This window comes from Typopeltis vanoorti, chromosome 19 (genome assembly GCF_054136105.1).
Source record: "Typopeltis vanoorti isolate ZY-2024b chromosome 19, IOZ_Tvanoo_1.0, whole genome shotgun sequence".
NCBI classification, from domain to species: domain Eukaryota; kingdom Metazoa; phylum Arthropoda; class Arachnida; order Uropygi; family Thelyphonidae; genus Typopeltis; species Typopeltis vanoorti.
In genome coordinates this window covers 64,587,487-64,731,665 of record NC_143567.1, presented here as the reverse complement: position 1 = coordinate 64,731,665, position 144,179 = coordinate 64,587,487, and the positions used below count along the sequence as shown (strand labels likewise).

At 35.5% G+C, this 144,179-nt stretch overlaps 1 protein-coding gene across 1 annotated transcript; it reads left to right on the top strand.

Annotated features, from left to right (window-relative positions):
- Positions 1 to 31,001: 31,001 nt before the first annotated feature.
- Positions 31,002 to 115,499, top strand: LOC150096194 (beta-1,4-N-acetylgalactosaminyltransferase bre-4-like). The gene is made up of 6 exons (XM_090408817.1): positions 31,002 to 31,971; positions 105,333 to 105,574; positions 111,774 to 111,961; positions 113,690 to 113,812; positions 114,883 to 114,984; positions 115,315 to 115,499. The coding sequence occupies exons 1-6, from the start codon at positions 31,332 to 31,334 to the stop codon at positions 115,487 to 115,489; spliced, it is 1,470 nt and encodes a 489-aa protein (XP_090264943.1). The 5' UTR covers positions 31,002 to 31,331; the 3' UTR covers positions 115,490 to 115,499.
- Positions 115,500 to 144,179: the final 28,680 nt, after the last annotated feature.

Here is a 144,179-nt window from a genome sequence, read left to right as displayed (position 1 = left end):
TCATGATCCTATTGTTTGGTTTGATTTTTTTTATGTTAGATTTGTGGTTAGTTGTATGGTAGTGAAATATGTGAACAATAAACATGTCGATATTATGCAGTCGATGAGATGACTTTAAAAAAACTTATAATGAACTGCTTAGAACATGGGATGATGACGATATTATTTCTTTAAAAAGTTTAAATTATCTATGTGAAGGTGTTCATCAATCATTTCCCATAATCGAAATTACTCGAAATATAATTATGAAATTCATCATGTCCTGTCTACATGGATTCTGACGTGTAAACAGTCAGTCATGTGACTTCTGAGTAAGGTGTGATTACAAGGAAGATCGTTCCCAAGTGTGCTACTCTTTTTTTACATTGAGGAATTGACTAAATAGTTAACTGTGAACTTCCAGATGAAATTTTATCGATTTAAGATTCCAGCAGTGCTTATTAGAATGATTTATCTCACACAGTTTAGCTTAGTATGCTCATAAACACTCCTACAGTTTTGGAAAATATTCATTTTTGGAACAAATAAAAGCCAAATGATGGGGGCAAAAAGTCTAAACATTCCTCCAGTCATTCGATTCTTGCCATTGAATTAACAATCTCTCTTTCGCTGATCTTAGTGTCATGTAGATATAGCGAAGAAAAATGCATGTCTTTTTAGCTCCATTGAGGAACCCATCTTCATCCTCTTGGAAAGGGAATCTTCATTGATAATCTGATATTTCCATGTAATGTTGGATTCATAGTAAGGATGAGCATCGGATTTGTTTATCCTTTGGGGAAAGATTCGGTAATTCTGATTTATTGCGCCATCTCTGTGTAATTTATCTAAGGTCAGAATTATGCGACGATTTCAACATGATGCAAATGAGAAAATTTCAATTAAGCGTTTCCATAGCGCATTTGGAACAATAACTGCACATTGCGTCATTCGACTGGAAATGACTTGAGTCCGATTCTCGTCGTGACGAGCGGAATCTTTATCTGGACTTTCTCAGTTGAAAGCAAGATAGCCGATCTTATATGGAGATAGCACACGTTTTTATCCCAGAAACTTTTGTGTTTTCATGTCGCATACTTGCAAATACAAGAGAACACGCGACCTTTACATACAAAGAAGAATAGTAATGGGGATGCTAGAAGTAGATATTAGATAGTGACATGTGTATAGTTGGAGGATAAAATAGTAAAGACGGTGGGTTGTGGAATAAAGCGTCCTCCTGTGGAGAGTCCTTGGACTCGTTGAAGATATCGTATAATAATAATAATAATTAAGTAACGTGAGAAATCTGAGTTCCATTTAGAAATTTCGAAAGGGTTAGTTTCGTTGTATCCCCGTTACGAAATTGGGAAATTCTGGCATATTTCCCTATTTTAAACAAGCAGAATGTCGTAGGTGTGTAGACCTTGGGAATATTAATAATTATTATTCTCTATATCGATATTTTTCCCTCTTTTAAGACGTAGGAAAATTATCCAGAAAAATATCCATTGAGAAAATATTATCCATCAATCTTAATGTATTAAGTGATTATTGGAATATAACTTAATACATTAACATTAAAAGAGCGGAGGAGGGGTTACAAACAGTTCTGATTTGCATGACCAATAACGTGAGGGTGAAATAAACGTAAAGAATAACATAAACCATATAAAGTTGCCGAGATAAATATTTAAGTAGAATTTAGTGGCAGCAGTTTATGCTAGCAACGCCACGAATATCATGCTTGGTGATATACTGATTATAACACGCCTGACATTATGACGTTACCAAATTAATCTAAATTAACATACTGGGGCAACCGAGGCTGGAGGGATAGAATGTCCTGTTAAGGTGTGTGTTATATTCATTGATGTGTTGTTGTTTATCATCAACTTAGCAAACAGAGAGAAAGCGCTTTTGGGTTCTGTTATATGCGCGTTGTTCCCTGTCTATCCAAATGTTCTTCATTACAGAGCTCTGACGGGTTATGTTTCACTTACATTGTTAGGATTTTATTCACGTGCACGGGCAAGGAGAATTGAATGTGACCTCGGAAATTTATTGGATTCATTTACAATTAGCCGTATACGTGGAACTCTCACGGTCAGTATTCACCATCGGAGCCGTAATTGATTAAATTTAGCACAAGATGGTAATTAAAGTTGTTCCAAATAGGATTTTAAGTCTATCAACAAATTACAATTTTCAATTTAAAAGAGCAATGTGGGTTTCTATGGCAGCGAACTCTTTTGACAGCTGTGAACATTCCATCTGTAACATCCATAAAATTTTGAATTCTATATTTTTATTATAAAATAATAGGAAAGATATAGATTACGTATAAGCTCTAACAGGTACAATAATATGTACTTGTTAGAGTGTAGAACCACGAGATGGCGGCAGTTTGCTGTACTCTGTCCTTGATACTTGGAAACCATCGATAGCTTCGATGATGATTATACGCTTCAAACAATGCAGTGTCATGGAAAGCTGTTTAGTATTCTTTATTCAAACCGTTTTCGTTACCGTTTTAAGCTTCAATATTTTGTTTACAAAATTATATTTTAATATAAGATATATTTTCTTTACTATTTATACAGCTTTAATATATTCTTCTTTTGATTTTATATTCAATTATGAGCACTAACAGTGTGTCGTTATAATAAGCCATGGGCTGTATTATGATACGCATTTTAAATTGCATGTTGTAAACATCTCAAAAACTTAATGATACGTGTAGAATGTTAATAAAATAAAAACATGCAATCTGTCTAAACCGACGACTGTTCATAAAATTAAAAATAAGCATTAAAAAATTAAAAATCTCTTCTTGGACACCTTAACTTCCTGAGCTCCATCTTGTGTAAGCAAGCAGAACTCTGTACATGTAGTTATCTGTCAGAAATTTCACAAAATTATATTTCGCAAATTCCACGTAGCGACTATCATTCCAGTACTTACTTGCCTCATTAGTAGCGTTGAGGCAGTGGATAAATTTTTTGCTTACCCATCGGTGAAGGCGAACCGAGAAATTTTTCATAATAAGCGCGCATCCAAGCGTTTTTGTAGACAGAGTTAAGGTTAAGTTCTTTCGTGGTATTTTAATTTCAGTAATGAAATAGTCCGGTGTGAGTTTTAAGTTTCGAAGAGAGAGTTTGCATTTGAGGTCTGAAACATGGTAACCATCTTTCGATGGTGGAAAAGGTTTAAAAACACCCACTTATTTTGCTAATCTTTCCCATTCTGTTTAAGTAACCATACCACATGAGATTAGCTCGCTACCTCATAAGCTCTTCATAATAATCAGTTCTGTATTAAGATATTCTGTACTTCGGCATATATTGTTTCCCCCCCCTAAAGATATCGGGATCATTCTCGCCATCCGCACTCATATTTTGACATTTCAATCATATCCTCCGATGCTATAATTAAACCCGACACTTCCACTATTCTCTTTCACGCTTATCTTTCAGAAGTTCCCAAAATTCAGTTTTTTTTTTCAATGCCATTTCCATCTCCTGATGTTTCTTGCCATAATTAAAATCCCTCCATCAGCTCATTACATTCAATCAAATCACTTAGCTTAAGCATTTTACTGTCATCACCATCCACTTTCCTCTCATGTGAAAAATTCATCAAAAGACAAATCATTGAATGAACATTTAATGAATAAGCAATCCAACGAAAAGCAAGTCACTGACACAATCAATTCTTTGTAAGACATTTAATCTAAAAAAGCAATTTTGTTAGCTTAAAACCGTCGCTAATTACTCTCTTGTACCAACTTGAGTGAGAATAATTCTTTATTATTTGCTACCACACTGCCTTCTTTTCCCTCTTTCTTCAAACCATATGCAGTTTTCTAATTCTTGATTAACTCTCGTATCTCTTTCTGCCTACAATAACATCAGTCGATTTCCTTCTCCTTTTTCATATTTCTCCTAATTTTATTATCCTTATTTATTATGACAGTCTCACCTATTGTACTATAGGTGAGACAATCATAATATTTCCTGTGTTCTGATCTCTTTTGACCAACAACAGCTCCTCTCTAGATGCCAAACTTATTGAAGTGTAAACCATTGTTTTTATACCGTTCCCTTTTCCCTTTGTATTCCTTCCACACTTCCACCTATTACAAAGCCACCCCCCCCCCTTGAGTCATTTAGTTTCTGTTCTTCATCTCATCTCGCAACAGTTCATCTTCCACAACAATCTCCTCATTTTTTTCTTAGTCGTTTTCTTTCTCTCATGTTAACATCCAAGAAAGAATCGGTCTGTACTTTAGAGGAGGACTATCAATTTCCCTCTTCTTTTCTTTCATTTCCTTTATTTTTGCGGAATGCATAAAGGGAACGTTGAGGTGAAATAAAATAAATTCAAAACCATTGTCTTGGTGTAAAGAGGAAGAAGCCTTTCTCAGATGGAGCACTTCCCTCTACGTACTTTGCAGCTTTTTTGTCTACGAATAAAAATGTAAAAATGTATGTATATATTAAAAGTTTTTTTTACAAAGCAATTGCCGATGAATTATTATTGATACTAGATGGGTTTCATTAGATTGTTTCAAAGATGAATTTTAACTCAAAATATGCAATTGTAATATTTCATATTACTATAGAAAGCCACGGAATCATATTTGTGGGAATGCCTTACATATTTCGATCCAGAGTCACAAAGGATCTGCATAAACAACTGTACTTATTCCATTGATATGTTCTCAAATATTTAGTTGGATTCATTGTATGAATATAAGTATTATATATATTTTTATCGTAGTTGTATTTTTTAAAATCATTGAATTTTTCCACTCTAATTTCTTCAGAATAAATATTGGAGCAATCAAGATGCAGAAAAAGAAAAAAAAATATGCTTTTTTTATTATCATTTTATTTTTTTCTGGCGATTCGTCTGGAAGTGCTGTATCTTTTTTTTTTTTTTCCCATTTTTATTTCTTGTTCTTCAAAGAAAATCGTAGAATAAAATATTTCATTAATGTAACTTTCTTTACCAAAAACTCGAATCCCACAATCAGTGGAATATGAACTTGCCTAGAATAAGCAGTTATTGACCTCAGAGTAACTTATCTAAGCCTTTCCCTAGAAAAAAGCTTAACTATATGTCAGGTAGTTCTTGTGATTAACGAATACTTTTACCCATGTTCGAAACACGAGTGAAAAAAAAAAATGAATTCAAATAAAAGGAATCTTTAAATGGGATTCCAAAGTATATTGGAATCCCATTTAAAGTTTTATTTAGATTGCTGGAAGAAGAATTTCTTCCGACAGTAACTAATTAGCAGCATGTGAATACTAAAAAGAGCGCAAAACCAAATGGAAATGCTTTACAAGTTAGTGTGGCAGCTGAATGAAAGGTTTTTGTTCGGAGGAAATATTTTTCAGTATTGTGTCGGCTCCACGGTTGTCACTGTTCTTCTAGCTTCTGAATATTGCCTATAAAAATGAAACATTAACTATTATTGTCAAGGGACACCAATAAATCTCCACGCCAGTTAGCTGTCTCCTCTTAAGCATAGAAACGGACTTGCTTCGGTGGTATCTATTATTGAATGTGTCCTCCGATGTGTATCAAGTATACAAACATAGTGCGATGCATGTCATCCCCACTACCCAATTAATCTCACTGTAATCACGATTCAGAAGATTATCAATGAGAAAATCTTCTCTCTCTCTCTCTCTCTCTCTCTCTTTCTCTCTTTTTTTTCGTGGATAATATGATTGCTATCTTTCTACGTTTGTTTGCGTGGTCTGTCATCGATTTGATGTGAATAATTTGCAATGAATGAAGAAAAATTCCGAAAATAATAATAATATTATTATTGTTAAAATTAGTAAATTGTTATTCAAGATTTGTTAATAACCGATATAACTACTTTAAAAAAATAAGAGTATGACCTGTACATTGTTCCCAACTTCTGGAATAAATACGATCAAAACCATGTACGCATGCAAGTAGGGACAGCGAAACAATCACTCAGGACCTTATACACATACAAGGACGTATAGCGAGACAATCACTTAGGACCTTATACACATACAAGGACGTATAGCGAGACAATCACTTAGGACCTTATACACATACAAGGACGTATAGCGAGACAATCACTTAGGACCTTATACACATACAAGGACGTATAGCGAGACAATCACTTAGGACCGTTTCAATATAAGACAAGAATTTTTCCGAGTTTATCAGAAATTTTCGACTTCGTAATTTCGAACTATTTGAATGTAAAAAGTTAGAACCAGGTTGAAACGCTGTCGTGCCCTCAACAGATTTTTTTAGTTATTCAGAAATTAATTATAGAATAGACTTGTACTTACTGCGACAAAAATATAAAAGTAAAACAGAAGTATTAGAAGTGTCTCGTACCTCATAAAGACCTTTGACGTATCTCCAAATGTATGCAAACGTTCTTTAGGGAATCTTTGTGTTGTTGGTTATTAAGTCTTGAAGCGCAGTCTAATAATTTTCATAATAATAAAAATTGTATATTATTAATATTACATATAATATTAATTATAAAAATTAATAGATAACTACTACAAATTTCGACAGCCTTTGAGTAATTTGAGCATGTATTCCAATCTCAGATAACACTGCTATTTTGTTAAAGAGAATTTATTCTAAAAATATACTTTTAACTATCCCAGTATTTCAATCTGATGGAGTTCTTTCCCATTTTTAGTATATCTTATCTGCCTTCAGAGTTTGCTTTGGCTTTAATCGCAATGAAAACGTATTTAGCTTCCGATGTTATACTGTTGTTGCAAGCACCCTCTCGTAGCGATTTGCTGAACTAAATCATAAAAAAAAATTCTCCGTGATTTGCTGCCTCTTGGAGAGTTCTTGTTTATGTTATTGAGACCTTTCGTGACAGAAATAAGTAAACCGATTCATTACAGTAAAATTTTGAAATATGGATCATTAATAAAATAGGTAAATTCTGTATTAATACATCGTATTAAATATTTCAAACAAGTCATTTTTTTCAAAACAGAAGCAGATGGTTTTCACTTCTTAGAAGTACGAGTAGAATGTGTTTCTTCAACGTGCCAGCGAGGCTTAATATGTAACTTGAATAAAACGTGGACTTCTTGGGAAAAAAAACAAAAAAAAAACATAATTTGTGCTTGTCGATTCTTGTCGATATCGACTGTGCTAAACAGGCTTTTCAAAGAAAGGAGTCACTAACAGATGTAATTTGTTATCTAACAAAGAGACAACCGATTTATGAAAGATTTTTAAAAAGATCCTCTAGTCGCCAAGTAGAATCGAACCTATAACAATCATTCTTTAAGGGATCTAGCGCTATGGATGGAAGCGTCACTTCCACAGTGCTACACAGAATGATGGATGCTCGTAAAAACTGCTGATAGGAATAAATAATTGAAAAATATTTGGTATTTGTTCCACTCATAATTAAATTTTGAAAGCGTTTAATTTTTTTCCCTATTCCGTATATTTATAATAAAATAATTAAATATTTTTTTTAATTGAGGAGTACAACAAATTATGACGTTATTATTAATGTTTTCATGCAGTTACGTCAACAACAGTTTCCGCGTATGTGACAAAACATTCATGTGTGCGTGCGTACGTATCATTGCTAATAGACGAGATAGATCGCATTATTAATACGCCAAACAGTTCTTAAATATAATATTACTTCAAAGATGTGTTTTAACTTACTTAATCCTCTTCACTCCACCTGGGAGCATAGGTCTTCTACCACCGTTTTCCACCGGACTCTGTTTTTAGCTTCTGCTTTTATTTGGTTCCAGTTTTTATTAATATTTGTTATTTCTTTCAGTATTGTTCTTTTCCATGTTTCTCTTGGCCTTCCTCGTCTTCTTTTACCCTGTGGGTTCCAATCTGGAGCCTGTTTCACTATTATTTTATCTTCTTTCCTCAACACATGCCCCAACCATCTCCATTTCCTTTCACGTATCTGTTGCAACATGGGTTTCAGGTTTGTTCTCAGCCATAATTCTTCGTTTGATATTTGTTTGGGCCAATATATTCCTAGTATCGTTCTTAACTACTTGTTTAGGAAGACCTGGGCACTGTGAACTATCTTTTTGTTTAACATCCAAGTTTCTGATCCATACATTAGTATTGCCTTTACATTCGAGTTAAATATTCTCATTTTAGTTTTTATAGACAAATTCTCGTTTTTCCAAATATTTCTAAGTTGGTTGAAAGTTGCATAAGCCAGCTGTTTCCGTCTATTTATATCTTCAGTAGTCCCTTCTTTTATTGATACTATCTATTGAACCAAGGTATATGAATTGTTGTACGGTATTTCTTCTATTATTATTTGTTTATTTTGTTTCGCATTTATTTTCATCGACATTGTTTTATTTTTATTTATCCTAAGACCAACTTTTTTTGGCTGTTTCAACAAGTGTTGTTGTTTTTTGTTCTATTTGTTGGTGCTTCTGTGAAAGTAAGCAGATATCATCTGCAAAATCTAGATCGTGGAGTTGGTTTTGAAGTAACCATTGTAATCCTGTATTTCCAGGAGACACTTTTCTCATCACCCAGTCTACGACAATTAAAAACATAGTAGGGGAGAGTATACAACCTTGCCTTACTCCTGTCTTTGTTTTAAATGGTTCTGAGAGGGTATTTCCACGTATTACTTTAATTACAAAATCTTCATAAATTTTTTAAATTATTCTTATTATTTTTTCTGGGAGTCCATAATTTCTAAGTAATATCCTTAGAGAAGACTGTTTATACTGTCGAAAGCTTGTTCAAAATCGATAAAATTTAAATATAAGCTTGCCCCATTTCAATGATTGGTCTATGATAATTCGTAAAGTAGCAATGTGGTCAGTGCATGATCTATTGGCTCTAAATCCTGCCTGTTATATTATAATCTTAGTTGTTTTTCTATTTCTATTTTGATTCTTTCTAGTATTATCCTTTCTAGTATTTTACTTATAACACGCAGCAATGTTATACCACTCCAATTTTTGCATTAAGATAGGTTCTTCTTTTTTTGGGTAATTTAACCAGTAATCCAGTATTCCATTCTTTAGGCCACTCTTCTTTCTGCCATATCTCATTTAGTAAGGGATATAATATCTCTGCTATAAGTTTTGGATTTACTTTTAGTAACTCGCCTGGTATGTTGTCTGCTCCCGGTGCTTTACCTGTTTTGATCTGAGTTATTGCTTTTTTAATTTCTATTTTTGTTATTTCGTTCAAATTTATATCTAATGATGCATTCTGTTCATTTAATTCTAGGCTCTCGTCACCATCAGTCATTTCTTGAAATTTCTCCGAGAAGAATTCCACCCATCTATTTATCTGTTCTTTTTCATTTAATAATAGTTTTCCTCCTTTATTGTATATGGGAACTATCATTTGTTTCTTTTTCCACTTAATTTCTTTGTAATATCATACAGCTCTCTAGCATCATTTATATATGTACCATCCTCTGCCTCTTGTGCTAGATTCTCTATGTATTTTCTTTTATCATTTCTTGCACTTTTTTTTATTTCTTTGTTAATTGCTCTATATCTTTCTGCTTGTTCTTGTTCAACATTTTTGCCAATCTGTAACAGTTTCTATTTTATTCTCTCTCTCCTCTATTTTTAATTTGGTGTTTTCTGATATCCATTCTTTGTCTGTATTAGTTCGAAATCCCAATATCTTTTCTGCTGTACTTATTAGTATGTCTTTATTCTTAGTCCATTTTCCCTCTATGTTATCTCCTTCTCTTTTTTCGAGTTTATCCCATTTATCCTGTAGAGTTGTTATAAATTTATTTCTAATCTCTTTCTTTTTCAGTTTTTCAATTCTAAACCGCTTCCTATTGTGCACTGTTTGTTTATTTTTAAATAGTTTTAATTTCATGGCAGCTGTTAAGAGAAAGTGATCAATATGTCTCGGCTCCTCTTTTAACTCTGACATCCAGGAGTGATTTCCTCCAATTCCTTGATATACTGTAAGTACATGGTCTATTTGGTTCTTTGTCTTTCTATCTGGTGCTATCCATGTCCACTTGTGTATTTTTTTATGTTGGAAGAGACTCCCTCCTACTACAAGCTGATTGAACATACAAAAGTCTATAAGTAACTCTTCGTTTTCATTTATTTCTCCTTCTGCATACTTTCCCATAACAGTTTCTTTATTAGTATTATCATTTCCAACCTTAGCATTAAATAATTATAAGTTGCATATCTTTTTTATTTATTGTTTTTATACTTCTCTGTAGCATGTTATAAAAATTATGCTTTTCTTCCTGGATCGCATCATTGGTTGGTGCATATATAACAGTTATTGTGATGTTCTGCTTGCCGGCTTTAAATCTAGCATTTCGTATTCTTTCGGATATTGGGTTCCACTCTATTAGTGCACCATAAGCTTTCTTTTTCATCATTAGTGCAACTCCCTTTATGTGGTCATTCGTATTTTGGTTCCCAGAGTAGATTAAGTAGTGACCAGAGTTTAATTTGTTTTTTCCAGTTCTTATCCATCTCGTTTCGCTTAATCCCATTATTTCTAGTCTGCATTTTTCTAGAACTCTCGAGACTTGGTATGTCTTCCCAGTTTCGAACATGGTTCTAACATTCCAACATCCCAGTCTAAGCTTGTCTTTTGGTAAGGTGTCTGTCACTTTCTTCCGCACCTCTGTTTCCTCTGAAGAGCTTTCACAGTGGTGCCTCGTGGTTCATGGCAGTGCGTGTTCTATTTTCTTCATCCGGTATCACATTTTGTAAGGTTTCAGCTTGCATAGCAAAGATTTTTTTCTGAGACAGCGTGGCTAGCCCTGCGCTCAACCTTCCCCATTTATCTGGGCTTGGGACCGGCATGTCAAGTTTTCACTAAGCATGGCTGGGTTGTGTTTTAACATTCGGTGATAAAAAATCTTTCATCAAAGACCATCAAGCAGTTATTTAGAATTTTTAGGTTATTTTTATTACATTAATCTTAAGTTACTCCTGCATATCGATTGGAAAAAAAAACTGTTTTTTCCCCAAAACTTACGAAAACGACTGTTTTCGTAAACAAAAATATGAAAATGAATTGTTGTATTAAAATTAGCTGTTACAATTGAAATTAATTACAGATATAGATCGCAAAAAGAAAATAGCAAGTTCATTATTCGTTATGTTTTTTTTATTCACATTATATTTAAATTTTGAAATTCTTTAATTTTTCCTACGTTATGTATAACTTTGTATATAATAAAACAAATGTTTTTGTTTAATTTTTTAATTACGTCATATAATGTTTTTAATTACGTCACAAGGTACGACGTGATTAATATTTCCATGTAGCCATGGTAACATATATACTATTCATTATCAACAGACGAGATGTATTCATTGTTAAGACACCTTGAGTTACATTAATTCAGCATACTGTATAATGCCATTTTTGTAGTAAAAAAATTAAAAAAAAAATCCTTCTGTCACTGTCAAATTTAAGTTATCCTGACGCGTTATCTATTTAATTTCCTATTTTAATTAGTTTGATTTTTAAAAATTTATTTTAAATCTATTATTTTAATTTTAATATATATTTTAATATGTAACATATTTTAGTTTTTTTTCTCTCTCTCTTTATAATCAAATGTCTTCATTTGTTAGTCGACTGAGATGGATGGAATGTTACCATAGCAACAGCAGATTCTCCTTGAGCACAATAATCAGTGTATGTTTCCGAGAGATATCTTGCATACATGATCTTTTTTCGTTTAATTGTTCGTTTCTGGTTGTAATTGCAAGTAAATTAAGTGACAGCGCACGTGACCAAATTAATTAATTACCTTGCTTTTGCTATTGGCCGACACAGTTGACGACTATCACCATTTTAAAGCGGTGTTCTTTCAATATGAGGATAACCTGTCACCCTAACACGTAGGCGTGTATAATTCCAGTTTTTCCTGCAAAGCATAACGATTCAGCTAGAAACACCGGCGCCTCTACATCCGGGATGTTAAACAAAAGAGCAAATTTATCGTACGAAAAAAAAAAAAAATCCATTAGTACTTGTTTTTAATTAGTCACAACATTCACTGCTGGGTTAACCCCTGTTAAGGATTAGTATCAACTTAAAAGCTCCTTTTCGGATTAATTCAAGCAGTAGTTGTTATTATAATTAGACACATTTGTGTGCACATATTAATTGATTTTTTTAATATGTGAACTTTATGTTTACCTAACGTAGCAGACATCATTAAATCTTTCTTTCATGTTTACACACAAATTACTTTAAATGACTTTTTTTTTCAAAAAAGAAAAAAACTTCATGAAAAAGATGGTTTGGAAAACAGTCAAACACAGTATTGGATTGCTATTTCATTCCACTTTGTGAATCTATTTAGAGAGGCGCCCTCCTTCGGCGAGTAGTATAATTTTCACTTAGTTTATTTCCAATTGTTGCAGTGATTTCTCCTGCAGAAAAGATTCACGAATACGGTAATCCCTGGCTTATATATGTTGTAGAGATGCTTTGCGATTTGTCATCGAGGAGTGTCAAGAGTCTATAAATAGCTCATAAGCAGAACCACCTCTAGCGAGAAGTGGCTTCAGGTAGTCAAAAGGGCGGTAGTCGTGAAATCAATCTAACTAGCCATTTTACTTATTTTTTACACAATTTTATTATTACATACGTGAAACCTCCAGTTAGTCCAATGACTCATCGAGGGAGGGTACCTACTCACTCATTCCATCAACTACAACGAACCGCAACTACACCAACGCCATCTACCGCTACCAGTAGTAGTATTTTCACAGACAATCACAAACATCCATGCCCATGGCGGGATTCGAACTCGCAGCCTTTTGACTGGAGAGCAGATACGCTAACCATTCGGCCAACCGATATTTTATTAACACTAAAGCATCTACGTACAATCCAAATAAATATATATACATAGAATGCTTATTCTAATTGGCATTTTGATTTACATTTCTTGATATCTTAATAATATATATTATGTACAATTTATTTTTCCTTATTTTTAACATCATAGTCTGCTGCTCTGTGTCTGCTTCTTCCTAGAGTCCGTTTTACATGAGTTGAGCAGTATTTTTCTTTTAATGTAACATAAATTTACTATCCATGGAATTCTGTATTATGAATTTAAATTACTAGTCACATTGCTATTTCCATAAATCATATTTCCTTTTTATAATGAAATTCCTATAATTTTGTGGTATATTTCCAATTACATATGGGATTCGATCTACATTATTGTCTCTTATGAGGGGACGCATTTCCTTAAACCTATGTAAGGTTTGTTTTAAAATATATAACAATGGATTTTATATTGTTTAGCTAATCTGACAATATTCATGTATAAATGTACATATTTATACATGTATGTACATATACACACATATACATATATACCTATTACTACTTTACATATAATACGTCTTCTATGCATATGACTATTTTATTTATAATAACATATAATTATTCTTTCGGAGACACTTCTTTATAGCCCTTTGTTATGTTTGACTTGACAATTTTACATTTGGACTGTAAACATTTTGGATTGTACATTATACATATACATTTTGGATTATACAGATATAGTTTAGATTATACATTATTAACTTATCATGAAGTGTTAAGCGTTATTTACATATACCATATTTATACATACACATGTATTTACTTTATATATCATAAGTATTCTTAACATAATTACTAAAATTTGTTTTTTGCATATCATTACATGATTTATTGCTTCATTATTATCACTTTCAGATTGCAGCTGTCTATATACATATGTAGTATTTGTTTTAACATAGAAGGAGAGGGTTACATTTCGGCAGAGATTTGAGTTACCCACCGGATCAGCAAAATGTCATCAAGTTCTTCCACTATATAAACTATCATTGACATTTTGGATACATAAAACTACAACCTCTATAATTGACAAATATTATGCACAGAACTACAACTAATTATAGCATAAAGCAATTAATGTACAAGTGGTTATACAGCTTAATGCAAAAGTTTACAATATGCTTTTCTTTCGCTCAGGTATATTTATTTTATCGTGTATATGTGTGTTTTATGCTTCTTTTTTTTTTAATTTATGTTGGGTCCTTTATTTCTATGATTTGCAGTTGTTCTTCGAATTCTGAGATGAGACCTATTTGCCGCCATTGGTGTTTTGTTATTTTGTTTCTGTTTATGGTATCTGTGATTGTTTCTTTTAATATGTTGTTTATTTTCTTGAGTATGTCTGGTCCTGTTTCCCTTCCGTAAATTTTGTCGCATCTGTATGTCCAAATCGAGTACATGGTTGTTATAATAATGATTGCTTTAGTTGTGTTAATGTTACCTTCGTTTAACTAGTATAATGTGTGTTCTGTAAAGGGTTGTTTGTGTTTTATGAATGTTTGAACCGTGTTCCATATTCGGGAGGTGTGAGGACAGTACATCATTAAGTGGTAAAGTGTTTCTGGTTGGGGGCAAAAATGACATCTGGCGGGGCCTTGAAGAGCGATCCCTTTTGCTGTGCATCATATTTTGGTGGGCAAACAAGCGTGGTGCACTTTGTAGTAGAATGTTTTTAATTTTGGGTTTATGGGCAACCAGGACCACATTTATTATTATTTTTCTATAGTTTATCTTCCAATATGCTGGACACTTATAATAAATTTCTATCTAGAAAATCAACATGATTTATTTTCTATGAGTAACAATGTCATTTATATTTTACGTATATCCAATAATTCAAAATTTTAAATAATTTTAAATATTTTTGAAGACATTCAAACGTTTTTTTTTTTACACGTATCATATCATAATACTAGTATTACAATTAAAATGAAATGCACTATTAATGAAAAAAAAAAGATCTTATTTTTAGGGATTTATATTTTGAGTAGCGTAATGAATATCGAGGCAACTCGTATTTATGTTTGTTGATAGGTATATTCCAACATAGGTTTCGCTGACTTTATTTGCGATCCAGAATCTTCCCGGTGATAAAGAAATAAGATCTATCCTTGATCTGCTGAAAGAGAAATAGCCAGAGAAGGTAGTTTGTTCTTTTATTTGCCATATCATTCATCTTTAATGATGGAATGGCGATAGCTATTTGCTACCTAAGAACAACAGATATTTCAAGTATCCTGGAAAAAGTACTTACTTCTCCCAAGCCTTTTTTTTTATGTTCTTGGATAATACACGTAGAGTTGCTGTTCTATGCGTTGTTACGCGCCCATCAAGAATCACTAACCTCGCAAAGAGAGAATTCTGTTTTCTGCAGGTTCCAAGTAAAGTGAAATCAACTGTAATAACACTCGGCTAGACGAACTTTGGACCGAGCTAAACTATTTTTATGTTCATAAATCAGAGACAGGAAGTCGTAGATGAAGTACAAAAGCAGTTAATCTTCCACGGTAAAAAGAGAGGTTGGGGTGGGCGACTACACAGTAAGGGATGCTTTGACGTAATCTTATAAAAGCTATAAGAAAGAAAGAGAGAACTTATTGTAATGTTTGGGTATAGAGAAAATATCTTATAGTACTTAAGTCAGCAGGCTTTCTTATAGCTAAGACAAAAGGAGTTTCTTTATTGTATAATACATTATCAGCACCACACACACACACAGCGCAGAGAGTAATAAAAGTTGACTATTCCACTTCTGTAGGAAAACACTATATTTAAAAGGAGGGGGGAAGGATAAAGGATGAATGAATTGCGTACACTAATGTCTGGCAAGATAAAGTACTCCGTTTTTAGTGTAAAAGCTAAGCAAAGGATGGGTTGAAGTCTAGCTGAGTTTTATGTGTTTGTAGACTGTTTCGTGTCTAGAGTCGCTGTACTAAGAAAGCCAAACAGCAATCGATTTTGGAATGAAGCCAGATAGCTCCAAGTTTCTATATTACTTAGATAAATGGATCTCCTTCTCTCTCTCCCCTTGTTCCGACAAAAAAAAAAGTAAAATGAAATAAAAAAAAAAGAATGTGTAAGAATCGATTGCTGCCCCGAGTCCCACTACACATCATGTTTGCATAAATAGTTCGTGCTGGTAAATGAAAAAGATGAATCTCACTAATGTGTTAATCGTCACAGCCCTAATGGTTGCGGAAAGGTCAGAAGTTGTTCCAGGCGCAGTGTAAATGGATCACGAAGGTCTACTAATGGGTGTCTATGGAGTGTGCATTAAAAGGAATATCGGTACGTGTTTTATTTATTTATTTATTAATTATTATTATTAATGATAATGAGGAGATATTGAGAACTTCATATTTTTAAATGTTATTACATTAGAATATTCCTAAAATAAACATACTTCTGTAATTTTTAATTCTCTTAATGTGTTGTGCATTCGTGGATCTTTTATTCTTATGTACTTGACTAACACAGTTGATACTGAGTCAAAACAAGGTATCATTTAAACAACAGTTTTACTGGTGATACAGAACAATTCAGATTCTACCCAAGAATCTAAGAATAGTCTATCAGATAGCGTCCTAAAACATGGACTGTCTTATTTTTCATTTTTAATTCGTTGATGTTTAATTCTTGTAAATAGTTCGATAGCTTCTTTGAAATTTCATCAAGTGCACCGATAACTACTTGGATGATTTTGGTGTGTTTAAGCCACAGCCGGCCAACTTCGATATTTAGTAATTTTTTCCAGTTCTTTGTTGTTAATGTCATTATCACTGGGTACTGCGATATCAATAATCCAAACCTGTCGATGTTCGATAATTGTGATGTCAGGTCTATTGTGTTCCAAATGCCGATCACTTTGTATTCTAAAGTCCCAGAGAATTTTTGCTGTTTCGTTTTCCAGTACTGTCTCTATTTTATGCTGCCACCAGTTATCAGAAGTAGAAAAGCCATATTTTTTGCATACATGCCAATGAATGATTTTGGTCACTTGATCATGGCTGTATTTATAATCAGTTTTGGGCTATCTTGCAGCAGGCACTAATTAGATGTTCTATTACTGATGTTCTCAATTTTTGCTTTGATTGCATTAGTTAACTCCTGTTCTTGAGCGGCTAGAATAAATCCTTCTGTTTCTTTTTTAATATATCCATATTGTACCCGTTTGTCACATTGCCTTGTCAATTTTTTCCGATATTTTGCTATTCTTTTATGTAATCGAATTTATTTCCTATTGATTTTAGAAGATTTTCCTGTGAAAACTTGAAATATTTGTTCACTGCATGCCGTCTGAAGAATTTCTTCTTCTTCGGTAGCTTGTAGCTACCGAAACAAATATAGCTATATAATAATAATAGCCACCTATTATTATTATATAGCTGTATTTGTTTGTCTATAATTCCAATAACCCAGCCGTGTTCTAATCAGAAGAATTCAAAATTTTTCTGCTAAGAAAATACTTTGACTTTGTGTCGCAATACACTGTATTCCTTTCTCTCTCCCCAATTTCAAAGATGTCACAGCTTTTCCTAAGATATCGATGGCATTGAAGGATGATTCTGTAAGAAGATCACTAGAATAAATATTTAAAAGTAATATACACTTTTTATTAGTATGCCAAGAAACCTTAACACCGTATGGCAAATAATTCCAACTTATGGAAGTACTAGAAAAGAAATATAACGCAAAAGTACCTTGGAGATGTAAATTTGCTTTGTACTTCAAAGCAGTAAATCTTTGGTAGGACGCCATTTGAGGTATATTTGATGGTATCATTAATTTGCACCTGCGAATGTAGTGTTTTATCCAACCATGTTTCACGTTGACAGTACCATCTTCATATTTCCACACAAATGTTTTTATTTTATCACTTCATCTTCGGACTCTGCACTCTCAAGGCTTTCTTCTTGTTAAATTATATTTCTTCTTCTTTCCCTCCTTTAGCTTTCTTTATTTCTTATAAATAATTCATCAGACGTGACGTGTCTTGTTGTAGTCACCCATCTAGACCTCTTTATGTCTTTAATTGGTTTCAACAAAACGCGGTGACTTGGAAACAGCTTATTCGTGACAAAAAATCACCAAGTGATTTAGTTTCTGTATTGAATTTCAAATACATTTAAAACAACCCGTGTTTTCCGTAATAAATATTTTACCCTCGGCCATAAGATGATGCATTGAAATTGTAAACGAGCTCATCACAACCTTGGGGCTAAACAATAAACATCAAATTAAGAATAACAGATAACTTTATCACTCTTAACTATACACACCAAGGCTGCTAATATATTAGAAATAAAGTCCTCGATGTTTTTTTTTCCAGATCCGTCTACCTGTTCTGTTTGACATCTTCCTAATCCAGTCCTGATTGGAGGGTTTATCCAATGGTTTGGCCTGACAAAAGCCATATTTGTTTCGTGTTCGGGGTCTACAATTCTGACCATTTCACGCGGAATAAAAATATATTTTCATATATATTCATTTTACTTTATATTTACCTATATATTCATTTATATATTTACATTTAATTTTTTTAATACCAAATTCTATATTCAGTTCTACCTGAGATGATATTCACATATAACTACGGCATTTGCTTTACACAATAGTGCTGTGTGTTAGGCAAATGCATTTGTTAGTGAGCAAATTCGTCAATATTAATCTAATTGCTGGATGTCATCAATTCAAAATTCATACGTTATTAAGTATACTTTAAACTTCTTGAGGCTTCAGTTAATTTACTACATTTTCGGTTAAATGAATGCAAGTAAATATACACCAATTCTGTATTTTTTCAACTTATATGTATTAAAATAACGCACGATTAGAACTATATTATGCATTAGAAATATTTTTTATGCATTGAGTAATACCAAAAATACAATTATGAAGCGCATTACTGTTTTTATCTAGGAAGGCGGACAATATTTCATTAATGGGTCCAAGAAATAGTCTCATTCTGTCTTAAAGGTCGCTTCCGATCTAATTTTTGAGGGCTCTCCGTTAAGAAGTTTAAATATTCTTGGTGCAGGAATGTGAAATAGCCCTACAGGATTCTTTTATTTTATTTCTTTTCTTTTTCTTTTCTTTTTTTTTCCCCTGAGGTACCAGGAAATGTAGACCATCTTGCTGTTACCTGAGGATACGTTGCTGGTCAGTGAGGCTAATTCAATGTTTATTTAGATACAAGAAGATACGTGTGTTATAAAAGTATGTAGATTGTGTAATTTGTCAAGGATATTTTTGTATTTATTCTACCGCAGCTACAAAGTTCATATTCTTGAGTAAACAAGTGTATAGTATTGAATCTGTAAACATTTATGAGATTCCATGCATTTATTGTTATGCTTTCTATACAATGTGGTGTACCTCTGTTTGTTTGTAATTGCTTGGACGTGGGATTTCCATTTTAAATTGTGACCCTCTTATGCTCAGTTACTGGTAGATGCAGATCCTCTGAATAGTTTTGCAACTACAGCAACTTCCAGGGTTGCAGGAATTAGAATGATATTTAATTGACGAGATGGATTTTCTTATCCTTCAGTTCAAATAGAATAAATTTAGTTTCTGACTGTTCATTTTGATTTTGTTTTCACTTAAACCATCCATGGAGGATTAATAAATCAAGCTCCATGTTGCCTGTTCAGGTTGGTATGAGGAGGAAACTATTATCATGTCTTCAGCATAACTGATTAGGTTCCCTTTCAATTCCAATGAACAGAGATCGTTTATATAAATCCGTAAATCATATGTACATTTTTTACATTTTGTTCCCTTAATATTAAATGGTTTGATCGAAACTAAACCTGAAATTAATGGACAATTCTAGCCTGCAGATGACGCCCACATACTCATAGAACATAAATATGAAATTGACCAAGAGACAGTAAAAATGTGGATTTTTATAAAACAATATTTCTGTACAGGCATTGATTCATTCATTTTTCAACAGTTGAAATCAGAATCGTGTCTCGTTCCTAGTGCAAAAAACACCGAGTTAATAACAGTCGTAGGAAAATACAGACCAAGATATAAGGACAATAATGATGTTTTTTATATAAATAAACGTAATGTAAGTTTTCAAATCCATTTTTTAAGAATTATGAGAGCCTTCTTGATCTTCTAAATAAGATCAAGACGTCTTTGGAAGATCTCAAGAGTCTTGTTGATCTTCCAAAGTAAAGCCTCGTAGATGTTCGTTCTCTACCTAGAATAATATACAAAAAACTTACCATATTTACATTTAATTATTCTCTGGAATAGTCTAAAAGCAATGTAATGTTTTCTGGAAGCTTTATTTCCAAAGAGTTAACCACTGCAAAAGTCGTTTGTCGTGTACCCTTTCATTTAAAGACATAATTCATGTATTGTGTTTATGATCGCTCTAAGCATAAAATGGCAGATAAATTAACAGAAAAGAAATAAATGGAATGCTTTGGCAACATTAATCGAGTGCATGTAAATGCTCAAACAAAGCTTTTGCAGTTAAGAGTTATTCCGCAGTGATGTGTTGTTATTTTTAGAGAGAACAAGTGCGATATTCCAGGGATAATATTGTGACAATTAAGTCTTGTTTCGAAGTATCCCTAATTGTTTTACTGAAAACATGACTATAGTTTCCATACATCATTCAATTTTATCTTAAACCAATTGGCAGATATATCCAAGTATCACATGGTTATATGGGACGCTGCATACAGGACAATGATATACATACGTTGCTAACATGACTTCTCCAAACAGAGAATTTATCTTACCAACCCACTCTCTTAAAATTGAGAACTTTGAAGCTTTAGAATTGTAAATTTGACTGCCTTAAACAGTTATAGGGAACAATAGATAGTGGTGAAGTTATGAGAGGCTCATGAATGCTGGAACTATCACTTCTTCGAACTTGAAGTGCTTCGCGATCTTACCAGAAGCTACTGAGATCTTTGTGCGATTTCACATTTGTATGCTTAGAGAGAAACCAGTTCTCAATTCGCGTTCAAATCGATATCCAAGTGCAAAATATCTTTCAGAGAAGTATCGGATCTAATGAGAAAGAAAACAATGATCCATCTGCACAAATAATATACACTCTCTTATCATGATGATACCCTGGAAGTACGAAATAAAGTAGCACAGCTATACCAAGCTGGGGAAATGCAATGACAAACAGCACGTCATAAAAATAAAAATCCACTACTAATGTTTTCTTTATTGGATGGATGGGTCGTGAGCATTACACCGACTTATGAAGGTGCGAACGAGGATTAGAATCCAGAGACCAAAATTCCCAAGTTTTAGTACAATTGGCAAGACATCAAGTCTCTGAAGCAAAATGGTTGACTTGGCCTTTTGCATAATTTAGCGTCCTACTATCCATTCTATCAGGTCACTCTTAATCCCTGACTTAACATCACAAACTCCCCGATAACCTCAAGAGTGATCTGTTAAAGTCTGGTTAAATTATATCTCATGAAAATGCCTTTAGGCGATTTATAAATTTCGTATTACTTCATGGAAAACTTTGAGATAGTTAGATTCAATATGTAACTCACTTTAAGATTCTACATGTGATATTATCATTATATTTTAACTATAAATAAAACAATATATGTACTATAAAATACTGACAAGGACAGTGTTATTAAACAATTGTAAAGAGTCATGGAAAAGGTGGTGCACGACTCACAATTGTAATAACATTTTCCTTATTAATCATTAGTTTCCAACAATATTGCCTTAAATTCACCCTAACATTCTATCTATCTATCTGTCTATCTAGAGAGGGAGAGAGAGAGAGAGAGAAATTCCTAATTGACACTTCATTCTTTGTAATACTTTCTGTATTTTCTATGGGTATATCTCTGGCTACTATTTAATGAAACTGGCATCTCTGATATATCCACTGTTATCTTAGTCAATAAAATACTACCCACAGCTGTCCATGAACAATACGTAATACAACTTCTGACTCACCATATGACATTATCCTCTTCATCTTTCGCTCATTCTGATTTCGTCCTTTTGGAGTATCCGCTTTCCTTCATCAACCATCTATTCATTCGACATTAACAGTTGCCGTATGGTCACTCAGATGCTCGGTGATGTGCCCCCACCAGTCTTTGACAGGTGGTATTGTTGTATGCTTTCCGGAGGCTTCAACTTTCTGAAGATCAGTCACTACAGACACATCATCCATCTCATCGACTGGGTTTCCTCCAAGGATTAAAAAATTAATACGTTCAAAAAGATGCGAACAATTTCTTCTCCATTCCTGCCCTTAACGTATACATGTTACTGGTGTACTATAGATTCATGTGATTCATGTGTGATATTGATATAAACAATGAAAGTTTAAATAAAAGTTGGTCGACATATATTTCGTAAATATATAAAGACGCATATAATTTGCTAGCTACCGTTGTCTGTCTTTCTTTCTTTGGGAAAATCTCAATCACTAAAGTTCCCACTTTAGTGGGAACTTTAGGATGAGTTAATGTGGCATTTTTCACCTGCTTATCCCCTGCATATACACCTGATGAGTCTTCTAGAACTGATAACTAGCTCAATCTCTCTTCCACTTGCTAACACTTCTCAGATGTAATTGCGTATTTTGCTAACTGGTAATCATCAGTATTATCCAATACAATAAAATATAATATTTTCCCCTAACTAATAATGGCACCATGTAATTAAATACATATTTCAGAAAATGCTAATTAACTTATGTAATGAATACTCCCTTGAAAATAGCATGAATACTTTTTTAAGACCAGTAGAAAATTCAGGAACTTTCGCTAATACACTTTTTCGTATCTAACCCTGGAATTCTCCATTAATATAAGAAATACTTAAACATCGCACTTGTTTTAAAGTTACTGTAACATTATCATTCCATGCAAAGAGGTCTGCAAATTTATGTCTATTTAATGGTAGGGTCAAGGCACAATGAAATTGGAGTTATTGTTTAAAGTAGTTTTCAGTAAAATAACTTTGAAAATTATTAATTCTATATTTTGACTTTTATGTGATTACACCTGATAAAGGTTCATCCCGTATTTGACGGGATTCCAACCCGTTTTTGTTTTCAACCAAAGTGCTCGTCTATGCCAACTGAACTATGGAGGCTTAGTGGTCTCATTAATTTGTCTACAGTTTTAGTTGCCGCACGTGTTTCTGCGTCATATATCAGTGTTGGTGTGACTGTAACTTTTGGTTGCTTTACTTATGTTTTGTTTATTCTTTTCTTGTTCTTTTATTTGCGTTCTTATTCTTCCAGATGTGTCTGTATATGTGTATATATGTTCTTTTCTATAAAAACTAATTTTCCCTGGAAAACTAGAGCTAAAATCCTTACTGAATCCGAATGTTTATCTTCAGATACCTTTTATGTTTTTTTTTTTTATTATTTACTGAAAAAAGGGATACGGTCATGAACGACAATACTATCATGTCTAAGGTCAAGTATCTTCAGGCTATACAACCGATAATGTTTGACAGAGTGAAGGCCGCCCACCTACTTCCAACTCCAAACGGTCAGGGACCATTCTGTGTATCGACCACGCTATCTTTCCCTTCAATCGTTAAGCGTGTGTTCGTTAGTGGCTGCACGGATTCGTGCAATGGAGAAACGTTCTTGCACGAGATAGCCATTCACTATTTCATTCCCCCTCTCCCCCCCTCACTAAGAAATTATCTACGTAGGCTACCCACACAAGTAAGGTTTTCGTATTTACACTTAAAATGTCAGGAACATGTTTGGCGTCAGGAAATGGCACGCTAGTCTACCAGTCGATGTATTTCCGTTGAAAGGGGGGGGAAGAAATAACGACCCCTTAAGTGAATGGGTGTGTCATCCTAGTAATGCGTGCGCAACTCGAGTTCTCACGCTAACTTTCATCTTCTAACTCTCACTGGGATTACTCATTATGATAAAACTCCCAAAAGTATTTTTAATAGTTTTTACCAGCCAATGAGTTTCATATATAAATCAAAAAATTTCAGACTCCGCATTCCCCCTTTAAAAGTAGCTTCACCCACATACACGCTTAGCTAAAGTTGCTGTTATCATATGATCAAGGTTAAAAAATGTTTCTAACAAATAAAAAAGATAGTTCTTTTGAACAGCAGTATATGTTATGTTACAGAAGGCTTTTAAACAATGCAAATCAAACTAACATGCCAGGTTTTCTGAAACGTGTACAAGGTTCAAGGTAATGTATATTGAATACGATTAACCACATACATTCGCACAAGCACAGGTGTTTATACAACTTCATGTCTTCTTACACAGCCGAAGTAATTATTTGTGATGGATTACCGAACAGATTCAGAGTGGGATTTATTACATTGGCAATGAACTATGGCGTCATATTTCCATTTGTTTTAAACCCTTTTAAGCACATAACGTGAAACTACCACTAATATCCAATGACTTAGTCCAGCTGCTGTAAATATTACGTTAATTTTTCTTGTGAAGGTGATGAATAAAACCAGCTTTATTAAATGAAATGGCAATTCAATATATGTTCACCTTCGTCTTCATATGAAATCATGCATCTTAAATAATTAAAAGTATTCATTCGCCCTGAAATCTTGTTATTTGTAGTTAGATTTTGACCTTCAAAAGCCTTTGTTTTTGATTTATTCTATTGTGGATTATCATTCCTATTCTTCGTCTATTTCTTTTACGTTTAGGTTTTTTTTCTTCAGAATCACTAATTATCATCTGGTCCTCAAAAAAAAAACTATTTTAAATTCATAGTATAGATTATTTAACACCTATCAATTATTATTATTTTCTTTAAGTATGTATAAATTGGGTTGCAGATAGAACACATTCTTTTCTAACTCAGTTTATTTCTCTTCAAGATGGAAGGTCAGAGTTCAGTCGTGAAGATGTTATGCTTATACTAACGGTATTCAGTAGCCAAAGTCCGTTTTGTGTCCACAGGTCATTTCACAAGAAGACACGATTGTCATTTTATCGAGATAGAGAGAGAGCTATATTTGTGTTAAAAACAATTAAACTGAGAACACGTGAATTTAAAATAATTTGTAATACAACAAAAGTTAAGCCTTACATTATACTACTACTACTACCTTCTCTCTCTCAAGGATAAATCTTGTGTGTGTGTGTGTGAGAGTAACTGCGTCTGAAACAATGCCAACATCGACTTTTTAATATCTTCAAATGGAGCTAGGCTAGCATTCATTATTTATGAGTTTCTTATTCATCTGTTTATCGGCTGTTCGTAACTCCACTTTCAAGTGATATCCTCACGCTGAATGGACACGGTTTAAAACGCTGTCACTATCATACACACCGTCTTCTTCAACAGACCAATATGACTTAATTTACTTGCCTACGTAGTTATTTAATATTATTTATTTGCAGTTGGCAAACTTCCCACAGTAAACAGATCCACAAAAGCCACTTGATGTAGAGAATAGACTCTAAAGCCCACTGTTGGCATGGAAATGACGTCATTAGTATTAAACAACAACGAAAAAAAAAACCATTTTATTATGTAGAGGTGTTCAGACTCTTCTTACGATAAGTATGGTAGTACAATAAACCAATTACATTTTCTCCATTTTATAGTTTTCTTTTCTGCTTATTTCTGAATAATTGTGAAATTCAAAACAAGTTAATTAAGAGCGTGTATATTAGGCTTAATTTTTTTCTTCTACGGATTTCATTTTAACTTTTGTTTATGTGTGTCATCTGAGCATTCATTTGGATACTACACACACAATATTTAGTATTTAGCTACCCAACACAATCTTTTGCTGACCATTGTTGACAAGCTAGCCCGTGTGGATAATATTTGAGTTAATTATGAAGGATATGAGCAAGGCGCCACCTACATGGATTTTACTCTTATGCCTTCAATATTTAAAAACGCAAATAATTGCTAAAAATTATTAAATTACATAATGTCGTTTGAAACATTTTACTTATGTGTAAGGTTGCACTTGCATATTATATTTAGCTAAAGGAACACTGAGAGTGATGTGAGTATTTAATATTTGTCTTATTAGTGCTTTAATGGTCATTTAAATTCCTTCTTTGAATTTTATTTCTTAAAATGAAAACGTTAGTAAAGTTTGAAGATTTAATTTGCAAAAGGGTTGTCTAATCTGTGGCTTTAAATAGTTCGAGGAAAACAAAGCGATCGCTTCTATTGTTTGGTTAGCTTTTTTTTTTTTTTACTTTTTTACAAACTATCCTTTAAAATGCGAGAATTTCTTTCCTGTTTCAAAGATTTTTAAACGTATTTTGGAATGAAAAAAAGTAAACAGTAATTAAATTCACAATGATTCTCATAAACAAATAAATCATTCACATGCAAAAGCTGAACTATTTTCTACAATAGCCTACGACAAACAGATGTCAATTTATGTCACGTGATCTTGGATTGTGATTTTTTTTTTTTTTTTTTTAGATCACACCCACACACAGGAATGGTTGTAGAACTTACAGCACATCAGTGCCGTGTGTGAGAAAGAGAGTAAGAAAGATTCTGGCGACTGGCGACGTGTTTATTGAAAGGCTGACTGAAAGATGCAGCCTTAGAGAAAAGAGAGAATGAAGGTGGGAGGTTCTTTCTAAGAACAGCGGTGAACGAGGAGGAAGAGTAGTCTGTTCAGTATACAGTAAAATCTTTTATTCCACTTCCCAGAAAGTGGAATAAAAGATTTATAAAAAAAAAAAGAGAGAAGAAATTGGAGAATAGTCGCGAATTAGCAGAACATTATTCACGGAAATACTTATAGAAGACATAAGAGCATTGAAGTTTGCAGGGTTATCCTGACTTTACTAAGAGTATCAAGAAGATCAGAGTTTAAGGCATTGAGTAGTGAAAATCTTGAAGAGTCTAATGATTGCGTATTGTTGAAGAAGAGGAATGGAGTATATCATTATCACAGTTATGGATAACCTTTGAGGTCACTGAGAGGTCGTTTTAGTACAGAACGAATAACGTGGATGAAACAATTAAAGGAAAGGAAAGGAAGGACTGTTATACTATGACACGTAGGGAGTGACTAAAAAGGAAGATGGGGACCATCTTCCTTTCATTAATTGCAATAATTGCAAAGGATGGTAAGCAGACCATAACATAATGGTTGCTGATTAGGCCTCTGTGCCTGAATCAGTGAATTACCCTATCTGCTGTTGGACTTCCGGTGGTGAAGAAATAGCCTGTTGGATAAACCGGTCCATGTTTTTTTTTTTTTTTTTTTTTTTTTTTTTTTTTTTTTTTTTTTAAACAAGAAATGAAGTGAAACAATTGGACGATAGTTTGAGTTGAATATATACACTGGTTTCATAGAGTGGATGTCTGTCGAATTGGAAAGATTGAGGATAGGGGTTAACTATGGAGCACATGTACAATAGGAAGGATGCCAATAGAATCAATTTTCTACTTGGTGTATACCCTTCAGGATTCTCATTTCTTAAGAGAAGGAGGAGGGGGTACTTTTTCTTGGTTGTCTGCATGAATCGGAAGAGATGTCAGTAGTTGAGTCTTTTCTTTGGGTGACGAAGTACACTCTGGATGTAAGACAACTGGAAACATGAATAGGATAAACTGTTACGGCGTGTTGTCTTGGAACAAGGATCTCTCGACTGTTATTTGATTTCGGGAAGGAGGTTCCTTTGCATGTGATCCTTTCATAATCAGGTTTGTATTTATAGATCGCTTTGTATTTGAGATGAAAAAACGTGTAATGCTAAAAGATGCGATACAGAATCGCATCCTTTTGACACTTATATAGTAAAGAAAACTTGGACGAGGCTATTTTCCGATTTATCAGGTAGAGAACCAACATTTTCGGTATATTTGAAAGGACTACTTGCTAAGAAATAGTCAAGAGATCAACAGAAAGATGGTGAAACTCAGTAACACTAAATTCGACTATATTGTCCTTTACTGTGGAGGGGAGGAGAAGAGTTAAACAAAGAGAAGGGACATACAATGGGAAGTGAAAGATTCGCCAACATAATCCCTCCCCACCCCCACAGAGATTACGTCTTCTGTCCACTGATGCAGCGACAGTTTCACTCAACATAACCACCATCTCAGACTCCCTGCAGGCACGGCCTGGTTGATTAAGTGGCGCAGGATTATTCGCTAGCTGATCGAGAAGTCCCAACCCGTTACCGTCAGACGCCGTCTTGTGTACTATTTTGCGGCAGAATTGTTTTACTTCTGCACTGATTGACCTTGATTCTAAAAATAATATAAAGTTACGCAATCCTCTTTTAATTAGCTTGTGACTAAATTTAAAAATCTTCCGTTCATTGCAAACTATCAATTAAAGCAACCAAGTATTTTAATTAAATTAAATAGAAAAGATTTTTTTTTAAAAAAATGTATGGCATATCTCTTGACGCTATTTAATATAGAAACAAAACAGCGCTGTCAAAATCTGTGCTGCCATCTATAGGCCAAATGGAAAACCCCAACTGTTATCTTATTATATCTACCTACATATTCTTTTAAAAATACAATACAAAATTGATTGTAATTTTCAATTTTGAAAAATTTCAAATTTTCGCACTTGCAGACTTCAAAACGAAAATATTTAAGGCCACAACTTAAGTAAACATGACAAATATAATTTCATTTTAACTAATGTCATAAACAATAAACAGCATTGCAATCAATATTTTTCATATTACATGAAGAAATCGTACTTTAATGATATAAAATTTTACCGGAGTTATAGAAACCCCCGCACTGAGACTGATATCGATGAAGCCTTTTAAATCGGAAAGGTTAAAATCCTGTCTAGGACGCCAAGAATCTTTATAAGCGCTTTCAACCCTTTGTACCCTTCTTTGCTCGCTGAAATTTATTCAGAAAAAAAATAATAAAATTTGAAACCAATGTGTCCACATTTTAATATTCGGTTATAAATCTATAGCTTGGGTGATGATGCGACGAGAATAAGATTTCAAATTTGGGTTGTTCACAAAAAAGTTGGCGACATATTGTTTAATATTTGAAAGAATACAGAAAATCAAGACCTTTAATCTTTCATTTGGATAATTGCACTATCGAAAGTCAATGCAGCTGTATGGAAATTAAGTAGACAATTCAACAAGGAAAAGTAGATTGAAAGAATTAAAATAATTTCTAAAGAAAGTTCCCGATGATGAAAAATGATCAAAAATTAATTCAACAACGCCTTTGTATTCCCTAAAGGGAATATGCAGTATTCTTTTAATCGTAACTATTTGGAAATCAGTGGGGAACCAGTCCTCACCTTAGTGATGTTCCTAACGTTAACTAGTATTTAATTAGGATTATGAAAGTACTTAAAGATTCGACTAACTACGAAATGGCTTTAAAAAGTATAGAAAAATGTTGCTCTAGATGGTTGAAATCCACTCAATCAGTTTTTAATCCATCTTTTAGCGTCATCGAAGTTATCACAAGACTGTATAAGCATGTTTGAGGATTTATTTAAATTATTGGTCTAAAACGAAATATGAGCACCATAAAAACAACCAAATTAATAAAAACGGATGTATAAACAGAAATTCAAAATCTGATTATTTCATCATTTATGTTGGACTTTTAGTACCACTTTGATATGGTACGGTATTCTAGGTATTTTTAAATCCTATATTGCATTTCTTAGTGCGTATTCTGCTACGTTTTTTTGGTCTCAAGTATCGTATACTTTTTTCTTTACCATTACTCTGTATCATATTGGTACACTTTTCGTTATGTATTCTTTCTTATTTGCTTTTTTTTTTTGAAGATTAATTGTAATTGTCGTTGCGAATGTAACTGGCAATTACCCTTCCGAAGGTTTGGCAATCACCAAACCTTTCAGAAAACAGCTTGTAATTTGAGAACATTTCTATATGTACACGGAATTCTTCTTTTTCACAGCAGTCCCGACACTAGAGATGGTTTGACTATAAGGATATCCGAAATCCGCGTGTGTGTGTGTTCCTCCTCACACTTTTGGACACTTCCCAGCATATCTGATGACAGTGCGTGGCTGATGTAGTCTGTTGTCACATGCTTTCTGCATAATGCAGGCGCACATATTGAACACCTGTGATTTCTAGAAGTGAGTCATACTGGTGCTCAGTTAATAAGTCTGAATCAGCTACAGTGCTTCCACCTAGTGACCGTCACTGGCAACTAAAGTCTACTAGATTTGATGGGTTGATGACTCGCTCTGTAGTTTCAACATCTTGTGTCTAGTGGGTTCTCAAGCTTGACAACATTCAAAGAGGATTGATTGAGCGCATAGAGGGATTGTCACATGATGGTTACGAGAACAAGTGACGGATACATGATTTAATTGAAGTTGTAAATTAGTTCAGCACCGATCTATGGGATTAACATCTTTCTCCCCTCTTTTGAACACGAGACATCGCCATTTGTCATTCAAATGTGACGTTTTTCAACATGGAAGATAGTATGATGATAAAAAAAAAAAGAAGAAATAGTTCCTTAGATCTTTCCTTAGAATATTTACGTACTATCTTATTATGGACTCACCTTATGGATAAAACTATCACACTATTTCATTTAGCCGTTCCTAGAAAATTGATTATTATTATTATATTTTATTTTGTGTGATTAAATGAATAAATAAATGGTGAGAATATTTTAGTTTCATCGATAGCGAATCATTTTGGGCCACTGATTTAAATTAAAAAAAAAAAGATTTATTTATTATTTTTATTGTTGCATTTCAAGTTGAATATTTTTAATTTTCTTTTTCCATACTGATTGTAATACATCTACTGCTGCCTTGCAATTGTTAATCACGTTCATATCCACATATGCAGAATAAATGGCTAGTAGGACGTTGCTATGGTTACATTTTCAGCGTCTCTTTCTGCGTCGGAGTATTACAAGTGACAAGGCTTAGATGTACGCATGTTAGCGTTCCCATTTTAGTGAATTATTAATAACCTGGGGTAATTATTATTTATTATTAGGATTATTAGAGGTCGGTTAATTATCGTATTATTATCAGTTGCACGTACGTTTATAACAACCAAAAAAAAAAAAAAAAAAAAGTACATCAGGACTACGTTTCCGCTAGAGGGTGCCACCTGTTCTCGAAGGATCACTGCAGTTTCGAGCGGTTTGTTGATATCGAAAGACCGAAGTCTCGTCGACAGTCAGTAAGTGAAGTTTTGCTCGCGTTATGGATGCTGTTTGTTTGAGCTCCTTTATTCGGTGTGCCGGTTCTCTCAAGAGCCTCCCACCATCCCTTTGATAGTGCATTGGATGACGTGTTGCCATGGTAGCAAAACGGTCGATAGTCGGTTGCTTCTACTACAAAGAATTGGTGCATGCAGAGGTGGCTGCAGTGGGCCGTGGCCACTTCGGGGTCCACGTGCAAGGGTAGGCTAGTGATTGGAAAGACTGTAAAATAGTGCTACGTCGGAAATCGAGTGCGAACGGCTACACATGTATCTGGTGCGGGTGAGAGTGCCCTTCGCTCGCCCTTTAGTGAGATGTACTCTGAAGAGGATTTTAAGGGTTATGCCTTCTGCACTGCTGCTGCTTTTCGTATTTTCTCTCATATTCGTGACACTGATGCAGATCGCCGTGATCCATGCTCATCGCAGGGCTCACTACGCCTCCAGGCACGAGGTGAACACGACGCCTCCGGCTGTGCACCATCAGGAGACAAAGGAACAACCCCCAGTGACCAGTGCCACCAAGACTGCGCCTCACAAAAGGCCAGAGACCCTCCGCGTTGAGGCTTTCTTGGATAAAAACGCTCCGTCCGTGGAGGCCAACATGTTTATACTACAAAATATGGTGAACTCTGCCCGTCTTCGACACATTCTCAGGGTCATTAGTGGCGAAGGAAACGGCAGCAGGAAGAGCAACTCAATGCTCAAACCAAACACCCGTGCACAAAAATATTTACTCCCAGGAGGGACTCCCGATAAGAGACGGAGGGGTTTCCCTGCTCAACTAACAGTTCCTAGCCGTGTGTCCCGACCGCCATCGACAGGCCTTGCGGGACGACACGGTAAGAACTCATCTGCGGAACTTGTGAAACGGAAACCTCTCTGTCCAGCTGTTCCCCCACGTCTCGGTAAGTGAGGACTTTCTTATGTCAAGTTATTCATTGCATGGGCAGAGCTGTTTGCTTTAGAAGTATTGCGAGACTCATTAAGTCTTGTCAAGCTAGTATGCAATAAAAACATATGCATATGCATTATCAGAGAGAGAGAGAGAGAGAGAGAGAGAGAGAGATGAATCAGATAAATGCAGGTTAATGTAACAAAAGTTTATGAATATTCTTACCCATCCCCCATTTGTTCAGGTGAACAAACTTGATGGAAGCAATTAGGGACTGTTTAGTTTCCATTGCATTATCCATCAGCCTCTTGGATGTGACAGGCCTTTTTTACTTCTTAATTACTCTTTTCTGTATAGCGAATAACTGGAGATTTTTATTAGTTACAGTTAGAAATCATCCAACTAATCTAACAGGATAATTTTCGATTCTCTGAGATTAATTTACTCTTCTACTTTGAGTGATATGAACTAACTGGCTGCTTATATTGTATACGAATTTACACATATCAATTAGTTTTTTGATTTTCACGGATATAACTAAACCTAAGCAGGGGTCGTTAAGGGGTTGTTCTCATCTATCATGTTTTTACACTCAATGGTGAGAAAAGGCAATGTTTAAAAAGAGTCAATGATTAACAATGGTTGCTATTATTGTAAATATTAGGTTGCCATGTTTAATAGATAAACGTGATGTTACCTTCTACATTCTTGAAGTTTTTTTTTTAAATTTTCCAGTTTTGTAGAAATGCAATATTTAATAGAAGCTATCAGTATGGTTTCTATCGTATTTCTCAACCCAGTGATGTTTACCACCATTCCTATCTATATAAGCAATAAACTCTACTAGTTGCTGAACTAAGTTATATCTAAGTTTTATAAAACGTTAAGATATTAATTACATAAATGTCTTAATAATAATAATCATTGTCAGTTTGATTCATTTAATATTTTACTTAAATATATATTAAATAAGTCGTCTCATTACAGATAAAGGTGTTCAAAAAGTTTCCGAAACGTCAGTAATAATAATAATCCTCAGCACTATCAGGTCTTTAAAACAGCCCACCATCTCTCCAGATTGATTTACATAACCATAATTTTAAAGTAAGGTACTAAAAGGTTGCGTGTGTTCTTCTCGCTAATTTACTTGATTGTGGAATAAAATCCGCCACCTCCTCATGAGACCGGTAATTTCAAGTTCATATGAAAAGCCCCGATAAAGGTTCGCTTCTCAGATGAGATTCTAACTCTGTTTTTTTTTTCAACAAAAAAGGCTTCGTTGAAACCGAAGCTTTTTTTGTTGAAGATAAAGCTTCGTTGAAACCGAAGTTTTATCTAGAAGCTATGGAGCTTCTAGATAAATGTCTTGCATAAAGAAATTAATGACGTATTGTTGGTGTGAAATCTGAACTAATAGGCTTTTCCTGAACAGCAATCTCTCTCTCTGGGGAATATAATTTTGTATTAGATCGGCATGAAAAAAATTCTCTGCAAAAGATAGTACAAACAGAAAATATTTTCGCGTTGAGAGCTAAATGTTTTTTTGCGTAAACAACAAATAGCTTCACTTTGATATTCTGTGATTTTTTAATCTGGCAGACCTCTAAAGACTTGTCTTTTCGGGATGTTTTTGTTTAAAATTTCTTTGGAGATTTTTCTGCTTTGCAGAGAGTGGAAGCTAATGGTCTCTGTATTGGTATGTTCCAGTTTTTATAAACATTTTGAAGCATACTCAACCGAATTCTTGTTTAACGAGTACTTCAGGGTTACTTTTCTTTTTCATCTTTCAAGTTATTAATGATATGTTTATTTGAAAGCAGTAAGAATCCCCTACCAGTCAACATTTTTTTCACTTATTTTGTTTAGTGTCTGCCTGAATTTACGGTACAAGTTGCTTGAAAAGGTCGCAGATTAACCAGAGAGCAGATTCTCTTAATGCTCCTTCAATATATCAGAGCAGTCATGTGAAAAACGACAAGAGTGACAATACCGATCATTCCCGAAATCCCTTAATCTTATCGTAATGGGTACTGATGATGGTCATCAGAGCTGTCATATGCGGTTGGCTTCACCGTGTTGGCTGAATGAAATGTAGAAGAACGAAACGTTCATAAGTAATACTTTATATGACTGGCTCCGTCACTTAAAAAGTAGAAAAAAGGGAAAAAAATAAATAGAAGTAGAAAAAGAGATAAAATAGAAAAAAATTGTCTATTATACTTTCCATTATTTTTGGATAGAATCGTGTTCAAATGTAGTCAGTCAGACGAATGACGTATGTTGGATTCAAATCCTGTTAAAAAACCGAAATGCATTCATAAGGCCTTTTTTATTGCTGCCTAAGCTAGCTGTTCCTGGATAGATCATAGCAGTGTTTTCCTCCCTGGAATTTCGCCTTTTTCCTCCTCATAAAAAAGACAAACCAGCCAGAGAACACACTTTATTGTATAATGAAACCTGTGGAGAATTCTTGACTAAACAAACACACGTAATAACCACAGTAATAAGTTTTAATAAGTAAATATTTCATCCTAAGTATCTTAGGACATCGTCAGTACAGTTAATTAAAACAGTACTAGGAATAACATAGTTAGGGCGCATGATTACAATGGAATCCCAATATGCGTGCAGTAGCATGTTATAGAATTAATTTAAAATATAACTGGAGAAGAAAAAATATTACATTAAAATAAAATAACATATAAAAATTATTTTACACAATTTTGTATGACAATTTCCCATACTTTAGGAATAGCAAGAGCGTCGTTACGGTTTAGATTTGGTCTGTGAAGTAGGGCTTCAATACTTTCTTTATATAAACGTTCCTGTTTATATAAAGATCTATGTAGAAGTTTAGTCTTTTCCCAATGGATCCTATGGTTTGGGTTTCCAACTCCGTGTTGTGCGAGGCCAGATTTCTGGGGTCTAATAAGATGGATATGGTCTTGATGTTCCGAAAACAAGCACTACACCTGTTTCTAGATAAAATAAACCTTCTTCATCCTCGCATCAAATTTACTCTAGAAAAGAATCTCCACAGGGTATCTTCTTTCTGGATTTACGTATCCAAAAAAAAAAAAAAAAGAAAATGGTTCTATCTCCACTTATGTCTATCGCAAGCTGACATTTTCAGGTCCCTACTTTCACAATTCTTCTGCTCATCATCCATCTCAAAAATTTGTCATCATTAAATCATTAGTAACCAAAGCACACAGATTCTGCTCCTCTGAAGAATCTCTAAACCAAGAATTGGAAATAATCAAAAATACAGCCATACTAAATGGATACAATCTGAAAACAACTCAAAAAATCACCAGTCACTTCCCTACACATCAACTTGAACAAGCCCATAGGATTCCCATACATTATGGCAAAGGCATCTCCGAACGTCTTTCAAAAATTATGAAGAAATACAAACTTGCTACTTCCTGACGTGTACGAGGTTCCATGCTCCTGTAAATTGTCTTACTAAGGACAGACAGGTAGATCTGTTCATAAACGCATTTCGAAACATCAAGACCATATCCGTCTCATCAAATCGCAGAAATCTGGCCTCGCACAACACGGAATTGAAAACCCAAACCATAGGATCCATTGGAAGAAAACCAAACTTCTACATAGATCTTTATATAAATATGAACGTTTATATGAAGAAAGTGTTGAATCCCTACTTCACAGACCAAATCTAAACCGTCATAACGTTCTTGCTATTCCTGAAGTATGGGAAATTGTCATACAAAATTGCGTAAAATAATTTTTTATATATGTTATCTTATTTTAATGCAATCTTTTTCCCTTCAGATATATTTTCATTTAATTCTATTCCTAGTATTGTTTGAATTAACTGTACTGACGATGTTCTATGATATTTAGGGTGAAACATTTACTTATTAAAACTTATTACTGTGGTTATTACGCGTGTTTGTTTAGTCAGAGAACACACTCACTGAAAAAACCTGGAAATGAAGATGTTTAATCTCTCTCTCATTACGAATATTTAGGTTAATACCTTAAAAAAGATGGGATGACAGATTTCCCTGTTATTTTGTGGACAAACAAAATCTGTGAAAACCAAATAGTGGGTAAGGAAACTTGAATTACTCCCCTGGGGAACTTTCCTAGTTTATTCCACAACGATGAAGTGGTCATTAATATGTATTTATTAATTAGAAACATTTTTGATTAAATTTACTAACTTTGATAGAATAACTGCAATAGTTTAATCATTTCGTTGTTGCTTGTTTATTATTAAATATTTATTAGTAATTTTTCAGGTTAATAGAACACATGAGTATCTGTTTGGTTGGTTTTATCAATGCTCAAGTTATTCAGTGACTTTAGACCAATGGATTACATTGAGTTCGATGTTTGAAATCGTCACAACATGTAAACTTTTGTTTCAAGCATATCATCTGAGAACCAAAGAACAAAAATGTTGGTTCTCAGAGAATCAAAATGTTTGAAAAACATATATCGTAATAACATAATAATTGTAATAAATAATATATTGGGTTTTAGAATGTATTCAAAAAAACGTTTATTAAGTTTACGTCTGGTTTCAATTAGATTGTTTTTATCGATAAAATTTGGCAAAACAATAACTGGCTATAACTTATATAAATAATTCCACATGGATCTTAACGAATATGGCGAATATTAATATTTAGAATCATTGTTAAAGTTACTCCAGTTATTTAAGTTTTGATTTCAATCGGGTCATTTATAATGAGCAAAAAACACATTTAAGTATATCGAATACATGCTGGCCAAAAACAGTTCGAAGTTGAATCTTTTTAACAATGAAAAAAAAAAAAACGTTTTTACGCTACTATTATAAAACGTATCATTCTATGATCATCTACAATCATTCCTTACTTGTGTTAAATAAATGATTGAAATTATTGCAGTCTGTGTCAGTTAACCTCTGCAGCGAGGATGATTGGTACATGTTGGATGTAAAAGAAAATTTATTGTCGCTAGCAAGAGAAATATCGGAATTTCTATCAATGTTCGTGTTTGTCTGATTCGCTTGTAAAATTACTACACTTCTTCTTATAAGATCATTAATAATGGTAATACTAATCATAAGACCATATTAATAACGTGTGTGCTTAAAGCTATTGCTTTATTTGTTTTATTCGTGCCGAAATATTTATTGGCATCTTTATTTTCATTTTCTCCTAACTTCGAAGACTTCTGTTTCAAATGATATTTTTGTAATTTTACATCGTAAATCCTTGACGCCACCCCAGTACAACCAACGCATCATTAGAAGGGCAGTCGAAGAATTCTCAAACCAATTTTCGCAATTGCAAGGGAGATTGAATGACTAGATTTAAACTCAGTTGTCTTTATCTGTGTTAATCTAGAAATTCAACGCATCAGCGACATCTGTCTTACTACCAAACCATTGTGTTTTGCAATATTATAGGGACAAAGTTCTGCACGAAGAGTTGTCCTATTTATTCACACATTACGTACATGTTTATTTTTCTTATTATTAATGTTTATAGATTAAAAAATTCTACACTAATTTCGCAATTTATTTCAACACGATAATATTATTACATGGTCTTAGATTAATAACTAGAGCAACTCAATTCTCAAGGTATTCGTTAATTATGCTAAACAAACACGCGTAATAACCTCAGTAATAAGTTTTAATATGAAAATATTTCATCCTAAACATCTTTGGACAACGTCAGTACAGCTAATTCAAATAATACTAGGGATAACATATAGTTAGGGCGCATGATTACAATGGAATCCAAATATGCATGCAGTAGCGTGTTAAAGAATTAAATGAAAATATATCGGGGGGGGGGGAATTACATTAAAATAAGATAAACATATATAAAAACAAATATTTTACACAATTTTGTATGACAATTTCCCATACTTTATGAATAGCAAGAACGTCATGACGGTTTAGATTTGGTCTGTGAAGTAGGGTTTCAACACTTTCTTTATATAAACGTTCATGTTTATATAAAGATCTATGTAGAAGTTTGGTTTTCTTCCAATGGATCCCATGGTTTGGGTTTTCAATTCCGTGTTGTGCGAGGCCAGATTTCTGCGATTTGATGAGACGGATATGGTCTTGATGTTCCGAAATGCGTTTATGAACAGATCTACCTGTCTGTCCAAAGTAAGACAATTTGCAGGATCATGGAGCCTCATACATGCCAGGTAACATCAGAGGTGAGAGTTTGTCTTTAGGAGAAGGTAACAAGTTATAGATCTGGTTGATTGGTTTGTAGGTAGTAGCAAGTTTGTATTTCTTCATAATATTTGAAAGACGTTCGGAGATGCCTTTGCCATAATGTATGGGAATCCTATGGGCTTGTTCTTGTTTAGGTTGATGTGTAGGGAAGTGACTGGTGAATTTTTGAGTTGTTTTATGATTGTATCCATTTAGTATGGCTGTATGGTTGATTATTTCCAATTCTTGGCTTACAGATTCTTCAGAGGAGCGGAATCTGTGTGCTCTGGTTACTAATGATTTAATGATGGCAAATTTTTGAGATGGATGATGAGCAGAAGAATTGTGAATGTAGCAACCTGAAAATGTCAGCTTGCGATAGACATAAGTGGAGATAGAACCATCTTCTTTTCTTCGGATGCGTAAATCCAGAAAGGAGATACCCTGTGGAGATTCTTTTCTAGAGTAAATTTAATGCGAGGATGAAGAAGGTTTATTTTATCTAGAAACAGGTGTAGTTCCTGTTTGGAATGACCCCAGACAGCAAACACGTCATCGACATATCGTGGCCAATTTTTGGTTTGGGTTTAAACGTGAAAATGTTTTCTTCAAGGTATTCTAGAAACAGATTTGCTAAGTTTGGTGATAAGGGAGACGTCATTGCTGTTGCTTCCTCTTGTTTATAATTTTTTTTTTACAAGTGAAATAACCGGACATAATAATCAATTTGAATAATTCGACAATATCAGATGGAAAGTTTTGAGTTAACAAGTCTACCGTTTCCTTATGGGGAATATTAGTGAAGTGGGAGACAGTGTCGAAGCTAATTAGCATGTCAGTTTCCAACAGTTGAATGTGTTTTATTTTTGCGTGAAACTCTGTGGAAATTTTGTTTGATGAGGCTGAGTGGCCTATGTGAGGACAGAGAAGGTTAGATAAGAATCTTGATAACTTGTAAGTCGAGCTGCTAATAGAATCCCCGATAGGTCTGAGTGGAACGTTATTTTTGCGAAGGTAAACTGTATATTCTAGGAGGCCAATCATGGTATGTCCTGAGTTTTTTTATTTTTCTTCATCTAATGAAGTGGTTTCATCAAGATACCTGTTCATTTCTTGAGCTGTCTTTGTAGGATCATAATCAAGTTTGGCGTAAGTATTTCGATATCGGAGTAGTAAATTCATTTTTCGGTCATATGAATTGGTATCTAGAACAACAGCGGTATTTCCCTTGTCGGCTCTGGTGATAATTATGTTTTTATTACGTTTTAAGAGAAGGTAAAGAGCTTTCAATTCAACAATATCCATCCTAAGATGTTTAGGATGAAATATTTACTCGTTAAAACTTATTACTGTGGTTATTAGGTGTTTGTTTAGTCATGAATTCACCACATGTTTCATTGTACAATAAATTCGTTAATTATATTGCTTCAATTGTATGTTTCTAGATTGCTTATTTTCTTCTATATGCAGAAGAAAAAAATAACGTTATTTGGAAAGTTACATCTGAGACATACAAGCCTAAGACTTTTGCTATGTAAGCCAGATGTTTCTTGTACACAGAAAATACGTGTTTTGTTTCTCCTGCAATTTTTTTAAAAAAATATATATAAAATAAAGAAATCTCACCTTAGTATTGCGTACAGCCTTCCCATGTTAATACGGCAAACCTTCGTTATAACATGTCTGAGCGAAAAATGTGTTATGGACTTTGATTCCGGTTAGAAAACCAAGAATGCATTCTTCAAAATTCGGAGCTAAAGTAGCTTGAAAACAAAGCATGTCTTTGACATAATTGTAACATTGTTGAATTAAAATTCTCTCCTTATGATAAGACATTTTGTTTTTCCATATCGAAATGTGCCACAATAATTACTATTTGGAGTTCTTGATGTCCGATGTGATATTATATGCTGTAAGGAAGTTTTAATGCAACAGATGAGAACTGAATGTTGCATGGTTACCACAGATTTCAAAGTGTAGATTCGTGGAGGTTGGTTTTATGATTATAGTTCTGATATTACTGATACAGCCTCTGGTAAGCCCGATAAGGGATAGTAGGTAAACACAGCCTTCACAGGATAAAAATGTAACATTTATAGAAGGTACGTGATTTGAAATGTTTTAAAATTGTTGATTTGCTGTCTCTTCTAAGGTATTTCTATGTTTGTGTAATGTTCATGCTGTTAGAAATTTTTGGTCGTTGGTTCTAAAACTTAGCGTAAGTAGATGGATTTAATAACACATGAGCACTTCAGACCATCTTATAATTCACTTAGATTTCACGTTAACCACATTTCATATTTTCAATCGAAATACTTTTTCGATTGAAAAAGCAGCTATCTTACACTCCAAAGTACAAGTACAAGGTTACTCGAAATTTATTTGATGTGATATCATGATTAACCTACTTCATGGTACAAAGTACTTAGTGTACGAAATATACACTTATAAACTAAGATTTTCTTCTTTTTTTAAAGTAATTATTTCGAAAACTTCTATTTCTTTCCGGTGCATTTCAGTTTTTAATCAAATGTTCAGCCAGTTTTAAAGAAGTTGACAAATCTTTTCCTGTACTAATTGCGTAATTTTTTGAATTCTTCTTCGTAATGGCAATACGCATGCGCACAATGTAAATCATGGAACCATTAGAAACCGTAGGTTTCTTGAAATGTATATATTAGTAGTGAACAGAAGAGATTACAAAGACTGTAAACATGACTCTCCGACAGATGTCCAAGTTAAATTTCCGATTCCGGAGAAGACTAATTCTTTTGCCTGAAATGACGGCACTTCATACGCCATTATTTGGTTCAAGAAGTGTTTATGAATTCACCAAATCATATTACATGCACTAATAGTTCTGTACTACCCTTTCCAATGAACAATGTGTGTTTTCATAATGCAAAACTCGTCCAATAAGAAGTTGTAAACTGTTGGATATCCTTTAATACAGCTCGCGTCTTTCCTAATATCTTTGATAACTCCGGTCAGTGGACGATATTCCTATTCTGGAGCTGAAGAGAACGAGGGAGTACCTTTGGTTAAACGAGCTACTAAGAATCCAGCATTTCGGTATTCACGGAAAAGCCCCCAGAACTCAATACATTTCCTTCAGCTGGCATCGACGGATTTCTGTTGGATCATCCACTATTACACTACACTACATCCCCTCAAAGTTCAGTGAAAAATGGTAATGTTCTTGTTGGAAAGATGTCGGTTCAAATCCTGTTTAGGATACGAAAGTAGGTCTTCGGAAATGAAGGCGAGTTAGTCTATCTGAAAAGCAGTGGATTAACTTTTTCTTCCTTGATAGTTGAGTTTGATCTCATAATGCAAACCAAACCGGCTAAAGAACGCACCTGTGACTGATAGGCATAGAAAACAATGTAAGTAGATTGACAGCCCTATGATAGCATCAATTTGGTTTTATTATTATTATTATTATTAAGAGAGACCTCCAGGGAGTCAGAGACTCATCGAGGGAGGCCACATACTACACACACCAGCTATCATACTTATTCTTGAATTCATTCACACCGCTTGCACTCACAACATCCAACGGCATTCCGTCCAATCACGCACCACCCTCTGAGAGAAAAATCTGGCCCTTACATCCTCCTTGGCGGCCTTCATTCTCAGCTTCCAAGGATGCTCTCTCGTTCTTTCCCCATCTTCCATCAATTGAAATCTTACATGATCCTTTCAGAAGTTTGTAAGTCACAATCACATCATCCCTTCTTCTCCTGTTTGCTAGTGTCTGCAGTTTAAAAATTCTCAATCTGTCTTCATGATCAGTATTCCAGAATCCTGATATCATTTGTAATACTCTCCTTTGTACTCTCTCCAATATATCAGAATCACAACGGAAACTAGGAGACCAGACCTGTGCACAATAATCCGAGTGAGGTCTTATCAAGGCCTTGTAAAGAGGCAAAATAACATCCTTATCTTTACAAGGATAAGGATTGCAATGCTGAACGTTCGTTTCAGCATTGCAATTATCTTTTGAGTTGTATTTGCAATCTTTGCCACATGGCCCCTAAACTTCAACTTCCTATCTATTAACACTCCAAGATCCCTAGCCTAATCCCACCAATATAATACCACAGTGGATATCTAATCATGCCGAAGTGAATGACTTTACATTTACTGACATTGAACTAACACCCATTTCCCATGCCCAAAATTCCAGCCTATTCAGATCATCCTGCAAAGACTGCATATCAGCAGCATTCCTGATTATCCTACCTATCTTTGCATCATCAGCAAATAACTGTATGTCGCTTGTCAGACCATTCCCAATATCATTAATGTACAGATTGAATAACAGTGGACCAAGCATTGATCCTTGTGGTACTAAAACATGACCTTCCCAATGAACAAAGTAGAGATTCACTGTCAACCCATTTCCGAATGTGGGCCCTAACCAATTTTCCAAAAATATTCAGCACCACTCCTGAGATACTAATTGGTTGATAGTTGGATACGTCGGTCTTTGCACCACCCTTGTGCAATGGAATTACATACATTCCTTCCATTACTGCAGAATCTTCCCTGTTCTGAGACTCATATTAAACATCCTGGTCAAAGGAATGGCCAGTTCAGCTGAACACTCTTCTAGCACACGTGCTGATATTCCATCAGTCCCTAGTGCTGAACTCTTATTCAGTTTGTGCAACAGCACTAACACCTCGTCCTCATATATCTGCGTTTCTTCATCTAGTGAGGAGGCAACAGTGAGCTCAATGTTGCGTTCACCAGGTTGATAGCTTTTAACGAAATGGGCACTCATTAGTTGAACAATCTCTTCTGCATCTGTAACCCTCACGCCATCTGGATTTAGAAGAGTTATTCTTTCATGTTCATTCTTTCTTTTACTTGCAGCATATCGATAGAATTCTTGGGTTGCCTTTAGCACGCAGAACCAGTGTCTTTTCATAATCAGACCTTGATTTCCGTACAACAGTTATAACTATTCTAGCTTATAACTTTCACAACGGACGATGTGGAAGGAATACCTTATGCAAACGGTATTCCTTCCACATCGTCCTTTTCTTATGAATCTCTTGCTTAATAAGATTACACATCCATTTGACTCATACCCTATTTATTCTTCGAACTCTCGGGACACATTCTGATATCGCATCGTTTAAGTATTGTTTAAATGATTCCCATTCACTGTCGATATTATTTCCATCCAGCAACCGATCCCATTCCACTGAACTCAGTAGAATCCTCAGGTGGTCATAATTTCCTGCTTTGTAGTTCAGCAGGTAAACTTTTCTGAATGGAACATTCATAAACTTAGTCACTTCCCAAGTGAGTTCCGCATGATCACTCTCACCAACCGGAGCAGAATGGTTACATCTTTAACTCAACCGCCCTCTGACACTGTAATTAAATCTAACACTCTTTCACCTCGAGTTCCTCCTGTCACATGCTACTTGAAGTTGTCCCTCAACAGCTGAATAAATGCATTTTCATTCTTCTCATGAGATTCTACTGCTCCCCAGTCAATATTTGGATAATTGAAGTCTCTCATTATGATTACTTTTTTATGCTCACTTTTTCTATTTGGTGATTCATTTCTTCATCACCAGCAACCGATCCACCAGGTCTGGTAACAACAGCCCGCTATGAAATTGATCTTGTTGGATTCCACCTCACACCAGATTACTTCAAACTCATGCCACATGAAATACTGCTAGTAGTATTACTACATTCATAAACTTGTCACGTAGTATTACTACATTCATAAACTTCGGACCCATCACATGTACAAATCTTCGCATACATGTGATGGGTCCGAACCGGACGAACACAAACCCGAAATCGTTCCCGCCTCGTCAGCATTTCCATGACAAAGCCCATTCCCATCATTAGCATTGTTATATACCATTGTCGCTTTTACGCTCGCATTCTCACCATTCCTCCTTTTATAATTTAGTTTCCCTGACTCTCTGTGTTAGGTCTCATACCAGTTATTATTTTTTCTTCCTATGGAGCTAATTCACTTGGACATGGTGGATCATTGATCCTGACATGTTAAAATGAGAATGAAATGAATATTACTGTTAATCAGAACTCAGGGGTAGAACATAATCGTATCTACTATATTGACCTAAAATATGAACTGGGCCTTTTCGGTGTTAGGAGACACAGAAATGAATGTCTAAGAGTACAAGATTGCACACAGCTTCAGTGCTTGTATTTTCCATTTCGTACTAAATTGGATTCATCTTCAAATATAACCATACATGTTTAGTATAAAAAATTTAGATTGGTATAATGTGAGAAGGCTAATTTTTTTTCATGAAAAGAGGACATAAATCCCTTTTACTAGCTTACCTCTGTTAGAGCGCATCTGAATCTGAGGAGCAGGAAGTTAAATTATCCTGCTTACATAACGTCTGCTCTCCGTAATTACCCTTTTAATCCATATCCGCCTTCTTGTTCAAACCATCTTCTCGTTCATCAGTTGCTATGGGTTACCAGCAGCGAGATAACATAATAGCAAAACACAGCTGTGGATCTCATATGCAAGATCAGTATGAAGTCATCTCGAGCAGTTTATGCATCTGAAATCAATTAGTATATAAAATATCGATTTGTCTCTTTGTCCACCTCTTGTTTTGATGACCGAATAATCCCTAAACTATAATTTCACTTATTATTAAATCATGTTTCTGCGAAATATTAATAATTGAAATTTATGCTAAGATATGGAGATTATTTTCATAATATTCTGAAATATCTAAGACGTAAAATTATTTATTATGATCACTTCTAATACATCTTTCAAAGTGTGTATAAAATTCCATCGTACTATGACTTCCCTAATCGAACTACGAAGTGTATACAAAGAAAGCGATGAATACCTACTTAGCAAGTCGTGTCGTAATCTATCCATCGTTTTATACTTAAAACCTCCCCATTTTTTATCTACTTACAAAGTCTATCCATCATCTTTGAAAGTTACAAAGACCGCAATCAATCACCATGCCTTGTTATCAACCTGGGCGTCCCCAAAAATGTTATTAACGATGACATTTTTTCAAGTATTTTGTGATCAATTGGAAATATACACAGAATGTCTGATAGTTTTTTTTTAGTTATATATTTTGCTGACACGTTCTCTCTTTTTTTTAACGATTGTTCTTCAGCTACTTTTAGCGATCTACAGCTGTAGGAAGTATATTAACATAAGTAAAAAATGAAAATTTTAATTTTTTTGCCGTTTTTTTTATCAGTTATTGGTAGATCATTATATAAAACAGAAATTATATTAACAATATCTCTTTCACATTACACACGTCAGCGTAACAAGTGAAAATTTTACACTATCTTATAATCAATTGTTACCAGATGAATGTGTAATGTTGAAGTTCATGTAAAATAGGGTAGATTGATAATCAGTTGGACGGATAGTATTTTAATACACTGAATGTCCAAAATGTCCTAAATGTTGTCCAAAACAAGGACAAACGCTATTTTGAAGATTACAACTGCAAATTCAGACGAATTAGCTTGTGGCAATTTGTATAGCTGTTGATTTCGAGCAGAAAGCGGGTACACAGTCAAATTTTCGCATCGCGCGCAAAGAGGTCACGTGGTAGCACTCAACAGGATATGCCAAAAAAAAAAAGGCTGCGGTAAGAGATTATGTTTGAAGGACGCTGTTTTCGTGAAGTAATAAATTTGCAAACTTGGATGTCTTGTAATTTCTCAAAGACATCATTTAGATGATTTCACGTTGGGAAGAAGTATTGAAAAGCTTGAAGATGGCTGCAGAATTACTGGCATTGCCAGAGAGTTTGGAATGTCACATAAGCATTGTATCTGGGCAGCGTTTCAAACCAATAGAATGTTCCAATTATTGCCTGTAGTCTGCGTCCCTTCATTCACAGCACATTATAGAGCACGTTTTGAGTGATGTTGTATCCATAAAATTAGGACAAGACACCAATCGGCTAATGTACTCTTTACAGATGAGAGTAGGTCTTACTCTGATCTGGCGTGAAAGTGGTACTGCATACCATTGCGATAATGTTCTTGAAAGGGGTAGTAGATACGGAATTCATTTTTATGGATGAAAATACCACACGACATCGTATACGAGCAGTGGAGATACTTCTGGAGATCGAGGATATTAATCAAATTGAGTGGCCAGCAACCTCCCCAGATCTCAACTCCATAGAATACGTTTGGGACGCAATAGGGAGATGCACTGCTGCTCGAAATCCTCCCTCCTCCAGAAAACAAGGCATTATCTTTGTTCTGAATGTGAAGTGGGCTAGTTTGCCTCAAGAACTCTTGAATCACTTTGTACTAAGCATGGTAGTAGGACGTTGTGGGAGCTGCATCTCAGTTCGGGGTGGACATATTTCATTCTGAAATGTCTCTCAGCATAGTTTCTACAAGCACCGTACATTAATTCCTTAAATACATCCTTAGGAGATTTATGACTTTTGCCAAAAAACTTATTGCAATTTAATTTGTACTAAATTTATAACACGTTTTTGTATAATACATTTATTAATATGCTGGCAAGAAATTAATGTCCACATTTGTCAGTAGTCATGAAAATGTTATCATATAGAGGTAAAAATGTAGTTCTTCGTTAGTTTTTGGACACCAGTGTATTATTTAATCAAATAATATTATATCTCGGTAATATTATTTATTCAAATAATGTAACTAATTGTTAATTAATTATTAAACCATTACCATGGAAATATAATATTTCCATGGTAACCAAAGTTTCCGTTACGTCCTCTAGAAATAATAATAATCATACCACACTCCGTTCCAAACTGAATCCGACTGAGATTGATCTGATATAGTCTAGTAAAAAGTTTCTGAATTCTTAAAGATAATTTGATTATAGAAATCAGATTAAGAAGAGAAACTGCGTAATAGCAGAAATTAGGAAGTTAATTAATTACTGTATTTATTGATCAGCTACTTGTATAATAATGGCATGCATAGCTCAGTAAAAGCTAAAGTGTCAATCACGTGATGTTATTGTGAATAATTAACCTTTCTTTCCAACGTATTGAAGATACTGTACTTTATGCAAGCAATTTCACCACGCAGGTTCTTCCTGGCACATCTTTACTCATAAATAAGATGATATTTTTAACTTTTTTCCCCCCTTCATGCACTAAAGGCTTGGACTTTTTTTTTTTGACGCACTCCAGGCGAAGAGAGATTGCTAACTAGTTACGTGTGACTTCACACACAGCAGCATTCATCATATAGCGTAGGTTGTGTAAAAGAACGAAAGAATAAAAACACTCTTTTCGCCTTCTTTCCTGTTCGTCTACAGTAATTTTTCATATGTGCGCCGGCAGTTTTGTTAAAAGCAAAGTTTTGTCTCGGTATCAACTAAGGCGACATCGTCGTTGTCATGGGATACCAAGCAACATCTTAGGAAGCCTAGGATAACTTCTATCAAAAAAGAAAGAGATAAAGAGATTGTGTGTGTTCGCACTTTGTCCGAACTTGGCAATTAACTCCGTGTCTGATATCTAACACACACACACACACACACACACACACACACACACACACACACACACACACACACACACACACACACACACACACACACACACCATTACGGTTTTAAAAATAGGTATTTAATTAATAAGTGGTTTATTTGTTAAACGAATTACAACACCAGGTGCTATGGTGACCTGATTTAACCAATACCAGCTGCTCGAAGTAAATCACAGAATTCGTGACGTAAGATGTTGGTAAAAAAAAAAAAATTCATTTCTTAAGTGTGTTACTAGATTATCGCCGAGTGAAAAAAAAAAAAAATCCAAGTGTTCCATTAAAGTTAATGGTGGATCGACGAAGTTAGTCATGATAGCTTTTATTTCAACAGCGCGAATTTTTTTGTTTAACTCGCCAAAATATATTAAGCAATTAATGAATAATAAATCTTCGGACCATGCCATTTTCCTAATATTATAAATAATAATACAATTAATAATAATGTTAATCGAACATTAATTTATACTGCTGCTACTACTACTACTAATAATAAAGATGCTTTTATGAACGAGACCTATCCCCCATTGAAATATTTATTTAAATATTAGCATTTTAGTTTACCTTGTTACCTCACAGCATCTATAATTGTTTAACAGTATTGTCAAATACTTTTAATTTTCGTTCACATCGGGCATTTTTTAGATAACAACAGACAAAAATGAAAAAATGATAATAAAGAAACTGTATGCAATGTGCAATATATAAGCGCTTAGATTCAGTTGTGATTTTCAATGATGTCACAGTTCAAAAATGGTTGTAACGAACCTGGGTGCAAAATACGAGCATCTAGATTCAGTTGTCGTGATATTCAATGACGTCACAATAGAAGAATGATAGTGCAACTTTTTTTTTATAAAATTATCATCTGCAATTTACATACTTCGTCATTGTTTTAGTGTAACAATAATTCCAAACCTCTTATATGACGTCATTCAACTTACTGAAAAGCAAAACGTGTTTTTTAATATCCTGACTCCACTAATTTACTGATTTTACTAAATATTTTTTGAACTACAGAAATGCTCAAATTACATTTATATTATTCCCATCTCCAGTCACTCCATTCAAATACATTCGCGTATTTCTGTTTAATATTTCTTTTTCTTTCGTAATTTTGTATGCGTATGTAAGTCAGGGGTGTACTAACTAGTTAAAAGACATCGTTATCGGTCAACCAACAGCACAGCAGGAATCGTATTACCATCACAAGGTTACTTTCGACAAAGCATGTGTGTGTGGCAAAGGAAATATATTGGCATTTACCCATCTACGGATGTATACAGATAGGTTTAGATTTCCGACGTTAAAGTCATCCCTCGAAGGTCTGCAGAGGAAAACATACCCACAACGAAACTCTAGCCTCCCCGTGCGTCATCATTCAGTTCATTATGGTCTGAGCCTAACAATGGGATCAAATGACACATGCGCTATGTGTTCCTGGTAGATGCATGCGTTCTTAACAATGCTGAAGGTTAACACATTCAGTTGCAAATACATATTTGGCATTGTCAAAGTTCGCATTTAAATGTAACTGATTTTTATTTGTTATATTATTGTGTTGTTTATGCGTAATTTATTAAAAAAATTTTCAAAACCGATGTTTTTACTACAGTCTAGAATAAAACTGGAAAATCCGTTTATAAATCGTACTTGGCTAGCTATATTGGGTAGTTCAGAATCTCAGCAGATTTGTACCCGGATATTTCGTCTCTAAACTGACGCCTAAGACGTTTTGCTTCCTTATAACTAGGTCGCCAGTTCCGAAAATAATTTTGCGGTTTTATTGATGGTTTGAAAGACGGCAGTGCAACACCAGCAGCTGAGAGTTCGGGTGTCTTGTGTTTTACTATACATTCGTTCATTTTTTTAAGAGGTTTACGCTTCTGAAATTTTTAGACTTTTTTTTTAAAAAAATGTCTATTTATAAACCATTTTATTTATTTGTTTCTTAGAAAATACTTCTTAGCTCAAGAGTTCGTTTACCTCAGAAATATATGCATAACTTCTTCAACAATTAGGTTTTCCAAATGTATGCAGATCAATGTCGTCTGCTTAATTTTTTACTTTTTAATTGTTACATCATGCTTAAAAAAACAAACAAAAAAAACGGAATCACATTCTGTAGGCTAATGAAAAAGATTAGAAATGTATGAAAGAGTACTCTAAAATCAATCGGATCCAGAGGGTCCAGTTCCAGATGATTGGAGTAAAGCTCTGATAGTATAAATTTCTAAAAAAGGGAAATAAAACTGATTATGAGAATTACAGAGGTATTTCACTCATGAGTGTACCTGATTTATGCAAGTATACATGAGAAACGGCTAAGAAAAATTGTGCAAGGGAAGCTTGGTGAAGAACAAGTTGGATTCAGGCCAAGTCGAGATCAGATTTTTCATTTTAAGGCAGTACAGTCGAGGCATCATGGGGAATATAACAAGAATCCAAAGAAAGCAAGAAAAAGTTGTTCAAAACGCTACAGTTATATGGTTAGATGGAATATTATTAAAACTAGTATAATAATAATCCTCGGCAGTGACATGCTATTAAACCCACGGCCTGCTCTGATTGGGTTTTGTAATCATAACTTCAAGTGGTTGGTCTTATGCCAAAATATATCCTTGTATGTAAATTGCGTATATATATATCCATGGTCGGTTTGTCTGGCTACGTGAATGAAAAAAGCTGACTTTCCGGAACGAAACCCTCCACCCCCCGCCCCTTAGGAGAACTGCTAACTCACCTTCAAATGAAAATCTCTGATATAAGTTCTTCGCCTCGTAAATGAGAAACCTAAGTCTTTTCAACGAAAGGCTGATTCAAAGTAATACAATCTATATTCGAGTTGTAAGTCAGTAGTTAGAATTGAAACAAATACAAGGTGTAAAATGAGATGTAATACAAGGGTGCACACTGTCCCCTGCTGTTATTCATCATCTATGCGGATCATATTACGAAGGAAAGTGACATTAAACATGATATGTAAATTGGAGATTTTAATCTTAGCTGTTTCTTTTATGCAGATAATGCTACACACTTAAGTAAATCCAGTGCTAGTCCTGAAGGATCCCCTGATTCTGTATTGAATAAGTGCTGTAACATAAATATCGGAAGTATAAAGACAAAGACTATGAAACGAGGTAGGAACTTTGAAAACATCAGCTACATTCTCAATGGAGAACTTCTCATGAAAACATTTTTGACCAATGAAATATGCAAATAGACAACAGAATTAATAAAGTTGGTAGGAGGGAGAGCTATTTGAATAAATGTATAGGAATAAACGAGTTAAAACATTAAACTAACAGTATACAAGACAGTGTTCAGACCTATTTAAGTTATGGATCTGAGAGTTAGGTTAGGAAATAAATAACACTTGATTAGAGATCTCAGATGGATTAGAAAGGGTGAACGGATGGCATCAATAACAGAATCATATTAGGAACGAACTGATATGTTTAGCATTCTGGAAAACGTAATCTATCTCACGTGTTATGAGCAACATTTGAAAGATATATTAGTTTGATAGAAAACTGTTAATAGGAAGCTAGTAATGAAACAGATTTAATTACGTTGTACTTCTATAGTATCCTAGACTAGAATGGCACTGTTGCTATCACCAATTAACCAGTGAGCGACGTGACTTGTAGAGGTGTATTCTTTAATTTGATATTAGCTTATTTATCGTTTCAAATATGGCAGACTGTATCCTGTTATATATCAGAAAATTATAGATCAGTAATCGCTAACTCTGTGACCTCTCTCTCTGGGAGCAAAGATGGAGCAACAGCACGGTCAGCACCTGTCCTTTGGTCGGAAAGACCCGGATTCAGATTGCTTTTTTATGTAGCGCAGAAAGTTATAAGGGAATTAGTTGGTCTCATTCTTAACTGTGTAAAATGGTCCTCTGCGATACAAATAAATCAGTGGAGAGCTAGGAATAATCTTAACCAATACTGCCATTGAAATATTAAATACATAATATAGTTATTTACTGTTCCTCTGTAAATAACTGACGTGTGACTTATTACGAATTATTGTATTATTATGGTTGTATATAATAACTCTGCTGTAGTTATTTGAAATAATAAATTGCTTTTTTTTTATTTAAAAAAAAGAGAGACTAAGAAATACGAGATCTTTTCCCATGACCGATTTTCAACTTCCAAGAATCAAATGTATTTCTGGTGTTGCTTAAAAATTTCGAGGGAAAGATTGCATGTCCTTGAAGAAGGGCAAAAGTACGTCATTGATCTATAAATGGGATGCTTGAATGATCGTGTCAGTGACACTACGCACATGCAAAGGAGTTAACAGCATCCCCGAATAGATTTGCATTAAGTCAGCTAAGGATATTACGCAAGACGATCAAAAAAAAAAAAAAAACGCTACATCCTCCCCAGAATGTTCTTGTTTTCACTCCTAGATCGTTACTTTTATCTTGCACGACTTGTAAACACGACTCGTTGATGACGATAGCTAGCAACCTCCACCCTGTATACCGTATCGAGGTCAAGGGGAAAACAACGGAAGGAACACACACATACAGACATTGCCGTCTTTGTTCCTCGACTGAATGTCACACTTAACGGAGAACTTATAATGGCGACCTCAGCAAAGTTACTGGCACTTTTTTTTTTTTTTTTTTTTTTTTTTTGTCGGTATATACCGTGGCACAGTCGGGTCTTTGTTTCTACTTTTGGTGGCGACCAGATTGCTTTTCGGAGGTCTGCTTTCCGGGAGCAGCGCTAACTGACAGCTTTTAGCGGCGGCGAAAAACGAGTGGGGAGGTAACGTATAGATGGCAAAGGAATGATTGACATTAGCGTTGCGTGCCGAGTTTAGTTTCCTTCTCCTCCTCTTTGCTCAGAAGTTATGGTGTGTGTGTTTGCTGTTAGCAGTCGCTTGTCCTAAACAATTACATATCACCGACTTGTCCTAAGCAATTAAATACATTGGTTGCTTTCTCTTGAACAACTTATTAGTCACTCTCTACATATTACATACTAGCGGCTTGTTTTAAAGAATTTATAACGTCAGTCATATTATGGTTAAGGTGGGCAGAATCAGGTGATAAAAGTAGAGAGAGTTATGTCTGTCAGTTTTGTGTATTCGCTATCTCTCGCAGGAGGGATTGAAAAATCTAATGTCAGGGTTAAGAATCCCCTATATGAAATCGGATATCTCACTCTATATTAATAAAGTTGCTTGTTAATGTTCTTCTGCGCGTCCTACACGAGATTTCATATCGATTAATTGTTATCAATAACATGTGACGTCCTCAAGAATGAAATAGGCGGGCTTTTTATTCAGAAGAGGAACTGGGAAAAATAGAAATTGAAACGGAAACATACACGATGTCCCTGATATTTTAGTACTATTTAAATAAAAGAGAGAGAATAAAGCCCTCTGGGTACATCGAAAGTTATGTATATTTTTTAAATTTTATATTCATAAGTTTTTATTTGTTTCTCATCGTTCTATGCATATAATAAATAGTGCGGAAAAATATCCTCGTGTTAAAACCAAACGAAAGTTTATATCGCCCGCAAAAATAATATAGTGATTGCTATTAATTAATTTCACGTTTAGGAATTAAATTATAACATTATGATGATAAACTGGAAGGTTAGAGAAATGGTTTAAAAGCACGTAACTGTTTAGTGTATCGCCCACTGTTAGCTTCTAAATTTATGGTTCACCGAAATATACACGATGCGCGCGTTCCCTATGACGTGTTTTTACTGATGCATGCTGGAATGAATGTAAACAATGCTATTGTGCATCACGTCAGTAACATTCTGCGAAACCACGTGATAGTTTGGAGGCCAACAATTAAAGCCGCACGGGAAAGCACTATTGCAGTGTCACGATTATCAAGTCAGGTGTTAATCGCGTAAGAGGACTATAGTAGTGTTACGGAACGCCAATTTTATGAAGTCACGTTCTGGTAGTCAAGTCAATTACACACGACCCCTATTGAAGGCTAGTTGAATGATTTATTAAGTCACGAGCAACGCTATAGAATACAAAACAAAATGTTTACCCTACAAGTCAAAACATTGGAAGCTATTGTGATAAATTAATTTGAACGAAAGAAACGTGGTTAGCGTATAAAATCATTTTTAATTCCATTTAATAGATTACTAGTGTCCAACGAACCTGACAGATGTGTTTTTAAGGCTTTTATTAAGTACTTAAAAATCACTGGAATTTTTTAATGCGATTTATTAATAAATTAGAATAAATTTTATATTTTTAATATAAAAATATAAAGATTATTATATATCTGTCTTAATATATAATATAAAGACCTATTATATTTGCTTCGCTCATAATTCTAATCAAAAATTGGGTATTTAAGCATTTGTTTATGAAAATATTGGCTATCAATAGCCATTATAACGAAAACTCAACTTTCACTTGATATGATAATATGATAACAATTAAGTCAGACAAACAATAGTTTGATTGTTGTCAATGTTGCTTACGTTGTAAATTTCTTGAACATGTTAAAAGTCTGTTATCTATTGGCCCACAAAGCGAACCATGTTTCATAACATAAAAAGTGACATGTTTCTTCGCTTTTCGTGCAAAGTCGCTATAAATAATCTACCTGTTTGGGGAATGAAACTGTCTAGCAAGGAATGTTCTAAACAATGGGCTTGTTGACGGGTCTATACGTATCTTTAACAGAAGGTAACAAGGTTGATAATTTCCGTTAAGAGATGAAGACTGTCCTTACTTTGTGTTTCTTGAGTATAGAACTATTTTTGTAGACCCATCGCAATAAAAACAAGAAACCAGCATACCGTATATAATTAGTTTCTCCATTCTGTGCATTCCTGTGCTGGAACACGGACCTTTTTTTTTTTGATAAAGACAGAACAGTCACTCTTTGAGAGAGAATTCTCCGAAAATCTTATTTGGAAAGGGATATTTGGTAAATCACGATTGTTCTGGTTCTAACACAATAGTTTTATTATGGATAGGCTCTTAATTAAGATGGAAACTAGAGTTTCCAGTGTAAATAGTTTTGGTATGATCAGTTTCTCGTATACAGAAAAATCAGCTACATTGCAGCTCATCTTAATGAGTTTTTCTTTGATATTCTTTTATGTGAATCTGCTCGTAAATATATATTTTATGTTAGTTTATTAATAGATCGAGAATGAAACAGAAACAAGATAACAGAAACGAAAGTCAGTGAATCAAAGGAAAGATTGAAAGAGTCTACGTTATCTTGTTTATTACATACTTCATAGGCCAAGTTTTAGGTCTTTTATTTGACGTTACTGATAAATGAACAGTTTCAAAACGAATTCTTTGGCGCTGTGGTTCAAGTTAAGCATGTCTCAATACACAGAAACCTTGTGTCATACTAATGCAACACTCACAGCGTGACTGTACCATGCTTGGATTGTTATGATCTGAATAAAATATATAAACGATGTGTAAAGCGAATCTTTGCTTTACTATAAGACGTCCGATTTAAATCCAAACTGAAAAAGGAAAGATTCGCTTTGAGTGGTTCTGTTATATGCGTATAGATTGAAGAGAAGCGATGCTAATAGAGCCCCCCCCCCGCTGTCGCAAAACATTTCATTCCCACCCGTCTCTTCATCCCTGTTTCGAAAGCGAACTGCAAATTTATGATCATTCCAGACGTCTATATGGCTAGCCATTTTTGTAAGTGCTTTCTCCCAAGATTCATTGCTGGTCGCGTGATACCCAAGCGCCCTTCAGAGGACATGCTTTTAATGCAGTAAGAAAAAGACGAAAGGAGAGGCATTCTCGTCAAGAAGGAAAACTGAATGTTGTTTTTAAGAAACCAGTCTGCAGAACATGTTTGCAATGCATACATTGGCACAAACTCTGTTATTCACTTTTTTTTTGCAAGTCATCCCATGGATGAGATATTTCCACTTACAATAGTTCTCTTTTTTGTCACACCCCGTTTATCCATTTCGTTCTCCCACCGTAATATTTCTCCATCTCAATGCTGCCGATCGGGGCCAAACATGCATCGTAAAGAAACTATAATTCTATCAAGTCTTTTCTTATCTTATTGACCCCCCCCATAGAAATAGAGTTTGCTTGTAGACCTAACGTTCCCCAGTTTCTGCTTTCTTGCCTTTTATTTCGGTCACAATTTACAACTGCAGCTTTTCTTGTAATCCCACTCGAATGACAACGCACTTTCCTTCGTTTATTGGTGTCGCAGTTAATAAGCGAAGAAGCCATACGTGTGATGATTGCGGAATCTAAATTGTTACAACACCAAATAATATCTTGCGTATGCAGCTGAAAGAATATGATAGCTCCCTTTTCAAACTGCTTAACCACTAGAGACATGTTTCGTAAGAATTCTCTCCTCTGAATACTCACTATCGTCCCAACCATAAATTGGAAATACCAGAGTGGTGACAGGAATAACTAATCGATAAAGCTACCAGTTGAAAACACTCTAGAGCATTTCAATATTAAAAATAACTTGCTACCAATAGCTTTTAGTTTTAGTTTCCATTAGAGACAACAGGTGTCTCTAGTGTTCAACAATTGTCTCTAGTTTCCACTAGAGACAACTGCTGAACAATATACTGCGTTAACACGCAATAGTGTTGGTATTGCACGTACAGTCAGCTAACAATCTGACAAATATCGCAACTCATGTTTACTAAACCATTATTTAACATTTTTGTTCGATTGGTAGTGGTGCTTCATCCTGGAATATTTCTTTACATCTAGGTAAAAGTATTATTATTGGTACATGCTTCATATAATCATTTAGGAGCCCAGGATATGCGTATGAGGTTTTCTTGTCTTCTGTTATGCTTGGTGCATTGTCAGTGTGTAACTACCTAGGACTGATCTCTGTTGTTAGATTTTATATTTCCTTATTATAAGGCGCTTCGGACTGCATCAAGATTTGCTTTGCTAACACATTTGCTGACGATGTCAAGTGCCTTTCTAACAAGTTCATTTTTGTAATATTGAGTAATATGCTTTTTCCAGATCTAAAAAAAAAGCTTACGTATACCAATTCGTTACATTCCCAGGATTTCACAAGTACTTGTCGAAATGAAAGTTTGATCTTGATAACCTCTATTAGGCCTCTGAACGCGCATTATTTTAGATTCTTCTCGAATACTCTTGCATAAATCTTATCTGGATCATTAAGTAGAAGTATTTCTCTGTAATTTTTTATCGGGAATTCAGATATGTGGTCATTCCTTCTGAATTACGCAGCGTGTAGCCACGGTAAAAGTTTTATTTTTAGTGTTTTTGACTGAATATCATCTACTCCATCTGCCTTTCCACTTTACAGGCTATTGATGGATTTTTCCACCTCAAGTGTTTATATGTACTCCTCATTTCATTCATCTTGAGTATTTTCTGCCACAATTCTGGTTTTGTTTAACAATTCTTCAAGATAATTAACACGTCAGATATATAGAATATCCTTATATTCACTCTTCATGTCACCTTTTTCATCTTTGATTTCTTTGACAATACTCTTTCTTCCATTTCTGACCTTTTCAATAACCTCCATAACATTTTACTATCCCGCTGATACTTATCTTCTATTTTCTTACCAGTTATCCAAGCTTTAGGTTAGTTACTTTTATATACTGCTTTGCTTTCTTACATTTTTCTCTATATTCTCTTAAATCATGTGTTGATTTATTTACGAGAAACTTTTGATGCAATTTCTTCTTTTTAAAGACTGACTAAACCTTCTCGAGTCCACCATGAAGTTGTGATTTTTCCATCCTTGAAGGACACCGCATGCATCTCTGGCCAAATCGATCAATTTTTTTTTCCTTTAATGTCTGCCACTGAGTCGCGAAGGTTTGATTATTTCAAATATTCTTTCATATGTGATACCAGCCTACTGAATTAAGAAGTATGCAGTTTCCGAGAGGTTGTCATTTTTTTCCTGGTATCTTTTGAATCAATAATAGAAAGATGAATTTTGTTTCACTTTCAGCCTAATTTGTAGAGACTACTTTTAAAGGAACAATAATCTAACGAAGAGAGAATAACAGCACTTTCGCGATAACAAATGCAAATACGTAGGTATCTTAGGGATTCTATGACAAAGTAATCAGCCTTTCATTTATCTCTGATAAACAAGCGAACCTCTAGTGATTTTCGAAATAACTGTACGAGGCTAGTTTGTTTATAGGTATTGTTGGAACAATTTTCCTTTTTTGGAAGAATAAGTTTTCATTTTTAAATAGCCATACTTTCAATCGATTGTTTTGTTTTCAAAGTGAATGTTACTGGCTGATACTAGTGCAATGGCGGTATTATTAGAGCGTTACCTAGTGGCAGCAAGAGGATTTCACTTGTTTAGTCAGCCAAGCAAAGTAAACAGTGGATTGAGTTACCTGTTCCATTCTATGCACGTAGGCTAGCCTTAGGATGAGAAATCTATCAGTTTGGCGAAGTACGGGGTGGAGTTGGAAGTATATGGAGTCTTTAATCGCTTGGTAGAACAAGGAAGGGGTGTGTAAATGGGAGGGATTCGCTATGGGATAGTGAAAAGGTTTCTATCAAATTGGGATGCCAAAAATATTTCATTTCCTCATTTGGTTTAATAAATGACTGGTAATGTTCGGTCTTGATTGGAATGGAGTTTAATTATGCAATAAATGTATTCGAATAATTGTATCGAGATGAATAGCTGTGTATATATACAGTACTTTAGAAGTAGTTCAACTAGGCATAAACCACAATAAGATAACAGAACCAAGCCACCGGCGACAACATCGATGCAAAAATGCTTGCGTAGTTTCTTTAACACTCCATATTAATATTTTTAATTGTGTCATTAATCGAGAAAATATCCATGTATTGCTTTTTTTCGGTTCTTGTTTTTTTTTTTTATAATTATTAGAAAATTATAAAAAAAAAATTTTTTTTTTTATAATTTTCCGGTTTTTTTATAATTCTCCGGTTTTCCTTCTCTCAAAAGAGGCAAACAGACAAAAAGGACACACGACAAGTTAAAAAAATTGCTAGGTTGTTTTTAATTATTTTTTAAAATCAGTCCTGATCAGAGCTCATTCTCAGAATAGCAAAATAGTATTGAACCACTCAGCCACAGAGGTGCTTTGACATGCGCAATCATATGATGAGTCGTAATTAATATGCGATTTAAATGAATAATCAGATTCCACTCTATATGGTTTCAGGATGTTTCATCTTCTTAAGAGATTTGTCAATGACCATAGTAGCCCGTGGGTGCCTTTATAAGATGCGAAGCCAAGAATATATCTAGTGTGTTGATGTGTAGGCGTTAAATTGATTATCCGTCAAGACGCTGACGGTGGTAGTGCGATTCCACGTAAGGGTAGACAACCAAGTGAATCTCGTAGGGCAGCTTTTTTTTTTTTTTCTTGACATTTCTAACATTAAATCTTACAAATATATTACAAACATTAAATTTTCGTCTACTGAAAACTCGTTTTCGTATACTGTCAGTATATGTTACTACACGAAATGACTCCTGTTAAGTCGTTGACGTAAACCATGTAAGTTTATTTATTTATTTATTATTTTGGTGACGTCATTATAGCTGAAAAATCAAAAGAATTTATCTAAATCTAAGCTAATGAATTGCTTTAATATAATTGTATTTTATTGTAATTTATTTTCAGAAATTATGTGTTATATTTGTTAATGATAATATCACTATGGATAATACGGTTTTCGGGAAATTTTTTTTTAAAATTATTAATTCTGGTTTTATCTGATTCCATTTACTGCAATGTTGAAAACAGTGTAGAGGTTATCGCATTGGTTCGGTGGCCAGCTAAATACGAAAGACAAATGTGGGTATTGACAATGAAATTTTCATTTTGATAAGGTTTACGCGCGACTGCAGTTTGCCTAATACCAGAAACGAGTCACGTGTGTAATTATACATTAGTACCACGGCTCAGTAATACTTGGTCAGAGATCCTTATGGACTTGGGCACTTCATAATTGATAGAAGTGAACAAGAAACGTACGTAGCCATGGATGGAATCATTCAAGATTTTTTTCAACCTCCTATAATTTACGATTTCGAGACTTCAACTTCAAATCATATTTTCAAGTTAATCTCAAATCTGGTTTGAGGTTATAAGGTAATGTTAGATATTTTTGATGTGTTCGATGTCAAAATGGTCAAGATGAACAAAAATCAATTAAACTATTCACTTTAAGTAAATGAAATATATCATCTGACTGAGATACAATTAAAATGGCTGTCTTCGATTCGATGTATTCTATCTCATTAGACTTAGATTCAAAACATAATGCGAAATTAGTTCCGTTAGCAATGTGTAAATGTTTCAAATGAAGCGCTTGTTTGTACAGGATTCGTTTCTAAGCAGTTAACGTGAAGCAAAAGCATATATGAGGATAGTCTGCGCATTTTAATGAGTTTTACAGAAACTCTACCGAAGTATACATGATGATCACTAAGGTTTTTATTTAGTAAATGAATTTAATCACAATGTGTGTGTGTGTGTGTGTGTGTGTGTGTGTGTGTGATGCAGTGTTTATTTTTATACGCATTAGAACAGAGCTTGGACTGTCTATTATTGCTTGCTGCCAATTTTCCTGTTGTTATGGTAGGTTCCTATGACAACACACAAACAACATCCTAGTTGATAACGTAGTACATCAGCTAGAATGTTGTACATCAGCTGCATGATATATTTAACAGTCTTATTGATTCAGGTTGCTTATGATTGATTCTGCAAAAGAGGATACAGTAAAGTAACATAATACTAGTGTAGAAGAATTAAATTCACACACACACACACACACGCACTGCAACCTTTCGTGTGTAGGTTGGAAAATTTTAAAAAAACGTCCTTTAACATAACTCCCTGTTGAACCTTATAGCAATACCACAATCAAGTTTTAAAGTCATTTTGCTTCCAGCAAATATATAATGTTGACCAATAGCAATAACAATTATTTTAAAGCTAATTACGTGTTTAAAACTGAATCAGTTGTATCATCGTATTTAACACAAACAATAATAATATGTTTTATGTTATCATTGAACTGCGATGCATATGTACATTTTTGGGAGTTCAATTTGAACAATTTCACCCTTGACAACAGTTCTTAAAAAAACTGGGGGATGGACTAAGTCCTTGACTCTTTATCCGCCATTATGCATCGCTATAGGAGGCTAATATAGCTTTTGGTCTTCTATATTTGAATATGTCCGTTGCCTCGTATGCTGCTGCTTGCTGAACCAAATCGTTGGGGTGTGTGGACGTCTTTAGGAAAAACTTGGATGCTAAGGATTATGGAAAAGAGAAAATATAAGGAATATTTGTATCTCTATGAAGTTGATTGTTTCTAACATACCACGGGGCGTTCAGAATCATTCTCAAGCACTTGTTGTATCTTGATAATGTTAGTATTAGAGGTGTGGCTCCAGGCTGGAGAGGCATAGGTGATTATGCGACGAATCGTCATCTAGTATAGCTGCAATTTGATTCTGTTGCTGAGCTTCCTATTTCTATTAATTAGCGGATAGATCTGAGCTATGGCTTTAGATGCCTTTGTGCACGCAGATTTGATTTGTTGGTTGAAAGATAGCTTTTTGTCGAGAATTACACCCAGGTAATTTGTTTCTGTCTGCCAGAGAATTTTAGTATTGAATAGTAACACATCTCCTGCAGGAGACATTGGGCTTGGTGAGAAAAGAACGGCTGAGCTTTTCTGGGGGTTGACTTCCAATCTCCATTTGGAGAACCAACCCTCCAACTTTAGAAGGTTTTCTTGAAGCTTTCTGGTAATGAAATGCGGTCGGAGAGTTCTGGTTAGTATTGCTGTATCGTCCGCATACAAGGCCAAAATGGAAGACATCGGGTTGTGCGGGATGTCCGACATGTATACAGAAAAGAGCAATGGAACCAGTAGGGATCCCTGCGGCACTCCAGCAAAGATATGGTGCTGGGACGATGTAGAACCGTTGATGTTTACTTGCATTGATCTATTCTGAAGATATGAATGGATTAGATGAACCATTTTTAGTGAGGTACCGGCTGAGATTAGTTGTGTAGGAGTCCAAAATGCCAGATTTTGTCAAATGCTTTGGATAGGTCTAGGAAAACAGCGCCTGTGCACTGGCGCCAGTTATAGCTGGTGGTGATGTATTCCACAATTCTGTGGATTTGCAGGGTAGTACTATGGTGTTGCCGAAAACCAAACTGTTCTTTAGGGAGGATGTTTAGGTCATTTACTGAGGTTTGGAGTCGTGAGAGGATGACCTTCTCGGCAACCTCACCCAGATTAAAGATGAGACTGATTGGACGATAATTTTGCGGTAGGTGTGCGTCTTTGCCTGGCTTATGTATAGGAATTACATCAGCCAATTTCTAGGTGGAAGGAAAATATTGAAATCTTAAGATTGCATTTATTATACTGGTCAGGTGCATTACAGCTTTCTGAGGCAGCAGCTTGATCACCCTGTTTGAGATGCCGTCTGGTCCAGGAGCTTTATTGTTCTTAAGTTTTTTAATAATATCATATAATTCAACAGGTGATGTGGGTGCAATATGGTCAGCGCTGGTATCTAGGAGATTTAAAGTGTGTCTGACCTGTCTGTGAATTTTGTACAAGTGATTGAAATCAAATTTGTTATAAGAGGGTTTACACTGCTCCTCTAGATTCTTTAGTATGGCATCGGCCTTATCTACATCTGTGTGAACTATGTGTGAAGCGCTGGTTTGAGATTATGGGGGGAGACAGTTTTTATTTCTGATATTTCTCAGTAACCCCCAGATAGAGTGATACAATAGGTGAGATAGAGGATAACATTTTATCACAAACTTGGTTTCTATGAGTTTTAAGTGCATTTCTTACTGCCCCATTTATCCTGTTTAGAGCTGTTTTATCTTGTGGTGCACGCGTGTTACGGAATCTTTTCTTAGCTCTGTTTTTGTCTCTGATTAAGTTCATGATGTCCTCAGGCAAACGATCTGGCTTGCGGGCAGATTTGTAGGAGGTTGCTACCTTTATAGCAGAATTAATTTGTTGTGTGAGATTTGTAACTGCAGTTTCTACTTCTTCTTTTGTGCGTATATGAAGAACAGGTCCAATATAATCCTTGAGTGCTGTTGACAGTCTTTCCTATGCAATGTAGGAGTGAGAAGGGGAACACAGGTATTCTTGATTTCCCAGCTGTAGTAGAATTGGATTGTGATCGGATGATAGTTCATCCATAGATATGATGCTGTATTGAAGTTTGATATCCTGCAGGATAGCTATATCCAGGATGTCAGCAGTGCCAAACTTACTGAGATGAGTTGGTTCGGTGGATCCTGCCACAACAGCGTTCCTTGATCCTAAGTAATTGGAAGGATGCAACCATTCTTGTTGGTGGTTGTGCAATTCCACGCAGGATGCTTGGAATTCAGATCCCCGGCTATAATGGTGCGCTCTCTGACGCATAAGATGGCATTTAGGTCAGAGTGAAGTAGAGATTTTTGGGGAGGGTTGTAAGCTGAGTAGATTTTCAGTTTGCCACTGGAACTGGTGACTACTTCCACGCCTGTGATCTCAAGGTCAGTGGTTGAAGGATTGCTCACAGAGTGGTGTTTAATGTAGTTTTTAATGAAGATGGCAGTACCGCCGCCTCTGTAGAGTAGTCTGTCATTTATTTATAGGTGATAGCCCCTTGTTGTAAGATTGTCTGAGGGTCTTAAATGAGTTCACTGATTAATATAACATCTGGTTGATACCTATAGGTGAAATCTCGGAGTTCCAGAATTTTGTTTTTGAGGCCAAATGCGTTCCAAGCAACTATCTGAGGTGATGCTGGAATGAGTTTGTTACTATTCATTTATGAGAGCTGTAAGGATGACCTGAGTTTCAAGAAGAAATCTTTTAGTGGAGGTTGCAATAGGGTTTGACAGGCTGAAATCTTGTAGCATTTTTGCTAGTGAGGCCGTAATAACAGCTGTTAGGTTTTTAGGTGCTATTGGTTGATTTTGTTCTGGTATTGGTCTATTTGTACGGGTCACATTGGCATAACTTCTTGTTTTCTTTTGGGTGTCTCTAGTTTTGGAGGTTTCCGATTGTGGCTGCTGCGTCTCCGGTTTTGATGCCTGAGTTTCTGGAGTTCTTATACTGTAGGAGGAGGGCTGATTGATTGCCTCCATCCGTCTGTTCTTTGGGTGTTGAGTACATCCTTTGTAGTTCGCAGGATGAGGGCCACCGCAGTTGGCACTTTTGGCCGAGGTGGTCCTCGGCTTTGTGCAGGTATTGGTTGGGTGGCTGTCTCCACATTTCAAACATCTATAGATTCTGTGCATGGCCAAACTTCCGGCACCTGTTGCACTGCCCAGAAGATGATCTTTTCCGGAGTGGTTCTGGTGTGACGATGAGTCCACAGACTGTTTTTAGGTTGTAGATATTCTTGTAAATTTTATGAATCTCTACTAGGACTAATGCCATGGGAGTCTTGGTCTACTTTGTACATTCTGCTGACCTTGACTGGAGGCAGATCCTGAGAATTAAGGTCAGCAGCTATTTCTACTGTGTCAATGTCTTCACAGATAACGCGAAGGACCACTTTTACGTTTTTTTTCCGAGCTGAGCGCAAAGGTATGATACTGGATGCCTCTATCGTCCTTTGGGCAATCTTCTATAGTCTGTCACTGTTGCTGGCTGGATCTTTATGCTTTCATCCATATTTTTGGCCTTAATGAAGCCAATGTGCAGATTGGACATTGTGGATCTTAAAGCTGCCCACTTATGCTTTTCTCTAAGGATGATCGGAAGCACCTTTTCTTTAGAAGAAATAGCGGCGTCTGAACTCTGAGAATCCTGTTCCATTTCATTGTCATTGTGCGGTTCTTCTGTTGTTCTTCGCTTTTTGCGTGCACGCACTTCTACAAAGTCTGAAGGAGTAGAAGGCACCGATTCAGACTGATCTACTGCGACAACGTCTGTGACACTTTCCGGGGGAAACGTGTCGTAAAGTTTCACTTTTCCCGGCCAATTGTTGTTAAGTAGTTCACCTAGTCTTATAAATTCTCTATATAGCTCTTCGAATATTGTCTCATTTAGCTGTTTTTCCATGATTATCAATGTAAAATATCTAAAGTTGATATTAAAAAAAAAAAAAAAAAAAAAAAACGCTTACCGTGCAGTTGTAGTCTTACTGGCAGTACTGCAGGACTCTGAACTGATTTGGTAAGAGCACTGATTCAAAAATTGCATGATATTCAAGACACATAGTGTAATAAACGTACCACAATTCCAAAACTGACAAGTCGATCCTCCATCTTTACTGATCTTCCATTCGCAATCCGATCCAGGACTGATATAGTCCTTATAAGGACTGGCTTAAAGGGGCGAAGCAAGAATTCTTTTTTTATTTTCCCCGTTATCTGTAGAGGACAGTGTAGGGATAAGGTGTTATTGAGTTATTAAAGCTCTGATCATGGCAAGAGGGTAACAGCAATATTGAGTTATTAAAGCTCTGATCATGGCAAGAGGGTAACAGCAATAGCCGAGCCTCAGTTATTACTTCATTGGCTACAGCATTGCCATCCATTACCCTCCAAGGGTATTAATCACCGCATCTCACGGTCGATTCATACCATGACTCCTTATAAGGACTGGCTTAAAGGGGCGAAGCAAGAATGCTTTTCATCTTCCCCGTTATCTGTAGAGGACAGTGTAGGGATAAGGTGTTATTGAGCTATTAAAGCTCTGATCTTGGGAGGAGAGTAACAGCAATAGCAGAGCCTCAGTTAGAACTTCATTGGCTACAGCATTGCCATCCATTACCCTCCAAGGGTATTGGGTTGAATGAATTAATTACCGACTATGTAAGTAAAGGTGAAATCTCAAAAATACGGACGATCTCTAGGCCACTCCATAGTGGGCGAAAGACCGTCCTAATCTCAGCGTTGGTTCCACTCAGTGACGGGCTCCCCGACCACTGAGCAGAACCGCTCATATTCCGAGGAAAATAATTCACCGGCAAGTACCCCTCAGCGGGCCGTGCCGGAGAACACTCTCCCCAGAGACTCAAAGTGCTCCCTTAGGGCAAAACCTAAGAGAGCGAACTCATTTACCCAGGATAACAGCAACAGCCGAACCTCAGTTAAACTTCATTGGTTCAGCATTGCCATCCGTTACCCTATATGTATGGGCATCTCATATAAAATCAATCACCGCATCTCACGGTCGATTGATCATTATACCATGTACCATGACTTATAGTCCTTATATAAGGACTGGCTTAAAGGGGCGAAGCAAGAATGCTTTTCATATTCCCCGTTATCTGTAGAGGACAGTGTAGGGATAAGGTGTTATTGAGCTATTATTAAAGCTCTGATCATGGCAGGAGGGTAACAGCAATAGCCGAGCCTCAGTTAGAACTTCATTGGCTACAGCATTGCCATCCATTACCCTCCAAGGGTATTGGATTGAATGAATCAATCCTGTACCATGACTGATATATATGACTCATTTATATTTAATTTGTATTCAGGATAAAATATGGTAAAAAGATAATTATATCGCTTCTCAGCAGAAGAATCTTTTTTCTCCTTCCTCGTTTTAAAATATAGAAGAACGCTTATGTTTGTGAATTAAAAGGTTTTATGATACCAAATTATTTACACGGGATATTTAAAAATCACTTGCTAATAATCAACAACACATTCTATGTCTTTTCGATTACTCTTCATACTTATATGAAGTTTTTAATCGCAATAGTTTGTATCCAAGGTTTCAAAACTCTATTAAAGTATTAAAACTGTTTTAAATTTTTTCATATAAAATAATAGTGCATATTTAATATTCTTTCATATGTAAGCAAAATTACTTTTAATTAAATGATAATAGAAATATTTGGAATAAACTATCTAAGATACCAATAAAAATTAATTATGAATAACTTTATATTGTTGGTATACTGCATTAAACTCTGGTGAATGGTGAGGTGATTAATTAATAACTTTGGAAGGTAATGGATGGCAATGCTGTAGCCAATGAAGTTCTAACTGAGCCTCGGCTATTGCTGTTACCCTCCTGCCATGATCAGAGCTTTAATAGCTCAATAACACCTTATCCCTACACTGTCCTCTACAGATAACAGGGAAGAGGAAAAGCATTCTTGCTTCGCCACTTTACGCCAGTCCTTATAAGGACTAACTCTGGTTTTGTAGTGTAGTTGCTAGATTAACTAGCAGAGACGTGATTCAAGTTATTAAATTAAATTGTGGATTATATACTGTATTTAAGAACAGCAGCGCAGGTAAGTGAACTGTAATTGCAACGAGGGCGATTCCTTACGCCTAACAGCCGCTTGAATCGCCATTGTTAGCATATCTATTTCAGATCCATATATTTGCAGGATTTACTTGCGTTTATACGCAAATCGTTAATGATGAATGTGTTAGATGTGGACGCCCTCACAGATTCTCCGGATGAAGAACCAGCGCTTATTCTTGTAAATAACCTTCAAAGGAAGTTTAAGCTCAAATGGCCATCAAACATGATAGATCCTGTCATCATTATAGACTCTCTAGATAAAAGACTGGCATTCAGCTTCATAAAGAAACTCTTTAAGAAGTTCGAGCTTGAATGGCCTGGCTTCCTAAATTTTTACTCTTTACCCGAGACTGATGAAAATCAAAATGAAGACGCTTCTCAAATGGAGGAAAAATTAAATCTAGTAATCTCAGACTCTACTCATTCCGACCAAGGAGAGACGCACGCGCGCAAAACTCTCGCCTCAGGGTAGGCAAACGAAAATGGCATGCATGAAGATGCCCCCAACACAGATTCCTCTGCCTCCACCAATGAAAAGGTGCCTCCAGTCATTCTTAGGGAAAAGCAGAGATGGACAGCCCTAAGAACCACCATGGCCAACCTGCAGATAAATTACTCCGCTGCCAAGAACACAGAAGAGGGCATCCAAATTCAGTCCGCTACAGTGACTGACTATAGAAATTTAACCAAGGAGTTGGATGTAAGAGGTATACAATACCATGCCTTCACACTTACCTCGGAGAAAAATTTAAAAGTGGTACTCCGAGGAGTATCAGAAGACATTGAAATAGCTGCTGACCTCAACATGCAAGATCTGCCTCCCATAAAGTTCAGCAGAATGTACAGATCAAACAAGACCCATATGTCTCTGGTATTGGTGGAAATACACAATAGCTATAAAATATTTATAACTTGAAGAAAATCTGTTGGCTTAAGGTCTCACCGGAGCCACTTAGGAAGAGAGCCTCTTCTGGGCAGTGCCATAGATGCCAAAAATTTGGTCATGCCCAGAAGTTATGCAGAGCTCCATACAGATGCTTAAAATGTGGTGACACCCACCCCACACATACCTGCTCCAAGCCAAAAACCACCCCGGCTAAGTGCGCTAATTGTGGTGGTCCCCACCCACCCTGAAAATTACAGAGGGTGCATTTGCCACTAAAAAAAAACAGGCAAACTGAGTTAATCAGTCAATCTACCTCATTATCAGAAACGAGAGCCCTCAGAAGCTCAAGTTCATCAGGCTCCTATTAGTTTGAACAAGATGACAGGTGTTCACCCACCATCAACTGACCCCCCCCCAAGAAAATAAATCTTCAACACCAAACAAGAACATATGCTGACGTGGCCCGCCTCCAAAAAAGCAGTCCATGATCAGAATATGCCAAATCCACATTCAAATATAACAGCCATCATCACCTCTTCTCTCGTAAATATGTTACAGGATTTCAGTAACGCAAATCCATCACTAAGCACTACAAAAAGTTTCTTGCAGCAAACACAGTCCATTTTATCTGCACTCTCCAATGTATAGGGAAAAATCCACCCTAGATTCTCTAATTATTATTGCATGGAATGCAATAATAATTAGAGAATCTAGAGAATCTGAACAATAATAAATGCTATGTTCAGGTTTAAGTACTTTCCCTCTGCATGGAAGTTGGCAGACGTAGTTCCTATATACAAGCCTGGCAAGGATCCTCAGCAGCCTCAAAGTTATCGTCCCATATGTCTGATTTCTAGTTTGGGCAAAATAGCATAAAAAGCTATCCTTTCCAGAATTCAACTTTCAGTAAAAAAAATTAAACGTCCTTCCTTCCGAACAGTTTGGTTTTCGCCAGTTTCACAGTACCACCCAACAAATTCATAGACTAATCGAATTCATTACCACAAGTTACAATTGGCACCAATACACCGGAGCAGTTTTTCTTGATTTAGAAAAGGCGTTCGACAAATTGTGACACTTTGGACTACTAAACAAGTTGAATTTAGCTGGTATTCCATTAGGGACCTAGTCCAAATTATAAAGTCATTTCTCAGTAGCAGACGAATGCAAGTCAAACTAAATGATATATTATCTACCCAGCGACGAATCTTGGCAGGAATGCCTCAAGGGCCCTACTGGCACCGATACTTTTCACGATTTACATGGCGGACATTCCGCACAATCCAATGTCATCCATCATTGCCCTATACGCAGACAACACAGCTATACTAACCAGATCTATTAAACCGCACCTTGTCACCAAGAACCTGCAAGAAACCTGCAGAGATTAGAGCACTGGTTCTCGGAATGGAGATTGCAAGTAAACCCTCAGAAGAGTATTGCCATGCTCTTCACTAAAAACTCAATATCTTCCAAAGATGACATCTTCCTATTTAATATCAAGATTCCCTGGAAAGCAGAAGCCAAATATCTGGGTGTACTGCTGGACAGAAAACTAACCTTCAGTCCACATATAAAAGCCTCATGTACAAAAGCATCAAAAATCATTGAACAGCTTTACCCTCTTATCAATAGAAATAGCAAGCTGGATACCAAAATAAAACTGCTCCTTTATCAGTTGATGATTCGACCCATTATTACTTATGCATCCCCAGCCTGGAGCCACACCTCAAATACAAATATCCTCAAACTACAGAGAGTGCAAAACAAATGTGTCCGCATTATCTTAAACGCACCATGGTATATCCGAAATGTCCAACTCCACCGGGATACAAATAACCCCTAAATCTACTCTTTCCTGCAGTCTTCAGCAGTAAAGTTCTTCTCACCATCCTCTTCACATCCAAATGAATTAGTACAACAAGCAGCAAATTATGATGAAACAGACTTCTCCAAGTATAGGAGACCCAAGGCCATCCTACTTCCAAATGAAGATCTTTAAATCGCACCCAGTCAGGCAGAGCACTTAGCTCATAAACTTTTCCTCACACAGCAACCTTATCAGACAGCAGGGATTATAAAAGCATTTTGCTTCACCCGTACAGTCGGCAACGTCTTGCGTTTGAAAATAAACTTCTGCAAAACATGCAGAAGTATCATTTTTATGTAGTGTACCCCGACAGATGCGAGACCCTTTGACACTTCTGCCATGTCAAAAGAAGGAGAATCCATTCCGATATTAGGGTAATCAATACGTGTCGTGAGATGAATGTTTATTATTATATGGCTGAAAATTAGCTTTTCTTTTATGAAAATCCTAGTTCTTAAAGTGGTAATATTTTGCTTGCATAACAGTTGGAAAATTTACGTATAAAGCACGTGATTTAGCGTGTTGTGTCCAATTCATCCATCCTTTATTACTTTCTCCTCTTCAGCATGAATTGACTATTCTTGGCACATTGCCAAGCTCGGTTCTAAGAAGTGCGGGCGTACAGTACTCGTATTTTTCAATAAATTTCACAACAACAAAATGAATATTAATAAATAGAACGAGAACGTTGTATTTCGTGGTAATATAATTCTTACATCAATTTGTTGGTATTCATTAAGTTATTATTGGTATGTAAACAAACGTATTTCTTTACTAGCGCAATAATTACTGCTTTATATATTTAAAAATAACATTTCAGGCTACAGATAGCATCTTTTAAATGGCAACGTTTTTAACTATTCCTTAGCAGCGTTAAAATTCATTCATTATGTTGTCACTGGTAAAATTTTGATTGGTTATTAAATCTTTCTTTAAAAAAAATATAATAATACAAGACTTTCTCCATCATCTGTATTTTCAAAGAACTATCTGTGAATCTTGAAATAAGTCTTTTACCAATTCAAAATAACCAGTGCTACGTCTTTCTTTCCTAGTATCACTGTCAAGAGAAATAGAAGATTTGGGATTCAAGATTGTTATTTCTTAAGTCGTGGGTTTGAATATCACAATGAGCATAGCTGTTTTTACCAGTGAAAGGCATAGAATGTCTTTCACTGGTAAAAAAAAAAACAAATTCATTGCCAGGCTTGAAGAGAATTGAAGTGCAATATTCGGTCTGTAGAACAGGATCCTCATTGACGGGAGTCAGAATAAATAAATGAACTCATCCTTGTTCGGTCATCGAAACATTCGGTTTCCAAACGATTGATAAAATTGTCCACTACTAATTATAGTCAAAAAAGTCATAAACAAGGATAAAATACTAAATATATGAAGAGCCAAAGGCTTCAATTCGGCGACATATGACTTGTTTAAGTTAAAGGATATTACATCCCATATTGTTTCTTAGCTGAATAAGAAACTCAAAGAGTTTCATGCCGAATATAGTAGAAACTATATAAAGTTCGGCGATTCCAAGCGTAAGCAAATACCTGGATACTGCAGCAACTGACCCTAAAGGTAGTGCAAGCTGAGGCAACTCGTGTCTAAAGTGGAGCAAGCTCCGATCACTATTCTTGGTATTTACCCATAATGTGAACTTAGCTCCTAGGAGCTGTATTACTGTTCTACATTATGAGAGAAGGTCACTACCCAGACCGGTTTCGACCTTATGTATAGGTGATAGGTGAAGCGGACTCTAAAAATAAGACGATAAGACGATTCCGAAAGATCGCCCAACTCAGCATTGTTCCAATCGATGACAGGCTCACCCCGTCACCGAGAAGAACTTCTCAGCATTGGCTCTACCAGTGGCAGGCTCATCCCACCACCAAGCAGAGCCATAATCTCAGTGGTGGCCCCACTCAGAGAAGGGCAAAAACCTACCTTCAAGAGGAGCCTCTCAAAGCCAGATCCTCCCCGCACCGGTTTCCACCCTCATTTTGGGGTCTCATCACTGAGCAGGTAGACCTAATTAATAGACCTAATTAATAATTAATACCAATTGACATTTATGTCTTTAGGGGTGAAGCAAGATGCTTTTCATATTCCCCGCTATCTGTTGTGGTTGCAGTGAAGGTAAAATTTATGAGCAGAATGCTCGCCCTGATTGGGCATGGAGATTATGCATCACTAAAGGAGGCCAATATAGCTTTTGGTCTTCTATATTTGAATATGTCCGTTGGATCGTATGCTGTAGCTTGTTGAACCAAATCGTTGGGATGTGTGGACGTCTTTAGGAAAAACTTGGTGGCTAAGGATCGTAGAAAAGAGAAAATATAGGGAATATTTGTGTCTCTGTGGAGTTGAGTGTTTCTAACATACCACGGGGCGTTCAAAATCATTCTCAGGCACTTGTTCTGCACTCGCTGTATTTTGATGATGTTAGCATTAGAGGTGTGGCTCCAGGCCGGAGAGGCATAGGTGATTATAGGACGAATCATCAACTGGTATAGCTGCAATTTGATTCTGTTGCTGAGCTTGCTATTTCTATTAATTAGCGGATAGATCTGTGCTATGGCTTTAGATGCCTTTGTGCATGCAGACTTGGTGTGTTGATTGAAAGATAGCTTTTTGCCGAGAATTACACCCAGGTAATTTGTTTCTGACTGCCAGGGAATTTTAGTATTGAATAGTAACAAATCTCCTACAGGAGACATTGGCCTTTTTGAGAAAAGAACGGCTGAGCTTTTCTGGGGGTTGACTTCCAATCTCCACTTAGAGAACCAACCCTCCAGCTTTAGAATGTTTTCTTGAAGCTTTCTGGTAATGAAAAGGGGTCTGAGAGATCTGGTTAGTATTGCCGTATCGTCCGCATATAGGGCCAAAATGGAAGTCATCGGATTGTGTGGGATGTCTGACATGTATACAGAGAACAGCAATGGAGCCAGTAGAGATCCCTGCGGCACTCCAGCAAAGATGTGGCGCTGGGAGGGATGTAGAACTGTTGATATTTACTTGCATTGATCTATTTTGAAGATATGAGTGGATTAAATGAACCATTTTAGGTGAGATGCCGGCTGAGATAAGCTTGTGCAGGAGTCCAAAATGCCAGATTTTGTCAAATGCTTTGGATAAGTCTCGGAAAACAGCGCCTGTGCATTGGCGCCAGTTGTAGCTGGTTGTGATGTATTCAACAATTCTGTGGATTTGCTGGGTAGTACTATGGTGTTGCCTAAAACCAAACTGTTCTTTTGGAAGGATGTTTAGGTCATTTATTGAGGTCTGAAGTCGTGAGAGGATGACCTTCTCTGCAACCTTACCCAGATTTGAGATGAGACTGATTGGACGATATGAGTGGATTAAATGAACCATTTTAGGTGAGATGCCGGCTGAGATAAGCTTGTGCAGGAGTCCAAAATGCCAGATTTTGTCAAATGCTTTGGATAAGTCTCGGAAAACAGCGCCTGTGCATTGGCGCCAGTTGTAGCTGGTTGTGATGTATTCAACAATTCTGTGGATTTGCTGGGTAGTACTATGGTGTTGCCTAAAACCAAACTGTTCTTTTGGAAGGATGTTTAGGTCATTTATTGAGGTCTGAAGTCGTGAGAGGATGACCTTCTCTGCAACCTTACCCAGATTTGAGATGAGACTGATTGGACGATATGAGTGGATTAAATGAACCATTTTAGGTGAGATGTCGGCTGAGATAAGCTTGTGCAGGAGTCCAAAATGCCAGATTTTGTCAAATGCTTTGGATAAGTCTCGGAAAACAGCGCCTGTGCATTGGCGCCAGTTGTAGCTGGTTGTGATGTATTCAACAATTCTGTGGATTTGCTGGGTAGTACTATGGTGTTGCCTAAAACCAAACTGTTCTTTTGGAAGGATGTTTAGGTCATTTATTGAGGTCTGAAGTCGTGAGAGGATGACCTTCTCTGCAACCTTATCCAGATTTGAGATGAGACTGATTGGACGATAATTTTGGGTTAGGTGTGAGTCTTTGCCTGGGAATTACGTCAGCCAGTTTCCAGGTGGAAGGAAAATAGTGAAATCTTAAAATTGCATTTATTATACTGGTCAGGCACACTACTGCCCTCCGGGGAAGAAGTTGATTCACATGATTAGTAATGCCGTCTGGTCCAGGAGCATTACTAACAAGTTTGTAGCGAACAGAACTTATATCCCTTCTATAAGAATTGCCAAGTGGTGTTTTAATAAATTACTAAATATATGAAGAGCCAAAGGCTTCAATTCGGCGAAATATGACTTGTTTAAGTTAAGGGATATTACATCCCATATTGTTTCTTAGCCGAATAAGAAACTCAAAGAGTTTCATGCCGCATATAGAAATTATATAAAGTTCGACGATTCCAAGCGTAAGCAAATACCTGGATAGCAGCAACTGACCCTTAAGGTAGTGCAAGCTGAGGCAACTCATAGCAAAGGTGGAGCAAGATCCGATCACTATTCTTGATATTTACCCATAATGTGAACTTAGCTCCTAGGAGCTGTATTACTGTTCTACATTATGAGAGAAGGTCACTACCCAGACAGGTTTCGACTTCTTTATCCAGGTATTTGCTTACGCTTGGAATCGCCGAACTTTATATAATTTCTATATTCGGCATGAAACTCTTTTGAGTTTCTTATTCGGCTAAGAAACAATATGGGATGTAATATCCCTTAACTTAAACAAGGATAAAATATTTATTTATGCTTATTATACTCTAAACTTATATTCCCGAACTAGCATCCATCATGTATCGTATTTATAATCCCGGTATTTACAGTTTTTCATTCTCATCAGTCATCTATCCTTCATTATGGCAGCTAGCCTGTATCCAACCAGCCCAGGAATATTAACTTATTAACAATTAACTCCTTCGCGATCTAGAAGCCCACTAGTCATTCAGTTGCTATGACCACCAATATGGAGTCCATTGTTCTGCAACTGAATTGTCAATTTTCTGTCGTCATTCACTGTCTCATAGCGGATGGTTTTCGTTCTTCAGATTTCTCCCACAAAAGCTGAAGCATCCCCAAACTCTGTATGCTCTTTCTCTTATGTCACCAAAACATAATCTTGCCTTATTTCACGCAAGAAAGAGTGCACTTCATCTCCGTTAGTCTTTGTCAAATTCTAAGAATATATTCTTAGAATTTGACAATGCACAGATATCCACACAAGATCAGATTATCTCTTCTTGGACTGAGTTACACTCATTTCCTAGCATATGCTCATGACATCCAAAAAAAAAAAACGAATCTGCTTTTCCGCTCGAGACATTATGTCTTTGATGTAGATCATCTGCATTGCCGCCATCTGTCCATTTTTGTTTGAACTATACACACCATTAATTTATAATATCCATTGCGACATGTTTTTTCCTCGTATGGGGGTGGGCGAGGGATATGCGGACATGTCCCTTGATAGGTGGCTACATTCGGGATCACACAAACCTCTTCATGCGTCTGAATGTGCTAAACGCGGACTGGAACAGAAATATCACCTGGAATGCCGTACAACTAATGCAGTATTGCCACCTGGTGGACAAATATAAAAAATCATACCATACATTTATCTTTTACTTGCATTCAAATTATTGCTATATCAACATTTTGAAATGTCATTATATCAATAATCTTGAATGTAGTAACATGTAAGATGCCATCCTGTATAGTAACTTGTGCAGGAATATATAATTCATTTTAATTATTTACGAATAATTAAATATCCACATGAGTAAATTGCATTCATTTGAAACTAAGATATTCTGTAGGATGCTATAGTTATTGTATAATGTTTGCCGATACGTTTAGATAGGGAGTGTACCTAAGTGGCATTTCAGCATTAGTGGTCCCTCCCTTTTAATGTCTTATTTCCATGGATAAGCTTTCAAGAATAATTAATCACTTCTGTCTATCACATTATCCCGCACTCTGTTTTTTCTTTTTTTTTTTTTCTCATGGGAGGTTGACACTTTGCATCCACCTCAGCCAAAAAAAAAAGAGGGAGTTTTTCTATGAATATATTCTTAGAATTTTTGTAAGGCAATACCTCACATCTCCCTAGTCGCTATCGCGTGATGAATGGGAGAGACTGTCATAAAGGAAGAGAAATCCACACCCCTGAGGGTGGCATTGAAAGAGAAGAGTTAATGAGGTTGTGAGAGGATGTTATTAAAATATGGTTCATGTTGGCGCAATATGTGTTGCTGTAATCTGAGGAACGGCTGTGCTTAGATATTCTGCAAATCCCTCGCCCTGTAAGTGGCACAGCATTATGAAAGGAAAACTCTAGTGGTAAAGCACGGAATTATTAACAACAAGGTCATTAATGGACTTCGTATGGCTGGTTGAAAATTGCCTCGAACAGGTCGAAGATTTTTATTCCCCATTCCATCCCCTCTCTCTATCTCTCTTTCTGTATAGAGAGCTAGGGAATGAATATTGTATGTGTACGCTTTTCAGTGTACTCCACAAAGATTTGCTAGTGGATCTAAATACAAACACGAAGACTTTTAGTAGATAGCTACATTCTCCTAATTGTTAGCGAGTGGACTATAGAATAAAAATAATTGCCCCTGGAAAAATTAAAAGCAACATCATACCAATAAAAGCTAACATAAATCAAGATCATATCATATTGTACTCTATCCGATTCTTGTCCTTTCAGGTTGGGTGGAGCCCACTAATTAGGTTTTAGGCAATTTCATGCAGCCAACACACTACTCTTCTGCTGTGTTCCCCCTGAGGGCGAGTATTTTATGTCTTTAGATGTGTGTGCTCACGGAACCTGTTTTCGAAACCTCCACCTCTGTATGAGATTGACTTACTTATATTTAATTGAAAAGTCCTGAAAAAGATTCTTGGCGTCATAGACAGGATTTGAACCCAGGTCTTTCCAACCGAACGGCTTGGAAACCAACTGAGGTACAGAGGTTCTTATATCGCACTACTATGTTTAATAAGCGAATGTTTATTTTCGTATTTACTCTTTGCGTTTGTTCATCCTGCATTATCGAATTAATGCGAAAACACAATGGTTGATTTTTTTTAATATAAAGCAATATTTTGGTATTAGCGTGTTAAAAAGTGTAATGGACTCTCTCTCTCTCTCTCTGTCGTACGCGAGCGCGCGCACACACACCCACACATACATTTTTCTTCTCTACTTCGATCTGTCTTTAGTCCGCCTCTTTATTTCGATCTATCTCCGTATGTAGGGGGTGTAGACTTCGTGTTACGTAATCATCTCAGACATAACAAGGTCTTCAACATCTGTTTCCTATTTCATCAAAAATTGAGTCATCGATTATTGTCACTTTTCAATATAAGTGCAGCATTCAAATTTACATCCACATCCAATCATGAAGTGTCCAAAAAAAAAAAAAAATCTGTTTCCAGTGTGGAAGGGTGTGGCAAACATACTACAGTAGTACTCGACGCTAAGGCATTGAATGGCGGCATCGTATCATTCACCAGAAATAGAGATTTCTCCCGCCAAAGCTACTGAAAATACACTTTGTTCGCTCAATATCTGCGGACGGTTGCTCCTGGCACCTATCGATCTACTAGAAGAAGTGCGGATGTAAAGGGAATGATGTCCAATACATTTTTCTTAAGGTTGTGTTTGGTAATAAACAGTCAATTAAATTAAGATATTGCATTTCCTGAGGGTTTTAGTCACAATGAGGAAAGGGAAACACGCTTATGATATAGAGTCATAGCTCTTATCTCCTTTCGGTAATTACTTTTGACAATAAACAAGGCGGCGCCACCTACACAACCAGTGTTTCTGATAATGAGATTGAAAAGCCTGCTGTATAGTGTTGGGGTAATATCAAATATTTCACGGCTCACTTGCTTTAAATTAGCTCTCGCCCTAAATGAAGTTGTAACATATTTTACATATTCTCCTCTGTTCGACAGGGCAGTCTTTTACAGCCCTATTAAACCTGAAGATTTTTAACTCTTTTTTTTTTCTAGATTGAACTGCCTGAAGGCTCTATAATAAATGCCAAAAGTACTCACGAAAGGTTACGATAAAAAGAACACAGTTTATGCATTGTAGAGAAGACAAGAAAATTAAGTTAAGGATGTGATAGTGAGCTGTCATGGGGAGTATCCTAAGAATGGCAAAGCGTGACAAGAGAAAATGAAAACTGCACAGCTGTTCTTTGACATGCTGCTTGTAATAAATGCCTTATAATATTCATTAGTTCCTAACATTGACTTTGTGAGTTTCCACCACACAGTAATCGGAAAATCCATCAGATAATAACTGTAGATGGGGTATTGTTCTTAACCAAAGCAACGATAAATGACTGTCAGCAGAGAATGAAGATTGTCACGATAGTAATTAATTATTTTATATTAATTTTCTGAACTTTTTTTCCTGGACTTTTTATCAATAATTTTTTTAGACTTTTTTGTCATTAATTTTCTGGAATTTTCTTCCAATATTTTTTTAATTCTGCCGTTCATAAGAAGACTTTTACGAATTTTTAAATAATTATACTTAAGACTGAATATATAAAATCTACTTTTTCTTTGAAAAAATGATTTAAAGTATGTAACGTATGTATACAATCGGTACAGTACTTTTTATATTTTGTTTTCGGTATTGTTCTTGAAATGATTCAAGTTACAGTGAGAAACAGCATCGATTTTCTGTTCTGTATTTGAATTAGTAACAACATTTATGCTTTATAAATATTTAGATGTATATTACGAAGTCTATTTTTAGTTTTATTATTTGCATTTGTATTCAGATTTACCACGTGATGTTTAAATCTAAGCATTGTCCTACCAGTACTCGCACTGTTTCTTTTAGGATAACGGCTAAAATATAATTAAAATAGTTAAAGTAAAATTGATGAAATAGATAAATTAGAACATCTAAAGCGCAAATAAATCACAAACGTTGATGAAGAAATGAAAATACGTAGGCTGTTCAATAAGTTATAAGACTATATTTATACAGAAAACAGATTACCTTTAATCGTCATCATTTAGATGGTCTTTTTCGAAGTAACTACTGTGAGACGCGATGCATTTGTCCCAACGTTGCGTCCACTTCTTAAACACATGTGAGAGTCCGTTTTTTGAGAGTTCTTTCAAAACCGCCTCCACAGCTTTTACACATGTTTTGTTGCTTTCGAAATGGCGGCCTCTTAGTGGTTTCTTGAGCTTAGGAAATAGCCAGAAATCGCACGGTGCGAGATCAGGACTGTATGGAGGGTGTGGTAGGATATCTGGGTTGTTCTTCTGCAAAACGTCCACTACACAACCAGCAATATGTGGCCTTGCATTATCGTGGTGCAATAAGAAGCATTCTTCAGCAATGGACGCTTCCTTTTGACGTGCTTGATGATAATCGCTGCTGTGTTGATCATTGTCTCTGTGATGGACGTTCAAGGTCTTCCCTCACGTTCAAGATCTTCCACATTTTGCCTTCCTTCCTTCCTTCCTTAAAAGTTTTATGCCAGCGAAAAACACTTGCCCTCGACATTGCTTCATCGTGGAAAGCTTCGCGTATCATGTTAAAAGTGTCCGATGCCGATTTTTGCAAACGCACACAAAATTTAATCGCATAACGTTGTTCCAAGGACGTTTCAATTTCGAAGACTGGTCGCACCTCGTAGGCGCGCCGATGAGCACTTGCGTTTAGTCACGTGACACTCTGGCACATCAGCCCGTATACGCCATCTATCAACCTCTTTTGTTAATACATAAAGCAACATTTCTTTATTCCACAGAAATTAAGATCGTGATGAGTGGTTTCGCCATAGTAAAATTAGTCTTATTACTTATTGAACAACCCACGTATATTTAGTTTCATAAAAATTGTCCATTTTAACGATATTTTCATCTAGTAAAGACTATATAAATATATTGTATGAAGTTGATAATATTCTGTATATACAATATACAGAATACTTTAGTTGCCAGTATTGAAATACAACATACACTGGTGTCCAAAAGTTAAGGACGAGCTACATTTTTACTTGTATATGAAGAAATATTCATGACTACAGCCAAATGTGGACATTATTTTTTTCTAGCATACTAATAAATGATATAACACAAAAATGCGTTATGAATTTCGTACAACTTAAATTGCAATATTTTTGGCAAAGATTACAAATTTCCTAAGAATGTAGTTAAGGTATTAATGTACATTGCTTACAAAAAAAACTATGCGAAGAGATATTTCGGTATGGAATATGTCTACCCGAATTGCGATTCAGCTCTCACAGCATCGCACCATTCTTAGTACAAAGTGATTCAGGAGTTCTTGAGGCAAACTTGTTTGTTTTCTAGAGGGGGAATTCCAAGCAGCAATGCGTGTCCCTATTGCGTGCCAAACATGGTCTATGTGGTTGAGATCTGGGGAGCGTGCTGGGCACTAGATTCGATTAATATCCTTGGTCTCTAGAAGTATCTCCACTGCTCGTGTGCGATGTGGTGTGGCAATGTCATCCATAGAAATAAATTCTTCGCCTACAGCACTATGGAACAATCGAACATGACGTTGAAGAACTTCGTTGTAATATCGTTCACCAGTCATAGTCTCTTTTTCCAGTATTGTAGCTCGGTGCATCCATTAAGTACATTGTCTTCCCACACCATCAAGCTACGCCGTGTCTATTCCTTTCACACCTGATCAAATGTCGTCTAGAATCGGAGGAAAGACTAAAATGACTTTCATGGATACAACGCCACTGAGGACTTGCTCTACGATGATCTGTGGATAAAGGGACGGAGACTACAGGCCTTCGGGCGTATAGGCCTACTTGTGACAGACGTCTTGCCAACGTTTGTTGAGATATCCAAGCTGACCTGCCATGGTGCATCAATTACGTTTTGCTGTTATAACCTAAAATCTCTCTTCATGCTCCGTGGTAGAGCGAGAGCGAAAACACAATCCATTGCTCTGATACGCTGCCTTGAGCTTGAAATACAAACGCTATGTGAGATTCCAAACTCTCTGGCAATATCAGCAATTCTGCGGCCTTCTTCAAGCTTTCCAATAATTCTTACCCGCGTGAAATCATCTAGATGATGTATTTGAGATTACAAGACGTGTGTACCCACTTTCTACTCAAAATCGTCAGTTATACAAATTGTCACAAGCTGACTCATCTGAATTTGCGGTTGTAATCTTCTGAAATGTTCGTCCTTACGTTTGGGACATCAGTGTATGAATAACATAACACCTATAACATTTGTTTTTGTCAATCTCTATTCATATAAAACATTCTGCTGTAAAGATCCAAATTTTAATGAAATGTCATATTTGAGATCATTACAAACATTTGTCAACACGTTTTAGTTGGAATTCGATTTTTAACGCTTGAAAAATTAGACACATGAAAACGAAACAAACGTAGTTACTTCACTGGGGTTGGACGAAATTTGATGAAATTTGGTACTAAGAATATCTGCTGAAGGTTTCCCAATCATTTCAACTTTAGTTTAGATCTTTTATAATGGAAAGCAGCCAAAACAAATAGAAATTAAAGAAAATTATATGTTACAAATGATCAAAATATTAATCTGCAAGACTCTGGATTTTTAACAGTTGAGTTAGATGGCCGAGTGGTTAGCGTATCCGTTTCCTCCCTGCGGGTTCGAATCCTGTTCTAAATTAATGACGCTACCGGCCAAGACGTCTATAGACGTCAAGGTTATCATAGATGCGAAGTGCATATTAAAATTGTAATACCATTGACATGACATTGAAATATATGATGGATACGAAGCGTATGAGGATGCGTATTTGATCCATAATGGCCGGTAAGGTGGTTAATAAAAAAAAATAGACAAAAAATGATTATTTCACCATTCGTGGGTAGGAGTCGTGTAAAATACTTATTAATGTTTTATCAAAATTAAAACATTTAATATGCGATATTTTAAAATTAATTTCTGTAGGATTGGGATGTTTGAATTTTAGATTTTCCCAATTTATATAAAAATACTGATGGAAGTGAGGATAAATAAATAGATTCATACGTTAAGATTTTATTACCGAAACGAAGTAGAAAATATGGATATCAGTCAATGTATTACCGGTTGATAAAAACAGAAAATAAAATATAGGCTCAGTCATCACAGTATTAAATGTGTAATGTTGGCTCTTGACCAATCAGAATAAAACAATGGTCAGACGTTTTATATATATATATATATATTACTCTCAAAGGCAACTGATAATGGTCTTCTACTGATGTTTCGCGACCTACAAATCCTATTGCAAGTAAACAGCAGAAATCGATCACGATATGTAGGTGCCTTTGCTGCTGTACCATGCAAAGAAGTGCATGCTAGATGTTTATATTATGCATGCTTTTCCATCGAGGGCTAAGATGTGCATGTTGTGAACTGCAAGTTAAAGTTAGTTTTCTTCATTCAGGTGCACGTTTAAGATATCCAGAAAGGTCTACATCTCGGGTTTGAACAGCTGTATGCTAGAATGAATAGGGCATTGAATAAATTTGCCGTTTGTTTGAAATATAAATGGGATTGTAGAGTAACAGTGGGTGTCGTGTGATATTCATAAAGGAGAGAAAGAGAGAGAGAGAGAGAAACGAAGATTTAAAAGGTAGATAAAATAGATCGGTTTGGTCAAATGCAGAGAGTGAGAGAAAGAGGGAAATATATAAATAATAGAACGAAAGAAAACAGAAAATAAAAATATTTAAGCATATAAATATCAAAAGAGAAAATTACGATCAGAGAGAGAGAGAGAGGGAAAATACACAAATAATAAACTGAAAAAAGAAGAAATAAAATTAGTTTATTTTTATTTCTTCGATGTATAGAATTTGTATTAACATCTATCCAACTTTCTCAGTTTTAGCATTAAAAGGACTATTTTTGAGATGCAGTTTGACGAAATATTTCGAAATTACACAAATTAATAACCACGAGCGGACTTCATGGAATTTTTCTTATTTGTGTTTAAATTTTCTGTTAAAATTTGTACCGTTATTGCAATATTGGTTTCATTTTGCAGTAATTTAACTCTGCTGAGGTCATGGTCGAAAAAATTGCAGCGTAGGTCGCGTGTATCTGAGAGATACATTTTACTAGTATGTGCTAAAATGCGATAAAACTTTAAAAAAACCACTGCAAATATAATACATGATGGTTTATTTATTTTCAGTTACAATCTGGAAATAAGTGAACAAAGAAACAAAGAAAAAACAACAACACCCAAACCAATACTATACTGATACCGGAGGTCACGGTATCTCTCAGATACAATTTACTATCAAATATCACACACCTTTACATAGCACGTGTTAAACCAAAACTGACCGCATAAACAGTGTGGAATACCACTCGTAAGATATGCATGTGCAGCTACTCATGACCTTCAAGCTGTACACTGGATATGTGTAAGAATATTTATATTAAACAATTTGTTTGTATTTGTCATTTCAGCCGCGACCCCCGCAGGGTGTTAATGGCAACGTTTGTCAGAACGATGCGAAATTAATCTAAATTATCTCAGATATTGCCCCTACATTATCTCTGGGTTCAATTGTTATGATAGTAAAATATCACTATACAAGAATATAATTAAAATATAATTTCCATATGTGTTTTTTTTTTTCTTTCAGCCTTTTTGATGAAATATTAATGTTTATTGCTAAGCCTTAACATTTGCGTAATACGTCAAATCTTTTCGCTGAAATGATTTTGCATACATAAATAAACACGTCAATTTCAATGATTATCAATATGACTGTTGAACTCAATGTACCGTTTCTATGGTAACAGTTTCAAGCCTATATTTTGAAGATTAGGCAACTAAGCGTACAGTGCATGTCCTGACAAGTTCTTCGGAAAACTGAATGAATTTTAACTAAGATAATAGACGTGGGTTCAGCATCATCTCTAACCTAGATGCCTTATTAAGAAAGGGGGTAATCAGATTAATTGATTACCATTCATAGATCTGTTTCTGCCTTATTCTTCTGTATACGTACTTTTACGGACCAGATTTTTCTTCTTTCTCTTTCATTCCATTTTTGTCTGTTCTTCCAAACAAATTCTCTCATTCTGTTTTCTCTCGAAAGTTAGAACATTCTGCCATTCAAGAAACACGCGAACCGGTTTATTACTTTCTCCTTAACTTCTTTCTCGCATAAACGTCGCTGCAGGATTTACGATCTTTCATGTGTGAGTTTGATACAAAAATGGAAGCCATCCTGGCTATAAATGATACTATGCCGAGTTAAAAGGGCAGCTATCGAATCATGCATCAAATTCTTCTCGGCTCAGTACAGTTAAATCAGTTCATGCATTTCCGCAATGAGAAAGATTATGAAAAGATTACTGAAAATAATAGACGCCTCAAATTAAATTTTAACTGACCAGTCGGTCATCTTACAAACCTTCGGTACCAAACGAATATACTTCAGCAGAACTCTTACAACAACAATATTGAAATTCAACGAAAAAAAAATATATATATATATATTGAAAAAAACCAACCAGGATGCTTTGAGATACTAGAATAATCTCCTAATATTTAACAGCATTTAATAACAATGTTACATACCTATGATTATCTACTTCAACTAAGTCTTATGGTTAATGCATCAATACGCCATGCGCGCAATCTTAATCTTAAATACTACTAACACAGTATGCTTTATGAAGATCGTTACCTTTTGTCGAGATGATTACGTAAATAACATCTGATAATATTAGACTCTCTGCTCGACTTTTCACAATCAAATTTCAGAAGCACTTTTCATTAACTACAAAGTCTAACCTTCCCAATGGGGAAAAATTCTAATTCATGATCGGAAAGATAAAATCAGAACAAGAAATTCTCTTTCTAGATTAATGAAGAAATCTTTTCTTATTAATCTGATATTACTAGATATAAAGTCTCCGAAAACAACTTAAGCTTTTGAGAGAAAACAAATGAAAACTTTGAAAATGGTAGACTAGAAGTTCAACTGGAAACTGATAAACAACATCTTTAATCCTAAAAATATTCTTAAAACCAGATAGAAACAAAGTCAAACATGGCAGAATTTATGCAGAAAGTGTTGATATATCAAATATACTCATTGAAAATTTTCTCCGAAGACACATAAATATAGCGCCATGGCTACACTCAGCACATCACTTTGCATAATTCTTGATTCTACTCCCAAAGAAATTTTAAACATCGTTAGATCCTTAAACAGCACTTCTACTACAGGTTTTTATGAATTTTTTTTTGAAATTAGTGGAGATATTCTGTCTCCTATACTTGGATGTTTAATTTCGCTGTTAATTATGGCACATACCAGAATTCTATAAGAGATGAATAATTGTTTTATAATTTATATTAAAAACGGGTCTATACTTATTACATTTAGTAAAGATTATGATACGACCTGCATTCAAATGATCAGTAACCTGACAAAAAATAATGCTGGACTCGGAACATCAAAATAATAACATTTGCAGATACACGTACAATAATTATCCAACAAACGTGTGTCACCAGAGATGAGAAAATAAAATTCTTGGACATCTGTTCTGATGCCCAGCATAGATGGAAAGTATTACATTGATTATATAGCGATGAAGATCCTTAAAATTCTGAGTTTACTATAGAGTATTGTTTTCTTGCACCATAAAAAGCAAAATATAATATATATTAGTTTTATATTCCACAATATGTATGGTAGGGTTAGGTGAAAATGTGTCGTCAAAACCCATTTAAAAGAAGGTTTAGATTAAAAAATGGTTTATGAGAATGATTATGTAAGCAATAGTTGTCGTGTTTATCATATGAAATTGGAATACAAATTAGAAATGATTGGGAAAGAAATGTATTGTTTTAATTAAAATATTAAAACGTAAATTAAAGCATTAAAAATTTCCATTTATTGATCGTGGTTGTACTTCTACTTTATTACTCTATAATAATTACAGAATAAAGTGGTTACCGTTGTCTTCTTTGCCCATTACATTAAAATATTTTCCTGTTTTTAAATGCTATTAAGTTTAGAACGAATATTCCTACAAGACAAAATACAGTTTAATGATAAGTGTTGTGCAGAGAAACAACTTCTACAGGGGAAATAATATTTGATGTTCAGTGACGTGTGTATGTTATGTGTGGTATTTACTGTTGTGGCCAGACTCTGTAAATTTATTGAACAGACTGTTGCACGTCACTGTCGACGAAAGAGTACCACACAACACTGCATTGCGTGATGTATGCCATTTCCTCTCAAGTTTATCGGAAGAAGTCTTGGCTAAAACAAACGCTATCGTGATCTGTTTGTCTAAGAAGCATCGAGTAAGATATTCATGTGATTTATGGAGTCTGGAAGCTTATTTTATGTGCAATTTGCAATAAAACCTCTAAAAACGTTCAGGCATCTTGCAGTTCTTTGTTTAGTCCAATGGAGTTGGTCTGCACAGCTAGCGATAACAGGTTCCAGTGATGGATGACATCAATGGCGTGTCAATCGGCCAGACATCCACAGTAAGTTAGTGTGTTCGCAAATAGCACGTGCCATTCCCGATGTTGAATGACATGGCATTTTTTTGGAAGTAGAAGATTGCCTAATGATTGTCTGGACAAAGATTTGAGCTAATTGGTTAACGATGATTATTAAAGTAACGGAACAATGAGAGAGAGAGAGAGAGAGATGGGATTAAAACAAGTCCTTGAATTTTTCATCCATTTTATAGACTATTAGTGGCTATTCTTCTTGATAAAAAATCATTTCTTGTTTTCCATTCGTATTTTTTTTTAATAATTAATATTTATGGATGAAATGGTTTCACAACTTGCTTTTTGTATACTGGAAGCAGCTGACTTCACAAGTTTACCAATCTCCTATGATTTAAATACGCTTTCTTGAAAATAATATGTTCTTCTTTTCGGGTATGTCAAAATGAGAACAGATAACTCACCTTTGGTTGGAAATAACTGGGAAAAACTCCGGTATTTCCAACCAAAGGGTTACGTCGAAACCAAATGAACTAAGGAGATTATGGAGGATCATTTCTTAGACATGCTTTGATCTTTACTGAAGTTTCTCTTTTCGGTAGATTTCTGAAGATTTTAGAAAAGTTATTGTCATTATAATGCCAAACAAGATACAATTTTTAAGAAAGTTCTTTAATATTATAGTGTACAGCAGTGATGAAAACAAATTTTGTTATACAAAAAGTAAGTTCAATGCTATTTTGTTATGGCAGAATAATATTTGGATGAAAACAAGAATTTAATTGTCTGAGAAGTATAATACGTTATCCAATATAATAAAACAACTTGTAAATAATTTATTTATTTATAAAAATTAATAAATAACATAACATAACAAAACTATAAATTGTTATATTAGGTATATTATTACATATCACAGCTTACAACCCCCACCCCAAATCTCTACTTTACTCTGACCTAAATGCCATCTTATGCGTCAGAGAGCCCACCATTATAGCAGGGGAGCTGAATTCCAAGCACCCTGCGTGGAATTGCATTACCACCAAGATCCTAATTACTTAGGATCAAGCAACGCTGTTGTGGCAGGCTCCACCAAACCAACTCAGTTCAGTACGTTTGGCACTACTGACATCCTGAATATAGCTATCCTGCAGGATATCAAACTTCAATACTGCATCATATCTATGGATGAACTATCATCCGATCACAACCCAATTCTACTACAGCTGGGAAAACAAGAATACCTGTGTTCTCCTTCTCACTCCTACGTAGCATGGGAAAGACTGTCAACAGCACTCAAGGTTTATATTGGACCTGTTCCTCACATACGAACAAAAGAAGTAGAAACTGCAGTTACAAATCTCACACAACAAATTAATTCTGCTATAACGGTAGCTACCTCCTACAAATCTGCCCGCAAGCCAGATCGTTTGCCTGAAGACATCATGAACTTGATCAGAGACAAAAACAGAGCGAGGAAAAGATTCCGTAACACGCGTGCGCCACAAGATAAAACAACTCTAAACAGGATAAATGGGAAAGTTAGAGAGGTACTTAAAACTCATAGAAACCAAGTCTGGGATAAAAAGTTATTCTCTATCTCACCTCTTGATCATTCTATCTGGGGGTTGCTGAGAAACATCAGAAATAAAAACAGTTCCCCCCCCTTAATCTCAACCCAGGGCTTAGTTCACACAGATGTAGATATTAGGCGGAAGCCATACTACAGAATCTTGAGGAGCAGTGCAAACCCTCTTATAACAACTTAGATTTCAATCACTTTTACAAAATCCACAGACAGGTCAGGCATGCATTAAATCTCTCAGATACCAGTGCTGACCATATTGCACCCACATCACCTGTTGAATTATATGATATTATTAAAAAACTTAAGAACAATAAAGCTCCTGGACCAGACGGCATCTCAAGCAGGGTGATCAAGCTGCTGCCTGGAAAAGCTGTAGTGCACCTGACCAGTATAATAAATGCAATTTTAAGATTTCACTCTTTTCCTTCCACCTGTAAATTGGCTGATGTAATTCCTATACATAAGCTACGCGAAGACCCACACCTACGGCAAAATTATCATCCAATCAGTCTCATCTCCAATCTGGGTAAGGTTGCGGAGAAGGTCATCCTCTCACGATTACAATCATCAATAAATGACCTAAACATCCTCCCTAAAGAACAGTTCGGTTTTCGGCAACACCATAGTACTACCCAGCAAATTCATAGAATTGTGGAACACATCACCACCAGCTACAACTGGCGCCAGTACACAGGAGCTGTTTTCCTAGCCCTATCCAAAGCATTTGACAAAATCTGGCATTTTGGTCTCCTTCACAAACTTATCTCAGCCGGTACTTCACTAAAAATCGTTCACCTAATCCATTCATATCTTTAGAATAGATCAATTCAAGTCAAAATCAATGGTTCTACATCGTCCCAGCGCTATATCTTTGCTGGAGTGCCGCAGGGATCCCTACTGGCTCCATTGCTGTTTTCTGTATACATGTCAGACATCCCGCACAATCCGATGTCCCTGTATCATTTTGGCCCTGTGTGCAGACGATACAGCAATACTAACCAAATCTCTCAGACCCCATTTCATTACCAGAAAGAAAGCTTCAAGAAAACCTTCTAAAGCTGGAGGGTTGGTCCTCCAAATGGAGATTGGAAGACAACCCCATGAAAAGATCAGCTGTTCTTTTCTCAAAAATGCCAATGTCTCCTGCAGGAGATGTCTTTGTATTCAATACTAAAATTCCCTGGCAGACAGAAATAAAATACCTGGGTGTAATTCCCGACAAAAAGCTATATTTCAACCAACACATCAAGTCTACGTGCGCAAAGGCATCTAAAGCCATAGCTCAGATCTATCCGCTAATTAACAGAAAGAGCAAGCTCAGCAACAGAATCAAATTGCAGCTATACCAGATGACGATTCGTCCCATGATCACCTATGCCTCTCCAGCCTGGAGCCACACTTCTAATACTATCATTATCAAGATACAACGAGTGCAAAACAAGTGCTTGAGAATGATTCTGAACGCCCCGTGGTATGTTAGAAACAATCAACTTTATAGAGATACTAATATTCCTTATATTTTCTCTTTTCTACAATCCTTAGCATCCAATTTTTTCCTAAAGACGTCCAGACACCCCAACGATTTGGTTCAGCAAGCAGCAGCATACGAGGCAACGGACATATTCAAATATAGAAGACCAAAAGTTATATTAGCCTCCTATAGCGATGCATAATCTCCATGCCTATTCAGGGCGAGCAAACTGCTCATAAATCTTACCCTCACTGTACCACAACAGATAGCAGGGAATATGAAAAGCATCTTGCTTCACCCCTAAAGACATAAATGCCAATTATCAATACAGAATTACACAGCCAGACGTTGTTTTGATATGTAAAACACACCTGAGACCATCGGAAAGCCCTAAAATTAAGGGATATCACCTCTACAGAACTGACAGGTTAAATTACAGAGGTGGTAGCGCTGCAATTTTCATTAAAAATTGTATCCAACACCATATAGTAAACAGTCCCCCAACCACTAATCCTGAGGTTACTGGCGTGGAGGTTCTTACTAGCTCCGCTGGCAGACTGAAAATTTACGCTGCAGACAACCCACTGCAAAAAGCACTACTGCACTCGGATCTAGATGTAATCCTAGATGTTAAAGAGCCCATCATTATTGCTTGGGATTTAAACTCTGAACATCCGGCATGGAAATGTAGAACTACAAACAACAACGGACGCATCCTCGCCAACTATACGGGATTCAATTGCGCTGTCGTCGCAGGCCACACTGAACCAACTCATCACAGCCCGAATGGTACTGCTGACATCTTGGATATAGCCATCCTGCAAAATGTTAAATTTCAATATAATTTAAGAACGTTAAATGAGCTTTTATCAGATCATGATGCAGTGCTATTACAGCTGGGAACGCAACACAACCTGTATCCCCCCCCCCCCCTCACACTCATTCATATCCTGGGAAAAATGAGCAAAAGCACTCCATTGACCCTGTTCCTCCTATAAGTTCAAAGCAAGAAATTGAAACAGCAGTCAAAAAGTTTACTCAGCAAATTAATGCAGCCATAACAGCAGTTATCTCTTACACAACTCGCTCTGCAACCAATCGGTTACCGGAGGATATTATGAACCTGATCAGAGATAAAAATAAAGCTAGAAAAAGATTTCACAATACTCGCGCGCCTCAAGACAAAAGAATCCTTAACAGATTAAATGGATCTGTGAGAGACGCCCTCAAAGCCCACAGGGATCAGCTGTGAGAAGATAAGTTGGCTTCCTTCTCACCTGCAGATCACTCTATTTGGGGACTCTTGAGGAACCTCAGAAACAAAAACAAATCTCTTCCCCCTCTACAATCGGACCTGGACCTTGTGCACACGGATGCAGAGAAGGCAGAAATCATTGCAAAAAATATAGAAAGGCAGTGTCGACCTGCTTATGAAAACTTAAATTTTAACCACGTGTATAAAATTCACCGTCATGTCAGACACGTGCTAAAACTTCCTGATGCCTGTACTAATCAAATCGTTCCTACTTCACCAGCAAAAATCCACGAGATCATTAAGAACGTTAACAGCAAAAATGCTTCTGGCCCAGATGGCATCACCAATAAAGTCATTAAACTACTACCCCACAGAGCCATTGTACACCTTACCATCATAATCAACGTGATCATTAGATTACGATATTTCCCTTCCCCATGGAAAACTGCTGATATAACCCCCCCATTCATAAACCAGGCAAAGACCCTACATCTACCACAAAATTATCGTCCCATTAGCCTAATTTCAAACCCGGGAAAGATTGCCGAAAGGGTCACCCTCACCAGACTCCAATCCACAGTAAATAAGCTGAATATCCTCCCAAATGAACAATTTGGATTCCGTCAACATCATAGCACCACTCAACAGATCCATAGATTAACTGAATATATTACCACAGGCCGCAATTGGCACCAACTTACTGGCGCTGTCTTTCTGAATATGGCCAAGGCCTTCGATAAGGTGTGGCGTTATGGTCTGCTCCACAAGCTCATTGCCTTTCACATCCCGCTACAGATGGTACAGTTGATCCAATCATATCTCAGCAACAGATTTATGCAGGTCAAGATAAACGGAACTATATCTACCAAGCGCCCATTCTGGCTGGAGTTCCGCAAGGATCTTTACTGGCCCCAATTCTGTTCTCGATATTTATGACAGATATTCCACATAATCCAATGTCATCTATCTTGGCCTTCTACGCTGATGACACAGCGATACTAACCAGATCTTTTCGCCCACACCTAGTCACCAAACTCCAAGAAAACCTACAAATATTAGAAAAATGATTCTCTAATTGGAGATTACAAGTAAACCGCTTGAAGAACATAGCCGTGCTCTTCTTCGGAAGAACAGTATCTCCTACAGGGGACATCTTCCTGTTTAACACCAAAATTCAACAGAAGTCAGATACTTTGGTGTACTGCTGGACAAAAGACTAACCTCAACCACCACATCAAGGACTCGTGTGCAAAGGCATCAAAAGCTATCGCCCAGCTCTATCTGCTAATAAACAGAAACAGTAAATTGCACACCAGAATCAAACTGCTCCTCTACAAACTGATGATTCGTCCTATAATCACATATGCTTCGTCAGCATGGAGCCATACCGCCGATACCAATATCCTCAAACTGCAGCGAGTGCAAAACAAGTGCCTTCGTATGATTCTGAACGCCCCATGGTTTGTCAGAAATGTTCAACCTCATCCAGACACCGACATCCCTTATATCTACTCTTTCCTCCAGTCTCTTGCAGCAAAGTATTTCCTAAAAACGTCTGCACATCTCAATCCATTGGTGCAACAAGCTGCTGACTATAATGAAACGGATCTGTACAAACACAGACGATCTAAAGCCATCTTAATTTCAAGAAATGATCTATAATCCCCTTGGCCTCTCAGGGCGAGCATATTGCTCATAAACTTTTTCCTTCACTATATCCATTTCAAACAACGGGGAATATGAAAAGCATCTCACTTTACCCTTGGGGTCAGTCAAGTTGAAGTTGAAATACAGAATTGCACTTTTAGAGACAAACAAAAATTTATAAATTACCAAGTTAATACCAGGTTATGCATTAATAAAAGACGAATATACGAGCTCATATGCAGCGTGTCTTTTAAATATTGCAAGCCAAAGTAATTCCTGTGTCGAAAGTTATATTCTCATAAATTCTCGAGTAAAATTTCGAATCTTTTCAAGTTTCATTTTATTTAGCTATACAAAGATGACGGATCTTCAATATCCCCATTATATATTACACAGTTAAATTTAACTTGCTACTTTTTGATTAGATTATGAATAGTTACTGTTTTCCCATTCTTTTATAATAATCTCACACTAATGGTTGTAAACAGTGCTACATTAATAATGTAGGACGGCGGCTAACAAGAGATAATCTTGAACGCAGTTATTCAAGAGACTAAATATGTGAATTTCTCAAGCACTTCCATCCTCAAAGGTGTTGGTGGTGTTACTACACCTCGAGTGGAAATGAATCTACTACCTAAAGACGTTTACAAACATTCACGTCGGCATTGTGATTTAAATAAACGATCTGTTGGCTAAACAAAAAAAAAAAAAATTGTTCACTGAGTTGATTAATTTGACATCTGATTAATTTAATGTTGTTGGAGAATTTTCGAGTAGCTCAACATCAGGAAAAATCTCTTGCATTCAGTCTTGTGTTTTGTATTTAGTATCGTTCTAATCTCTTACTAAATTAAAAATCATAATTCAAAGCCTAAAAGAACTTGTTATCAGTTGAAATATTGCGACATTTTTAAGTCATTAATTAAACTGTTGATTTCTTTTTACGTGCTTCTTAAAAGTAAGAATTAAGTAGATCGATTACCACGATGTTTTACCATCTTCTTAGTTATAAACAACTTGTCTTTCAAAGGCGCGAAGAAACTGCACAGGCTTGTCTTATCAGAGGAAGCTCCTAATTGCGCTGATTGCGAAAAAATCTTATCGTGACCCCCTTGGGTGTACGGTCATGGTAACATAATCCGCGAGAGATTTAAAGGACCTCGAAGTGCTTCGTGACAGAAGAAATCACTGCCAGACGCACTTGTATAAACACGTGACGCCACATAAAGCTAAATAAAGCGATGCAAACTGAAGAAATAATAATAAAAAAAGTACTTTAGTAGTGTTGGATTAAAGGGTAGGTTGTTCGCTACGGGTACATTGAATGCAAGCTCTAGGAAGTACCCACCCCTCTCTAGTCATTTAATATCCATCCCTTCATTCTCCTCCATAAGTTTCTTTTTTTTTTTTATCAGAAACACCCATTCATTTTTTTTATAAATACCGAAAGAATAACAACAAAAAAACTGTTTCTGTGTGGTGATCAACTCGCAAGATGGCGCTGCATGTCTTTAATTTTCTGATTTAAAAAAGAAAAGTTGTTTCCACAACCTCAACGAACGAACTGTTTAGATCTTTCAAAAGATGGCGGAGAATCGTGTCGCCTTAGTAAGTAAAATAAAATGGCTTTTGAAAGAAATATGACAGATTATTAAGAATCTCATTAGCAGCAGAAAAATACCACACCGTCCAATTTCTGAGTAAACTAAACCCGTTTTTTTTTTCCTTGTCGGACGGACAATTTCTGACAAAGGGATTCATTTGCTAAATGACTGAATAGAGAGAGAGAGAGAGAGAGAGAGAGAGATAAGCAAATTAGATTACTGAAGAAAGATGAGAATCCTGAAATTTCTAAGAAGAATGATGAAAATGAGACAAGCACTAAAAATAACCATAAATTATGAGTCATCTTTACTATTTATTTCAGCACTGATATATTTGATCGTTAACTGACTTTTTCCAGCAGTTTTTTATTTATTTATTTTTTTTGTGATGTTCCAGCATGTTTCAATTCGATAATTTTTGACTCTCACTACAAATCTGTTTTATCTAATACTATAAATATTGTAAGGAATTATTTTTCCCCTTGTTTTACTTGGGTTGCTGTATTTGTTTCTATATCTCTGGTTCTCGTACATCAAAGAGTGCATATTTGATGGTAAATACATGTAGATAAATTCAAAAAATTTTGAATTTATTTTAAATTTCTGAAGAAATAAAAATACATATTTTAAATACCTATTTAAATACTTCATAAAATATATTTTATATTTTAAATACTTCACAAATTTAAATTTCATTTTAGAATTTAAAAATAGATCTTCAAGTTTAAAAATGTTTTCACGATATAGTTTACTTTTTGATTAAAATTTCAAATTTTAGAACTAAACATATTTAAAAATTTTTTTTAACGAAAATTCATCCATTTTAAATTTGTGAACTTCGGCTTTGTTTAGTTGTATTCCTGTACTGATTTGAAGCAACCAGTAGCCTATAACAGATTGGTACGTCATACTTATTTGTTGCTAGGCAACAGCTATCACGAATAGAAAATTGCAATTGCAACAATACTTCATTACGTGGGTGTTACCAATTAGTCAACAACGTTCGAAGAATCAACAGCCTGAAAAATAAAGCAAACCGCCAATTATATTTTTCTTTCGTAAACCTCCTATTCGGAAATGGGATTATGTTTCGTTTGAACGTTTTAGTCAAAATATTTGATTGATACAGTGAACGGGAATGATTTATTCTTATTAATGATTCGTGCATATATTTTAGCAGTAGAAGCAATTTATCTTTATTCCTAAGCTTGATAAATGATGTACATAATTTGCTTGGTTAGTGTTTGTCATGATTTTTAACGGGCACGTAAATCTTGTAATAATTAATCCCAAAATCGAAAAGGAGTTTTTTTTTTTCTTTTCTTCTTCTTCTCCTTTTTTTTTTTTTTTAATGAAATAATCATCCTACATTTTTATCTTAAAACTTCGGATAATGATTATGAAAGAAAATGCCTCAACTGAGTCATTAACAGAGATAACAATCAAAATTAAAGTGCAGTCTTTACGCATGCGTAGTTTGAATCTGCATTATTTAACTACAAATCCTTAACGATCTGCTGCTATAAACTTGTCTTTTGTTGAAATCGTAATTAAAATTGGGCTTTTATCATGCTATGTACATCGCAATTAATGAAAGAAAACTTATTTCTAAGACTTTTAACGAGTTTGTTTGGTGGATTTTAAATTTTTTTTCCCTTTTACAATAAAATATGCATGCCCAAGATAATCTGTGGACTTTATTTAATAAGAATTTTGTGTTTATTGCTATTTCATTCGTTTGAAACGTTAACATAATGCAATGTCAAGTTGGAGAAGTGACATCCGGGTATTTCATTAAATAACTTGTTTATCTATAGGGGCATGCAATCACAACTTTTAATCAGTTCTGAAAACTTGTTTACCCTCTGGTGCCACGAAAGATTGTTTAAAAGAATAAACAAAGCCTATTTTTCTTAATTAAATTCCAGGAAATCGAGAATGTAAGGAACGAGAGAGAGAAATGGTAGCCCTAAGGTGGACTTTTACCTCCTACCGATATCATCGAGCCACTTAATGTGTTCCCGTTACTCCTGCTGAGATGAAATAAGCAGCTGGTGGGATAACATCAACTGTTATGACGGAATCACAGTCTAAACTGTGGACTTTGATAAGCGACACCATTCGCGGGTGGTCCTGCTTGTGTGAGTTAACGTAAGCATTGATCGATGTTATGAAACGGCTTTGATTGATTTCTCAATTTCGCTGAATGCATTTGGGACACATTCATACTTTCTTCCCCTTTGGGTTCAGCGACATTAGTGTTGTTTACTATAAAAGCAAACTCATACCTTAAAAAAAAAAAAAAAAAAAATCGGATGATGCGCGACTAGAAATTCTGATGTAGTGAAAAAGATACCCCATTTTTCATGATTTCTAAAGTAGTGGTCTCTATCTTTTGACTACGCAGTGTACGTATTTATTCTTTGTCGCTGGGCAGGCTCAGACACCACACATGCATTCATCTTAATTACGTTATCTATCCAGACGTCTTATTTACGAGTACTTTTCTTGGACATTGCTTGTGTGCGCGTGCCTCGACTTTTGAAAGAAATGCAACTGGGAGTGAGGAAGAAAGGTTTAGCGCATGTAAGAGACTCGGGTAAAAGACAGAAAGAAGCAAGCATACGTTCGTGACGCTTGATTTGAGATAGTTTGTCAGTTGGTTATTTGGTTGTGTAAACAGTCTCCGAGTTAAGGACCGCTGTAGTGCTATTCTTAGAGCAAGAAACCAGACAACCCTCTACAATTGGTTCTGTACGTCAGAAATGAAGCCGTGGGGTCTCGTTGCTATCACAACCGGTGATATTTCTCGTTCCTCAGGAAATCCTGTGCATTCTTTGAGAAATATTTCACGATTCGCCAAAAAAAAAAAAAAAAAAAATGACGACCTGTTTTTCCTCCACTCCCTCCCCCTTGTGGGATATGAACGCTGGATTCCTTCACGGTCAACCGCGGTAATGCAAGATACGATCACTGTTCGCTTTATCTTCATCCTTCCACCCACCATCATCTCTCACCCTTAGGGATGGCAGGTTTTTAAAGTCATCATCGCCTGAAAGGAATAAAAACACACGCACACACACACACACTTCTGTCCCCTTACAACTCAAATAACGATTTTCTTTTGATATTCTTTGTCACTCCAGACATCGTGTGTATGTGGAGAAAACTACATACACACGAAAAGAAAAGAAAAAGGGATCTTGCTTTAACAACTTGCACCGATAGGCCCTTGTCATCCACGACTTTGTATTCGATCTTAAAAATAAAAACATAAACCAGCACATGAAAATGCAAGCTGTTTATAACAACTGCTTAAAATTCAAACGAAAATTACCCATCGTATTTTTTTTTATTGTATTTCATTGTAACTGTTCTTTTATTCTGTTATGATTTCAAATACTGCATTTCAATAACTGGTAGACGACTAAACAGATTCTTAAAATACACGTATTTAGAAGCACCAAGAGAACTCGTACTGAAGAATTGGCTTTTCTAAACGTTGGTCTCTTCGAAATGAACTTCCTTATCCTTATAAGGACTGGCTTAAAGGGACGAAGCAAGAATGCTTTTCATCTTCCCCGTTATCTGTAGAGGACAGTGTAGGAATAAGATGTTATTGAGCTATTAAAGCTCTGATCATGGCAAGAGGGTAACAGCAATAGCCGAGCCTCAGTTAGAACTTCATTGGCTACAGCATTGCCATCCATTACCCTCCAAGGGTATTAATCAGCTCTAATCCCAGTGAACTTTCTCGACAAACAGATTTTAATTCAAATTAATTCCAGAAATAAATTAATTGGTGTGGGAAAATAGTCTCTCCTACACCAGTTAGCTCTCATTTTCCCACCACAACAATTATCCATAAAGAAAATAGTTATCCTTAGCACCTTTTATTTTAAGAAACATTTATAAGATTTATTTATTAACGAAGCATCATTTTATAATTAATTAAATTATAGACATATTAATTAAAATACCAATCAGTTTATGACTTACGGAACTTTATAATTGGACGAAAAACCGAAGCACCCGGAGAAAAACCGATCGCAACCGGAGACCGAATACACTATCATTATTACTTTCTCACAAAACCGATGCATATAATATAAGATCACATCCACATCCCATATAAATTGGGTTGTGCTTACACGTCACTACCTCTTCTTCTTTCTTATATTATCTTCTTTTCTTGCTTATATATTTGCACAAAATCAATACCAACTATGACCAATAATGCTAACTTCACATATCACTCATTTAATTAATTGTCTTAACCCATATGTTAATATTTATTGTCAATAATCAACAATGATAACAATAATGCTTTATGATAAAAAATAACAATACCATCATATTTAACAGTATTGGTTTCATACGAATTATTTTTAACTCATGACTATATACACTGCCATGAATTGTATTATAATCTCAGACTGGTTTGCACAATTTCAGAAATTAAAAAAAAAAAAAAAAAAAAATTGCTACCTCCATATAATACTATCTAAGTAATTTTCAAGCACTTATAAATTTTCTTCTTATACTTCGACGGGAATCGAACCCAAAGAAAGCGCCTCGTTGCTACCGACTATACTACGGAGGCGCTGTGTATCCAAAGGATGTGACTCACGTTCCTTCGTTTTGGTTCATAATTTTTTTTTTTTTTTTTTTTTGTTGTTGTTAGGTAATATCGGTTAGTTTAAATATATAAACTAAGTTTTTTAGGTTTTAAAGGAAAGCTTTTGAAGAAAAAAAAATGAAGACTAAAAATTCTTTAGACTGCACGATCTGTTAGGATCCTATTACCATCTTCGCCTTCCTTATTCCCTTTATTCGGAAAAAAAAAATTCTTACATTCCCTTAGAAATGATATCGCCCTATTTATAAATACACTTCGGATATAGAATACATAAATAACCTATATTAATTTTTTTTCAGTGTTTTTTCATTTTTCATCCGTCATTCTTCCGCGAAACAATAAACTCGGTTTTATTTCTGTACTCGACACACTCATTTATGACGTCACTAACAATGGTATATTTTTATTCAGGTTGTTGCTTAATGTCACTAGGAGCGTGTCTGTCATGATAACAAGCCAAATACCCTGTTAACAACATTACAAAACTGATCATGTGCCATCGAGGACATTTGTTCTACATCATTGATCAAAACAAACTGCAATGTCTTTACAGACTGATGGATGCAACTTTTAACGTCACAGATCAGCGTAGGCCATTTTTATGTTTAATGCGTTACTTTACTTTTTTTTTTTTTTTTGCTATTATTACGACTTGCTGCAACCGGTTAAAGCAGGCTGAGATATTCGACCATAAAATTTACGTAAAAAACAAATAATAATAATAAATACAAACTCCTTTTATCAACATTAATGCCAGAGAAGGGGTTGTAACAGTTGTCGTAAAAACCAAACATAAAATAAGTATCGACAGTCGTCCAATCGATGTCTAGAGACATAAGAAGTGCTTCTCCACCCCTTAAATTCAACACTAAACAAGAATTTATCGGATTCTATAAAATGGAATATAAGAAAACTCCTAAGAGATGTGGTTAGAACTCTGTTGTTTAGCACCGTATTTTTAGTAGAAGATGGTTATCTTGTTATTCTTTTTCTGCACATTGGAATTTCTATAGAGACGGAAAGTAAGAGGATTTTGATAGCTTTTTTTTGTTGAAGAAATACAGTTTTTGTTTCTTTTAAGTCGCCATAGAAACATATCGATTATATAGGAAAGCGAAAGCCAACATGCTCCTTCCATCATTCGTTGTATTTTCTTTCCATGTGTTTCAATCGTAATATTGCCTTAGGCTTTAAAAATGTTATGTTGACAATGAAATGTTTTTTTTTTTTTTGAATAATTTTACACCTATTGAAAGAAAGAAATAAACGAATATTACTAGTATCATACAATTACTGGAAGCAAAAAGAAATAACCATCTGCATCTACTGTTTATTAAAACATTGGTTAAGAATGAATACTTCGCCATAGGCAGTAAAAATATGTGCTGATAACACCGCGAATTACAGTAGTTTTTGTTTACAGGATAGAGACAGTTTCATTAATAATTTTCCAGTTACAGTACCTACACTGCTTGTAAATAAGTTAATAGACCCCCCCCCCCATGGATAAGGTCAAGCATCTTTCACGTAACGAGTCACGTTTTTGTAGCTGGTAGGTATAAATTGGAGGAATATGATGCTCCCAAGTCGGTGCAACTGTGTTCGAGTGAAATGGCTGCGAGAAGGGATTTGACGCAGTTTGTTGACAAATTGGACCATCCCAGGTCAACAATCAGTGATGGCACACTGAGATGGACGCGTAAGGAGTCAATTGAAGTGCACCTGCAGTGGACGACTCACCACACTCATCGAACGTGACCAATGGATGATATGTAAAAACCGCCCTTCGTCGGCCGACACGTTGATCGAAGTTCTGGGCATCTGCTGGAACACGAATCTGCACAAAAACATTCAGAAATAGGCTCCCAACACGGGTTTCCATGTTGTGAGCCTATTCCATAGTACTGCAATATGCCAGCCCCATATTACCCAACCTAACATACAACTTCGTCTCAGTGGTGCAAAGAGCGTGTACAATGAGATGTGGAAGCTTGGAGTGCTGTGTTATGGAGCGATGAATCACGATATTACGCAATCTTACCAGACTGCAAATCCCCAACTATGAAATTCGGAGGTGGTGGTGGTGGTATGATGGTATGGACCTGTTTTGCCTGGTATCTCCTCGGATATCTGTTTGTAATGCCACGAACATTGAACTCCAACAGGTATCCGAACATTCCGGACAATGCAATGCTTCCTACTGAACTGACCATTGCCTCTTTCATCAAGACAATTCACTGTGCATAAGGCAGCTGTTCTAACTGGGTGGTTTGTTGATATGAACGTCACCACGCTTAATTGGACTCCACAGAGCGTTGATCTCAACCCTATTGAACATGAGATGAACTGGAGCGTCAGATGAGGTCAAGGGACGTTCGCCCCACAATAGTCCAGAACCTCATTAGATGCCTACAGGAAGAATGGACCAAAATTCCCATTGATCGCTATTGTACACTTGTGGAAAATATGCCCCGTAGGATTGTTTCGGTCATCGCAATGAATGAAAATCCCACATCTTATTAAGGTGGGCGCCATGGCTGCTTGTTCCTCACACTATGGTATCCGTTGCGTTGACATCTTTCCAAGCAGTGTATTATTAATATTGTCTGTCTCTGGGTTCGACAAATGTGTTCTGGGTTCCCTAAATGTTTAAATTTCGTGTAATACTTTTATCTTTTTAGTAAGTAATCCTCCGATTCTTCAAGACACAACCAAAATACGACTTCGCTGTTATCAAAAAATTTCTGTTTATTATACCAAATTTGTTACAGTAGTTATTCAGTTTAATTAAACAGTACTAATGATGTCTACAGGATTTATTTACAAGTATTATCGTCATCTTCATAAAATAAAGAGCTGCGTTGAATATATGTAATCCTGATATCGGTTTTAAAATCCGCTTTGATAAGTATTGAGAAGTACTGTTTTGTTCAATATATATTTCAAAGTAATTACTCCAGATAGCTAGAATAGCTTAATCTTCCGTTTTCACATCAACTTTATCATCTCTGATTCCTTTTATAGTGCTCTGTCCTCCATTAGCTTTTTATAATCTTAGCAACGTCTTTAACATTCTTACCAAAGTATTTTCAATATTTTATTTAGCTCCTTTTACACATAGTTCAGCTTTCTTGCATTTTTCTCTGTAATCTCCGAGGATATCCACTGACCTACTTTCTTAGTGACCTTCGATACGCCTTCTCCTTTTCCAGGACTATCTCTTGATCTTCTTAAATCCATCATGAAGTTTTCATTTTCCTATCCTTGCAAATTTCATCACATGCCTCTGGATAAACCAATCAATATGTTCTACAAAATATGTCACTGAGTCTCCACAGTTTGTTTTCAACTCGTTCATTTTTTCTTGAATAATATTTGTGTATTTTAGTTTACGGTTCACTTGTAAACGCTACTCAACTTTGATTCTTTGTTGGCAAAGGTTTCCTATTTTATATCCCGTTAATACTCTAACTGATAAGCTTAGGCGTTGCTGGTTATTCATTACTTATTTTTTCACGGTATTAACAACACCACAAACACTTTTATCAACAAGGATGTTTTATTAACACTAATATTTCATGTGTGTTGTGCTCTGATGATGCTGATTTGAAAATCAGCGAAATATTAGTGTTAATAAAACATCCTTGTTGATAAAAGTGTTTGTGGTGTTGTTAATACCGTGAAAAAATAAGTAATGAATCCCGTTAATACTATTGAACTAGCGTAAATATATCGCTGTTCACAATAACGTAATCAATTAAACCTTTTTTTTTTTATTCCTTGTATCTTTTCTCCTTATATATTTGTAATAGCTGAGAGTGACTTATATAGTGTTTTCTGATTAAGGCGGGGATGCGACGACGTCATGCTTTCCTCTTATTTTTAAAGGGAAAATCGAGAATGCTCAACGTCCATAGCTTAGTAGCGAAAGCAATCATATTTAAATAAATAAATAAAAAAAAAAGACATATTATTATCATGGCGCTATTTAATTCAAAGACGCATGCGCGTTACACGAATTGTCCTAAATAATAGCAATTACTAAAAAAACGTTTAATTTTCTTGACCATAAAAGCTCTGGAATGACCTCTACTGGGACTATATTGATCAAGTACATATAATAAACAACTATGTTATACCAACAGAAACGATTAGGCAATTCTTAAGATCTCCAAAAGATAGCCATCCTTTCTTCATATATGCTGGAGTTAACAACATACCCTGCTCGTGCGGCTTGAATTACATCGGCCAGACTTCAAGGAGCCTTGAAATTAGGCAAAAAAAGAACACGTTGGTGACGTCAATAATAACAGAGAAGAAAAATCGGGGTTAGCTTTTCATTTCTCAAGAACGAACCATACCATAGAGTGGGATAGAAGCACAGTTCCTTACATAGAGGAGGACTTCGGCTCCCGAATTTTTAAAGAAGCGACAGCAGTTGCCTGCTGTATACAAAACCTTAACAGGAACCAAGGACTAATCTTGCCCGTGATCTGGAAGACCCTTATCAGATCTCTTAACTCATCAGAACTGAATTACAGTGCCAACTATAGAACGTTCTTAAATAACAACAAGTGATATCATGCACGCTCTGTGCATGTATTGTAGGCGTTCTGTTCTTTGTTTAATATAATTGGAATCGGTTGATTATAGTTTGTAACAGTTTTTTTACTTTTTAGTGCCGTACATCAGTTATGTACCCTGAAGATGCCAACAGACTTAGTTGGTGAAACTAGTTGGTATAACTTAGTTGTTTATTATATGCACTTGATCAATATAGTCCCATTAGAAGTCGTTCTAATAAGAATTACATTATAGAAAGTGCGTTCATAATTCATTGTTAACAAAGACGGCCTGTGGTAGCTGTGCCAATGTTTAAAAAGGAAAGTGAATCGATTCAAACAAAGAAAACAAATTTAGCGAGTTCGAAGATATTCTATGCTACCTAGTGTATGCTATTTAAGTTTAATAAAAGCGATAAGACACTTCAGAATCCCTAAACCAGACCTCATATTTCGCTTCATTACAAATTCTTAAGATGTTTCTGCGAACCACTTCTATTTCACGGAAAGAACAGATGAAAAGAGGCCCTTCGAATTTAATTACTGACAAAATGTATTTCGAAAAGACAGCAAGTCCTTGTACGTGCTAATTTAATACAAGATAAGGCTTAGCTAGATTTAGTAACCATTGTGTAGCATCTGTCTCTCCCTCTTTCTCTCTCTCCACTTCAGGCACTGGCTCTTACCTGGGCACCGATCGATGAAACGCAGTTGATATTTTACACCGTAAACTATTAATTAGAATTTCCGTCGAGTTTTCTTTCATGTAATACCGCATATTTTATAAAAGATTGTCGACAATGCAAGTTTTCCGACTCTATCCAATGTTATTTCTCAAGATATGGGCAACCATTCAAAGTTATTTTTAAAAAAAAGGCGAAAAAATTATGCAAAGTTTTTTTTTTATATAAAAAAAGAGGACGTCGTAATACAAAGGTATTATTTAATAAAATGATATTCAGAAGATCGCTGTGAATAGAGTTTTTATAATAGAGTCCATTCGCTATCATTATTCTGACGCAACAATGTTAGCGGTTTTTATAACAGCGTCGATTCGCTATCAATATTCTGACGCAACAATATCAACCACAATGAATGGATGCTATTATACCTTTTTCATGGAATAATAAAATTCAGCTGATCAAATATCTTTATACAAGAATATGTATAAGGGATGAATAGCATTAATGTATTGCTCACCACAAAATAATATATTGATCCATTCACGCATCTTTCATTTAATTTAATATTTTTATCTAATAGTTTTCTTAAGGAATAATCCACAAAAGGTAGTCGTTATTATGAAAAATAAATGGTTTTCCTAATGAAGAATAAAACATTGGTTAATTAGGGATAAAATATTATCTTAATTAAGTAATAATAATTATACTTAATTGAGGTATTGCAATTCCTGATAATGAAACCATCATTTGCAATGACTGTAACAGATAATTAAAATCTAATTCAATATTTGTAAATGCGATGAGATTTATATTTTTCATCCAATGTATGTTTTTTTTTTTTCGTTTCCACATCAAACATTAATAATGTAGAACCAGAATGTTTTGTTTTCAGGTAATATCGATGGTGTAATTCAACTAATGTATTTGACATTGGTATAAATGGATAGAGGTTGGGGAAAATAATGCAATATTTATAACTAAACGTCTGTCTGTTATTTTTAGTTTTCCAGACCAGTAAATGACATTCTTATTTACATTTGTCATTTTTAGAAACTAGTAGGGCTTGTTTCCAAAAGAGGGCGCTTTTTTTTTTTTTTTTTTTTTTTTTTTTTCAGTCGTGTTAGTCGGAGTTGCAAACTGTGAAAAACACACATTTAGAAGGCAGGGATGATAAAAGTGCCAAGTCAGGAAAATAATTTTTATACTTAGGCGAACTAACTTGGTTTTCCTTTTAAGAGTTGTAGAAGCTGGAAAACCATTACTAAGCATTTTGTAATGCTGCAAGAGGAGGAGGAGTGAGTTTAAAACTCTTTCTGAATAAAGTTCAATGACCCAATGAGTTGTGAGCTGTTTGTAGATGAATAATCCAAGTCTAGACGTGGTGTGTAAGAAAGCGAACGTTATCGGATTTAGTCACTTAAAAGAATTTTTGGATTCCAAATATCAGACAGTGGCGCCGTCTAAGAATTAAGTTTGTTTTGTTGGGTTTTGTGTGTGTATGATCCTGGGAAGATTGGGGTGGGGTGGAGGAACTAGAAATAAGAAATATATCTTTCTGTTTCACCTTAATATTCACCAAATAATCTACTTTTTTTTTCTTTGTCTCCAACAGCTGGAAGACTGAAGGTAGAATTGAATACTCGTCAACTAGAAGATGTGGATGATCTGCTTCGACATAGTTCGTATTTCAAAGGACCGGGAAGATGGTTCCCCGCACAATGTACATCGAGGTATCGCGTGGCAGTTATCATCCCTTACAGAGATAGGGAGGAACATCTGGCGATACTGTTGTACACTCTCCATCCTCTTCTACAAAGACAGCTGCTAGATTACAGGGTATACGTCATGGAACAGGTACAGTGTATGTAACGCACATCCCCGACTTTTTCTTGTAGCCTAGACACCGTAGCAGTAGTTGATTGTGGAGGGTCAAAGGGTACAAGGCAGATGAGGAGATGTCCTACAGGACTGCAGTCTTTGGTCAAAGATTAAGGATTTCGATTGTTTTTTTTTTGGGGGGGGGGCGTATTTGTATTGTTCTCAGGTAACGTTTCCTAATGATACTGGTAAAATCATTGTAACGTAAGCCTGACGTCATAGTACGCTCTCGAAATCAAACATATTTCTTTCAAGTGTTTTTTGTACTGAAACAGTAAATAGTAAAATGATTGTTACGCAATGCTGACGTCACAATGCACTCATCCAGATCAAAATTTTTATCTCTTTCTGACAAATAAAAACTTATCATTATTATGAAATTTTTGAATTGCAACGATTTGTAAACACCGAGACGAAGGCGTCCTTTATTCCAAACAAATGATTAGAGATCGGTTGTTTCTCAAGGGATGGCTTGTATATAATTATCTAGGGTGGCAAAGCGGAAAAAGAGAAGTGGGAAGCTTGTAAAAGTTCTTTGATTCTTCGTATGCTTGTTATTTCAGTTAGAAGCCGACTTATAAGCAGTGAAAGAGGTGTACAGTGGAAAACGAAAATCTCTGGGAAACGTAATTATAGCTTGGATCCAGCTAGGGAAGAATTTATGGAGTTTAACATCTGAATGATGACTTCTCGTATAATATGCAATTTTTTATGTACCGAAAAACATTTTTTCCAGTTCTGTATTAATCAACTATGACAGCTAACTGACGGTAATAAAAGTGAGCTGCCACTTTTCGGTGGAGAAAGTGAACAAAGCTTTTCATATATATTCCATTTCTAAACATCAAAGTAAATGAGAATAAATAGCAGTATCTTTTATCTGTTAGGTTTCTTGCTTACAATGTTCAACATTATTAGTGAAAAATTAACAGCTAAAAGAATATACATGCATTATTGGCACTTAGTTTCAATTTTCCATTGTTGCGTTTCATTTCGAATTGCTTATTTTTATATTGTCTGTTATGCTATTGTTGGCTATTTAATTTCATTATATTATTTACAACATTTTGTATTTTAATACTTAAGGTTACATTGTTTTTGTGAAGTCGTATGTTGTCTTTTTAATTGTGAAAAGCACCATCAATTATCAGATTCCATTATTTCATTAACTTTAATATTCACAATTAAGACAACTAATTGTGAATCACTAATGAGTTCTTACGTCAGCTTTATCAGTCATTTGAGAATATATATTTTTTATTTTTTTCTAATATGGAATATTTCTCGCGGCATTCATTATCTTATGTTGTCTTATTTGTTTAAACAAAGAGAATACTTGTCTATTGTGAATTTTAATTGTCTTAGAACGGAATACTGTTTTAATTCTTAGGAAAGGGTTTTCCTGTGTCTGTATTTATTCGTTCTAAGAAGCAACCAGCAGTGATAATCCAGAACACTTCATTACAACTACAGTTCAAACATCTGTTTAAATAAAATTTGACTGTTGTCCTATACATTTAATAATTGTTCAATCCAGTATTCGTTAAGTGAAAGTCATGTGTTTTACACGACATCACAATGAAAAAAAAAAAAAAAAAATATATATATATATATATATATATATATATATATATATATATATATATATATGTGGTGATCAGCTTTTATTCGGTTGTTATACATTTGAAAAAAATATAGATTTAATGACTACAAGACCGAGATAACATATAAAGATTTTAATGATAAATACTACTAGTTTCGGCATATAGCAGCCTTCTTCAGGTATTTATAAAGGAAAAGAATAGTAATAAACATTGAATTATTTAAACAAAATGGAAATTACAGGTACAAATTGCCTCACATAATCGATACATAAAAACGTTGTATTTTTTCAAGTTGTTCCAACTGGCGTGCCATTGTTTGTTGCAATTGTGCGTGCAGGTTCACGTGAACGCCAATATTGAATAACTGCAGCATGGCTATCTGGGATGTTATAACTTAAATTGTTGTTTAAGTGGACCGGGTTCAGTAGGATTTCCCTTGATTCTACGATTTTCCTTTCAAACTCATCATCACAGCGAAAGATATTTTCTGATCTATTCCAGCAGACAGAGTGGCTTTGTTGGTCATCATTAGGATTATTTGAAAAAAGAACATGACTGGATAACGCAGTTGCATGAGATCTTTTGTAAGAGATGTATCTCTTATGCTCTTCTATTCGTTGTTCAATAGATTTGTTAGTTTGACCAAAGTATGGGATATTGCAATCGCACCACAATTTATATACTCCAGGGTACTTAAGGTTGTGATGAGTAGGTTTTGGATGGCTGATTAGAGAGCGGATTTTTGGAAGTGTGGTGAAGAAGGTCCTGATATTATATTTTTTAAGGACTTTAGCTATTTTCTTAGAGACTGTGCTAATGTATGGAATGGAGATGCTACCTTTAAAATTAATAGTCTCTGTTGTGCACTGCCTAGGAGGATTCAGAAAAAATTTCTTAATTGTTTTTTCAGAGTATCCATTTTGTTTAAAAATAAGAGTGAGGTGATTCATTTCTTTTTGTAGTTCATCTTGTTCATTTACGAGAGAACGTGCTCTGTGTCCTAAGGTAGATATAATTCCAAGTTTTTGTGGTGGAAAATGATGAGAAAGATTATGCAGATATCTATTGGTATGCGTAGGTTTTCTGTACATAGAGATTTTTAATCTTTCAGAGCATCGTGTAAGCATAACATCCAAGAAAGGTAAGGAGTTATTATTTTCTAGATCAGCAGTAAATTTTATATTAGGATGTTGGATGTTTAGATGACGAAGTAAATCTGTGAGAGCTGTGTGCCCGTGATTCCAAATAATGAATATATCATCAACATATCTTTTCCAAACGTTTGGTTTAAATGAGAAGGAAGATATGGCTTTCTTTTCAAAGTCTTCAAGGAAGATGTTAGCTAGCACTGGGGACAAAGGGTTGCCCATTGCCAGGCCTTGTTTTTGTTGGTAAATGGAGTCCTTATATCTGAAGTAACCAGAATGAATGCAATGCTTTAATAAAGTGAACATTTTTTTGGATAATTTGTCCTGTAGTAATATAAGTACCTTGTCCGTAGGAACGTTAGTAAATAAAGATATAATGTCAAAACTAGCTAGAATGTCATTTTCATCGATGGGAATATCTTTAATATGAGAAACAAAATCTGTGGTGTTTTTGATGAAAGATGAAGATTTATTGGAGAAACACTTGAGGTACTTTGCTAAATATTTTGAAAGTTTATATGTAGGTGAATCAATTCCTTCCGCAATTGGGCAAAGAGGGATGCTTTCTTTATGAATTTTTGGAACTCCATAGATGCGTGGGATAAGAGGATGTAGAGAGCGTAATGAGAGGCGAATATTATGATGAAGTTCACTCGCAGTCTTTAACAAGTTGTTTGTACGGTTTTGTAATTCTCTTGTAGGATCTTCCTGAAGAATTGAATATATTGAACTATCTTCAAGTAATTGAAGCATTTTGTTGTGGTAATCTTCAGAGTTGAGGATGACCGTAGAGTTGCCTTTATCTGCAGGTAAAATAATAATGTTACTGTTCTGTTTTAGATTTTTTAAGGCTTTTCTTTCAGCCACTGAAATATTATCTGTTGGAGGTTTGGCATTATTTATAATGAAAATCGATTTAATACGAAGAAGTTTCGCCAAATGATTAGGAATGAGTGAACTTGCTTTTTCTATTTTTGTAAGAAGAGATTCTTTAGGGATAAATTTTGGTGAGGGAATAAAATTGAGACCTTTGCTAAGAATATCCGTTTCTGCATCCGTTAAAATAATAACTCCTTACCTTTCTTGGATGTTATGCTTACACGATGCTCCGAAAGATTAAAAATCTCTATGTACAGAAAACCTACGCATACCAATAGATATCTGCATAATCTTTCTCATCATTTTCCACCACAAAAACTTGGAAATATATCTACCTTAGGACACAGAGCACGTTCTCTCTTAAATGAACAAGATAAACTACAAAAAGAAATGAATCACCTCACTCTTATTTTTAAACAAAATGGATACTCTGAAAAAACAATTAAGAAATTTCTTCTGAATCCTCCTAGGCAGTGCACAACAGAGACTATTAATTTTAAAGGTAGCATCTCCATTCCATACATTAGCACAGTCTCTAAGAAAATAGCTAAAGTCCTTAAAAAATATAACATCAAGACGTTCTTCACCACCCTTCCAAAAATCCGTTCTCTTATCAGCCATCCAAAACCTATTCATCACAACCTAAAATATCCAGGTGTATATAAATTATGGTGTGATTGCAATATCCGTTATTTCGGACAAACTAACAAATCTGTTGAGCAACGTATAGAAGAGCATAAGAGATACATCTCTTACAAAAGATCTCATGCAACTGCGTTATCCAGTCATGTTCTTTTTTCAAATAATCCTAATGATGACCAACAAAGCCACTCTGTCTGCTGGAATAGATCAGAAAATATCTTTCGCTATGATGATGAGTTTGAAAGGAAAATCGTAGAATCAAGGGAAATCCTACTGAACCCGGTCCACTTAAACAACAATTTAAGTTATAACATCCCAGATAGCCATGCTGCAGTTATTCAATATTGGCGTTCACGTGAACCTGCACGCACAATTGCAACAAACAATGGCACGCCAGTTGGAACAACTTGAAAAAATACAACGTTTTTATGTATCGATTATGTGAGGCAATTTGTACCTGTAATTTCCATTTTGTTTAAATAATTCAATGTTTATTACTATTCTTTTCCTTTATAAATACTTGAAGAAGGCTGCTATATGCCGAAACTAGTAGTATTTATCATTAAAATCTTTATATGTTATCTCGGTCTTGTAGTCATTAAATCTATATTTTTTCAAATATATATATATATATACATATATGACGTCAGAATTTTCTTTTCCTTGTAGAAGTTCTTGGAAGAATATTTTTCTCACACAAAAGAGGACACCAGCCAAAGAACACACCCGATTAGCAGGCATAACACACTAGAGTTGCACCTAGTTGTTCTTACTAGTACCAGTCTTTCTTTAAATTGATCGGACCAACACTTTATTGGTTTTTCACGTGACCTTGCTAACCATAGATATACTTGACTACATTGATTTAAACTCCTCAAGTCACAAAGTAATGCCTGGAAACCTTTCTTAGGTTGATTTCCTTAAAAAAAAAAAAAAAAAAAAAAAAAAAAAACCATATTCCCTAAATGGACATTTTCACTTCTTCCAAAACTATGGTTTGAATTTAAATCTCAAAAATTTCATTTTTATTAAATTCCTATTATTGGGACTCGATTCTATGAATAAAAACAGGAAGCTGCCAATAAACCACACGCTACAAGTTAATCAATTGCTGTATAAACATTAAACTGATCTGAACAAACCATTGCACACTATTTATATCAAATCTGTCTTTCAATCCGATTGTTTTTTCAAAGAGAAATGGGTATCGTTCAACACGTGATCACTCGTCATGTGTTGACTCATGAAATAACAACTTAGCGTGCTGTGTAAAGAGGCAACCGTCCGAAATAAATATTCATGTCACATGTAGTGTAAGCCTAATGACAGAGCTTCACTATGGGAGGTCTCGGAGAACAAATGTACTTCACGAGCTCATTCTCCCGGAAAAAAAAAAAAAAAAAAAAAGTTCGCTCTTTCCTTGCGAGTGAAGACTTTTATAATATCCGTGTAGCTGTATGAATTATATATAAACCTTTCCCTCATTTTCTTGTCGTCTTTTAATTAATCACGTGCCTTTCTAGACTTCGATAAACTTTAGACGGAAGGAAAGAGCAAATCGATTGGTGGAAAACAACCACACCCCGTAATTGATGGGGTGAGAATACGCTGGACGTATTTAATTCACGACTCAATTGTCGTTCTTGTGAGTGGGTGGAGGAAAAGAGGGGGGGGGTGAAGAATAGAGAATGATGAATTAGAATGTAATCTGATGTAAATTTAAAATGAATTCATGAAATCAAAATAAGCAAACGAATAATGCAATTATGAATTATAAAATCGATTTCATTTAAACTGTTACTAGAGGGCGTTACTAGAAAATGCTTCCGTTCATTGTTAAAATGTCATTGTTAATACGACTTAAGAATTTGTATTTATTTATTATTATTATTTTTTTCTTAGTATGGAAACAGTACATTCAACAAAGGGGTGCTAATGAACGCCGGCGTTCGAGAAGCGCTTCGTGAACAAGATTATCACTGCTTTGTGTTCCATGACGTAGATATGATCCCCGAAGATGATCGTAACATGTATTCATGTCCGGAGAATCCTCGCCATATGTCGGTTGCAGTGGATAAATTTAATTATACGTAAGTAGAATTTGAAACTACAAAATGATTTTACCATTTATTTATTTTTTTATTTCCAAGAAGTTATTTTTAAAGTTAACTTTTATTTAAATGCGCATAGATTGTTAATTATTAAACCTATTAAATAAAATAAAAATAGAAGTTGTAACTGTTAATATTTGGTCCCTTTATACTAAGTATGAGAACTTTTCTTTTGGATTTATTAGTGGACCATAGTTCTTTATAAATATATACAATCGTCGACAAATTTCGACAGCTTAAGTCTGTCTGGCTTCCTCAGGACAACAAATGGGTAATTTAACTGTTGTTACTCCATTCGTTTTTAGCATTTAACGTGAGTGTACCCATTTCTTGTCGTGAAGAAGCCAGACAGACTTAACAGGTGAAACCTATCGACGATTGTATATATTTATGAAGAACTAAATAAATCCAAAATTTATTTGGTCCACTAATAAATCCAAAAGAAAAATTCTCATACTTATAAAAATAGAAGGTTAGACTTGTAGGTGTTAATATATTAGGCCTAGTCTTTACTATTTAACAGTGAAAAATGTCAGAATAAATCCGTTTTTGACTCATCCTAGTCATGATCATGTTTGTAAAACAAAACTTCTACTTAAAAATTGCAGGAATTTTAAAATCGAAGAAACTCAGCTATCTTAATGTATGTTCTCCATCTAATATAATAATAATATATAATAATAATAGACAGATTATCAATCCTGAAACGACCACCATAGTGCGCCCCCTAGCTTCTGTAGTGTGATCGTGCCCTAGTTAGGGGATTTGTCGTTTCGCTGGAAAGACGTGGGTTCGAATCCCGTGTATACGAAGAACCTTTAATACGGATTTCCAGTTGAAGGTGAGTCAGACGGGTCCCATACGAGGGCTGAAGGATTTTTACCCCGTAAAATAGGCAAACGGTACGCCGAAAACTGTACATTCAATTAATACACATAATACATTGGCCTCGAATAAAACCTCTTCAATCTTTTAGTTGTAAATTACCCAAACTCGGAAACAGAACACTTTTATATTTGCAGATAACATTACTCTTACCACAGAGGTAAGAGTAATGTTATCTATAGTTTGGAAGTCTACTGGAAAATCTTAAGATAGTTTCACTGTTGAAGATCGAACAGTGGAATCTAAAAGATTTGAAATGTCTTCCAGACTTGGTCTTTAAATAATTTTTTTGTTTTTAGTTTCCAAGCTTGAAAACAATCTGAGTTATTTTTCTTATTTGATTCCTATTTGCTGATTTATCCATAATGCTTACTGAAGTGAACAAACCACGTATATGGGAGATTTCGGTGTGCATTGAATACTGCTGAACCAGGCCGTAAGTTTTTTTTTTTTTTCCCTTCTATCCCAATATGAACAGAATAATATGTGATTAAAACCTGTGATTCAGTCGAAGCTTTCTTAATACTGACTTCGTAGTCCAAACATGAATGAAATCATGGATAGGACTGAAGGGATTCATACACACGTGTACTCCATTGATTTAAAATTTAATACATTTATTAAATGTTAAGATTTTGTCGCCAAGAACGGACATGACAATTGTTCAAACATTTTGACATTTCAAACTTTTCTGACTTCTCCCACTTCCAATTTATTCCTAACAGTATTTTTAATTCTTTTATAAGTTATATAAGTAAGTTTTTATTTTGAAAACAAAAATAGTACGAAGTCACTTTGTTTGTTTTCAATTTCTACTCGCAGGCTTCCTTATCCATTACTGGTAGGGGGCGTGTTTTCCATTCGCACAGAACATTTTATGCTGGTCAATGGATATTCCAATCTCTACTGGGGATGGGGTGGTGAAGACGACGACATGGCTTACAGGTGAGTAAAAAAATTTCTGGAAGTTCATTTAGCCACTAGAATGTAGTTTTGTGTCCTTAAAAGAGTCTCCATTTAAACCCGGATATGAAAGGTGCCGATTAACATCAAAATACACGTGAAATAAATGTTAATTAATGTGAGATAAATCTCATTGCGCATCTATTATGACGCATCGTTGTTTGCAATTTACAATATACTTGTTTGTTATCGTCTTTCATTTTCCATTGTTGCAACAATTGTTGCCACGGTAAATATTTCTTTTCTGTGATAACATATTCTGTTGTCACAGTAACTGCCACTATTTAAAGCAAAGATATTCCGTTGCTATGGTAACGACTCGGCTTTTACAATATGTCGGCATTTCTCTGCTCATAGATTTTATTTGTCGTATTCCACTATTTAAATACATTAATGAAATCTTTCTGGCAATAAACAAACTACAGTACACATATTTCAGCGCCAATGGCTCACCAAGAGTAAACTATATTGGATGCTGTAGACAGAAAACAGAAAATTTAATTGTAGAGAAACGTCATGTAGAATAGGTTGAGGAAATCAATGTCATAATCAATTTTGGGATTTATAAAAGCCAGACGTGCTATTCAAAGTTACGTTAATGGGATTTCTTTCTAAAAATTTGTCATGCTATATTACATACATTGTTACGTGTCAAAATTTCAGCTAAGTAATTACAGAAGCTTTCACACTTTATATAACTCTTGTTGACACACACTAATTCTTCTCTAGTAGGGAATCCTTGTCATAACTCATTGTTATAATTACTTTCAACGCAACGCGAAAGGCACCTTCTTAAGATATTCCCAAGACAGCGAAGTCAAAGATTCAAATTTTTGATATTTCTGAGAGTATCTTTCTCTTTCTTATTATTAAAGATACTCATAGCGAGATGATGTGATTAAAATGTAGTAATATACATATTAGGTTGATACGATTTTTAATCGCTAGATGGCGCTCATGCGAATTACCATATGATAATCCTGCAATTATTGCCGTCATAAACAGCTGATAATGCAAACATTGCCATAATAAGAATGTTGTTTATTTCTTAGGATAAAGTACAGAAAACTGGAGATAATCCGGCCACCCGAGTCAGTAGCTAGGTATACGATGATAAAACACGACCATCGACCTGAATCGCCAAATGCCATAAGGTAAGTAGTGTCGGCATTTACGACATTAAATTTAAGGCGGGATACAGTGAAACAGGCGTTTATTGCCGTAATAAACTTATCAATTTGTAACTTCTAGAACGTAAATCCATTTATCTGGCACATAATCATCTTTAGTCGGATTGAAAGGGAAGGGTCACAGGAGTCGTTTATTAAATAGCTTCTGACCTTTGACCTCTAGACTTCCCCCCCCCCCCCCCAATCTCCCTTTCTTTCCGACTTTTAGAGTTGGACTTTGACAATTGCAGTTTTAATGTAGGAAATGTTCATTGATTAGATTCATTCTTAATTTTTTTATTTTATTTTTAACAGGACCGCTCTGTTGAGGATGGCCAAGAAGAGATCTCCACGGGATGGACTGAATACAGTGAAATACAGGGTGGTGTCCAAAACCGAATTACTTCCATACACTCATTTTGTCATTGACATTGGAAAACACCACAGGTGGCAATTTCTCAGTGGACAGAGGCTCGTAATAAATTTTTGAATCAAACTTTTTTCTGACTCTTTCTTGATACACGTAATACACACATTTTTATATTTTTAGTTTTTCAAGCAATTCTAATGAAAAAAAAAATATTTAAAAAAAAATATTTTTTTCACATAATCAAGAGGAATGTCGTCTTAATGGCATGAATTCAAGATTTGCATATATTGAATTACCTTCATTTCATATAAATGCAGATTGCAAGTTTTGACCATATTCGAGTGGTACAAATCATTTACTATTCCTGGCATGTTATGTATTAAACATCAGAAAGCATAGCATATACGAGGAGCACGCATTGAAACAATGAGCAGCATACGAAATATACTGTATATTGTTTAAATGAGTAATTCTAATGCTGTCCAATAAATGTGAGTCGAGAAAGAAATTTATATTGTTTGAAATGAGTGGTTCTATTGCTGTCCAATAAATTGAGTCAGCAAAAGAAATTTATATTGTTTGAAATGAGCAGTTCTATTGCTGTCCAATAGATGCGAGTCGACAAAGAAATGTACATTGTTTGAAGTGAGTAGTTCCATTGCTATTCAATAAATGTGAGTCAGCAAAAGAAATGCAGATTGTTTGAAATGAGCACTTCTACCGTTGTCTATAAATGTGTCAGCAATTTATAGACAATGGTAGAAGTGCTTCATTTCTCTTCATAATTTCTTACGATCTTTACCAGATTATTAATTATTAATCTGGTGAAGCATTGAATAGATATTGTTGTAGAATCCAAGGTTATAGTTAACTGTGATACCGACTAATTTGTTATGAAAAATGGTCGCCTAACCAAATTCTGTTGACTAAAACCAATATTTTCTTCCTAAATCACGTGTAATTAGGATGTAATCAACAAGCGACAATTGCCAAATGCTTTGGTATAATGAAATCGTTCTCGGTCGAAGCTGCCTTAAAGGTTCGCCCAGCCTTCTCTTCCTTCAGTGTTCTAAAGCATTCTAAACACACGCTAATTAAAGAAGTGCATTCGCATGCCTCGCGATGCAGTTCCTCCCTTTTTTTAACGATCAAAGAGACACTGATTTACTCTGAAAGGGCAATTTACTCCCAGAGGGCACTTTTAATGGAGTGAGCTAACCGTATTTAAAGCACAAACTGGATTCCGAAGAAAGCGTCCAGCGGTAATGGGGTTTCCTAGTGAACGAACTTTCCGCTGATATTTAACCCTCTCCCTAATCCGAAGGGAAAACTCGACACTGTCTTTGGGGTAACTGGGGAAAAATAAAATTACGTAAAATAAAAATAAATAAAAGAATATTGGTTGTAATGGGGCACTATAACAGCCTTTTGGTTGCTGATAAATTTAAACAAAGGCAAGAAAGACAGACGCAAGATTTTTTACGAGTTGCATAGATTTGAAATGGCTTTAAACAATGAAGATTCACTAGCCAATCAACAACAGCATTGGTGACACGCGATAGCATTGCAGATTTCAAAAATTCATTTATCTATGAAGAAATTTATCTATGAAGCGTCCATTGTTACGTTATTATGACGTAACAATGGACGCTTTCATCATAAAATGAACAATGCAGTTATTTAATTTTAATCAAATAAGTGTAATCATATGCACAGAAAATGGTTTGGAATTGTTTGTTTGTATCCGTTGTTCATTAACGGTTCATTAATTTAAACGATGACTTCTAAGACTGGAACAGTCCATGCTAGGATGCTAGGCCTAAATCCTTGATACGCATGATGATGATGATGATGTATCCGTTGTTCAACTTTTATAGAAGACATTTTGATCTACTCGAACAAACTCACTTAGATTAAAAGTCTGATTTGCTTGTTCGAGTAGATGAAGGATAGGTTAACAGACTAGATGAGAAGTCTGTTTATTGTTACAATAGAGCAAACATGCATTTCTATATCAGAAACTGTATACAAAGATCGAAATGTATACCACATCAAACACAAAATCGTTTTGAATGAAATTAAAAGAAGTAAAACATAAAAAAAATATTATAAGAAATATGCTTATAGAATTAGATGTATGATTATTTGTAAGTATTAATGAGGTATTATGACCTTCGATCCATCTTCTTTGTACATAAGCAAAACCACAGGATGCATTTATAAAGAAATAACTTTCACTATATTATTCTAACGTTATTCTAGCGCACTCAGGATTTAATCTTGAAAGGGGAGGGGACTGAATAGACGATTTGAGAATGCATACGACCTATAGAAATAGAAGACACGATACAACATAAATAAAAACAATTAATTTTAATTAGAAAAATATTTTTGGAAAATTTTCTAGTGTTTTTTTTTTTTTTCCTTTTTCTTTGTGGGGTAGGACCCCTTGGCCCTCCCTCAGGGTGCGCTACTGCTAACGATAGAAGGAACATTTCCTCTGACGAATTTAAACAACCATAGTTTAAAATTTAAACCATTAAACTATAGTTGATGCCAAAAAAAGTCCTCATTCTTGAGTAAGACCACTTTCTGATTCAGTAACTTACTTTTGCAGTACATGAAGGTTGCTTTGCATACAGAAATTGCTGCTAAACAGTGCGCGCCTTTGTTATCGAAGCTTTGTCAGGATTGATTATAATCCGAGGAACTGGGGAAGACGGTAACTGCGTCATACCTCATTCCCCTGACACTTTATCCTGTCATTGGGAATTGTACACTACAGAAGAGCTTTATAATCTCGTTCTCCCCCTTGACGACGTCAAGTAGAGAGGAAGTGACGTAATGTACAATGGCAGGCATTTAAGAGCCTGATAAAAATACTCCTGAGGGATTAAAATTAAGGAGTGTGACGAATTAAAATGAAAAGGTAATTCTTATTGTAGAAGATACCTTGGGTAAAAAAAAAAATCTCAGTAGATTAGAAGAAATAAAACCTTCGTTTATAGGGGTGTTTGTTTGCAACGTGTGGGGAATAGCATACGTAAATGTTTTATGTGATCCTCCCCCTGGAATAAAGAAAGCACACAGAACGCTGCTATTTGTAGAGAGTTCCGTCTGGCAGATACTTTATTGATACTTTCTAAATAGCAGTTTTTGCAGCCCATTAGCTCATGATTTGACAGGTCACGTGCAATGATTAATGGAGTAGCTCTCGGGAACGCACAAGAGCGCGCGGAATTACCTCACCTCCTAAATAGGGGAGTAGTAATCTGTGTGAGAGCAACTTCGTCTCTCTCATTCAATATTTTGCGATAACATAACATGTTTTATATTAGACGATGTATAATAGAAGGTAAATGACCACAATGAAATGATGCTAGTGTGGGACTTCAATCAACTACGTGAACTGTTGCAAGGAAACTGTGGGAGGAAAGCAACTGCAGACGTGGATGACAATTACATGTAGAGAGAAGTAGTTGTTCCAGTAGGTGGCGTGAAAGTAGGTGTAGCAGCGAGTTTTGGTGAGATGTAGTTTTCTCTGCATCAGATTTTTTTTTTGGAAATACTGAAGAAAACGATTCTCAATAGAGTTGTAAAAGGTCCATGGTGTACTTTAAGAAGAAGAAGAAAAATCTTCAACTTTCTAAGATGTCTACTAGGAAGAAAATTTGCAATCCATAATAAAAGGGCATTGATATACAGCAGAAATATTCAAGAAAAGCATTGCGAAGCCTGTCTTTGGTCGTAATGACTATCATCTTCATTTTCCTAAGAGACCAACCATTCTTTGCAGGAAAGTGTAAATAGTTATTCTGTCCCTCTAAATTCACACCATTAACCGAGTACTTCAAGTAGAGGACACTACACTGCATGATGCGTGTGCAGGTACCGGAGTTGCTCTTTTGAAGGATTTTGTACAAGTTATTCACACGTCACAGCCTTAACAAAAGAAAAAATTCTTTAAACTACTTTTTGAGAATGGATTCAATGTGTCATAGATCAGGATAGTATAGTGTAATCGTGTTTTGATTGAAAATCTCGCCCTGCGTTTAGTTTTATTTTTATTTATTTTTTTACTGTTGGATGAGCATTTAGTAGATATTTTTTTCATTAAATTTCTTAATTGATTGTCTTAGTATTTATGATAACCTGATCTCTAGTAGAGCTGCTTAAGGGTCAAAGGAGGTTACCTCTACGTAACATTTCAAGGAATGCGAATAACCAACCACCGCTTCTATATCTAATTCTATTTTTTTTGGGGGGGGGGGAGTTTGATTCGTATTATCTACCATTTGAACGAATGATCAACAATGGGCTGACAGTTTGAGACTTAACAGATGAAAATCATATTCTGTACTGGCTTACCACAAATATGATGATTGATACAACATAATGAAATTTCATGTCAGCTTGGACATCGTCCTATTAAAACACATTTATGCTTTTATAATCACGGCAGCAAGATAATAGTAAAACGGCAGCCATTGGAACCAAGTGAAAATGAACATCAGCAGAATTAAAGATAAGCACAGTCGTCGGGAAAAGAATCAGAAGGTATCATGTCGACATAATTGGTATTACTGAAACTAAGATGGCTAAAAAACACGTAAGCTATCACAATATGCTATATTCTTGGCAAAAGAAAAACGAACGATAATGGAAAGTGCTTGATGATACAAAGAAAAACTTAGCCAGATGAGGTATGGGAAAGCGTCGGTCAAGAGGGACAAAATGTCTTCTCAGTGGTAAAAAAACAGAAGCTTAGAAAGGGCGCCAAGGAGTACTGAAAAAGGAATAAAAAATGATAAAGGTGACATAAATCCTGAAGAAAAAGATATTCTTCATATCTGGAATGATTAATTTGAAAGATTACTGAATGTGAAACGAAGTGACAAGAGTGGTGTAAAATTCAACGAGGAATGGAGTCAAGAACGCATATCAACACGTGAGGAAGAAAAAAAAAAATGAAAACTCTGAAATGTGGAAGGGCAGTTGGAGTAGTGCCATTCGGCCGAAAATGCTCCAATAAAAGTTTTCCAGTGGCTACGTTACATAATTCTGACAACTTGGTCACAGGGTCGAATTCCGAATGTGAGTGCATTAGAGTGGCTCTCATAGCACTCGTGGATAAAAAGGGAAATAAAACTAAATGTGAGATTTGCAAAGGAATTGCATTACTCAGTATTTCTGGTAAGATTTGTGCAAACACAGTTGAGAAATGACTGATAAAAATTGTGGAAGGGAAGCTTGGATTGAAGCAATCTGGGTTCAGACCAAATAAAAAATCGTCAGGATCCGATTTTCACTCTAACACAAATAGTTGAGAAATCACGGGACTATGACAAAATCTGTACGTACGTTTGTAGATATGGAAAACTCCTATGACAACGTATCACGAAAATAAACTTGCATTTACGAGCTGCTACGCAAACGTTCTGTGAATAGCACGCGCGCGAACCGGTTCTAATAAGTACTTTAGTCGTTATAAGGGGGCGAGGTATACTCTTTGTGAATCAGAATGCCAACAGCTGGCAAATTGGGAGGCTGCGTTCTTGGGTTACGTGAGTTTTTGTAATGTCGCGTTTTAGTGATTCGGCGATTTTTTTTTTTTTTTTTTTTATTCTGCAACTGACATAGTGGATTTTAAGGAGAAAAGGATCTGCATCAAATTTTGCTTCAACTGAATAAAAAAAAAAAAAAAAAAATGGCATTGTTGGCGCTATTTGAATAAATTTATGTGGAATAAGAGAGAAACTCGCTAACAGTAGTCAAGTAGCGTTATTGAAGACAGTGTTCAAACCAGTTTTAAGTAATGGATCTGAGAGTTGGATTAGATATAGATAAAATAAGATATTACACAAAATATTAGGAAGGAACTTGGCATTCAGGAATGAATGAAACTAGTTAATCTAGGTTAATCCTAAGGTCCTACGATCACTTAAACAGAATGGAGAGGCAAAGTTAATAAAACAGATGTTTGACACCAAGATCGCTGGCAATTCTCCTTGACCGAGATACACAATAATCAACATAGCACATTGACGCAGTAAGTGTTTAGAACCTCAAAATATAAGATCTTAAAATATTAGAGCTCTCACAGATAATAGACTAATTTGGAGGAAAATTGGTGATGGGAAGTTAGTTATAATACTGTACGCTCACAGATTGGAGACCTTTCGACGCTTCTGCGCATGTCAGAAGAAGGAGAATCCATTCCGATAATAGGGTAATCAACCCGTGTTATGGGATGAGTTGATTATTATTACACGTCGGAAAATTAACTTCTCTTTCATGAATTATAGTTTATAAAGTGGTAACTATTTTGCTTGCATAACTATTTTGTCTTATTTCCTTCAACATGAATTGACTCTTCTTGGCACCGAGCCAACTGAAGTTCTCGTATTTGTGGTCAGACAGTATAAACAAAATAGGAAGGAAGCATATCGTGTAATCTTAACACACATTATATCATTATCCTATCCCCACCTGGCGATAGTATTTGTAACTATTTTTTAATGATTATTACCTTCTGCTTGTCTTCCTATAGATACACTACATATCTATACTCAAACAACAATCTTTTATGATAAGCTCAAGTTTCTAATCTCCGCAAAAATCTGTTTTTTATTTAATTTAAAACGAACTCATTAAATCAATGTTTGTTTAGGCAACTGCTTCGTCCTCCTCTTTTAAGGAATTAGTACTTGAAAGAGCATATGAGTTTACATTATGTATTTCAAAGAATAACTTATAAGACTTTATAGCTGAATGATCAAACAAAATATAATTAATTTATTTTCAAAAGGCACTACTAGCTTCGTCTTTCTAGAAGGCTTCATCGAGTGCATTACATGTCAGTGAAAAAATCAGAGATACATAAAAAACGTTACTTAGTACATGTGCCATAGTTTTAAATGATTAACGTGTTTCTCGTGTTTGAATAAATTGTCGGACAAGCTGCATTGTTCTCGTGTACGAGAACGTCATATCTAACTAGCAGTGGAGTAACAATCAGAAAGATTGTGGCTGAGATTGATATTATGATGGACAGAGTTTAGTGCAATTTAAGTTGATTCCAAGATTTCAAATTCATCTTAGCATTTATAGATGATTTCAGATCTCTCCCAGTTTAATGTGTAGTGGATTGATCGTCATCAGGATCAGAAGAAATGAGAACATGAGTGATTAAAGCTGAGGCCCTGGTTCTACTGTAGCTGACATTTCTAAGATGTTCTTCGATTCAAAGCTCAAAGGATAACTCAGTTTGTCCAATAATGTATGGACAAACAGGTACACACCGGGATACTTCAAATTGTTATGTTTTAGTTTTACCACGCGAAGCTAGGATCGAAGCCTTGTTAAATGGGTGAGTGAGGTACGAATCTTATATTTCTTGAGAAGTTTTGCTATCTTGTTGGAAATAGAGCTGATATACGGATTGGTGATATAACCTTTCTTCATCGCTGATGAGTGTACACGCACGACTTCCCAAAGTTGTAATAATATTACTCTGGAATAATTACTACTTTGGTAGTAATAATAATACTAGCATGGAAGACTTGCATAAATTGGAGAAAATGGGTTACACACAAGTAGTGTACCACAAGGATCAGTGCTTGGTCCATTGTTATCTGTACATTAATGATATTGGGAAGGATTTGACAAGCGACATAAAGATATTTAATTAAGATGCAAATATAGGTAGGGTAATCAGGAATGCTGCTGATATGCAGTACTTGCAGAATGATTTGAATAGGCTGGAATTGTGGGCATGGGAAATGGATGTCAGTTCAATGTCAGTAAATGTAAAGTCATTCACTTCGGCACGATTAGATATCCAATGTCGTATTATATTGATGGGATAAGGCTAGGGATCTTAGAGTGTTAATAGATACGATATTGAAGTTCATGGCCCATGTGACAAAGATTGCAAATACAACTCAAAAGATAATTGCAATGCTGAAACGAACGTTCACACGTAAAGATAAGGATGTTATTTTGCTTCTTTACAAGGCCTTGATAAGACCTCACTTGGACTATTGTGCGCAGGTCTGGTCTCCTGGTTTCCGTTGTGATTCTGATATATTGGAGAGAGTGCAAAGGAGAATGTTGAAACTGATATCAGGATTGTGGAATATTGATTATGAAGATAGATTGAGAATTTGTAGACTGCAGACACTACCAAACAGGAGAAAGAGGGAGGGGTTATGATTGAGACTTACAAACTTCTGAAAAGGTCATACAGGATTTCAATTGATGGAATTTTTCAATTTATGGAGGGTGGAAAAACAACGAGAGAGCATCCTTGGAAGCTGAAAATGAAGGCTGCCAAGGAGAATGTGAGGGCCAGATGTTTCTCTCAGAGGATGGTGCGTGATTGGAATGGATTGCTATTGGATGTTGTGAGTGCAAGCAGTGTGAATGAATTCAAGAATAAGTATGATAGATGGTGTGTATAGTATATCGCCTCCCTCGATGAGTCTCTGACAGTAGTATTAGGGTCACTTCTGACCAGATCAAGATCAAGATAAGATAAGGAATCGTGACGTGATTAGTTGTTCATTTGATGACGTCATTGTGGGTGTAACATCATGAGATTAGAATGTTAGGAATTCCCCTGGGGGGAATATGTGTCAGTGAGGTGAGTTCTTGTGTTTGGTTCGCATATGGAATTATGGGTGTGGGTAGAGATAAGGATTCGTGTTGTGATTGGTGGTGCACTTCTGACCAGATCAAGATCAAGATAAGATAAGGAATCGTGACGTGAATGTTTGTTGTTATGAGATGTAGATAAGTGACGTCATTTGTTAGTTGTAAATAAGTGACGCTACTGTTTTGAATGGAAGGGAAGATATATTAGTGGATAAGGAATCATGTCGTGATTGGTGGTGCACTTTTGATCAGATCAAGATCAAGATAAGAAAAGGAATTGAAACGTGAATGTTTGTTGTTATCAGATGAAGATAAGTGACGTCATTTGTTAGTTGTAAATAAGTGACATTATTGTTTTGAAAGGAAAGGGAGATATATTAGTGTGTTATGAATCGTGTTGTGATTGTTGGGACAGTTATCACCAGATCAAGATAAGATAAGGAATCGTGATGTGAATGTTTGAATTTAATTATATGCTGCTGTCACTCAAACATACAGTTTTTTTTTCTTCTATAGATGGCTTTACTAATTTTCCAATACATTTTGGGGTAATTCTTTCCTGTTAAAGGGTGAGAATTCTTAGAAAAAGTCGTGATGACGGCAGTGTTTCGAGCTTTCATGAATAATTTAATTATATACTGGTGTCCTTAAAACACACACTTTTTTATCTTTTTTTTCCTTTTTTTCCATAGCTCATCTGCATTTTCTGCTATATTCATATTCTAATTCAAGTTCATATTTTATTCACAATTCATCTGAATATTTTGATTTGTCTAAATTAAGATCTTAAAGTTCAATAAATAGATAAATAAATAAACAAATCTTGTGTGAATTGATAGTGATTTCAAAAGTGATCTTACTTAAACATACATAACACATAAACAAAACTGTTTGTTCTTTTAAGTTTATACGGCGACAATATTTCAAGCTTTTCTGAATAATTTAATCATATGCTAATGTCCCTACAGCATTTTAAAATAAATAAATTAAAATAAACAGACAGCTAAATGAATTACAAAACCTTTTGTATGTATTCTACAAATTCTAATGATAATTTAAAATTAATTACAGATTTCCAGAATGGCTCTTCTAAATACGAATATTCCAAAAAAATATTCAAAATAGTTGAATTTTATATCCACACCACAACACAAATACAAAAACCACAAAGAACGAAATTTCTGTAAATACTGTAACCTGAAATAGTTGAGTACTTCTTCCTTTAGATTTCAGCCCGAAGGACATCCTATGTTATCGTCATGAGCAATATCCCCCTAGCGAGCGCTTGCTACAAATCGTGGTAGGGGTCCTTCATGAAGATGACATGAGTCATATCCGTAAATTGCGGTATTGTTCAAATGTATCATTTTCCCAAGTGTGGATGTTTCTCAAATACTTATGTATGACTAAGTGATTAGCATTCACATGATTGTGATGACACATATCCTAAAATTATTCATTCCTTGTTCCCATGGGAAATTATTGCTGCAGTAAATTAATGCTTACATTTATTTTTTTAAAACCAATATTGACTATTAATTTTACCTGTGATTCCTTGTGCTCCTAATCAATTTCTGTAACTGACATATATTTATTTTATTTATTATTTTCTTTAGTGTTAGTAATTTTAAGTAATGGATATGTGACAAAGAAGGTTTTGAACTCGCCATTGCATTTTCTTTTAGAAATTTCTTTTGCCAGCACAACAAATAAATAGTTATTTCTTATTATTTCAAATGTAATAATAGATATATATTAGTTCTGTAATATATACTTTGTTAAAATCTATGTTACCTTTTATTTGACTGTAATATTATTAACAAATGGTTCTTAAAATAGCCAAATTCTTATGGTATTGTAACTTTTCAGGTGAAATCTTCTCCACTAAAATTCTGGCTATTAATTTTGTACCTGATTATTCCTTTTGCTTCCAAGAGTTGAGGGATTGCATGAAGAAATAAGACTTTTAATTCAGTGAGTCAAAAAAAATGTCTCTGGTTAGTTTGTGGCATGAAATTTCACAAGGAAAAAAATGTTATGGTCTTACTTAAATTTGCATAACACATCAATGACACCCAATTTGTTCATTTAAATTTACACATTTTATTTTAATGAAATATTATTTACAAATTGTATTTACTGAATCTAACATACAGAAATAAATAAAGTAAAATACAATCTAGTTTTTTTTGTTCCTCAATCTTCTTATTGTTAAATTTGCTTCTTAATGTTAAAAAAAAACAAATGCGTCAAGTGTCTTTGCAGTTACGGCAATTCGTTCATCCCGTGCAGCTATCGTATTGTGTTGTGGTGATTGGTATCCAGGAAAGTAAAGTAAAATAATGTATGAGCCACAAAAGTCATTGAAATTTTCTTTCTTCAGGAAAATAGCATGAGACAAAACTCTTCACCTAGCTCTAAAAGGATGGAAACCGATTATTATTTTAGAAGACATGTACATTGTGATGTATTTATCCAGGACCACTTGGGAAAAGTTACACAGGAAGTGGTCTGATATCCTCGGCTACTTGCAAAGAAGAGTTGACTATGAAATGGACCTCGGTGAGTGTTATATTCTGAAATGCCAAGATGGGGAACTAATACTTGATGATACAAGAGCTGATGGAAGTAAAGTTTTTCTATTAGTTGTGAAGAAGCTGAGAGATTTTCACCAAAAATGTATGACACTGATAATCATTTACTATTTTTGGAAACTGAATTACCATCTATTCGTATCACGATGAAAATTAGTGCTAATCATTTAAATTCATCAATGGTAAAATAGACTTTCAAGATTTTATCCAATTTGATAAAGATTCTTTATTTTGGGACATTTACAAATTTTACATTTTACAAAAACTGTGTATATTTGCTGACAAAAGAATACACAGAATGTTTAGTGAGGCATGGTGTCATTTCCAGACTGACACAATATCAAATGTATGGAAGTGTGGTTACCATGGTATCTGATTTAAAAACTCTTTTGCGTGACCAGCTATTTTGATGTAATGCAACCAAGAAACAGTGAGTAACAAAAATTTTATTCATTGAACTCTTTGGAAAATGTTAAGAGTCTAAACTAAATATTGTGAAATATTTTTAGGTAATTACATGTTTTCGAATTTTTCTCAGTGAATATACTTGTAAATAGTATTTCAGCAAAATAAAATATGCATTTGTAAACTTAAATGAACAAAGATGTTATGTTTTTCCACAGTGAATTTTTTACTCAGTTATTCTGATTAGAACTTGATATTTAAATCCACAGCTTTATATCTTAATGCAATTCTGTTTAATTATTTAAAAAAATCAGAACTGTGAAATTAATGCCAGGAATGGGTAAAAAAGTGTTGAAAACTGATATCCATGCATTGATTATTTTAGAAATTGTCTAATGCTATCTATTGACATTGTTTATTTATTGGCAAAAGAAACTTCTAAAAGAAAATGCAATGGTGAGTTCAAAACCTTGTTTGTCGCATATCCTTTACTTAAAATTACTATTGCTAAAGAAAAAAAAATAAATGTGAGTTACAGAAATTGATTTAGAGCACAAGGAATCACAGGTAAAATTAAGAGTCAATATTGGTTTTAAAAAATAAATGTAAGCATTAATTTACTACAACAATAATTTCCCACGGGAATGAAGAATGAATAATTTTAGGATATGTGTCATCACAATCATGTGAATGCTAATCACTTAGTCATACGTATTTGAGCAACATCCAAACTTGGGAAAATGATACCTTTTGAACAATACCACAATTTACAGATATGACTCATGTCATCTTCATGAAGGACCCCTACTGCGATTTGTAGCAAGTGCTTGCTGGGGGGATATTGCTCATGACAATGACATAGGATGATCCTATGGGCTGAAATCTAAAGGAAGAAGTACTCAACTATTTCAGGTTACAGTATTTACAGAAATTTCGTTCTTTGTGGTTTTCGTGTTTGTGTTGTGGTGTGGATATAAAATTCAACTATTTTGGAATATTTTTTTGGAATACTCGTTTTTAGAAGAGCCATTCTGAAATTAATTTTAAATTATCATTAGAATTTAATCATAATTTAAAATTAAGATTTAAAAATTTTAAAATTTAAAATTTTATTTTAAAATTTTAAAATTTAAAATTTTATTTTAAAATTTTAAAATTTAAAATTTTATTTTAAAATTCTCATTTTAAAATAAAATTTAAAATGAGAATTTCTAGAATACATACAAAATGTTTTGTAATTCATTTAGCTGTCTGTTTGTTTTAATTTATTTATTTTAAAATGCCAATAGAGACATTAGCATATAATTAAATTATTCAGAAAAGCTGGAAATACTGTCGCTCTATAAACTTAAAAGAACAAACAGTGTCATTTTTGTGTTATGTATGTTTAAGTAAGATCACTTTTGAAATCACCATCAATTCACACAAGATTTGTTTATTTATTTATTTATTGAACTTTAAGATCTTAATTTAGACAAATCAAAATATTCGGATGAATTGTGAATAAAATATAAACTTGAATTAGAATATGAATATAGAAGAAAATATGGAGGAGCTATGGAAAAAAAGAAAAAAAAAGAAAAAAGTGTGTGTTTAAGGGACACCAGTATATAATTAAATTATTCAGAAAAGTTCGAAACACTGCCGTCATCACGACTTTCTCTAAGAGTTCCCACCCTTTAACAGGAAAGAAATACCCCAAGATGTATTGGAAAATTAGTACAGCCATCTATAGAAGAAAAAAAACTGTATGTTTGAGTGACAGCAGCATATAATTAAATTCAAACATTCACTTCACGATTCCTTATCTTATCTCGATCTGGTCAAAAGTGTCTCACCAATCACGACACGATTCCTTATCCACTAATATATCTTCCTTTCCATTCAAAACAATAACGTCACTTGAACGTCAATCAACTTACTGAACTGCCTTCATGGAACTATGGACAATGACCAGTGATCCACTCCAAACCAGCTGAATGCATACCACACCATTACTTCTCCACCACCAAACTTTACTGTGGGTACAACACACTGTGGTAACAAATATTCACCAGGCTGCCTTTCGGCTTATTAAATTAGTAAATAATGTCACTTATTTATAACTAACAAATGACGTCACTTATCTACATCTCAATACAACAAACGTTCACGTCACGATTCCTTATCTTATCTTGATCTTGATCTGGTGAGAAGTGCACCAGCAATCACAACACAAATCCTTATCTCTACCATCACCCATAATTCCATACGCGAACCAAAACACAAGAAACCACGTCACTGATACATATTCGCCCAGGGAAATTCCAAACATTCCAAATCCATGACGTCATCAAATGAACAACCAATCACATCACGATTCCTTATCTTATCTTGATTTGGTCAGAAGTGACCCTACTAGTACTTCTGACTCCCTGGAGGTCTCTCTTAATAATAATAATACCGAAGTTTTGAGGGGGATTATGATGGAACTGAACGTGAAGATACGTCTGTTCGTCTGTGTGGGTTTTCTGAGTTAGAGATCTTCAGATTTTCAAACGAACTTGTGAGTTTGCATCGAAGATAGGAAGGGAAATTCTGCTGTAAATTTTATCCTAGGATGTTGGCTCTTAAGATGGTTCAGAAACTCTTGGAGTGAATCTGGGCGATGGGTCTAAATGAAGGAATCTTAGTTTCAATGGAAAGGAGTTCATTGCTTCTTTCTCGAAGGCTTTTAAGTATATATTTGCTAGAATACATGATAAAGGATTGTCTATGGCCAACACTCGAAATTTTGTTTGTAGATCATGTTTCTAAAATATGAAGCAGCTTGAATTTATATATATATAATTAAAAATTAATATTAAAACATAAAATATAAAATTAAAATTGTTTTTAATTTGATATGACTGAAACTTGATTAGTTTGAAACACGTTTTCAGTGAATATAAAGTAGTAGTCTGAATTTATGATTTTGTTGTGTTTGCCCAAACACATTGTTAGGTGTGTGCGTGCGTGTGGTTTGCGCTTCAGTTTATTTTATTTTATTTATAAAACCCTCGATGTGCCATATCGACAGAATTATACCAAACTATCCAGAGGAAGTCTACGGGCCCTAAAATTTACGACTACTATTATTGCTGTATATCTTTATACAGCAATAATTCCCCCTCTCCCCATCAAAAAATGGTGTGATCAATGGACAGTATTGTGGAGATTAATCTGTTGTTTAAAAACTATTATTCCTTTCATAATATTTCGATTACAGTCCCCCCTCTATTTAATCCGTTCTCATATTCTGCATGGAAGGCAAATCTGGATTGGGTATTCTTCGATTCATCAATCAAATAGATATTTTAGCCTCACTCTTAGATTATCACGGTAAAACTTAACAAACGTAAATCTTAATACTAGTTTGATTTCCCCTCGGGGTCGAAAAGAGTAAACTTTTTGTTGAAATCGGTAGGGAGCGAGTTATTTATAACATTTAGGGAAAGGTTTTACTTCATTTCAAATACAATTTTCCCCCCGCTGAACCCTATCGTCCCTCTTGTATTCGCACTTAAGTGATTGCTTATATGGTACGTTAACACGTGATATACAAGCATACCCTACTATCCCCCGCCCCTCACGATGTAGGATATTCTGTAACTTTATGTCAACAGTCACGTATTTGAGACAATTCTCAGTCTGATGAACATGGGCCGTTTCTTAATAGAAGCCAGTTATAGATATTTGAAACGCGAACTAATCTGAGTCGAATTTGAAAAAAATAAAAATAAATAAAATAAATAAAAAGGGAAAAAAAATCTACTTTACTTTAGCTGAACAGATTTGTTTCACTACGGAGAGTGTAATCTTTCCTCTTGGGTCCACTTTTCGTTCATGCACGGTGATTTTTCAGAAGTCAAATCGATAGCTTTGCTTCAGCCATAATTTCGGATGATACCACCCACAATAGCAAACTCAGCCTTTTCAAAACAATTTAAACTGCAACAGTGATTTCGGTAAGTTCCTGGAAGATATCACAGATGAGTTTTATACTTCGTTTTTATCAGTCATTGCTTAGCCCTGATATGCTAGTTGATACAGCGAAAGATTAATTATAACAGAGGTTTTCGAAGTGAGATACTTCCTGTTCTACAGGGGTTAGGACGTGCGTTGATATGAAACATTTTTGACGTCACATAAAGAGACATTTTGAATTACTCTGTATGAAAATTATCTGAACCATGTAGTTGCACCATTCAAACTCATAGAAAGCTTCTCCTCCGCAATTTTAGAAAGTAAACCATAATATAAGTTCTTATAAATACTTCAAATATATTTATTTAAATTTAAATATAAGAATCCGACTCCTTGCGGCAATACTTTATATTTGAAAAATACTATCTTGTTAACTGTACTTGTTTTGGAATTTGGTCAAGTGAAATTTATAAAATAATTTAAGCAAAGGTCAAAGGACAATGTTTAACAACCACTGAGCTATTGTAAAAGTTAATACTGAAATATCGTCTCAATCCTTGACGGCAAACATTTCACTACTCCCTCATCCCCATTTCTATTGCATTGGACATTACGTAGTCGATAATTTATTTGGAAAGAAGACCTATTCTAGCAATTGCCGATGAGCGTTTATTGAATGCACACACCCGAATGCTGCCTTAAAATAAAAAAAAAAAAAAATAATAAAAAGAGGCATATTCCTAGTTACGTTCAACAGTAATTTGAGCATGTTAATTGACTCTGTGTTGGTTTTGCATAGTCATTGTCTGCTATTACGCATGCTCCATTCCAAATACGTACAGTTCTTTTTTTTTTTTTTTTTTTTTGAAATCAAACCCACACTCGTATGACATTTCTGGTTGGGAATGACTGCATATACTGATACTTAAATTTCCATCTTAAGAATTATTCAAAATATGTAATCGATGTTTAATTAATTATTTTACTCATTTATTTTAAAGGAAAATTTGTTTATTTAATTTCAAACTGAATTTATAACATCTTGTTTAAAACTTTGACATTATGCACTGTAATTAACTTATGTTGAGTTACATAATGAAATATAGCTAATATTAATATGACAAAATAGCAGAAAAAAATTACAACATTCTAATTTTAATGAAAGTCTTTTCTTAAAATAGTAGTCGTTACAAATCGTGATCATAGATGGCAGCACATATTGTATGTTTTTTTATATTATTTATTTAGTCTTGTGTATCGCTATCAAGAGTAGCTGAAATTGTCTTTACTTGGTACTGTACCGCCATCTCTTGGTAGAAATGGGCTACAATTGCATGAATATTTTTTCGACAAATGGCGCTTACGTTAATAATGACGTACAGCTCTTCTCCTCGGGTTGCGTAACGTTTATCCTCCGTAAAATATTAGGTATCTAAAGCACGATAAAATAAATAAGTAAATAAATATATGTATATAGAATAGTAGAAGATAAAATTTCGAATGTTTACGTACGAGGGAAATGCGCACTAAGCAGAGTTATATGGTATTCCCGGTAATATCACTCCGCATTTCCTGTGAGTTTTTATGCCTTCGTTCTCGTACCAGGTTTTCCTTCGTTGCGTCGCGTGTGCGTGGCTGTCTGCATCGTTGTTGGTTGTGTGCGTAGTTCGCGTTTTTCATAACGTATTTTCAGTAAATATTACAGTGATAAGAATGACGGGTAAACGTAGAAATAGCCGACAAAGTGTCTTACAGAAGACTCGTCAATCGCATACGTTAAAGACCAAAATGGACATCATTCAGCTTTATGAAAGTGGATTACGTTTAACTGCCATTGCACGTACGTTTGGCTTGGCTGTATCGACGATAAGCACCATTGTGAAGGACAGGGACAGAATAAAAGAACACGTGAAACGATCGGCGCCATTACAATCGAAAGTGATTACAAAACAGCGTTCGGGCTTCATCGAAGAGATGGAAAAATCGCTAGTCACGTGGATCGAAAACCGGAACAAACGGCGTTTGCCTCTTAATCTCGTACTTATTCAACAAAAAGCCAGGAGCTTGTACGCAGAATTAAAAGTCAAGAAGAACGTAACTGCAGGCACGTTTGTAGCGAGTCACGGATGGTTTCAACGCTTTAAAAGTCGAGCCAATCTTCGAAATATGAGATTAAATAGCGAGGTGGAAGTCGATGGCACCGATGTTACCGAAAATGGAACTGCTGTGGATGAATTTCGTAATATGGCAACGAAGATTATCGAAGAGGAAGGATATTTACCCGAACAAATAATTAATGTAGACGAAACTGGTTTATATTGGAAAAAAATGCCTGATTGTACTTGTATCGCTAAGGAGGAAAATATGACGTCTGGTTTTAAGCCATCAAAGGATCGTCTGACTCTTATGCTGGGTGGAAATGCGACTGGGGATTTGAAGTTGAAGCCTCTTCTTGTCTATAATACCCAGAATCCTCGGGCCTTAAAAGGCATCAGCAAAGGCTCGCTTCCCGTAACTTGGATGTCCAATCCCGAAGCATGGGTAACTCTTGCCATATTTGAAGATTGGTTTTGGCATCATCTAGTTCCGCAACTGAAGGAGTACTGTTGGGGAAAGGGTATTCCGTTTAAGATTCTTCTTATTCTTGATAATGCAGCAGGACATCCACAATTTCTGGACGATTATCATCCAGATATTAAAGTTGTGTACATTCCCTCAGACCTGACTTCTTTGTTGCAGCCTATGAACCAAGGGATAATCGCTACCTTCAAGGCTTATTACCATCGTTGCACTTTTGCCCAAGCTATCAAAGCTACCGAAGAGGGGAAGACATTGAAGGAGTTTTGGAAAAGCTATAATATCCAAGATGCTATTAAGAATATTGCTACGTCATGGTCAGAGACCACAAAGTCCAAAATGAAAGGAGTCTGGAAAGAATTGTGTCCCCAATTCGTCACTGATGTCATTGGATTCGTTGATTCTGTCGATGAAGTGGCCCAGCAAGTCGTCGAACTGGCTCGACAGCTGCAATTGGAAATGGAACTTGAGGATGTGCTGAGTTTGCTCAAGAGCCATTCAGAGGAACTCTCGCCTGAAGACCTGATGGAACTGAACGCCAAGAAGGCTGCCGAAGAAGGAAGCCAGGAAGAGGAATCAGAGGATGCCACACCTCCGAAGAGATTCACAACAACGGAGTTAGCCGATGTTTTCCGACAGTTCGATGGTGCGTTGACTGCTCTGGAGAGGATGGATCCAAATGCAGAGAGATTCGCCAATGTTAGTCGAATAATTCAGGACGGATTGACTTGCTATAAAAAAATTTATGAAGAGAAGAAGCGGACGACTCCGGCTCCCCCTGTCGTGTTTATAAAGGAAGAGTGCTGGTCGTACGAAGAGCCAGTTCCTTCCACTTCACACGCCTCTCCACCCCTTCCGTGGTCTTCATCTGGTACATATATAGGGTTACCATAAAGTGCTGTTGTAGACACTCCTCCATTTCTTCTCCTAGGAAGTTCGCATGGACTTAGAGATCATCCTTAGTTGCCTCACCTGAACCCCAACCGATTTTATAGATTTTTTTTTTTTAACCCAATTGTTGCAGCTCCTGTCAGTTAGCTACACTTGTTCAACAGTTCGCTGGAAGGGACTTCGTTCTTATGCCTTCAACAAATATACCTACCCATAGAAGCAATCAGGGATATGCCAAACATCAACTGTAAGTTTGTTCATTTTACCGTCTCTAAGAAGAGTATTTAAATTCAGACTGTTTTCAATTTTGTAGCGTGGTTAGAGGCAGCTTCCATCTCTATTTCCTGCCAATAGTACAGTATTTCTTGATCTTATGTGTTAAAAACTGTAGTGTCTGTTTAAATTTAGTTGCCTTAACTCTTTCTTTCACGATAGCATTTTTAATATATCATTAACTGATAAAATGTAAATATTACACTTATTTATATTTAATAAAATTTTTGTCTTCATTCTCACAATTTTTTGTTATTGTTGCTAGATCAAAAATTTCTTTTTTAGTTGCATATTGCCTGAGTGAAAGTCTATAGTTTTTACGATAATGTTTAGTAAAATTCGCCTTACATAAAATCTAACGTTAATTAAAGAGATACTTTTTAACTAAATATTTAAACAAAATTTAGTTGTTTAATTTGAATTAAGAAAAATAAATATTAAGAAAAATAAAACATTATTTCGAATAATTATGGGCTAATTATAAAATAATAATTATGGATAATGGAATACAATACGAACAGTGTGCCAATGTAGTGTAGGGGAAAAACGAACATTATTGTAATATTCAATAGATTAAAAAAACAATGTGGGATGGAAATAAATATACACAGAGAAAAAAATGGCTTCTCTTTAAAATACAACTCTTCCATATACGTACATTTGCTAAGTATACTCATAATAATAATGCCAGTAACAAAACAGAATTTGTTGCTACAGACGGGCTATTATCAAGGACTCTAAAAGTCTAACTACGCCGTTGCAGGGTAAAATTAAAAGCCTGACGAGCTCCCCGCAAAACTACAATACAGTGACCCTTGAACAATGCAGGGGTTTGGGCCGCCGACCTCCCAGCGTTCTTCGAAAATCTGCGTATAACTTTTGACTCTCCCAAAACTGAAACACTGTAGATGTTTTACGTATTACTAACACTAGCCATCAATAATAAAAAGATAACGTGAAAAAGAAATTATGCTTAAGTTTTGATAAATTTTAACTTTTTATAATATATTTGTGTATAGTTTATGGTAGTAAAATAGACTAGAAAATGCATATATTTTATGCATTCATGACATGCCGAACTTTTTCTTAATTTTTTCGACATTTCTAAGCTACGTCTGCGAGTTTTTTCAAGTTGTCGCAAACTCCAAAATTTTTTCCAATATAGTTATTCATAAAAACCGTATATAAAAGGATCCGCGCTCTTCAAACCTGCGTTCTTCAACTGTATTTATGAAAGAATGAATTATTTTTAATATTATTTTATCTTAATATTTAATTAATATTATTTCCTTTTTAATTTTAATAGATATTTAAAAAAACAAGAAACATTGTACAAAAAAAATGAAATACGTACACAATTTATGGTTTTTGTTATGGTTCAATAAATAATCAAGGTTAATATAATGTTAATTCCAGGTTGATATTCGCCAAATAACAATGCCACGATTAGTAGATAATATTTACGCTAGATGGCGGTAGCGTAGATTCTGCTACATTTATTGGGAATGCATTATTGGGAGAAAATTTCATCTGAAGACAAATTTTTACATTTTGTTTCAGGTTTAATCATTGATTAAATATATGTTTATTTATTATTATTATTATTTTTTTTTTCAATCTTCAGATCCACGTTTCTTCCCCTTCATCTTAGCATTTTTGTCAATTTTAGAAACTAAATGACCATGCAACAGCGTGAATGATCACCGTGTTAAACCAAAAGTTATTTCTAAGAGAGGTGACATTATTCGCACTATTGGATAGGTTATCAATGTCATTTATTTACTTTTTATTAAAAATAATAATGTAACTTATCTAAAATTACAATTAGAAAAAACTAAAATGTCTTAAAATATATTTTATATTTTAAAAATACATTATACAGCAATACTTATTGTATATCATAAAACTACAGTTAACTAATGACAAAGTGTTACAATATATTTATTATTAGTCTCGCGTTTTTGATTGTGTTTTGATAAGGATAAATACGTTGGAAGTTATCGTGTTATGCCAAGGATTACGCGAAGGAGTTCGCCATTATATATATGTATATGTGTATATATATATATATATATATATATATATATATATATACATACACACACACACAAAAACCCACGCTCGAAAAAAGCGTGAAACAGTGGAGACTCTGACAAACGAGGAGATGGAAGAAGACGCCCCCCCCAACACGGACCCCCCCAACACGGACCCCCCCCGCTCTTAACAACGAAAAAGCCCCGTCAATTGTACTACGGGAAAAAGAAAGATGGTCGGCCCTCAGGCTCATTATGCAAAACCAACAAATTGCCTACTCATAGGCAAAAAAACGTGGACGACGGAGTCAAAATTCATCCTGCTACAGTGAGCGACTACAGACACTTCACAAAAACATGGACGAGTCAGGCATTAAACGATTTCCCGCCTGTCAAGGTCAGCAGAATGTTGCGGGCCGACAAGAGTCCAATGCCTCTAGTACTCGTAGAAATACAAAACATCCACAAGAATACATGCAACATAACGATCTGCGGTCTAAAAATCACAACTGAACCACTAAGAAAAAGAGCCTCGTTGGGCCAGTGCCACAGATGTCAGAAATACGGACACGCACAGAAACTCTGCAGAACAGACAAATGCCTGAAATGTGGTCAAAACCCCCATAACCTGCTCAAAGCCAAGGACCTCACCAGCCAAATGCACGAACTGCAGGGCCCCCACCCGGCAAACTACAGAGGCTGCAGTCACTACCCTAAGAAAGAATCCGACAACAAAAGGAAACAGATCTCCTCTAAACCCTGTCCACAGGCACCAGAGTTGATGGCATCCCAATTGCCTGACACCCAGCAAAGGACAAAAAAAACACCAGTTCTCACAAATGGAAAGCATCAACAGTCTGGAAAGCCACCGTCGAAACAGGACATACGCCGAAGTAGCCCGTCCATCCAAAGATATCCAGCAGGACCAACCTCTTCCAAACATGACAACAGTCATCATGGCCTCATTGGCAAACATACTTCATGACTTCAGTAAGTCCAACCCTTCACTAAACTCCACAAAAGATTCATAAAAGAAACTCAGACCATCTTATCAATGCTTGTTAACGAACAAAACTAGATTACTCCCAGACTCGCTACAGATCGCCACTTGGAACGCCAATGGCCTAAAAAACAAGACACTGGAGCTTCAAGAATTCTCTCTCTCTCAGATACAACCCCGACATCATCCTAATCAACGAAACTCATCTAAGACCTGCAGACAATCCAAAACTGAGAGGCTACTCACTGTATAGAAATGACCGGCTGGACTACAGAGATGGTGGAACAGCCATATTCATCAGGAACTGCATCAGGCACAATGGAATAGCCAACCCCCCCCCCCCAATCTCCAATCTAGAACTCACTGGTGTCAAAGTCCACACAAACTCAACTGGAAGACTTAAAATCTATGCCGCCTACAACTTCCCTGCTAAGACCCTGCTATTTTCTGACTTGGATGCTGTCCAGGGCGTAAATGAATCCATCATCGTTGCTGGGGACTTAAACTCCAAACATCCTTCCTGCAACAGCAGAACCACAAATAAAAATGGGCGTATCCTTTTCAGCTACACAGGATTAAACAACGCCATCGTAACAGAACCCACCGAACCCACCGAACCAACCCAACACATCCCAATTGGCACAGCCGACATCCTAGACATTGCTCTCCTGCACATTATCAAATACCAGTACGGTCTTCAAGCACTGAACGAATTATCATCAGATCACAACCCAATCCTACTTCACTTAGGGATCAAAAACCAGTCACCCCCCCCCCCAACCTCCATTATCTGGGAGAAATTTAGGAAAGTGCTACCAAAACACATTAGTCCGGTTCCCCATATAAAAGCCAAGGAAGAAATAGACGGCAATAAAGAACCTCACCAATCAAATCAATAAAGCCATAACAGCAGCCACAGCATCCATGATTACTCACAAACAAAACCGTCTCCTGGAAGAAATCATGGACTTAATAGGGAAAAAAACAGACAAAGGAAAAGATACCATAACACACGTGCTCCCCAGGACAAAACAGCCCTCAGCAGACTAAACAAATCTATCCGAGAACCTCTCCAGAACCACAGGAATCAACAATGGGAAAGAAGCTCACCTCCATCTCCACAGTAGATCATTCCATATGGAAATTCCTAAACAACCTCAGGAACAAGCGCAAATCCCCCCCCCCCCCCCAAGCAGAACAGCACCTAGCATACGCAGATGCTGACAAAGCTGAAGCCATAGCAAGAGACCTAGAGAAACAATGCAGTCCTGCATATGAGAACCTAAACATCAGCCATGTATACAAGATCCATCGTAAAGTCAGGTTCACAGTAAATCGTCCCGATGACAATCCAAGCCCTATAATGCCTACCTCACCTACCGAAATAATCGGCATCATCAACCACCTCAAGAACAAAAAAGCCCCAGGTCCCAACGGAATCACTAACCAAGTCATCAAGGCACTACCACGCAAAGCCATAGCACATCTGGCAAACATCATAAACTCCATCCAACAAGACCGATGCTTCCTAAAGGAAACATCTTCCTATTCAATACAAAAATACCGTGACAAACAGAAGTCAAATATCTTGGTGTACTACTGGACACAGAGCTAACTTTCAGCTGTCATACCAAGGCTCTCTGTGCAAAGGTATCAAAAGCCATTGCTCAACTCTATCCTCTAATCAACAGGAACAGTAAACTAAACACCAGAATCAAACTGCTTATCTACAAACCGATTGTCCGTACTATACTCACTTATGCTTCTCCAGCCTGGAGTCATACTGCTGATACTAATATTCTCAAATTACGAGTACAAAATAAATGCCTTCGTATGATCCTAAACGTTCCGTGGTTCGTTAGAACTGTGCAACTCCATCGGGACACAGATGTTCCCTACATATACACTTTTCTGCAAACTACAGCAGCAAAGTTCTTCACAAAAGCATCTGCACACCCCAATGAACTGGTTCAACTAGCTGCAAATTACGATGCCGCAGACTGCTTCAAATACAAAAGACCGAAAGCCATCCTAACTCCTAATTCTGACATTTGACCTCCAAGCCCGCCCAGGGCGAGCAATTATCTCACAAACCTTTCCACTCATTGTTTCCACGTCAGATAGCGGGGAACATGAAAAGCACTTTGCTTCATCCTCAGAGTCAGAAATGTTAATCGTTAATCGTTACAATTTCATAACCTCAAGTCCTAAATTATTAATATTTGTGGATGTGGGAAATAAAATGGATGCACTGCGAAAATTGCGATACCAAATGTTATCATGTGGCATTGCTTTGTCTGTCTGTCTGTTTTTTTTTTTTTAATATTTATTCTCCCCACTCATGAGAGATACAAGAATCCGTAGCACATCAGTGCAGATAAAGCCTGAGAAAGAAGAAATGTAATATGACAAAGAAGTAAATGGAATAAATGAGGAAGAATTAAAGCAGGTTCGAAGTGTTTGCAGTTCAAATGCAAAGGAGTACTGAACAGCTGCTCCTCTTGTTTCAACAAGCCTAATTGTAAGTGGGTAATTATGTCTCTCATTTCAGCTTACACAGCGGTTGAAGTGAGCTCGAGAGAGAGAGAGAGAGAGAGAAGGATCATCTGTGAGCCCAATTGCTATCCTATGTACAGCTTCAAGAATTTTTTGGGAGGTTTTGGAGCACCCCTCCCACCAATGTTTGAACAGTAGTCTAAGGATGAGCGGATTTGAGGTTTAGATATGGTTAGTAGGTGGATGAGTGTAAAATATCTTCTTGTGTAAAAGAGAATGCCTACTTTTTTAAAGCCTTGGTAAGTCATTCATATCATGTTTTTTTTTTTCCAGAAGAGGCTGGAGATAAATGTCAGTCCAATGGGAGATCTAATCCTGTCTGATGTTGTATATACTACTGAGGATAAGGGTGCGACGTGGACTGAGATCCCTTTTGCGAGAGAATAGATAAGACTGCATTTTGGAGGCATTGAATGTGACAAGATTACTCTTACTCATGGTATGGAGATCAGTCTTTAAGGCACTAGTTTGCTGTGGACTTGATGCTTAGGATGCCCCAGAACTACTTGATTTGTAGAAGAAGATGGACGATTGGAGTGTGCTGTCGTCGGCAAAGAAGTGTATAGGATTGGTGTCGATTGAGAGTAGGTCATTTATGTATAAGTGGAAGAGAGTAGCAAAGAGAATGGAGCTCTGAGGCACTTTTGTTGGTTGCACAGCTCGAAGATTGTACGTGTTATGAAGGACAGCAACCTCTCTTTACTGAACAATGAGGTTTTCAGAGTTTGGCGATCGGTAAATGCTGGGCAGAATAAAGATAAAGCTGGGTATCCAGTTAAAGTGTGGCAAGTAGTTTTCATAGCAGTCATCGATGCCAAACACTATCGAGGCTTTAAAAATGTCAAGGCTGACAGATCACGTTTCTCCGAACCTTTCCATGGTACGTGTCCAGTGGTGGATGATATAGACTGAGATTAGCGCTGGATGAACACCAGTATGGATTGGCCGAATCCATACTGGTGTTCACTGATTAACTAGTGACATTCTACTTTGTAAAAGAGTTGGATGTTCATAACTTTCTCCATTATTTTGGAGAGGACTGAGGTGATAGGAGTTAATTGGTAGTTGAACAGTAGGCTTTTTGTGTTAGCTCTGCAGCACAATATTTGAGTAAAATAGTTGAGATACTATCGAAAACATAAGAATTTTTAGTTTCCAGGTTATGTAGTACTTTTTATGTCTTTTTGCTGAATGACTACTGGAGCTATATGATGCTCAGTTGTTGGCATCGATGGAAGGGATTTTCCTTCGTCATCGATGCAGGAGTTAGAGGAAAAGGGCGACGCCAGGAGTTTAGCTTTACATTTGGGTGCTGTTACAGTCGTGTCATGCGGATGAGAGAGGATGGAAGTTGCGTCCAATGGCTTTTGCGAGGGACTGGAACACGTGGCTTCCATATGGACAGGAGGCGAGTTTTCTGCTATTGTTGAATCAGGCTTGAAAAGTAGAAGTCGGTGATTTGCCTTCGTTTTGGAAAGAATAAGGGACGAAGGCCTTCATGCCAGTGAGGAAAATTTCTGTGATTAGCTCAATGTCTGAGACAGAAGAGCAGATGCAATAATCAGACCATGGAAAGAAGCGGGTTGTCTTTCCGGAGTTCATCCCAATTGGATACGAGGTTATATGTGATCACGGGAAGGGGTGTTAGAATTTATACTTGCAAAAAAAATTGTCATCTGAGTTGCTGAGAATAAAGGTGATCTCTAAGGTACATCTGGAAGAACTGGTTAAAGTAGAAAGATGCAAGACTTGCTTAGATCATCGCTTATAACAAAGACTTCGGCATCTTGTCTAGCTTGGTGAGTGGCGTTGGGAAAAAAGTGAGGAAGTTATGGACGAAAGTCCATAACTTCCTTACCTTTTCCACCTCAGTTCTCTTCGTATATAATAAGATTCTAATCATTATTTTCGATTTCAATTTGAAATGAAAAATTCAATCCCTAACACTTAATCAATATGGTGATTTGTTGAGATGAGAAAAGCGTGAATTGTAACTTCTTGAAAGTATATTGCTGAGGATAAAAAATATCGTATTCATGAAGGAGGGGGGGTGAAGACGATATTATAAAGGTAAGCCTTTCAGTAAAGTGATAATACACTTGATTTTAAGAGTTTCCTCTTTTTCTTGTAGTGTAATATATATTTTGTAAGTCTCTTCATTACACTGGTTCGATCACACTACAGTCATGGATGTAATTTTTTAATTAGACATATATGCAAAGTTGTTGTGAAAGTATTACACATAACATTATTTCTATTCACTGTTATAATTTTTTTTTGTTGTTTTTTTTTCAAGGGATAAATCTTGCTAAGTTTCTGATCGATCATCGAATTGCAAGTAGGCAGGTGTGAGAAACAGTCCTGAACATTGCTAAAGATTGGAATAAAGATTCCAACAGAACAAAGAATTCTTCAATGAGCTTCTGAACATTATTTAGACGTATTTAAAAAAAATGATATTTTATAGCTGCTTTTTCAGACTATGCTTTAGAAGTTGTACGGTATGATGAAAAAGAAAAAAAAAACGGTACTGAACTTCGACACCTCTTCAGTACACGCGCTCTGAGATATGCCGTTCGACTGCATGCACGTTAATAGAAGAGCACGTGTGCAGTCTACGCCATTACAGTGAACTAATGTAATGGTGTGGACGTTGGAAGAAACGACGTTTATTGTAAAGCATTATTTTCGTTCATACCGAGTTGGCAGAGCAAATGGTCCAAACCTATGACACGTTTGTGATCAGTTCGTCGTTTCCGTAAACGTGCCCCAAGCAATAGTATCGTCACTGCCTTAAGCGAGAGGTTCTGACGTACCGGGAGTGTAAAGGGCATTCGAGGAAACCATGAACTGTTAAACCAAATGAGAATCACGGGTGTGTGTGTGTGTGTGTGTGTGCGTGCGCGCGTGTGTGTGTGTGTGCGTGCGCGCGCGCGCGCGTGTGTGTGTGTGTGTGTGTGTGTGTGTGTGTGACTCCGAAACGAAGTCCACGCCGAACAACGGTAAAACTTGACACACGGAGTATCCATAAAGGGCTGGGTGCTTTTTCGTATGTCATTGAAGTGGGTCACTGATGAGCAGCAACGGATTACGCTGCACGGCGGGAATACCGTGTTGGTCAATGTCTGTAAAGATCTGACCTTGCTCCATAATGTCTGGTTCTCGGACGAAGCGCATTTTCATCTAAGCCCGCATGTAAACAGACGAATCTACAGGTTTCTTGAGACCTGAATTTGTCCAAGAGAAACCTCTTCGCGGCGAGAAGATCGACTCATTGCGTGCGGTTTCTGGCCATGGCATAATTGGCCTCTGCTTCATTGACGAAGGTGATGTAACCGTGACCTTGAATAGCGAAGGTTACATCGAGAATGTGCTGGTTCCGTTCATCCGGGATTTGCATAAGATGTGTCGTGCAAAAAACATTCCCTTTCGTGCACAGGTATTCCACCAGGATGCAGCAACCTATCAAACATCACGTGGGTCTAGAGCCTATTTATCGGAACACTTCCCCAGGAAACTCATCTCGAGGTTCACAGAAGTCCCATACTTTTCACGTTGTCCTGGTCACTTGATGTCTTTTTGGAGGTATGTTGAAGGAATGGGTATTCCACCATCACCCGCCTTCAAACCTTGAACTAAGGAATAAAATTACACGATATGCCCATCAGATGTCCCAGTGTTTGTTCTTCAAGATGACAGAGAACCTTCGCATGCACCAAAAAACCTGTCTTGAAAGACAAGGTACCCATTTCGAGCACGTAATCTGCCATCGTTAATGGGTTATTCGACCAAGTTACCATCGATTGTTGTGGATGTAGATATTATCATCTCTAAACATATATTTCTTTGTTAATAAACCGGTTATTCCATAACATATACGA

Coding starts and splice junctions, on each gene's coding strand:
- LOC150096194 (XM_090408817.1), top strand. CDS start 31,332: ATGTATCTGGTGCGGGTGAGAGTGCCCTTCGCTCGCCCTTTAGTGAGA. Junction 31,972..105,332: donor AGCTGTTCCCCCACGTCTCG/GTAAGTGAGGAC, acceptor TGTCTCCAACAG/CTGGAAGACTGAAGGTAGAA. Junction 114,985..115,314: donor GAATCGCCAAATGCCATAAG/GTAAGTAGTGTC, acceptor TATTTTTAACAG/GACCGCTCTGTTGAGGATGG.